Genomic DNA, 122,582 nt, shown 5'->3' with positions numbered 1-122,582 from the left:
GATTAGTCAAATATGAGTGCTTTCACCTTTCAGACAGTGAACTTCATTCTAGCTGCTCTGGACCTTAATTGCTTGGAGCCATTTGCATGTCCTGATACCATTTTGCCCTGAGAGCAGGATTGCACTAATAATCATACAGTAGCCTGTGGGGATCAAGACTCTGCTGGATGAGGTCATGTGACTTTAAAAGGGACATTTCCATCTGCTGCCAGCCAGCCAGCCAGCCATGCTCTCCACTCTCAGTGCATGTTACACACACATGCATTATCTCAGGCTTAGCTATTGTAGCCATCTGCAGCCATTGAATCACTGAGAGTGAGTGACGCAGTTATAAGCTTGGTTTGGCAAGAAGACAAGGTTTCTGGTTGGAGTTGCCATCCAAAGGCTGGTTGACTGAGATTAGCTCAAAATTAGGTTGTGGCACAGATCTGAAGATGAAAATGTGTGTATAGATACATAATCTTTTGGAAACAAGACAAAGTGCAGTAAGAAGCCCAGAGATATTAATGTTTATTTCCACCCCAACAGTCATTCAGTTCTCTTCACTTTTCAAATCTTCTTTAAGTATTTGAGGAGCCATTTCTGCGTTGCTTACCAGTATAATAAAATGTGACTGAAAACAGAAAAAGAGAGAGGTTGACATGCATCCAAGGTCATAATCCAGAGTCAAACGCGACAGTTTCTCTCATCATCAACTAAAGGGGACCAGGGGGATTTGCTCGCTATCTGCAAGTATATAGTGCCACACTGGGAAGTATTGTAATTGTCCTTGCCTCTCATTTCAGACCGCCTCAAGATATGTCTGCATACCTCTTGAATCTCATTAAAATGCTCTTAATTTCCCCCATGCATGTTAACCGTAAAATACTCTGAGGGATTTTCAAGGAATTTCAAGGATACGGCACCACAGAGACCAAGCAAAGCACTTGCAAAGTTGCAACATGAATCTTGTCAGGTCTTTGTGTGGAAATGCAAAAAGCCACCAGAAAAGATATCGTCTCTGCTTCACTGGTAACTCCAATTATCATGACTATTACTGCAGTGGATCCTTGAAGTCTTCTGCTCACTGAGATGCAAAACTTCCCACACAGCGGGTCTATTGTGAAGGAGAGACAGAGTCATCACTTGGCCTGTTTTCTTCACTGATTCAGTGTTATTTCATTCGATTCTTTTTAGAACAAACTTCATAACAGATGCAGCACAAGCAAGCCAACCATGAAATGACCTGGCTCCCAGCAGAGGTGATGATTAACTGACAGAGATTTAACACAGATCAGCAGGCTCATAGTCAGAATTTACAATAAAACACAGCAGCCTAAAACATTATCACAGCCGTATGTTCACATTTTCACATTTTTAAATGAGAAAAGTTTATGACTTTGTCAAAGACTGTAAGTTGCATTATTTATGATCTATTTTCAATCTGTCAGGATTTCTGTCTGTATCACTTGTTTTTCTGTCGCTTTTTTCCAAAGTGGCAATCATATTTTGGAATTAAACTCTTCATATCTTATCTCAATATCTGCCGCTTGCTCCAAAACTAATTAAGTGCTAATGAGCTGGGTGTATTTGGTGTAGCTAAATGTGATGGTGTAATTGAGGATCAGCCACCCCAAGGATAAACAGTTGTTACATAAAAAGCAAAGCTGGAAGAACACAGTACCTGTCAAAACCTGCTCGAGATCTGTTCCCGACATGGACTGGAGAGACGTATTTATATTCAGAGTCTGGAGGTTTGGCCAAAGGTGCAAAAGAAATCTAATTACTGATGTGATTACTGCTGGGGGACAAGTTCATGAGTCAGATCTGTTTACATCAGGGGAGGATACAGTTCCTCTCTCTGTCTGCTGTGTAATTACATTATGACTTTTCTATATTGAGTGGGAGCAGCCTTTACTGGCTGTCTAACCCTGTTAACACACAGGGGGCAAAAACATGACATGAATCCACTAAATACAGCACAGTGGCCAGACCTGGAGCACTTTGTTCCAGTAGGTAATATGTTGTATAACCATTATTCTTCGGAATCCCACAGAAAGTTTGTTTAAAATATAGGTCATGTTTTGTGCATTTGTCTAGTTTACACTTTTAACAAAAGCAATACCGCTTCTTAAGTTCTTCTTAATCAAATATTTGTGCCATCTCAAGAGTCACTCTTCAACTAATTTGAATCACTGTCAAACTGGATGAAATTAGATTAAGATTTTTCTGGTGTCAATTACAAGTTTGGCCACTGTTACCATAACTGTGTTTATATGACACCATTCACTCAGGGCAGCTCTCCATTTAACTCTGAAAATGTGTTTTTAATGGCCACATTTAACCATTCCTCACTTCTGTAATTTGTAACTGAAACTATTAGAATATAGAAACTATTGGACCAAATGATCTAGGAGAAAACATTTAAAGCCAATCTTATAGACACTGAAAATTAAAGTAATCAGCTTCAGCGGCTGAGTAAACAGAAATGTATAAGTTGCATAGTGTGCTTAGTGTTTAAGAACAGTCTATAGTATTAACTCAAAATTGGACTCCATGATCTTTGCACTCTCTCAAAGACTAAGATGCACTGGAAACTCGATGATTATTCGCAATGGGGTTCATATCTACGAGCAGGTCTTCTAATTTTAGCTGACACACTAGATACTTGCCTAGAGTGGAGGCTGCATAAGGTCATCAAAATGTTAGAAGGCGGTTTGGGTGCAATAAGCAGAGCAAAGGGATTTGTAAACGGTAAATTGCGTATCACTTTGTGCCATACCTTAAATCACTGTGGAACGGCCTGGCTTCCAGCTCTACGAGGTTTAGACTAGATTCAGAGAGCTAAAAAAAGATACACATCTCAGGTCAGTGAAGGATCACATAAAGATTTACAAACCTCCGCAAACAGCTAGTATCAACAGCACAGTGGGCTGAATTTAAGTATTTATATCGACATTGATCTTTTCATCATCCATGCATCACATTTCTGCCCTGATACCTGACAGAGCTGTTGTGAGCTTTGCCACCAGCCCCTAAAAGCCGCACAGGGTTAACAGAGAAAGAGGCTGGGCTCACATCTCCTGGGAATCCATTTAGCCAGGACTGCTGTGTTCAAAAGCAGTCCTTAGTATTATAGTCAACAGTATAGGCTACAGACTGTTTGATGCCAGGACTCCCTGTCAAGCATTTATACAGAATGAATCAGTAAAGTATACTGAATTGTGCTTATCCAAACCCAGTTGGGTACAGGTTCAGGCCAAAAAGTGGATAAAGAGAAGAAAATATGCATTGAGCTGCCATAGTGGTGACTTTATCCAAACATCTCTCTGTAGAAATATGTAATTTCTTATTTTAAACTTAGACAAAGAGGATTTTACTGAGGATGAAGAACAGAAGCATCTCTTGATAACTGTATGTTAGCCCACCATCTTGTGGGTGATGAATCTATACTGTACTGTATGTTTCCATGCTTTTGTAGGCTTACTCAGAACAAAATGTTCTCAAAGAACTTTACCTTGAAAAATAGTCTAAGATGAGATCAAGACTTTGGATCAGGCAGTGATAGTGTTATTCTCAGTTATCTGGTATTCCTGGCTATAAACTGAAATAGCTGAATCAGCCAGCTCAGATCTCACTGAGTGAACAATCAAACAAACATCTTCAGATAACAGGGTTCAGTGTATGATCATGAGGGTGCCACACAGTGGGAATTCAGTTTGAAATCTGTAAAGGCAGAGATAGCACTTTATCACATACTGTATTTAGATCTGCTCAATCATTTAATTTCTATTTGTTCTAAAAATATGAATCTCCTTCTTTTATTTTCTGTGTAAAAGCCAATTAAAACAACATATGAGATATGTGTACAATATATGTATCACTTCCCCCTTAGACTACTGTTGATGCATGTTTGTTGTGTCCTCTGCCTTCTGCAACCATCGCTGTGTTTTCATGCATGTAAGCAGTTGGTGGAAAGCTGTGTCAGTGCACAGTGTTTATGCTGGAGGGAAATGCGATCCATCAGTGGCCGGGGCTGTTACTCAGGTGCCTGAGCACAGCCTTGCACAGTCATCTCATCTCACCTTCCTCTCTTTTATGACAGGCAGCTCAGGGAAGGGCCTTCAAATTACCTTGCCCTGAAAAAAAAATACAGCACTACCTTTACACACTTACTTACAGAAAAAGCAACATACGTTTGAGTTGGAAGGAAAATATCCACTGGCAGTACTAGATGTGTCGGCATTTGTAATGTTAAGAATTAGAATGTGCAGCTAATCAAATGAAGGTGAGGGTGCATATCAGTCCAGATCTCTGTTGGAATAATGAAGCAGTTGCGAGTACAAGTTACCGACATAATATCCATCTGCACGTCCCCACTTTTCCGAGATGATCCACAGCAGCTTTCCTCAGATTACAATCACCTAATCTTCATATAATTAGGAGGCAAGAAGTAGTGACGTTCAGTGATGGGTTTTAATTACATACACTCTCAAACAGTCTTACACTGGACGAACAGGAGAACATTGGAATTATATTAATCTGAGTAATATCTGTGTCCATTTTACCTCAGGTCCTCTGGGAGTGACCCAACACATTGTCGAATCAGTTATACAGTACTTGACCAGGGTAGGCATGGAAATGAGCGTCTGCAGTGCAATTTTTCCTAGCAGTGCATGTCATTAAGATATTTTTCAGCCATGACAAATCAATATGCAGCAATCTGTTTTAAAGCAGTCCTTCAGCTAAAAGTTGCACAATTCTTTACAAGCATTACAGTGTGGGGACTAAAACACAGCACTTCAAGGTAGAAAGGGTGAAAGAAGCTTTTGAGAAGAGGCATCAAAGGGAAAGAGGGCACACTGAAGATGGAGCAGAAAATGTGCATATAGCCTGTGGGAAATCCATAAAACTAAACAATCAAGCCCACAATGATAAAAGCGCTTGAAACAAGTGAACTTAAAATACTCGGAGGCTAAAAGAATACATAAAAGTTACATCATTATGACATTTTGAATACTTACTGCTATTCATATTTAATCATTATTAATAATCATTATACTGTAGGTATTTTACAATGGAATATTGGGCTAAATCTTTGCATCTTACACTACTAGATATTGACTGGTCTTTGTGTGTAAAATTTTATATATAACATGCATTTACATACAACATAAGCAATACTGTAATGCTTGAGGTGTGTCAATGTCACTATAATCAGTACACAATTGTACAGTTGACCAGTAGCTGCATTATTAAATGTGCAAATTTGAGTTATTACAACTGAGAAATGTCACTTGCATTAGGTGCTCAAACTGACCTTGGTTAGACCATTGAATACAAAAATAAGAAGGATTTTTTTTTCTTTTTTTCATTTCTTTACATTACTGTTAGCTTAGCTTAACAAACACTGCAATAGCACATACTGTATATCCAATCTACATCTTTTTCTGTGAAAGTACAAACACAGGTTTATGAGGATATACTGGTTGTCATAACCACACATCTTTGAAAGGAAAGTAAATGGTTAAAAGGTGCTCACCTGGTAAAACAGTCCAAAAGTCTGACTACTGTAGAACAGTATACGGTTTTTAAAGGAATCATTCTACGTTTTAGGAAAAATGTTTGCTTTCCTGCTGGAAGGTAGATGAGAAGATCAATATCAATGTCATATCTGCATGGTAGGGTCAGCAGCTGATTAGTTTAGCTTAGCACAAAGTCTGGAAATAGGGAACCGGTATGGTAGATTTAGTTACATTTGGGCAAAGCCAGGCTGGCTGTTTCACCATTTACAGTCTTTATGCTAAGCTAACTGGCTGCTAGCGGTATGTGGTGCTGATTTTCTCATCTAACAAATAAACGTATTTCCAAAAATGTAAAACTATTCAAGACGCATTTGCTAGCAAAAGCTGTCGTTGGACACATCTTCTCAACGTAACCGAGTGCTAGGTCGAGTGCTGCCGTGATGCAAGTATGAGTGAGTAGGAAGGTAGTGTTTGGCATGTTGAATATACAGTATTACCTACTTGTGCGTTTATATAACGTTCTGCAGTGCTACAGGTCAAGAAGTCAGCAGCTTTTAAGCACCAAGCATGGTAACATGACATATTCTAGGCAATTTAGAATAAGGGAAGGTCTTCATGAGGTAAAGGTGGCTTGTGTTGGATCTAGAGCTTAGATGAGTAGAGGGAAGGACCGTTAAACATGTCAGCCCTGAGCTTGGCCCACTCTGTCATTCTCTGGACGGAGCTTTTCTCTCGGCTAAGGATGCAAGTGACCTTCTTCAGCTTCTCTTCGTTCCTCTCAAGATAACGGACGCCTTCAGCCTGCAGCAAGTTGAGCTTCTCTTGCCGGTTTTCATCCATGGAGATGTCTTCGCTCATGTAGGGGTTGAAACGGAAATAAGTGTCAGGAGGGAGGAAGGCGTCCAGCATGGCGTGAACCTCTGGAGGGAGGAAGAGAGGTGAAAGTGAGGCCGCACAAGAAACAAAAATGAGCAAATCATAAACACACAATTAACTTCCTAATAGTAACAGTATGTACAAACATTCAAATATTGTGTTTAGAGTGAAAAGGGCATGTAAAGTCAAAACTTGTCTGTCAGCACTGTGGCAGCATGTTACAAAGTAAGCACCCAGGGCTGAGAGTGCGAGGTGATACCAAGAGAAAATGTCTGGCTTGTCGGCCACGGTTGTTCTCAAATGCTACGTCTGAGCGAGTTAAAATCAACAGCGTACATATGCCTACAAACAGGCAACGGGTTGCAATAACAGGGTAAATATGCCTGAAGGATCCAAAAAGGTGACGGCAGTTGTTTCTGTCTGCGTTCCCACAGTGGTTCAGGAGACCAGACACGGATTCTATTACAACTAGCTGCCTTTGAGGCTGTGGAGGAAAACTCTGCAAGGAGTAATTTATCTAAAAGGTTATTTGGAGATACTTATTGACTTTTATTTCTCGCATTTTTACAACCAGTCAATGTACTGTATTCCATTATCGCATTTTGAAAAGTTACACACTGAAGAGAAAATGTAAGATAAGTCCAGCTACAAACCTCCCGAGGAGCCAACCTTGCTTGTTGAATACATAATGTTATTCATTTTAACACTAGAGATAAAATATGTTTTCTATCCTATTATAATTCACTCTTTTTTTTTTGTTGATGGCAGACAGTTTGTCCCAGCTCAGCATGACAGGGTCCAGCACAATGCTAGCAACTGTACAGAAACTACACATGTTTTTCCCTTTTTTTAGGAAAATATATATAATAAATATATAACATGTATGACTTATAACATGAGAGGTAAACTTGCATCAGCTCTTATTTCCCCGGCCTGTAGGAAAAATGCGTACATCTGCAGCTCCACCTTATGGAGAACCAAATTCGTGGCCTGCTTAACATGACTGAGTTGTTTTGTGAGCCAGTTCCATCAGGAGCTTTGTTTACATCTCAAACCCCAGGAAATCAGCCTTATCTGTCCACAACAACAAACTGAGGCACTACTGATACACCTAAGACAAAATAGGACGCTTGTGAACACTGGGACAGGAGGGAAGCTTTTGAAAAAGAGAAAATCTGTGATAAACACTCTTGCTAATCTCCTGTTTCTAAATAACAAAGCCTGCTGGAGAGCTGGGGAGAGCTTAATCCCAAATACAGGAGGAACAAGTGCAGAGAAGCATCTAGGTCACACACTGCACCACGGCAGCAGCAACAGGGAGGGGACCGAGCCAAATTTAGGCACAGCAGAGGTGCCCATGTCCAGAGGTGATAAGGAGATGGAAGAAGTTGCCACTACAGAGGGCCACAATGGGAAGTATCCAGAACACAGTCAACCTGCAGTGCAGTGTTTTCTACCCTGGTGACATCAAAACCTAATTCCTTCCCTCAGAAATGACACATAAGCGAAGGGTGTGATCAATTCAAGTCTTTGTGCATTCTATAAAACCATGAACACAACTAATCAACATTAGGTTGCATTTCCATCCATCCACATATACACACACAATGCTCTGTTGTTATCTGTTGGTGATGAGTTTCCTCTTTTGACCAGGGCTCCCTTTTTGTTGATCCAGCTTGTGTGTGTTTGGCATGTGATGTCATGATTTCTGGCACAGTTTTTCCCTGAAATATTAAGTAATGTTTGGAAAAAAATAACCAGATCTTTTTGACACTGTGCCAGTGGTATTGCTTTGAAAGCTCACATATAAAAACGTTGCGTGCCAGACCTCTTTTATAGTCAATCAAATCAAATAAATCACATGGAACAATTTTTTTTCAGTAGCGTTTATAATTGTGATTAAAGATTATTTATTATTGCACTTCTATCATAAAGTTGGGGCACTAACAGGAGACAAATTATAAAAAGAGTGGTCAAAATTAAAGCAGCAGAGGCTGAGTCATCCTGACTTTTAGACTCTAGCATGGGTCAAGCTCCAAAAATTGATGGATCCTACACTTCCCATAATGCAACAAATTGCATTTTTTATTAGAAAACCCACACACCTTTCAAACTCCACAACTCCAGTTTATAACGCAGTCTTTCTATTATGAATTTGTAGTCGTCAATCCCGATAGAACCAAGGATATCTTCAAGGTCATTTTCCCTGCAGAGCTACAGAAGCCATTATAAAACTTGGTGGGGTGTCCCTTTAAGTGGTTCAGTGTTTATATTATTTTGTAACCCACTGTGGAGCTATTTTAAAAATATTGTATATTATTATTATTATTATTATTTGTATTGTGCCAAATCATAAAAAAAGTTACCTCAGAAACCTTGAAAACTAAACTCTAGATTTGCATAATGCACCTTTAACATTGTCACTTACCCTCAGTGTCTGTGGCACTGCTGATCACATTGGTGAGTTTGGTTTTCAGGCTCGTGTAGGAGGTGCTGTTTTTGCCAGGCGTTTCAAATCGGCCCGTACCAAGTGAGACCACACACTCCAAGGGTGTGTTAGGCCACAAACACTTGCACTCATGGATAGCCAGTGCTGTTGGGTTGTTAATGAGCAGTCCTCCATCCTGTGCACAAAACAGAAGAAGTGACATGTTAGAGACTCCATTTACAGACAATGAATGTTTTTTTTATGTCAAGACCACAGTCGGCGAAACCAATTATTTGGCATTTTAACAGTCAATAGATGAAATTTTTGAAGAACATCTGAGGAACAAAAAGAACAGATCAATGTGCAGTTACAGATCTGCTTGTAAGTCTACAAAGCTGTTGTTTTTTTTTTGTTTTCTTTCTTCGTCCCTCACAGTTTCAGTCAGACTGGCTTTGATATCGAACAACCGCCCAGGAGTGCTTTTTGCTTTGGATCCATAGTGTACCAAGGGCAATGGGGGAGTAACTGGAGAGGCTGTGGGGATTCTTGAATAGGCATGAGGCTGAGGGGCCGCAGGGCTGTGGGCTGGCAGCAGGATCAAACACACAGGGGCCAGTCCTCATTAAAGAGGCCAGGCTGGGGGGTGGGAGCCTCTGGGCCCCAAGTGTCTAGGGACACACTAGAGGGAAGAGTGCTTGTTTATGTGACTGTGTGTATGTACATGTTTGATCGAAAGCTCATGCCTGCTTAGAGTCAATGAATATAATAATGTGGGTACGTGTTTCTGACAGCATATGTCACATGGATTCAAACACACTGAGCCTTGGGGAGCAGAGGGGAGGGAACAACCCATCTATTCAGCACACTGCAGCAGTGTGGCAGCCTAACGACAATTCTGTACAAATCTGCAGGAGCACACGGTGTGATGGGAAATATGAGGGCTGCCGACCAAGGCAAAGGTCTGCTAATCATCCAGGAAGCTGAAGTGAGAAATTCTATCATCAATCCAAAGACCAGGAAAATAGAACCGCAAAGGGAGTTGGTTGTTGTAGCTAGACTGTGGGCACTGCATCAAGTAATAGCTCCCATGTTCGCAGATGTGAATGAATTACTTTGACATTGATAAATTATAAGAAATTCAGCAAAGCAAGCCACTAAAGGGAATTAATTAGGAATTACACAATAGTCAAACAAGACTAATAATCAGTAGACACACTTGCGGCTCTGTTAAAATTGACTTGGGCTCAGCAGCCTTTGGCCTAAATGCTACAGTCAGCATGCTCAAAATGACAATGCTAACATGCTTATGTTTAGCAAGTATAATGTTTACCATGTTCACAACTGTTCACCACTGATGGAAATGACCTTAGCTTTGCAGGAATTGGGTCATAAATCAAAGTACTGGGCTATAGCTGCAATAACAACTAGTTGATTAGTCAATCGACAGCAAATTAATCAGTAATCATTTTGATAATCAAGTCATCATTTTTAGTCAATGTTTTTTAAGAAGGAATACCAAAAGTATCTGGTTTCCTTAGTCTTCTTAAACTGAATATTGGGGTTTGGATTGTTTGTTGGACAAAACAAATGACATCTGAAGATGTTGGGCCTTGGGCTTTGGGAATTTGTGATGGTCCTTTTTCACCATTTTCTGACATTTTATAGACAAACATCAAATAGGATTAATCTATGATGAATATAATCGCTAATTGCAGCCATATGTTGGACACTTCATTCAAATTCTGATTTATGATGGCACCAGATTAAAAGTTAGAGGAGCACAAAAGTCATTACAATCCATCCTGAGGGGAACATGAATAACTGGACCAAATGTTGTGCCAATCTCTTTAGTAGATAGATATGTCACTAAATAAAAGTAAACTTTAATCTGCTGACAGTGCTAGATGAAAAGTCAGGGGATCACCAAAGACGTAAAGAGTCATCCTTTGGGCACTATGAATGTGTACCGAATGGCATAAAAATCCATCTAATAATTATTGGGTTATTAATTTATTTTAAGTCAGGGCATCAACAAAGTGATTCAGAATCATCCTCTGGGGACCTTGAATATCAGTAAAAATATCGAAGTAGTTGATATTTTTGTCTGGGCCAAAGTGGTGGCCCGACAGACTGACAGCAGTACATCCATTGAGCCGAACTGCTAGCGTGAAAACAATTTCACCACACTGTCTAACAGAGGAATTTTCCAGGATTTGAAAGAAGTAATATGTTATGATAATGCAAAAATGTATGAATTATTGAAAACATTATAGTTAGTTATTACTCAGAGCCTCAGAGAACACCCATCTCACTGGCTGAGATGGAAGTCACACAAAGTGGGTTTCACTCTGCCACAAAGCGATGAAGAACTGCTGAGGCAGTCGTTTGTCCAAAGCACGTCATTATGCACCAGCAGGGTGTCTGGCAGACCAAGAAATGAATCACAGAATAGGGAGAAATGCCTGGATTGGAGTTGCTCCTAATGGAGACTTAGAGGGACATGCGCTGTCACGGGCACCAGACGAACCCAGCTGGAAACAAAACAACTAAGCAGTTTTCTTATCACTCACACCACTGTGAGAGGCTCCATTTTCTGAACTCAGCGGCAATTATGGCAACAGTCTGGGTCCAGTCATGGGTTCTTTGTGCTCATAGCTTGGGGCAAGTTTCACAAGCACAGTGGCCGGCTTTGCACACAGAGCCAAGGCATGTAACATTAGAGGCAAACTGCACAATACTCTTGTGAGCTTGGAGTTGAATGCTATAACTTGTCTCCATTTCAGTGCACCTGCTTGGCAATTCAGTGCTGGTGAACATAGCTGAGGCCTTTAAGGAAAGTCTGTTTTTTTTGGCAGTGAGGGAGCTTTGTGGTGCCACTGGAAGATGGGTGGGTTTTCTTTCTGTGTGGCACTCAAAACTTTTTGAAGGAATCAATAATTCAGAAGATATTTTGCATCAGTCATCTCCTTCCACAACTGTCATGAACAAACAAGGTTCCTCGAGGAAGATGGTACCAGGCTCAAACTACACTGAGTACAGTCTGACAGATACCGAGGCTGCAGTGAAGGGCTGGGGCTCTTTAAAGCCACTTTTCACTGAGATATCTATACTTGGCCCACTGCCACATTGTCACATAAGAGTTCTTGAGGCCAGGGCATATTTGAATGAAGAGTTAAGTAAGAAACAATGATCTACTTAGAACAAACTATAAATGAGCTTTGCATACAAAATGGCCAAACTCAAGCTGTCTGTCAAACACGCAGCATGACGCAAGGCAAAGGTCACTTGAATTTATGAGGATTTAGAGCTGTAATGCTGCTCAGACTTACAAAGACCCAATCTCACTGTGAAAAAAAAACGTGCCATGTGTCAACGGATAATGTCCTAAGAGAGTACAGCCCTGTCAGTTATGACCATCTGACAGAAGTTTAATGGAAACTCAATTTTAAAATGGCGAGGTTGAGCCTTCCTGAAAGGCTTAATGCTTTCCTTGATTCCGGTAGAGCCTGTTTGTTAAAACTCCAGATGATCACAGTTCCCTTGGCCTGGTCTTTGCCCTTCAGAGTCTAATAGCTGATTCACACATCAGCTCCTCATTTTCCTGCAGCTCAAATAAAGCATGTTTTCAACTAATTAGAGCTCCTACACCTATGGGAGCATGTTCCAATTCTTCGGATGGCCAATTAAACTGAAATATGCCTTTAAAAAGAAAACAGCAACACAATTCTTACAGTGCATTTGGAAATAACACTACTGAGATGATATGAGCCGTGATAAATAAACAAAATCAAGACATGCACAACTTATAAGTCCCTTGCATTGCTGTTTGAAATGTCTCTGCTGTCATTAACTTTTTGGAGCTTATCTTCATTGTGCCAGTTAAAGCTGTCTTAGAGGGGGAGGGCTGCTTTGAATAGGAAAGAGGTGCTATCGTCAGGATCAGTAAAAGTCATTTCATGCCTCAGTGTATGTCAGCTCCCATTAGCTGGGACAGTGAACTTCATCCTCTACATTCAGCCTGTGTGCCTCAGTATCTCTCTAACCCGTGGGTAAACTTTAGCACTGTCTTGTGCGGGGGTCATTATAAGCGGTCACAACACAGAAGAGAACGGAGCGCATGCTTAAACCTAAATGAGGTGAGCCTTCGACATACATGTGGTGTAGCATTCACATCACAGTCCCAATGAGCAGATGTAGTCATTAAGAGTTCTTCTTTGGCTTCTTTGACAGGGCTGGACTGAGGGGCACTGAGCTCTGTTGTGATTTATTATGGAGGCCCTGCCATTGAGGCTCCCTTCTCTCTCCAATGATTAATTAGGGAAGCATTACATAAGCCATGGACATCTGATTATGCCTGTCACAATAACCAGACTGTTTTCCAGAGATGGTCATTCAATCGATATAGCAGATAATTAGGCTGCTATAAAAAAAACGCTGTTGTGTAGTCTCAATACTTCTAAATATTCAGAATCAATCCACCCTGTCTGCACATAAAAGCAAGCTCTCTCAGTCGCTATCTTTGCAATCAGAAAAATAAATCTGCTCATTGAGTAAAACTAATTGCCCAAATGGCTTCCAAGAAAAGGCACCACTGTCAGGATGTGAGGATGAGAATGACAACAGTGTTCGTGTGGTGAGTGCCACTCTTAAATGGCGGCCAGGTCAGGTCAGAAGCCTTCATGCCATATTATGTGATTACGTCGACCAGTTCTCTTCTTTGCCTTTTTCGCTTTATAGGCCCCAAAGGTCACATTGAGGTTCAAGTCATCTTCCCAGGCTGTCAATAGAGGGGGGACCCATCTGTGTGAGTGCCAACTTTGCCCCAGGCAGGCAAATAAATTGAGATCTACTGTTCACGGTTACCTTTTCCCACACATTCAGTGACCACACATGTGCAGACAGTATTGAAACAATGAATCATCCCTGCAGGCTGTATCCATTCAGATTAAACTGTGACAATTCCCGCAGTGATATAAATGGATGCAGAACCCCCTCCCTCATATTTACTCAGTCTAGGTTCCTTGGGGCTTTATGTACATATTTGACAACTTTATATTAGAAAGCATAATTCCTCTGTCCATCATAATAAGTAATCTGCTGGGGAATTTAAAGCTAATTTCCCTGCTGCACAGGACAGGTGACTGAACACAAACACACACTGCATATCAATACGTTGTAATGCAACCTTCAAAGCTGTGATTTATTTCAAGAAATCTCATCCGGAGCCACTGCAGTGAGAAGCCTGCAGAGTGTGGTGCACTGTGAAAAGGCAAAGGGTTTAGAGACAGAGGAAGATGAGGAAAAGCTTTCACACAGAAGTCAGTCCAAATAATCAGTGAACTGGCCTAATCCCCAAACAAGTGTGCCTGTGCAATCAAGTGGGAATGCATATGTATACAACAGAATAAAAAGACTAGTCAGTTAATGGAGGAAACAGAGGTAAAGTGACAATGAGCGAATCCATTTGTGCCCATTTATACTCAAGGGACAAAGATCCTGAATCTGGGAGGAGGAAGCTGTCTGTAGCAGGGCTCACAAGTCTGAGCTCCATCCTCCAACAGCCTACAGGCTGAACTTCTGGGGCTTAACACAGGAGGAGAGGGCTGGGATGAAGAAGTGGCTACAAGCTCAGATTTACACTCTCTGTCGCCTCCCTGAATCCACCACCTATCCTTTCCTCTGCCTCATCTGAGAAGCATTGCGGTGCTGCTGAGCATGTAATTTATGACCAATAACTTCACCACCAGTGGCCTTTACAAGGAGAAGAAAGGGGGGGAGGTGATACAAAAGGTTATGATTTCTTGAACTGCACTTTTGGAATGGCAGTTAATATGTGAGACCCTATGCCTCTTCCTCCTCTTTTCTTACACAGAGCCTGATTTCTTTAGCCAAAGCTGCCACATTTAATGACTTCTGAGATTCCTTTATGACTCATTCCCTGTGTCATTCATTAGCGACAAAAAGTATGGGAGTGCTGACGTGACCTACTCCATTTCAGACTGTGTGAAGTCTTTCTGTTGAGCACTGTGCCATGTTGGGGCTCTAAAGAGCTTGCACTGGGGTTGGTGGCCCACTGATCCAATGCCTCCCATCAAATGCTGGCAGAGGTGGGCACAAAACATGCTCCCATTCCTCCCAATCGCCTCAGGAGACGCCATGGCAACTAGGCGGAAAAAATCAGGCCCTCCTCACCATTCCATGCATGCCCTGGCATCCATTGTCTGTCTGAAGTCTTCTACTTCTGTGTTCTTTAGCACAGAGATAACTGAGAAAGCTTTAATGTGGAACCTCCCTTCATTGCCTCTATTTTTCTTTCCCCCCCCCAACACACACTAAGGCATCCTCTCCATGGCTAGGGTGGCAAGTGTGAGGCTTTGATTAAACCATGGCTGCTCTGCTTCAAAGGTCTTGCTCCAAGTTACAATTTCCCCTGCGTTACCAGTCTGAATCTGGCTCCGTCAGATCATTCATTCCCGCCTGCACAATCCCAGAAACATCAACGAACAATCACAACTTTCTTGAAATGCTGCTTGAGAATTCCAGCATTTCGTTCAGCACATGGCATGGTGACTCTCCTGAGCTCATTCGTACAAAAGGATGATTGTCTTTGGGGCCTGAATTAAGTGGAAAGCTCTGTGGGCGTTTGTGGAAAAGAGCGAGATGACTCTCTCTCCAGGGAATCCTGACATCACACAGACAGAATGTTATGCTCACGACTCATTTCAGTGGCTCAAGTAGCCAGTAAATAAAGCCATCAGGCTGGGTGGCAATTTGAAGCTGGCCAGGTTCACAGGAAAACGTATTATAAATGCTGTGCTTGACTTTATCCTATTACACACCAATCATGTTTAAAAACATTTATTATGTGTTTTTATCTTGGATTAAATTAGTTTTAGCAAATTAGTATTTGCTTTATCACTGAAAACTGAAAGAAGTCAAAGTCATTATTTTAACATCATCTCTTTATAAATTCAATTTCTTTCTAAATAAAAAGGAACAAAGGATGCTTCTGTAAACATTGATGAAATTAAATTTCACAGTCTTGGTCAATACTTTAATTTCCATCTTTTTTATGTCTTTCATAAGTTTGTGATTTTTTTTTGACTGAAGAAGATCTTAAATAAAGAAATAAATATCTTTATTTCTGGCAGAGAGAAAAATAAGCTGTAAAAACTCTTAAGTAAAACACAGAGAAATATTGTTTCACATATAAGGTGCCTATTCTTCTTCTCTTCTTACCTCTTCTGGTAATTCGAACGTTTGCACTAATTTGGAACCTCTGGAAACTCTACTTTTTAAAATATGTAGAAGTTTATAGTTAATAGCCTAATACTAATGTTCTGATGTTCAAAAGTTGATGTTATTTGAAGCAGCAAAACACAGAAAAACAAGTTCAAGTGGAATATCTTCAGTCAAGGTGAACACAGGTAAAAACGGGTCCAAAAACAAAAAGGGATAGAAATTGGAACAAATGAGCAAAAGCTCAAATCACACAGGAATTGCCAGTCAAGCCAAAACACCTTAAAATATTCTCTAAAGATTTATTAGCCTGAGAAAAACATGAGATGGGCAAGAAAAGTACTTGTTACAGGACTGCAGCTGTCTTTTTCTCATTTCATTCAGTTATTCATTTGACAGAAATAAAATGAAAATAATAATATATCCTCAGATAATAATAATAAATGAAATTGATTTCATGTCAAAAGTGTTAAATATATTAAACTACTGATGGTGTCTCATCTCCTCACAGTATGAGGTTTCCTGCTGGCAGTGAACAGTTTGGAAAAGCAGTTCCATAATTAGATTGTCTGTCTTTTCATTCTAACAAGGCAGATGTAGCAGTCAGACAGTGGTGTGTGATGAAGGAAGCGCTGCACTGGGCTAATTTATGCATCTCAGAATAGGGTGAGACCTGCTAGACGGCAAGATGGGGAAATCTCCCACCACAGATGGGTTTTCATCAACCAGTCTCTTTCATTCTCTCCCCCTGAACTTCCCCATTCACCTACACAACTAACACAGCTTCCAATTAAGAGTGTAGGAGCGTGCCGACACGGGATATTACCTTTGATGCAAACACATGCTCATTTACGTGTGCTGTGTCTACGCTGAGTTTGTCTGTCTTTACACCACATCTGTGTTTTAAAGGTCAGTTCAAGGAGATATTGACGTGGACAAACACAGGCTACATACACTGAATTCTCAAACAGAAAAGGAGTGTAATGACATGCATCTATGTTTTCATTTGTGATATATATATATATATATATATATATATATATATATATATATTATTACTTCTGTTCTGAACAAAACAAAATTTACACATTCACTCTCTACTCGTGGATCCTTATTTCTTCTGTGCTTTTTACCGACTGAGCCTTTGCTGAAAAGGTAAAAGCAAACAGGGTAGCCATACGTATTGATCAGTAAAATGGTAGAGTGCACTGGCGGTTTGTTATGTTACGGATGGCTAATGCATATCTGTTTAGTGGAGATGGATTTAAGTGTGTCTCACTGCGACTCTACCCCTCACTCTCCTGTCAAAATGTAACTGACTGGAAATAAACACTGACAGGACGGAAATGCAGTTCCTCCCTCTCACTTGCTGTGCGAGGGATTTTTCTCATTACGCTTCTCGAAATCCTTCAAACTCACTGTCAACACTGACCGTACAGGACATTTAAATCCTGCAAGCCAACAATAAGCCTTGTATTACTGTAGCAGAGGATTGCAGTTAAATTGTCACAAGGTGTGTAAATATATGCGGTGAATGCAACGTTTGTTTGGACTTTTGCATTTCATCATGGCCAAACAGTTTGGAGTTTAACAGTTTTATAGAACAGAAATATTTACAGTGTGAGAACAGCTTTGTAAGATAAAAAATATGTGTCTTTACCAATACTTACAATATAACCCTACAGAGTTGAGGGTCAAAAAGTGAAACATTTTGCAGACCAATGAAGCAATGCAGACATAGGACTCCCATTTTCATTTTGTGTCTTCACAGTGTAGAGTATCAAACATTGTGTTGAGCTTGGTGTTGCATAAAATGGGTTAGAGGAAAAAAATTTAAAAAATACAATAAAAGTTGATTGTGGTGGTTCATCATGACCAGTGCCACCCTTTCCACTACCCTGTTACTGTTGTGAGTGGGACTGACCTGGTGGAGATCATTGCCCAATTTGAACTCCTGGAAATACCCTGGGGCTGCTGATGTGGCACGGATGGCCTGCCAGAGCTGGTGCTGGCAGCCCCCCAGGTAGTGAGAGTGCACCCCGGGCAGCGTGTTGTAGTTCCTGAACACATAGGCCTTCAGAGCGCCCCGGTTCACAATGGTGCTCACCGCTGCCACCTACAGGTAAAGGAAGTGACATACAACGTGACTTTTTCAGCATGAGGCAGCAGTTTACAACCAAACATATCTAAAATGCAGGCATAATACCTAGACCGATATTCTGACAGGTCCATTTAATATCATCTCTGTTCTGTGAGCCTCAGAGGAATCTGCTGACATAAGAAATGCACACCGTCTTCTTTGGCTTTACAGTGTATTTTCCTTCCACTTGTCATGTAGAGGTATGGAGGACAGAGATAGAAGAGAAGAGACAGAAAGAAGCTCCCTTTGTAATAGCCAAGTAAACAAGGGGAGGCGAAGGCTCACTGGTCAGTGCCAGAAAAGAACAAGAGGGAAGAATGAGTCAGACCATCTTCTAAAGCTCACCTTGGGGCATTCGGGGTTTCTTGAAGTCTCCACCAGGAGGTGAGATCCCATTTTCTCTCTGTGGAAGGGATGATAGGATGGTGTTATTTTCTGGATTAGTGAATTTTTGATAGAAGTATGACTTCTTTCTGCAAGCTTCACCAAATCCTCCTGCATATCTACTGTTATATTCTACTGTTTTAAAGGTTTTATGGCCTTTTAATCTATTTGTTCTTTATATGGCTGCTGATCATGAGCATTATCACACAATAACTGCACTGTCACACAAAGAGCAGGCATAATGTTCATTTTGACTTCAGTATGTTTACATTCATAATGTAGTTTAAATGATAAATATTCAAAAGGGAAAGAATTAAAGAAACTAAAGGACATATGAAATAAGAGGCCTTTGAACGGTTACCACCACAACATGGTTCCACATTACCTAAGCACAACCACTTCAATGAGAAGGGAACTGACCTGAGGATGTTCTCCCAGGCTTCACTATCATAGAAAGCATGACTCCAGCCCATCTTCACTGTGCCAACAATGACATTCTGCTTGAAGACATCTGAACCCAACTTCCGGTAAAGATCATCACACTCGTTCAGCGGGATTTGGAACACACCTAGCATGAACCCTAAGATAGCACCTGAGGGAAAAACACATACAAACATTCAAAGAGGGAAAGTGACTTAGAAGGACTCGTAAACAAACCATACAAATCATATTTTTTTGAAAACATATAAGAGCTTCAGTTATTACTTTTGGAATTAGAAATGCAACAAGTAATCCTGGATAACCCGCCCGTTTTTCTGTTACTTTCAAGGTTGATGTGAGGCTAATTGTCTGAGGGATTATCTGTTATAAGTGACATCACCCTATGACAGTCGTTCTCACGCCACAGGCACTGGGATAGTCCATCCACAGGAAGTGCATGGGATTAAATTTAATATTACACTATAGGCAAATACTTTTCTCCTACTTTGTCTCCATGATTAAGGATACTTGACAGGATTTTCAAGCCACCACAGCTATGAGAGAAGAGATGGGGTGTACTTGAATAATGTAGATAGATAGATAGATAGATAGATAGATAGATAGATAGATAGATAGATAGATAGATAGATAGAAGAAAAAAAAAAGATAGAAGAAAAAAGAAGAAGAAGAAGAAGATAGATAGATAGATAGATAGATAGATAGATACTTTATTTATCCCAAGGGAAATTCAAGTATCCAGTAGCATACAAAATACAAAACATACATTAAACATACATTAACCTAAAATTAAAAACCCTAACCTTAAGAATAGAATTAAAAATAAAATAGAAGATAAAATATAAAGTATTATATATATATATATATATATATATATATAAAAAATTAACAGTAGCTACAGTAAACAGTGCAAACAGTAAACAGTTCAAATGGAGTGGAGTGCAAATGGAAGTAAAACAGTGCAAATGGAGGTAAAAAAATTATCTATTGTCTATTATCTATTGTCCTCCCTGCCTTTACTGAGAGCTGTTGTACAGTCTGATGGCCAGGGGGTTGTGCAGAGGGTGGTGGGTGTTGTCCAGTACGGACAGCAGTTTGTCCAGGGTCCTTCTTTCTGCCACTGTCACCAGAGAGTCCAGCTCTGTGCCCACCACTGAGCCAGCTCTCCTCACCAGTCTGTCCAGTCGACCGGTGTCTCTCTTCTTGCTGCTTCCTCCCCAGCAAACCACAGCATAAAAGAGGACGCTGGCCACCACAGACTGGTAAAACATATGCAGCAGTTTTTTTACAGATGTTGAAGGACCCCACCCTTCTCAGGAAGTACAGACGGCTCTGCCCTTTCCTGTGTGAAGTGTCCATATTTGCTGTCCAGTCCAGCTTGTCGTCCAGCTTCAGCCCCAAATATTTATATGTCCTGACCACCTCCACATCGACCCCCTCGATGGACACGGGTTGGAGATGTGGTTTCTTCCTTCTGAAGTCCACCACCATCTCCTTGGTCTTGGAGGTGTTCAGCTGCAGATGGTTGGACCTGCACCACCTCACAAAGTCCTCGACCAGGCTCCTGTACTCCCCCTCCCGTCCATCCTAGATACAGCCAACTATCGCAGTGTTGTCCGAGTATTTCTGCACGTGGCAGAGCCCGGAGTTGTACTGGAAGTCGGATGTGTACACGGTGAAGAGGAGGGGAGAGAGCACGGTCCCCTGTGGTGCTCCGGTGCTGCTGACCACAGTGTCTGCCGTGCAGCCCTTCAGTCTGACGTACTGTGGTCTCTCCGTGAGGTAGTCCGTAATCCATGTCACCAGGAGTGGGTCCACCCTCATCTCTGCCAGCTTGTCTCTCAGCAGGAGCGGCTGGATGGTGCTGAAGTCGTGGAGAAATCAAAAAACGCGCTTCACCTCGTCTCTGTCACCATCCTTGAATGCCCACTTCTTCCTGTTCAGGATGTCCTTGACATTACTGGTGATCCAGTTGTTGGGGAAGCAGCTACAGTTCTGATGGGGACCACAACGTCCATACAGAAGTTCAGGTAGTCAGTAGTGCAGTGTGTGACCCCCTCGATGTCCTCACCATGTGCTTCCTGCAGGACGCTCCAGTCAGTACATTCAAAGCAGTCTCTCAGAGGCTCCACTGCCTCAGGAGACCATTTCCTGAAGGAGTGTTTGGTCGTGGACTGTCTCTGGATCTGTGGTTTGTACTGTGGCGTGAGCAGGACCAGGTTATGGTCACACTTTCCCAGTGGGGGCAGAGGAGTGGCAGTGTAAGCTTCCCTCACGTTGGCATACAGGAGGTCTAATGTCCTGTTCTTCCTGGTGGGCAGCTTACAAACTGGTGAAAGTCTGGCGGTGTGGAGTCCAGTGTCACGTGGTTGAAATGTGGGTGATCAAATTAGCTAGATGTGGTCCAGATGGGTTTTATGTGTGGATCGTTTGATCTACCACGTGGATTATATTACACTCTGACAGAATACACTAAGTGTGAAAATGAAGTACCACCAACTGGTGGAAATTAAGACTGAGAGAACTGATAGGAACTGGGGAAAAACAGAAACTTCTGGTAGTGATTAAAGCCCAATGTGCTCTCCAAATAAAATGCAGCTTTTCAGTCTGCTGTGAAATGACACCAAAAAGTGGCGATGGAGACAGTTTGAGGAGGATCCACAGCAACCCCTTGTGGTGATTTTGTGTACAGTGAAAAAGTATGAATCCACCAACTGACAATTCCTGAAACCAAACTAAGCGCTGTCATTTTATAAATACAATTTTATAAGATATTGGATAATTTGAACAATTTGAAACAAATTAACTGTGGCCTAACTTGAGTACAAAGCAGCAGGATTAACATTATAGTGGTGTGGGTTTTTGAAATTGAGGTCAAAACAAGCAGTGCAACAAATGGGTCAGTGTGTGATCAGTGTTGCCAGTCCAGCTAGCAGTGTTGCATTCTGCCCTCATAATCCTGACACACACATACAAAAGAAGGGCAGGAGGACAACGTACCTGTGCTGACGCCACAAATATAATCAAAGAGTTTGTAAATGGGTTTGCCAGTCAGTGCCTCCAGCTTGTGTAAGGTCTGAAGTGCAAGAAGCCCCCTGAAAATACAGAGTCAGACAAAGACATACACAAAAAAAAATTATTAAATAGATGACAACCACAGAACATAAATTGGCCACAAAGTGACAGCCTATTCATTTTTCAAATAGAATAAGAAAGACAAATTGGAAATAACTCCCCATCTATTTCACTGAACGTTTCTCAAGAATACATTTACTTGACAGACTGAAGCTGCTAATAGAAGCAGTGAATTGCTTTTCAAAACATGGTTTTGACGGCAGTAAATGCTATTTTCTTCTGCTTTGAAAACACTTGACATCAGTGACTCAAATTCTACAATAAAGAAAAGAAAACTAATTGAATGCGTACCGTAATCCCCCTCCATCTATGGACAGGATCCGTATGCCCCGGCCTTTAACAGGTGCATGGTAGCCCACCAGAGCAAGGGCTTCTCTAACTGCTGCCCTCAGGCCTGGGTCGTTGGCCTGTTTCAAACGCAATAGGCCCGGGATAACTTTCTCCTGTGGAACACATAAACATATTGCGGCACTCAGAAGTGAAAATGAAATACACTATCTGTCCACCATGATGTGGTCGGACGAGAATTGGCCAGGCAAATTTTACTTACTGGGGCCCAAAATTGCGAGCTGAACACAAGCTGCTATTTGAGAATAATAAATGTGATATCCTGCTGTATTTACCCTCTATTTGTTTTCACTACCAGGTGTCCTGTGTTGCTTCTATTCTGCTGCTTGTTTTCTTTCAGCATGCAGCTACTCAAACAAGGGCACAAACAATCAATGCTTCCTGATTTAGAGGTCGATCCCACTGTTTCTCTCAGATTGGCTGCTTTGCCATTTTGCAAGTCATAGTTTAATCAGAATAAACTCAGGAAAGCAAACAAGGTGGGATCATTTGCAATAAAAAATGATTGCATATCAGACCTTTACTGAAATGAAAGCAGAGCAAAAATTGGTGTGACTGTGTTTTAAGGCTGATCACACGTTTAAAATCTTGAGATAAGATATTACACGAAAAGGAAATTTGCTTTCGGCATTCTGGCAACACAGTGTAAAAGGTAAAGTAAATGATAACAGGTAGATAAAACATGATGCCTTACAGCTACTACCAACACAATCAGTTATGATAAATGTTTGTGTGAAGCCAGAGGAACTTTTTTCCTCACACTACGACTACGACTACATTAAGACCAAATGTGGATCAGATCACCACTGTGGCCTCACAACAGTAAATGTGTCCTTGGATTGAAATAGGTTAGCATTGAATTCATTACTGACACCATCACAGATAAGGCTGAGACGTAAATAAAAGCTGCAGTATGCAGTCTGCATGTAGTTGCTGGGCTCTTGACATTTTCCCTGGCATGGTGACATTCTCAAACACAAGCAGAGGGCCGTTATCTACATTATTAACATGCTACAGCTGTTTTAATAATCCATGCCAGATATAACAACATTATGTGTGCATTAAAAACATGCTGCTGTAAACACTGTCTCAGCATAAGGGTTATTGCTTTTGACATGCTAAGCAGAATCAGGGACTTTCCTGACAAAGCATCAATATGCTAACATTCTGCAAAAAAGGAGAAAAAATGCTAGCCTGTTCAGATTTCTCACCTTCACTGCAACACCACTAGTCTCTGGAAACTCCAGGAGATGGTAGCTGAGGTCCTCCACCCTGTTGATGTAGACTCTTACGTCTGATGCTCTGTGGAGACCCTTTACCAGAGCCCGAGTTCGATTGTCCACACTCACCCTGGCAATGATCTAGGAGACAAAGAAGATGTGCAACCAGTGAGGTCCAGCTAATAAACATTAGCTGGTTGTTAAAACCTAACATGGTGTCTGGCTCATTTAAAACATAACTCTCATTTTTTTTACAATTTGACATAAATAATTAATTTTGTCATTGTTTAATTTTTTTTGTCTTATGGCCTCCTTGACCAGAATGAGAAGTAATAAGTGAGAAACACATAATACAACACTAATGCAGTCCCCAGTAGGACTGACATTAAGTTGATGACTCTCCGGGCCATTGCCCGACCATAAAATCTAATCCAATCAAATATCTTGAATTTCTTTATGTCTGTATATAATATTTATAACAGCTATTGATTGAGTATCAGATTTGTATTGTAATCAACACATTTATTTATCCATTATCTAAAAGTAAATTGGTTATAATAACTTCCTAAGGTCCTGAAATTGAGCCAAAATGTAAACCACCTAAAATCCAATTAACTGTGTAGGGTGGTTAAATCATTAACAGATTAGTGATGAAGCTGCCGTCCTCCAAACTGTTGTCAACAGACATACACTTCAGTTCCATTAACAAGATGTTGTTGCTTTGATGGTACAGATTTCTTGATTGGCACTTGGATGAAATGCAACAACAGAACTAGACCATAACCCATCCATATATCACAACAATCTACTGTATATCATCAGCCAAAGGACATAAGTCATGCAGTATTTCTGCAATCTGATAATGTAACGTACACAAAACATATTATTAGTTCCTGTTTACTATGACTCAATCCAACCCTGGTAACTGAATGTCAGTTGTGTTTATATCAACACAACATAAAGCTTGGCTTGGCCTATAAACTATAAAGTACATACCTTCTGCAGCCCTCTAACTCCACAGGGGGGTTATTTTTGAAAATAGATTACCGAGAACTCAGGAAACACATCAGCACACTACACTGCCATTAGACATATAGAGTAGCAGGCACCCTGCCATAATATACCAGATACTAAGAACTATCTGATGAGGTAATCATGTTTCCTTCAAACACAGACCACATCCAATATAGTTATAATCTGTTTTTGAAATACAAGAACACAATTATGATCAGTAACAAGATACAGGCATGATCAGATCTGTTTAAAACCTAGAGTGGAGTAAGGCCTTTTGGAAGATAATGGTTTAGGTTGCCCATACATACAGTAAAACACACAAAAAATATGAGCTAATTGTGATTTTATTATCCCGACACTAGGTAAAATTTACAAATAAAAACATTGCTTTTTTTTTTAAAGACCTACCTTCTCCCTTTGAAGCAGAAGTTTCTTGGCTTTCTCCTCTGCAGCCTTCTGCTCCTTACTAATTGTGGCCTCAGTCTGTTTGACTGGTGCATCCTCAGACTTCTTCTCCTCCACTGCAGTAGTTTTGGACTCTGCTGTCCTAAACTTGGGGACCAAGGTAGCAATGTAGCTTCCCACAAAGGCTTGTACAGTGGGAGCTGAGTAGGACAGGTAGTGTCCTAAACCCTTCTTAGAGGAAGGTGGTGTAACTGGAACAGCAGAGTCGATTTTATCAGACACTGACACGAGGTCACTAGTTTGTTGACCCTGAGAGGGAGCAGGGGAATAGTCAACATTTCCCACTTTCTTGTCCTGAGTCTTTGTGCTGCTGCCAAAGTATGAGTTGATGTGATGGGCAAGGTAGTTGTAAGTCTCATCCAGGTTGACTGAGAAAGTGCTGGGATGGAAAAGTGCTGTGGTTTGTTTGGAAGTTGTGTTCTTACTCTCAGTATCGCTCGGTGGTGGTTTAAGTTTCTCTTGCTTCCTGGCACAACTGGCTTTGACTGCAGGAACAACGCGTCTCAGCTTTTTCTCCTTAAGTTCACGCACAGTCAGAACTGCGGCAGTGGCAGTCACTTGGGAAGAACTGTGAGGGTGAGTGGAGGTAGTGGCACTTGCATCAAATGTAGCAGCAGTAGTGGGAATAGAAGGACTGGCAGAAGATGAGTTACACACAGGTTTGGGTGTAGTAGATGTAGAAGGGGGAGCAGCATTAGTGGGAGCAGGGTGAAGTGTGACTGCATTCTCTTCAGCTTTTGGCGTTAACTCAACGCTAGCCTCAGCTTTTTTCCCAGCCTTTAAAGCATTAGGCTTGAGTCTGGCGATTTTGGAGAGAAGTTCTGTATGCGTCCCACTCACAGCTTTAGAAACTGTGTCCAGTGTGTTCCTGACCCGCGACATGTGTTGGCTCAGACCAGCAGACCAACGTGAGGCTGAAGTGTTCAAATAAAGGGTGCTGGTGTGGAGCCCAAGCCTATGTCTGACCTGATTAGCTTTAAAGAGCCATCCTTTACGCCCAGTGATCCTCAGGAGGTGGATGTGACGCCAGCTGAGATAGCCAACCTTGTAGCAATGAGGTTGTGGTACATGAACCCTGCAGGGAGAGGTACCAGACAAGGGAAGTGATGCGGCTGACTTGTGAGCTTTTGTATGCCACAAGTGATATGCTCTGCTTACTTTCACCCAGGAATTTGGAGCCCATTTATGACTCATTATTTCAAGTCACAATAGTTTGTGCCATCCAAAGTAATCCCAGGTCTATGCTCTCCCTTTTCATTAACCTGGTGATGAAAAACAAAAAGTATTGTACACATGACAGAAAGAAAACAATGGCACGAAAGTGATGAAAATGACATGTGAAATAAAAACACACTAACACTGCTCCTAAATCTAGCATTGTTCAGTTCTATTCACAAGTAAAACCTCTTTGGTAAATGATCCTAGCTGAGAGGACAACAAAACAGCGTTAACTTGTAGCTACCCAGAATAACAACAACACCAGCAACTAGCTGTTAGCTCCGCGGCTAGCTAACTCGCCAGCATTAATAAAGGCCACACAAAACGTAATAAAACATACCAGTGTTTTTATGTCGTCGACCATGAAAGCCACGAATCCTTTATTATCTGTGTAAAGTCGCCGTCCTTCGTTAACGTTAAAACAAAACTATAAAAGGTATGGCAACACATAGGGTCATTCGACCTGACACCGTTTCCAGAATGACGTGACGACGTCAGTCAAAAGAAAAACAATGGTCACGTGGCGCTCTATGTACTCTGTAATTGGCTGTTTATCGCTCGACCCCTTAAAAGGAGTCTGTTGATTGGTTGAGGAAATTCTCCCCGCCGTTAAGCGTAGCAGAGGATCGACTGTTTACATTCACCGGCGTACGCCGAACGACTCCTGGGTTTGCGGTGTCGGCACCAAACAATAAAACTAGGTCTCCACCCTTCTACGGATCACACGGGATTCAGGCATACACAAATAGAACGCTCTGCAGACGTTGGACGTGTGATGACTACTCTTTACCCAAACAGTTTAAAATCTGAATAAAACGCTATACGATAATAGTATGTGTAAGTTAGTATACTATTGTAATAAGTAGTAGTAGTAGTAAGACTTGATATTCATATAAAAAGCAACTTAAGTGACGTTAGTTAGCGTTACATGCTAACACAAACAACATCAGGGTCACTGTCGGACAGTGGAGGAGGGAACATGAACAGCGTTGGCCGACAGAGGGCAGAAATGTCTACCGGTACTTACCCGTATACAATAAATAGGATAGAAGAAGATACTAATGATGCTGCCTGTGACCACTGCCTCTCGATAGCACTCACAACCTACCGACCTTACGACGTATCGCTGTCATGCTTAGTGTTGGGTAAATAGTTAACAGGAAGGACGTGCAGTACGCCAGCTAAGGGTCCCCTCAAAAGGTAAGTGTGGGTCTGAAAGTAACGGAGAATATATTGGTCATAATAACGTTACATTGTGTTAGCCAACGCCGGCTAGCTAACGTCTGGAGTGACGGTTGACGTGACGACACTGCGATGGAACGGCAAAATATAACGTTTAACGTTTATGAGCCAGTTTACATGATGTAATCTAACGATATAGCGATGCCATCAAGCTAGATAAGATCATTTGTATGGTATCGTATCTAAACGCTAGCTATTAACTAAGCTTTTCAGATGTATTAACACCAATTAACGCTCCTTTTGCTTTATTGGATGTAACACACTTCTCATTACTAACTGATCATTTCCCCTCTTGAATGCAGGGGACATCGGAGCCATGGCAACGGCGCAGTCTGCCGTAACGTTTGCGGTGTGCATCCTCATGATAACAGAGCTGATACTTGCCAAGAAGGACTACTATGATATACTGGGAGTGCCTAAAGATGCTACTGAGCGACAGATAAAGAAGGCTTTCCACAAGCTTGCGATGAAATATCACCCAGATAAGAACAAGAGCCCAGACGCTGAAGTGAGATTCAGGGAAATTGCTGAAGGTATAATCGGTTTCTATCTAAAATAAAATCATTATTTCCAAAAGTGCTGCAATATTATTCAGATTTCTAATGCAGACGATATTGAATGTACATGTTTGAGCTTGCCATGACCTTACTGAGGCCTTTGTCACTTTGATTGAATCTTGTCTTTCTTTGTGCAGCTTATGAAACTTTATCAGATGAAACCAGAAGGAGAGAATATGACCAGTTTAGTGACACCTCTGCGTACTTCGCTGGGGAGACACGAGGAAGACGTAGACAGGGTGCCCACCAACCTTACTCCTTCAACTTTGATGACATTTTCAAGGACTTTGACATCTACAGTCAGAACAGGCACGCCCGTCACCGAAGACACTTTGAGGAACACTCCAGGTCCCACAAGGAGTCCCACAGCAGACATAAGAGACACTTTCAAGGAGGTTTTGGTGCTGGTATCTTCGATGACGTGTTTGATGACATAGAGAAAATGTTTACCTTTGACGGACACACCACACAGACTGAAAACAGGTTTCATGGTGCATCAAAACAACACTGTAGGACAGTGACACAGCGCAGAGGAAACATGGTAACCACATACACAGACTGTACTGCATCTTAAGGTGCAAGGTAAAATGACCTCTGACTCAAAATGGCCTTAAGGGGATACAATACTGTTGTATTGATTTGGTAATGGAAAGCCACTTGGTTCAAATGCTGTGAAATTTGAACAGTGACATCAATATCTGACATTCAGGCACAAAATGACAGTGACCACTCAGTTTACGTAGCTTCATTCAAATAAGTTATATTTTGTTCAAGCTATTCCTCGTGTGTGCTCATGGACTTGTACATGATTGTAGTAGTTTTTCACTTATTGTTAAAGTAAGCGGGCAGCGAGTATTTTGAAGCACCTTTTTCGATAGTGGGATTTGTTACGTTTTACTGTTTTGGAAAAATAAAACAATCATATGGAATTTGGCACAGGAATATCAACGTGTCAGTTCATCACTACTTTTACCTTTGTTCTTTTGTACAGTTTTTAGTTTCTTTTGTGTAGGTTTTGCCATTGTGGGTCTCAAAACACAAGTGAAGCTAGAAACAATAGCAGCCAGCGGAGTTTTGCTTATGGTTGTGAAATGGGGAGCAATGTCAACAAAGTCTGTGACCCTCCACATGTTGGCTTGTTTAACTGGTGTTTGTTCCACATCTTGTTGAAATATTCATGTCCTCGATGCTGTCAGTCACATTTTTTGAACATCTATATATTTAAGCATTTGTGGTTAAATCTCCATTTATTCAATTGTAAAGAAAATACAGGTAGAAAAGAGGTATAAGTAAATGGAGAAATGTTTGCGATATCTGCAGGGGTGGGATGAAGACTGATTTGTTTGCCTTTCAATTAATACAACTAAGTGTGAATCCTATAATGTTCAATTGTTTGTGGTATTTTGATATTTAGTTATTTATATTGAGGCCATCTTTATTATTAAAAAGCCTCAATCAATTTTGAATTCAGAATCACGCTTTCACTTATATTTTATTATAGTATGAAATCTGAATTTATAATTACAATGCTTGAAATTTAACCAAAAATCATCAAATATAGGTATTTAAAAGCATTTGACTGGCATGTCAGACAAACTACAAAGAATTTTCTATGTGTAAACCTGTAAACTGTTAATGAACTGTAAGCTGACTACAGTACATACTAGAGGTTTCATTACTAAGAATCTTACTAGTCACAAAGGTTTGTATTTTTTAACAATGGATATAAGTGTAATGTGCAGGAATATTTTAAATTGACGTAAAATGTAAGAATACTGCAGTGCTACAATGCTGAAGAACAAATGTATGTATAAATATATACAAGCATCAATGTTTAGCATATTGTATGAATATTGTGATGGCTATGACTAGTTGATGAAACCCCTGGTACATACTGTTCTCCTAATATATCATTTGTTACCTCAAACCTGAACTCTATACAGTGACATGCTCCTTTCACACTGTAGCGTGCAATATTAAATTACTAGTGTTGTAAATATTCAATGGCACTTTTCAATTTTATATCATTTTAAAGAATGTGTTTTTAGAAATAAAAATTAGAGACCAAACTGAGCTTCTTTCTGCGTAGGTATTTTCTATGTTGGGTAAGAGTTCACATTTTAGATTAAAAAAAACCAAAATCTGGCACGTTTCATTCATTTTATAAACATTTTGTAGCATTATAATATATTGTATAAATTATGAAAGGCCTTTACACACAGATTTTGTTGAAGTTACGTTAATGATTAACGTTACATAATGCTGTTTTATTTTACTAAACCTTACTGATTTTGATAGTTTCCTCTCAGATATCCTCGTCACTATTTATTCATTTATGAAGAAAAGGAAATTAAACTACAGGTGTTCTGTTGTAATATAAACGGCAGTCCCAAAATAAAGAATAATTTAAAAAAAAATAATAAAGTAAAAAACAGGTCGTGTCGGTTCCCTCATAAATGTAGCATCCCTTTATCGTATACGTAACATAAATATTTTGATATTCACCATAGTTACTGTTGCGTAGAGGAAAAATAATGGTCTTTCTTTTTTCTTTTCATCGGCACAATACGAGACACCTCTAGGAAATGTAGTTCATCAAAAGTCAAACCCCGGACACTTTGCCGTTGAGTGGGACTCTTCTGAACTCAAACTCCCATGATTCAACACTGCAGCAACCGTCTGCGCAGTTGTTGGCAGATCCGAAGAGACCAGACGCCAGTAGCTTTAGCTGTGGGACATTGAATGACTTTGTACCCGTGTGCGACAGGGTGAAGAAAGTTGCCTATTTTTGACAGGTTGGGATTCACATCGGAGCTCATGGAGGCCCTCATACCTGTCATAAACAAACTGCAGGATGTGTTCAACACGGTCGGCGCAGATATAATTCAGCTGCCGCAGATAGTCGTTGTGGGAACTCAGGTGAGAAACGTCACTTTGCTTAAAGGCTAGCAAGTTAGTTAGCCTGCACCAACTTATTGTTTTGGCTGCTGCTGATATTTGACTTCAGTTCCTCTTTCAGTTTCATGCAGGTGTGATAGACAAAGCCGCGTTGGCTGTGTGAATGTTACGTTAGCTTCGCCCCTTCTTTTTTTTGGTGGGGGGGGATATCAAAGTGAATTCGTTTAGAAACTTAGTTAGCATTAGCTACATGTGATCGCACTTACAACTTAGCTCAACCTAGCATTGTTTTGGTTGACAGAGATCAAACCACACAGCCTTCAGGGCACTATCCTGGATACACAATTCAATTCTGGTTTCCTTGGTTAGATTTAGCTTGGTAAACATAAACACATTGATCTTCTCATACCGTTCACATATTACCAAGGAGGTGTCTTAATGGAAAACATGATATTCTCCAGTCACACACACACACACACACACACACACACACACACACACACAATAGAGCATACACTCAGATGCTAAACCTATTGTCTAATATGACTGAATTCGACATAAGGCTTATCTTCATCACAGTTAAAATTGTTGTTTTACAGAGGTGTTGATATATTATTAGTAGCCTACCCTTGTTAACATAAATGGGGGGAACAAATTGTTACAGTCACCTGAACACAGTACAGTACAGCAGCATGTACTACGACTGACCATGACGTTGAACCAACACCTTTATTCTCGAATACAGTTTCGCGCTGTTCATCTAACTACCTTGTGTACACGTTAGAGGCTAATTGGTTTAAAGTGGCAGGTTTTGTCTGACACGTTTACTCTCACTGCTGTCAGCTAATAGGATGTGACTGTCTCAGACCTTTTGGCAGGCGACTGAGGGTGTTACAGTGAGACAGGTTAAGCCAGAGGATGCCTTAAATGCCTGATTTGTTATGCTTGTCCTTGCCGGAGCTCCATAAAGGCCCAGATCTCCAAAGACCTTCAGTTAAGGACAGCTGTAACAGAGACCTGATGCCAAGTATTAATAACTGGTTATCCCAGTCAGGTCTATAAATAGGCCAAACGTATATCAGCCGAAACAACGTTAGGTTTACTGCTACAGAGGAAGCAACTGATAACATTTTTAAGCCCTCATCCCCAGTATCAGTCCATTTAAGAGGAATCTGCTAGCCAAGTGAGCTAAGTGAGGTATTTCAGTTCATCAGATCTCATTCAGGGTTACTCCACCACACATGTCAAGAAAAACCAGATATGTCTTCCTAGCTGCACCCAGTGCTTGTGTGAATGGGTGCACAGGTTGGAGCAGCCACAAGGGTTGTGTGCGACCAGTGAGCGACTTCCAGGACGGCCAACTTTGCCCCGATAGTTCCTGGGCCGTCCGAAAAGCAGGAAGTTAGACCCTGGTTGTTCTGGTGGGAATGCAGTTAGGGTTCCTGAAATGGTTCCTCGTCCCCTGGAAAGGGACCTGCAGTGATAACAACAGGGCAGAGAAGTGATGTCAAACACAGTCGACTCTCAGTGCAGTCAGTGTGTTTTGTCTTTAGCTGCACAATGGGAGGTGTGATTTCTCTGGTCAGTGAGTCATTCATACTTTTGGCTTTGTTTACGATGTTGTTGTTGTTATTGTCTACAGAGCAGTGGGAAGAGTTCAGTTTTAGAGAGCCTGGTTGGCAGGGACCTCCTGCCACGTGGCACCGGCATCGTCACACGCCGACCGCTTATCCTTCAGCTAGTGCACATCGACCAAGAGGACCGGAGGAAAACCAGTGAAGAGAATGGTAACCTCACTGTCACTTCTATTCTACTTCTGTATGTGTGTAGTTATTCCACATTAATCTTCTCCTGCAAACTACATGATCTTTTATACACAATATACACAATGTACTGTACGTGTGTTATAGCCAGACTGGTCCTGGATTTTTGAGGTTCGGGACTGATTTTGATATTTAGGGGTTCTGATAATGATATATTGTTTGGCATTTCTGTACTGCAAATCATTGTTATTTCCAGCCACATATTCAGATATGATGTGTTTGCAATAAGCTAATATTGGCCGATATATTGGCCTGGCCAATTTAACAGCCTCGCTCTAATACGCATTTTGCATGATTTGGTATTTTATCAGGATATGTAGCAATAAACAAACTAGTCAGTGTACCTCACCAATAAACCTTTGTGTTTAAGTGAATGTATTGGGGTGTTTCAGTTACAGGCAGGTACAAAGAGCAAAGTCAGCAATCGGACTTATGTAGTATGTTTCACTTTTACTGATTTGATCACAAGATTTAAATCTAATGGAGATCTTTGACACTTTCTTTGGCCATAAGACTACGGTGCTATGGATTGTTTTTATGTTATGAAAGGAATAGCAGAGTCAGAATCAGCACTGATACCATCCACTTCTCAGTGAAAAGAACAGGGGACAAAAATGTATCAAGGTCTTGCGTTTATTCAGTGCTCTCCTCTGGCAATGGCCTCAGAGTGACTCGTATCAGAGTATCGTGCAGAGCTGCAGATAGCCAGGCTAACCCTTTTGTCTCCTGTCATCTCTCCCTAACCACAGAATCCAAGAAAAATGGACGCCTTTACAGAGGTCTCCTTTTCCTTGTTCTCTACCTAATTATGTTTATACATAACATAACCTCCTCCGTTCCTTTTGCCCATTCTGCCCCATCCTGCCTTGTATTTATGTAGCTTTTCCAAAGCTGCCAAACCATGTGGCTTCACTTTACTCAGCTCAAACCCTCCCCTCGATTTAGGCTGGTCTCTGTCAGTTGAAGTTAGACAAAGAAAATTTGCAGATTTCTGTCAAAAATAATCATTTTGGGATTAGTTTTACATTTTAAGTCATTAACTGACTGATTCCAACTTCCCCAAAGCTCACCTATAATTGCCTCAAATACTAGCTTCCTCTAAGATGACTAACAGATTCCACCCTTGTAACGTTGTTTCCTCGCCGTTGTTGCAATGCTAAGTATTGCATTTGAAATATATATTTTGTTTTTTAAAGAAGTCTTCCACCCAAAGCGCCCATTTTCTTTGCTTTGCTTTAGGATTTTATTTGCTTCCATGACTGAAACAACAGTTCTTCCACTGTTGTTTTTTTTTTTTCTTTTTTTATTCTTCAGCTGTGGATCTTTGCTCTGAGGAGTTTTTCCATAATGTATTTGCCAACAGAGAAATCCTCCCATGAGACATTTACCATAGCTGTAGTAATAATAGCAACACTGAACTTAAAGCCACATCTGTCACATCAGTGACTGAAACATCTGTCCTCGACTTTGTATCTCTGCAGGCATCGACGGAGAGGAGTGGGGTAAATTCCTACACACCAAAAACAAGGTAGAGTTGTTACCGTCTTGTCCCAGAAAATTATACTCTTGATCGAGTTTCCCACCACTGCTGCACTGTATATAGAAGCATTTGATGAACTGGATATGATCATGAAATGGCGTTGTTATGTGCTGATTCACTGACATTTATAGATTAGCTACTGGGGAATGTTTACAACAACAATATCTATAATGAGATCATGCACACACCTTCTCAGTAGCTAAGAATATTTATGTGGCTGTAGGCCAAATGTCCAAAGTTGAAATGTGTCTGCTGAGCTCCACATAGTTTGAACATGTTTGAACAAAGAAGCCTTTATGATGTGCGGAAAACCTCATTACAGTGACTTTTATGAATATTTCCCTATCATTGTTGTTGGTTGATGATCAAAAATGTTGTTCTTTCAGATCTACACAGACTTTGAGGAGATCAGGCAAGAAATTGAAGCTGAAACTGAAAGAATTTCTGGCAATAACAAGGTATGCTAATTAAGATCATTAAGAGGGATTGTCAACAGTTCCAAACTGGAAATTATGTCCATGGAGAAACTGGATGATCTTTAACAGTCAGCATCAATCTGGGATTTTGAGTCAACCTCTGAAGAAACCTCAATCCGTATGAGTAACTGAAGAATTATTCTTTTTCACAGGGTATTAGTGATGAACCCATTCACCTGAAAATCTTCTCACCACATGTTGTGAATCTCACGTTGGTTGACCTTCCGGGTATTACAAAGGTGAGCTACATTTCCTTTTGACTTCCACATATTCAAACCTGTGTGATCTACAAACTCAAAATGATCCCGCAGATACATTTCATTGACTTCAAAGTCAACATGTGTGTTTATTAAAACAGGTACCAGTGGGAGACCAGCCCAAAGACATCGAGATCCAGATCAAAGAATTGATCCTCAAGTACATCTCCAACCCCAACTCAATCATCCTGGCTGTGACTGCTGCCAATACAGACATGGCGACCTCAGAGGCCCTTAAAGTAGCTCGCGAGGTTGACACAGATGGTAAATTACCTTTATTGTTCCTCAGCTTCTGTTTCTTTTAATGTCATCAACCTATGCACTTGTCTTTTGAGTCACATACTCTTTGCATTTCTTGCCTCAGAGGTGTAACCAGGTGTGTATGTCTTTGTCCTCAGGCAGGAGGACACTAGCAGTGGTGACCAAGCTAGATCTGATGGATGCTGGTACAGATGCCATGGATGTATTAATGGGCAGAGTCATTCCTGTCAAACTGGGGATTATTGGAGTAGTTAACAGGTAACCGGCACTTTTGTGCTGCGCTTAGTTAGCAAGTTAGTTAGTAATGAATAAAACTAGACACTTTATTGTACATGTTGTGAAAATTGTGCTGACAGACAAAAAAACAAACTTCTTAAGTGGGAAAGATTATTATATTCATTATATATTATATTATATTATATTATATTATATCATTATAATGTTTATATTTGTCACTTGGTTGCATCTGGGACTATTTTACTAGCTATATTTGCTGTTGTACAATTTCATTGTTTTCATAACATTCAGATTTCCATACTAAATGACCATGTTGAAAAATTTAATACTTTACACCAGATTCTTATACACTTGATCTGAGAGTTTGTGTAATAAAAAGCCATGTCTAAGGCCAACTAAGACAAATATTTTTTGTTTTATGCATTTCTTAGGAGTCAGTTGGATATCAATCAGAAGAAGTTGGTGGCAGATTCAATCCGGGATGAATACGCCTTCCTACAAAAGAAGTACCCCTCCCTTGCAAACAGGAATGGAACTAAATATCTGGCCAGAACATTGAACAGGTATCGAGTTGGAATTTGTTCATTACTTTGATGAGAAACTGCTTCTTAATTTAAGTGACCGTGTACATTTGAGCTTTACTCCCTCTCTGACAAAGTGGAACATATGACAGTGACCTCTAAATAATTCATGTTAACATACTATTGTAGTCTACAATCGAAGCATAAGCTGCTTTCTTTAATGTTATCATAGGTTACTCATGCACCACATCAGAGACTGTCTTCCTGAGCTGAAGACGAGGATCAACGTGCTGGCAGCGCAGTATCAGTCTCTACTCAACAGTTACGGTGAACCTGTCGATGACAAGAGCTCCACGTTGCTGCAGCTCATCACCAAGTTTGCTGCAGAGTACTGCCACACCATAGAGGGCACAGCCAAGTACATTGAGACAGCTGAACTGTGAGTTACACAACACTGAACTGCATTTACCTTCATACACCACCAAAGGGTGCTAGTGTCATTACTCTCCTTAGTGCTCAGCTTAAACCAAATGCTGCCTGTATGTTTAATGGTGTTTGCTTTCCTCTTTCTTCAGATGTGGTGGTGCAAGAATCTGTTATATATTTCATGAAACGTTTGGTCGCACATTGGAGTCGGTTGATCCTCTTGGCGGTCTGACAACCATCGATGTGCTCACAGCAATCAGAAATGCAACGGTGGGTTGCTGCTACCTCTTCAGGATGTAATCTCTGTTTTAAATTAAACCTTTTTGAAGACGTAATTAAATGTAATTGTATTTGACAGGGCCCGAGGCCTGCTTTATTTGTGCCTGAGGTTTCCTTTGAGCTGCTTGTGAAGAGGCAGGTCAAGCGTCTGGAGGAGCCCAGCCTGCGCTGCGTGGAGCTGGTCCATGAGGAGATGCAGAGGATTATCCAACACTGCAGCAACTACAGCACACAGGTGAGAAATACACTCACACATGCACCATTTTAAAAACTAAATTACAGAGATCCAGTTTGCAGTAAATACAAAAAACTGCAGTGCATAATAGTAAAAGTGATTATTGTTTATGTCTGCAGGAGCTGCTGAGGTTTCCAAAGCTCCATGATGCCATTGTAGAAGTGGTCACCTCGTTACTCAGAAAAAGACTCCCTGTCACCAATGAAATGGTCAGAACCTGCTCACAGTAAATACCACTAAGAATTTGAATGGGAAGTTTGTGAGTTTTCTAGTCTGATGAATCAATTTTGGAATTTCACTTCAGGTTCACAACCTGGTTGCCATTGAGCTGGCCTACATCAACACCAAGCACCCAGACTTTGCTGATGCCTGCGGCCTCATGAACAATAACATAGAGGTAAGAGATGAGCATGAAAGTTGACTTTACATGAGACATGATTCAGTAAATGCAGTGTTTTTTGATCCTTAATCAGAATCTCAGACTGATAGTGTTGACTGTACAAATATGTGCTTTCTGAGCATTGATCATATTATTGAACAGCACTAGCAGAGCACAAAACAAAACAATGACACAGTATTATTTGAAACAATTTTTCAATTTGACGGAGTTGGTTGTTAAACTTTTTGCTTTATAGGAGCAGAGACGCAACAGAATGAGAGACCTCCCTGCTGGTGTCCCCAGAGACAAGGTACAGTCAGCATGCATAAGATTTACTACTCTTCTCATTTCTTGTAACAGGGTTTAACACATTTTCTACCACTCAAGCATATAAAGTTGGTCCTCTTTCACTAAAGAACTAACATCAAAACTTTTCTTTTTTTTTTGATTAAATCTAACAGTTCTTTCCCACATTGTGCAAAGCTCATGCACTTGTTGCATGTAGCGCCTGTCAGTTTTCTGTCCAATCTTTTCTTCCTGATGTTGTCTTTCTGTAGTCCTTTAAAGGCCCAGGTGGGCAATCTCTCTCCCCCACCGACCATCCTCCCCCCGAGAGTGAGGTTGCCAAGGTGTGTCTCGTTCAGTCGCTGCTTGTTCACATCTGACCTCTTTCCACCCCCAAGCCCGTACTGAATGACTCTAAAACCCGCGTTGCAGCGGGTGGTTGTTCTTCAGTGTTCAGTGGGTTGACGGGGCAGTTTTTACCCGTCATAAACTGACTGGCTGATCTGATCACTGACTTCCACTCTATGCATATTGAACATCTAACCCCTTTATTCTGCTTGGTGGTTGCCCTGACAGAAGAAATGCATTAACCCCAGACTCAATAGACCTTTTTATAGCAGCCAAATGAAAACTAACTAAGGTCCTTCATGTTTCATGTAGCAGAGCCTTTCCGGTGAGCCAACATGCACAAAAGCAGCACTCTGACTCTGTTTGACCTGAATGGAAGTGAGCCTTAATTAGTATCATTGGTAACACCTGTGTTTATCCTACTATTACATGTCAGAATGGCTGTGAAAAAGGTATATTGAAAAACTGTACTAGCTTTGGTGTGGGTGATGTGAACAAAATTTTCTATGATGATACATGTGCTATAACGGCTATATATATATATATATATATATATATATATATATATAAATGCATGTATATTTATATAAAATAATCAGATGGGAATGTCTGTTTTTGGCTAATCCTGTGAGTAAAATATCAATACCAATCACATTTAGGATTCTATCTAATCCTGTAAATCCAATGAGCATGGTGATTTCTTTGTAACATTGCCCACACTGGCCTAACGACCAGAAATGAAAGAGTGATGTCATGTCTGACATCCCTCAACCTTGGTGGTATAAGATGTTCATACTGCTTGTCAGTATTTTCCATCAGACTTCTTTTGATTGAACTTCTTTGGAGTGAAGTCAAATAAGTCCCGTGGCATGCAATTTGAATGCACTTTTGAATTCATATATATATTTTAATCTCTGTACAATATATTTTTTCATTTTTGTTTTGTGAACCTTGTTGATTTAACCTCTGTTCCCGACTTCTTATGCACATGTCACATTTCCAACCCTTTAAATTTCCTGAGCATTTATTCTACCGGACATATCCTCACCCCCCGTCTCTCTCCTCCCTGTAGGCAGCGGCTGGTAGCTCTCAGAGTGGCTCTGTCCCCGAGCAGACAGACAGTGGGACGGGGAACTGGAGGGGCATGTTGAAAAGAGGAGAGGAAAATACAGCTGGAGACAGGGCGGTGCCCCAACCCCTCTTCGCTTCCAGCCAACAGAAGGGCTACGCTGTCAACCTGCTAGATGTGGTGGGTACTCTGCATTCAAAGACTCGATGAATAGGTTTGGTCCCTGGCCCATAATGTTAGTCTGGTGATGTATTGGTGGTTAATTATATAGGATTTTATATGAGGAAGTCTTTCAGGGAGGGAGCTGAGGTACCACCTTACATCTTTTAGTAGGTGCCCCACTGAACAGTTTTATTCTTGCTTTTACCTTTGTTTACGTATGCATTTTCCAGGTTGAATCTTGGATCATTAAGATGTTCATTAATAATCACGTGTGATGCCCTTTCATTGCCAGCCTGTTCCAGTATCCAGGAAGTTGTCTGCTCGGGAGCAGAGGGACTGTGAGGTCATCGAGAGACTCATCAAGTCATACTTCCTTATCGTTCGGAAAAACATCCAGGACAGGTACACATACTCACTGCACAATTTCACCCATCATCTTCTCATTTTGAGATTTTGACATCTTTCTTAAAGGGTTTATTGTCCTCTTCTATCCTTTTTTTTAAAAATCTGACTTCCCCCTCTGTTGCTGTTGTTGTTGTTTGGCCTCAGTGTACCCAAGGCAGTGATGCACTTCCTGGTGAACCACGTGAAGGACTGCCTGCAGAGTGAGCTGGTGGGTCAGTTGTACAAGACGGCCCTGCTGAACGACCTGCTGACAGAGTCCGAGGACATGGCTCAGAGACGCAACGAGGCTGCTGATATGCTCAAGGTAACAGATCCATCAAGTGTCACTGTGGACCGCAAAGCCATTATCCAGTGTCAATCATACACTGCTAAATAAAACATTTACTTTACTTACTTTATTAGACACACAGCGTTTTGGTCATGGACCTTCAACAGGCATGTTTTTAAACTTTCTTCAGTATTCAGAAGTAAATCAAGACCATCTTCCCTTATTGAATTCCCTTATTAAAGGATTTAATAGCTTAAGACAATTTCAAGGAACTCAATAATAGGAAGATGTCTCAAATAATATTGTACATTCAGTGTATAAGTACTAGTTGATGTAGAAACAATGTACCCCAATATGTATAAAAAGGGCTATGCGTAGAGTATGAACATGACAGAGTTGTTGAATTTACACGGTTTCATCTGTTTGTCTCCTGCCCAGGCATTGCAGAAAGCTGGTCAGGTGATAGCAGAGATCAGAGAAACCCACATGTGGTGAGGGCGGCCTCTCTTCAGCAGGCTCTCTTCATCCCACATGGACCCTCGCCCTCTTGGACCATCGACCCCTTCTGTAACCCCTGCTGAGTCTCCCAGCACCTCAGACTGCCGAGACGGAACAAGTTGAAAATGCACTGGTGTGGATATGTGTATATCGAAACATAGTTTTAATGTACAGTAAGGACTTAATGACTTTATTGAAGGGCAGTACATATCGGTCCCTCGCCATCGGCATCACACATGCTCCTGCCCTAGATTATTCTATTTTTTCTTATGTAATTAAAACAATATATAGATAATGTTATGCATCACCACTATGTGGAGCCTTGCTGAGGAATGTCTGCTCTTAATGTAGATTTGAATTAAAGCTAGAAATAATAAACCCACGCTACATGTAGATGCTCTCTTTATCACGTCATGTCTTTTATGAGATGTTGACTAAATGTGTGTTTGCTGCTAATTGTTCCAAAGAACTGCACTTACGGTATTTTTATTAGGAAAGTACTCCACCATTTTTACACTGTTTCCTCTTAGTAAAAGCATTATATGGTGTGGATTACATTACATCAGACCCGTATTTGTGTTTTTGTTTACCTATCCTTATTCAACAAGATAACATTTATTGAGGTTTGAACACATTCAGTGAGCAGTTAGAGAAGCTGCTTAAGATTTTGTATAAACGTGTTATGTACTGTATGTGAGACAGAAAACAGACAACCTGCATAGTTTGCAGAGAGGCAGCAGAGTGGATGTAATGACCTATTTATTGTTTTGATGTCATGATAATTGACATGTAACCCAACACAACAGAAGAATGAATGCACACACAATAGACACATAGGCCAATCACTGGTGTGGCGGTCTGCCTCAGCGCCGTCTGGCTGCTCCTTTACCTCAGCCGGCCACCCATCTTGCCCTTGCCGCGACCTTTGGCGCTGAAAGGGTGCAGGTAAAACAAGACAGTGAGTTTAGCACAGATGGAGTGCATTCGATTGCAGCACTCAGCTGAACCAATAAAAGTGTGTGAACAGGGTGTAGTTTGGTTTGTACAATACTGATGGTAAGAAAAACAGAAACCCCACCCTGAACCACATGATGTGTTTTTAATCCTTCAAGACAAGCTCACACAGAAGTAATAAAATGTCCCCATGTGCGGGTATCTTTCCTGCAAATGGCATTATGACGGTACACAATGTTTCTGGAGATTGCAGCATATTAGCTCTCAGGCTTGCAGCCACTTTTCTGACATAAAATAAGTTTTGGTTGAATCAGAATTGTAAGAATACAGTAAAGGATTTGTGTCCCTAATGACATTGCAAATAAAAGCAGTTTCTTTCCTCTGATGTTTTGAAAGAGTCCTGTTCATGCTATTTATCAAAAGTATGCAGGCATAAATAATTGGACAACTTCTGCAGAGCTGTCTTTGCAATGGCTGTGTTGCAACTTGCTGCAGTCGTATTACACAGTACTCCTTTAAAATTACCATGCAGAGCTTGTCAGACACAACTTCGATGCAAACTTAACTGATTGAGATGGGGGGGGGGGTGGTGATGATGGGTTAGCTAAACTCTTTTCAGTTCTTGTGTTTTAACATTCAAAGAATATACTCAAGTGATAGTACTCTGTGGTCTCTGATGCATCCATGTTTATAATAGTAATAAAAAGTGTGAAGTGGTATTCGTATAAACTGGCATAATGGAAAAATTGATCTGTTTATCTGTTTAGTTCAGTGAAGATTTAGACCAGATGGTAAACAATCTAAGGAGAAAATTAAATCAGAGACAAGCCCAGCATCTAGTCTAACTGAAAACCAAGAGTAAATCCATCCAGGGGTTTGTGTACTTACCTCTGGTGGTCCTGGACTCGGGCAAGAAGCTGGTTAATCTGCAAGGACACACAAACCTTGCTAAGCATTTTACAGAACACAGATACCAGACATGTCCAGCAGAGGTTGCTAACAGAACCCTGGCACCTGGAAAACCCTCCTTATACCCAACATATCCATATTCCTGTAGTTTGTGATTATCAATTTGGTTGATTATTTTATGCTTATTTTAAGAAAGCTCTTTCTCAGATGGCCACACAGCTGCTGTTATTGCAGTCTCTGAACAGTTAAAGTGGCCCCATGTCTTCAGATGGCCCCATGTCTTCAGATGGCAAATCATATGTTGCCTATATATTCTATGTGAACAGTGATCATGATAGGAAGTTTGTCAACTTTATTCTCAGACCTCGCCAGTAAAATATAGGTGCACTGAAATTACAGTGACATCCTGGCTCAGGTAAGCTTGACATATAAATATTTACCTTTAACCTTTGAATATAAATTTAAATTGTACCTTTTACATTCTTTGTCTCAACATTTGAGACAAACTACATTACAGGGTCTACCACAAGTAATTTCTACAAGAATATATCCCTTAAATAACTAGAAAAAGATGGAACACTTATTTAAAAATATTTCAGGTTCTGTTTTTGTATGATTTCCATCTTGACTGAAGCTGATCTTCCACTTGTTTTGCCATCAAAGACGTCATCACTGAAGCACTTCCAGCTGTATGTTGGATGACTTACATCATACTTCTGTCTTTTCAGTTTCTCACTCAGATCAAACTTCTCAGCCTCCAGTCCCATCAGCCACTGCCACAGCTCGCTGGCCTTCTCCCTGAACACAAAACAATCGGAGGTCATAATGTAACCTTTGAGACAATGTTCGAATAGAAAACCCTGGGCAGCTTTGTCATACTTCAGTTTATCCTCATTCAGGTGATCAACACTGAGAGGCTTCCTGCGGTCAGCCAGGATCTTCTTCTTCTTTTCCCTCTCAGTTTGTTTCTTGCCTCCTTTTCTGCTCTCACCCTGTATTGGTCAGGTAAAGAAGATACATATGTTACAGTGACTGAAAAACATATGTAAATGTTTTGACTAATAACTGATTGAAATTGACTGTATTGTACTCAAATATTTTTTGGAAAAGCAAGATTGCCAAAGTAGCTTACAGTGATGCTGATATGGTACATGCAGGGAGGATATTTAAGTTTTAAGGCAGTCTGATAGATAGATCACCACGTCTAGGGGCATCCCTCTTTGGAGAGGGGTTGGTTTGCAGTGTGCATTCATGCATAAGTGGCTACAGTCAATAGTTACAGTCAGAATTGCCTGTTTGGTGATTCTGTGTAACAAAGTAAGTTGTCATTTTTGTACATCTACATATAGTCAAGCAACAGCCTGATTTCTGAGTTCTTTTTCCATGTTCATTTTGTTTCATATTGAAAACCTATAAGCCATGAGAAGTTGTCTGACCTTTTGTCCAGCACTGTACTGCTGGGTCATGTTTGAGAGGGCCTTCTTCTTCTTGGCATCATCATCATACTTCTTACGCTGCTCCTCCATCTCCTTCCGCTCCTTTTCCTCCTGTATGCAGCACAAGTCAGTCATTTAGAAGAGAAACAGATGGGTTTTTTTTCATGTTGGCTGTTATGATGTACTGTGGTGTGAGGATTTAATGTACGCTGAGACCATACCGCGAGTCTGGCCTGCCTCTCCTTCTCTCTCTCTGTCCGGACCCTTTGCTGCTCTGCTCTCTCAGCACGACGTTTCTCCTGTAAAAGAGACAGAGTCAAGGTGATTTTGACCAAACAGAAACGTGATTCCTCTTTGATCAACACACTCACAATTCTGTTAACAAGGGCGATGAGCTCCTCTTCCTCCTTCTTCCTCTGGATGAAGTGAGCCTCGATCAGAGACTGCAGCTCAGACAGATCCTTCTCCTGACGCTTCCTGTGGATGTCCTGCCATCAGGAAAACAAATCAGTGTTAGACGTTATGATGTTTTTATCTGATGTTTGTTTCTATAAAGAAGGAGGCATTTAATAGGGTTGACTCACATCGAAATCCACTTTGTCACCATCAGGGATCTTTGGGGCGGTAATATTTGTCATAAACCTGTGGAAGTGAACAGTTTATTACTGTCAAAACTGCCTTAAGTTGTGTTTTTAACTGCTTGACAAAAAGAAGAGCTAAGACACTTACTTAGGCTTGGGCTTTGACCCATCTTGCGCTGATGGTCGGGAACATAAATGATTAGTAAAATGTTTGGGAATTAAATGAAATTCAGTATATAAACACATGCTGCTTTCTTACCTTCTTCCTCCCTTTAGAAGAACAACAGCATTGACAATAGGAATAAGAATAATAAAAAGATAAATTAATAATTTGGAAAATCCCAAATATTGAGTCATAATTAGAAACAATATGAAAACACAAAAGTGTTAAAATGAGTACATACTGAACTTCCTCCTCCAGGACTTCTTCTGTGTCAGACATTTTGTTATGGATGAGCTCTGCAAAATGGATCCCTTTTAGTCTATTTTTAGACTGGCAAATATATCTGATCATTAAACAACACAGCAGAGCATGGGGTGGCAACAGTTCACACAGTTTACAATGACAGTACTGACCCAAATATCTGTGGTCACAGTGGCAGTAGTGGAAGAAGTATTGGGATCTTTTAGCAATACTGTCAACACCACGATACTAGTAAAAGTCCTGCGTTCAAACAATCGATTAAAATAACTTGTATTAGCGGTAAAATGTTCTTAGAATCAAAAACCAAAGTTCCCATTAGGAAATGTCTCATTTCAGAGTGTTAAATTAATGCTGCAAGCTGTAAAAAAAGAATTGCACTCATAATCTGAAAGGTAACTATTAGTTTCTGCAGCTGGAAGGTAATTTTAGAAGTAAATATCCTCAGTTACTTACACATGTAAGTTATTTACAGCTGTCAGATAAGTTTAGGGAAATAAGAAGGAAATGCTTCCCTGAAATGTGTTGAAGTACTATTAAGTGGCATCAAATTTATGTAAATATGTGCACTTAAAGACAGTGTTCAAGTGAATGAACTGAGTTTCTTTCTATTTATTATTACCCTTCAAATATTTATTTTATTTTGTGTCAGAGCAGGGTACACATACTTTAGGGGATTGTACAGTGGTACCACTAGTGAGAAGTGAGTAATCTCAATCATATAATAAGACTGAAACAACGTGTTGAATGTCCCTTACAGATCTTAGCAATCAGTGAACACAATTTAAACACACAGTTATCTCTAACTCAACAATCAGGAAACATTGTTTGCAAGATTTATGACTAAACAAGGCTTTCATTTCAAGTAGCAATACTGAGAGTCCTTACCTGTGAGCCAGACAGAGGGAGCTCAGAGACGGGCGACAGACTTCAGCTCCTTGAAGTTCACAACAGGTTGAGCATCAAGGATACATAGTCCAGCCCTTCTTACTCATGTGACCGCAGCACCCTATGGCTGGTCAGTCTATTGTTAGACAGCAGGAGCTCTGTCTCACACACACATGCACACACACACACACACACACACACACACACACATTGAGCAGGTACGTTCCTATCCTGGTAAAATGTCACATATCCATTCAAGCTTTCAACAGCAACTCAGGTTTCAACACTCCATCATTTCCCAAGCAGTTAGGAAGGACATGAAGCAATATTTCCTCCCAATCAAACTAAAATCAAAACAACGGAACACGCTTTTCTTTTTTTTTCTTTTTTATTGCTGAAGCAAGAACAAACAATAACTCTAAACATTCAAACAAAGCAATCAAACACAATAATACTGAAAGACTCACAATACATTTTTTTTGCAGGGTTGAATTCATGTGCACTGCTGACTGACAAGAACACCGGGGTACAATCTAAAGTTAATTACAGGCATTGTTCAAACAGAGTGCATATAAACCTTTATCGCTGCTGCATAAATAAACTGCAAACTGCAAAGTTAGTGGCATGTAAACTGATGATAGATAAGCAAGACCACTACCTGCTTGTTAAATAGTTTTGCATTTGGTCACTGAATAGTTGTTACAGTGGATACTCACTCAACTCGATACTCAAGTATTCATAGACTTTGTTGGTGTGTACATAATGATGTGAAAAGCTAACAAACCCAGGTGTTGTTGACAGACACACTGAAACGTTTGCACACTGTGGCTTTTTTTACATCTGTGGTGCCACTGATATCATCACCTAGCCTGAGGTGGTGGACTTCTGGGTACCGCGTTATAATAAGGCACCCATTATAAGGGGTTTATAAATTTTGTAACTACCCACTGTATAACTTTGAGCTGCTGGTGGCACTACATGAAAAGTCATCAAAGTCAGTAGGCTTCATTGTCTGGGCACCATGAATGTCTGTACCGGATTTCATGGCAATGCATCCCATCGTTGTTGAGATATTTCAGTCTAGACCAAAGAGGTGGGCCAACAGGCTGACCGGCATTGCCAACGCTTGAGCCGCAACACTAGTAAGCCAAAACATGCTCTCATTAGTGACTTATTCATCATTGATAAAGTCATTAGTTAGTATTTATAAACCCTTTATAAAGAGAATGTGGTGCTGACTTATGAAATGACTCAATTATGTACAGGCTAATCACCCAACATCCAGCTCAGTGGCAGTATACTCTAATAATTCAAATACAAGCTGTGAGATGGACATTAAACAGCCTATGTTATCACATGGAGTTAAAATAGTGACTATCATCCCTAAAAGCAGTGAGAGTGTATGAGAATAAATCACAAATGCTTATTATTGAGTATAAGCTGTATCACAAAAGAACTTACATGCCAGTGTGGCCTGAAATCAATATAACATTTAAGCATCCAGACAGCCATCTGAAATTTGTAAAGACTAATCTCGATTAAACCGATGGATACTACACAATCCATTAGCTATTAAGCATTTAACATGTGGTACTTTGTCCTGAAAACCCTCACCAGGTCTGACATATTCTCGGATTTGGGGACGGTGCAAAAGTTAATCATAAAGATACTGCTGGAATCCTCCGATGTCGCTTTTCCTGGTCCCTTGTCTGTTCCTCATTCTGGTGTAGACTTTATGTGAAATATGGGTACGTTGAAGGGAAATTGATGCACATACAGTAGCAGAGCCTTGTGATTGGTCAGGTAAGGCTTGATTTAAATGGGGATGTCAGTGGTTAGGGTCTCACGCCTGCTAATAGAAAGACAGACAGACATTTGGGTTCTATTAGTCAAAGCATCCATCATTTAAAACTGCATAACTTATCAAAGTTTATTAGGTGTCAAACAAGATTAGTCTCAGGGCTGTTAATCAAAGCTTTAATGTCCATACTATTGTCTATTGTCAGTGTTTTATCAGAGCCACTTCTACTATTGCTGACATATACCCTGCAGTCAAAGCCAGGGCACTTCTCTGTGTGATTGAAAGCTGGAACTTTGTCATTTGCCCTTTACTTCATTCCTCAGCGGGCTATTTCAGATGAAGAAATGGGGAGGTTATGAACAAGGACCGCTATTTAGGGTCGAAGCTGACACTCGACAAACACTTTTCCATTCCTATTGTTCGCACTTTGGCTCAAGCCCTGGGGGGCTTGATGTCAGAAGAAATGTGGTGTTTAAACACGAAGAAGAAAAACAGCTTTACAGTGCTATCATCAATTAATGTTTAATGTCTGTTTTCATGATTGATGGACATGTAAACTGTCCCAACAGACTTTAGGGATACATGTTAGGTCTTTATTATCAGCACTGAGTGAATAAGCCTGGTGATCGGGCCCGATTTGCTGCTTAAACGGTGAGTAATCCTCCCCAGTAGTCAGTTGTAATGTGAAAATCAAGCAGCTGCACTCTGGTATGCCTAACAGCGCGCCGACACCCTGCCTGGCATTGGACAGCCTTGATGGCACTGGGTGAACAGTGCACTGCAAAGACACGACAGCCATCTCAGGAGTTTGGAAGGTTCTTTATACTGGGAAACAAGGTCAGGGTGAGATTTTTTTAAATATAGACCACAGTGCCACAGAGCTGAGCCCGTGCCCAAAGATCTCTAGCAGCAGATTTGATTTATAGTGTGCAGCTAGTCTGGCACAAAGGAAGGTTGGTGAGTTGTAGTGGCTGTGAGTCCACAGGGAGCTATAAATCAGTCATGGCCTGCCCCCCCCCCCCCCATCGTCCAGAAAATGTTTTGAAGGACAGACACACCTCATCTAAACTCTGCTTCCCCCAGGACTGATCAAGATAAACCCTGGTTTAACATGTTGTATGCGCACATTTACACCCAGTGGTGGAGGAAGTATTCAGGTCCTTGTAAATGTGGAAATACCTCTACGTAAAGATACTTGATTTCAACAAAAGTCATTTTGGGAATACGCTTATTTATATTTTCTGCTGATGTGAAGTAAAAGTATTAGCAGAAGAGTAACTGTGCATTATTACATTTGAGCACTATTTACAGTTACTTAAGAAACTTACCACCAAACTTGCTCTTGCCTCCAACTGCCACCTGTAGACATGAAGGATTAAGAAGAAGGGAAAAAACAAAGCAAAGGGGGAAGACAAAAAACAATTATCCACATATTTAGTATTTTCAAATTTCATCCGCTGGTAGTGTTGAAACAAACTAAGCTTATTCTGGGATTCTTTTTGTGGACCACAGGATAAATAGCCTTTACCACACTGAAGCTAATGGAGATCCTAATGAAAGAAATGACATAAAAAACGTTGTTTCCTCTGTGGTTATATTTAATACCAAGAGAGCTGGAGTGACAGACTAACACATGTTATTGTATTTACTGTTAGAAACTGTCACATGAAACAAATGCAGTAAAATCCTACACCAGAGATCTTTTCAAAGCACCCTTGCCCTTAAAAATACATCATACACACCATTTAAACATAACCACATGCAGTCAACCATAATATCCTTACTGTAATGCAACTACTATCTTGGCACAAAAAAGCTGTGCACAGCGCAGCCAAAACATCTTGTAACAATATATAGATCGCATTCATGGATGAAAGTAACACAGGTTTCAAATTAACAACCACGTCATAGCCAAGGAAAACTATTTATGATTTCAAAGCCAGTGTGGGAACTAATGATAGCATGTACATAATATATTACAGTATGTGTGTGAGAGGGGGGACCAAGGGGAAATTCACACCAATGGTAGCCATGTCCTTCATCACATCAATTTCAGTTTAGGCAACTCAAGGAGAGGTTTTAAATTTAAAATACATATTTTTTTAACAAAAGATAATTATTGTGTTCAGACTAATGAGTTAGGGCCTCTATGAAAATCATCAGGGTGGGGGAAGGGGGTTGACTTTATGTTTCACTTTACATAAAAGGAAGGGCCTCCCCAGTGTTTTCTTTGGCTCCTCCCTTTGACTAAGAGACAAACTTCCTCCCCTTAGTATTTAGAAAAAACTGTTGGAGCAATTAGTTGACCATTACAAACTAAGCGCATAAAGACCAACAAGATACCAGTTGGTTTATTGTTTTTAAATATGATAAGATTGATGTCATCTGCATATGGCCGAACATGCCTATTCTGACCTGTTGTGCGCACAAAAGTTTTTGATATAAATTAATTGAATTGTTTTACAAGAAAACTCACATGTAAAGAATGAAATATAATAAAATCTGCTCTTCCAAAGAATTTCGACTAACCTCCCTTCAGCAACAAGAATACATGACCTCCCCTTTTTCTCACCCCTCTAATAATTTTTATACAGTCCCTTACTGAAAAATCTTATTGTTATCAAATGTACCTTTTGAGTTGACTGAACTGAGAAACAAACAACCCCAACAGTGTTGCCAGATTGGACTGACAAAAGAGACCAATCAAAACCTTAGCTGTAATGAACTGAAATGACTTGATGGTCATCAGTTATTAGTCAATGTTTGCCTAGCTGAGTTGACTGAGCTCACTGCCCTGTCAGTCTCAATCACACTACTTAGATTAGTGAAGGGACAGATTTATTGGAAAATAGCCATAGTTTTTGTTAGCAGAAAATCACACAAGTTGTACAAAAAGTGTCTCAAAGTATCACAACCCACCCAAACTATTTTTACCTGCTCAATTAAAGAAAAAAGTAGCCCAAATGGGTGGAACCTGGCCAATCTGGCAACATTGACCCCAGTCATATGCGTGCAGAGACAGCATTAAAAAAAAGGTGTAAACATCACAAATATCAATCACTCTGTGCTGGTGGAACGTGCATTGAGTGTTGTTGTCACAGATCCACAAATTACCTCTTTCACCTGTCTATTTGGTAGACTGAATGAAACAAACAAACAGGACCATGTCACTGTAAAGCCTTTAAAACATTAACATCTCCCCTCCTTTACAGTCGAGGTTTGAGTATGTTTTACCTTGGCAGGTGCAGAGCTCTTCTTGGTTTCCCACATGCCACGCTTGTTACCGATGTCACCTGGTTTCACATCCTGTCACAAATAAGACAAACCATGACCCCATTAGAAATACTAAATACAACAGTGTTAGCATAATTTATTTGTTGATTATAATTTGTATTAATAATAAAATGTTTCATAGTAATTAAAACACACAAATAAATAGGTAAAAAGTACAATATTTGCCTCTGAAATATAGATAGAAAGAAGCATAGCATGAAAATATTCAAGAAAAGTACTGGTACTTATTATTAGTATATTAGTTCATTACTTGAGTTAGTGTAGTAAAAGTAACATGTACTTTAACTAATACAATCAGTAATACTCTTTTCTGTGAGTAATATATGTGATGGATGTAATGGGGAAGGGAAGAAATAAAAACATATTCATATTCTTATATATATATATATTTGGATTAATCTCAAATCTAAATAACATAATCTGAGAAGTTTCAAGAGGAAACTCAACATCTGAAATGCAATAAACATCCCCAGCTAGATACTTTGTAGGAAGTCACAAGCCAAAAAGGTTGGGAACCTCTGGTTTATCTTTAGCAATGTATTGTGTTTTAAACGCTTAACCTCTTTTAATGTCAAATCTTTCTTTGACTAGTAACTAGTAGCAAGTGGAGTAAAAAGTACAACATTTCAGTCTAAAATGCAGTGCAGTAGAAGTATAAATTGGAATCAATGTAAATACTTGATTTAAATAACTCTAAATGATATTAGTACAGTACTGGTGTATAGGTACTTAATTACTTTCCACCACTGCGATGCAATTATTTAGCTTCTGATCATTGGTGATAGTTACGGTGAAAAGTGTGCAAAATGCTACCTTTACCAGTTTGAGGAGTGGACAAAGAGCAGTAGGAAAAGTTTGAGTGAGGAAAGCTGAGAAACAAAAGGGAGGGTGCATAGGGAAAGAAAGGCAGAAGAGAATTAAACGACACAGTAAAAATACAAAAGTAAATACAGAACAGATACAGACACTCATTGAACTGCTGTACAGCTTCTTTCCATAAGAGGGAGGTGTTGAAGCATAAGTAAGGGTAAGGTTATAACCACTGCTCTGGCCAAGACGTCTGACACTAAAGATATCTCGCTCATAAATTTGACGTTAGAACAATGTCGCACCTTATCCAGCAATGCCACTGCATGCGGACACAGTATAATGTCTCCAGGAGACCTGGTAAGATTAGCAGCTGGTGTCCTACTTTAAGAAAAGGGCACAGTGTCTACCAAGTACCCGGTTACAAGTGACCTCACCCTACTTACTGGTGCCATATGATGATAAATGAAGGAAATTAATCATTCAACATCTGCTCACTTGTTGTTTGTTGTTGTCAGTGTAGTGAAATATGATAATAACGTCTCTGTGTGTGACAAATGTGAAGGGACATGGCAATTTACCCTTGCCCGAAGGAGACTTTAAATATGGAGTCACAGTGAGACTGAAATGTAACTGTTTAAAACTACTGTATGGATAATGGGCTGTAACATAATCTAGAAATACCTACAGAGGCCACAGTGATTGATGTATAGAGCGGTGTAGAAACGGCTGTGCGAGGAGGTACATTGGCATTCAGCCACTTGACACTGCTGCTCTGTGCTTTGTGGTTCAACTGTTGTTAATATTCTTCTTCCATCCAATGACTTCCCACAGGTTTAGGCTTAAATACATGTATTAAAAAAAACGTTTCATATTGTGTAAAGAATAATACACAGAGGGTTCTTGGGGGCTTTGGTAGCTGGTGTTGTTAAGTAAACTGTCCATGTGGTGTCACTAGACTCCAGACAGCAACTTGGTCCAGTCTAGGATACAAAGGGAGAAGCCAACAAAAGACTGGCATGCTGATGCGCAAATGAGCACATTAGCGTGTACAGGATATCAAGGGATTACTCTACTGAAGTAACACTGGTGTCTAATTTACAATAGTGTGTGCGTGTGATCAAGTCAGGGGTTTATCAGACCTTACCGCTGGCTTTGCTGTTGCTGGTGATGCTGCTGCTGGTGCAGGTGCTGGTGCCTCTGTCTTCTCTGGGTCTGCAGGCTTTGCCATCCAACTGTTGACACGTCCAGCCACGCCTCCTTTGATACCAGCCACATCCTGGGGAAAGAGACACTCAATCACATGTCAGTAAATCTCTCTACCCCCCCCCCCTTCTCTGTTTCTCTCACCTTGTTGGCAGGAGCTGGACTCTCAGAGGAGCTGCCGACGTTGCCCTTTTCCCACATGCTCTTGATGCTGCGAGTTCCTCCTGTAGGAATATCTGCCATCGGAGACTTTGGGGATTTGACTTCTTTGTTTCCCTGAAATAGAGGATGGATTTAACTGCTTTTATATGGTTAAAAACAGCACTACATTGACTGAGGATCTGTAGTAGTTTAATGAGTATTTCCATTTTATTATGTTTTATTATATTTATGATCCCTTACCCTTTTGTTCTTCTACTTCTGCACCACTTCATTATAGGCAGATATTGACGTTTTATTTATTTATTTATAACATATATTTGACAGCTATAGTTGCTAATTACATTGCAGATTAAGATTTTACATTTAAATGCAAATGCACTGTGAAGACCAGTGGTTTACAACCTTTTTGGCTTGCAATCCCTTACAAAGATGCTCCTTCTTGAGAATGTATCAGTAGGTGTTCAAGACACAAAGAGGTTAGAATATTCAATATCTAACAAAAAAAAAAGAAAAAAATTCATTCCTATATCTAAAAAAATCTTCCACAGGTTTATCTCAAAACTAACTTAGCCTTTACCAGCTGCAACACACTGATGTATTAACAGTCTAATAATGTAATAAATATATTTTAGCTACAGGGACCTTTTTTTCTGCAAAATATGCACTTTTACTTTACTACTTGCTGATACTGTGCTTTTACTTAAATAGACGTTTGAATGCAGGACTTTGACATGTAATGGAGTATTTTAACATTGTTTTGCTGGTACTTTTACTTAAAGCTCCTACAAGGAACTGAAGAGATGGTAGGGTTTCTAGCGCCTTGTTTCATTGATTTCAAGGGGAATGTGACCAAATCTGAGAATGTCTTTATAGAAATAGCCAATGTTCTCAGTAATGGTCTTGTTTGTTTATAGGTCATATAGGTATAACCAGTTAAAAACTCCTCTTTATAATACAATTAAGTAAAGAATTTGAGTACTTCTTCCACCACTGCTAAGGATGGTGAATAACGCTGTCGAGTCTCACCTGGAGGGCAGAAGTGTACTGGTCTAGTCTGTTTCCAATCCTGGAGACAATTGGAGTGTGAGACACTCTGGCTGCAGTGCTGTGTGGATGAACAACACATTAGACATAAGTATAGCTCACCTATGTAAAAAAAGGTGTCTTGGTTTATTATTTTATTCAGATTTTACTGTAAAAATACCTTTTATGTCTCACCTTTTCTGGGCTGATTTGCTCAAGAATTCTGCCTTCTCCCCGATCTGTATAAAACAGCATAGTTATAAACCAGTCAGCCACTGACATGAAATAAAGGCACAAATAAATTTGGTTAGGTCAAGCTATCCTGGCTTCCTTCTCTCCAAGACCACCTCGCTGACAGACAGACTAGTCTGTCCCTGGGGAGCTCTGTCTGTACTTAGACACTGTGTTGGCTGCTTCCTGAGTGACTGAACTGTAGAGTCTGGCAGTATACACATACACACAGCTCTCTCACACACACACACACACACACACACACACACACACACACACACACACACACACACACACACACACACACACACACACACACACACACACACACACACACACACTGAGTACTGCTGTTCGAGATGAATTATACCTCCCATGTACGCACACAATTCTCAACATTCCTCCAAAAATACTCCAGCAAGAACATTGCCCAGTCATGGTCTTGGTCGACAACAGACTGCCAACAGCACAGTCGCCAGCTCATATCAAATGACAATATATGGGTAATATCAGAAGAATTAAAAACAGAAACTAGCAAAACAACCAACCACATTAGGCCACAAAACATGTTTGACCATAGAGGGAAAATGAGAATAACAATGTCTCAAAACTGGAAATAACAAATAAAAGCACATCTGTTGTTGCAATGGAATAAATTACCTTTAAATGCTATCAAACTGGTGGCATGTCAGTGCTTTATGGAATGGCTGGAGATTTGGGAAATACACTTTCTATGTGACAGTTAGATGAGAAGATCGATACCACTCTCATGTTTGTCTGTTAAATATGCTGATTCGCGTTGTTTAGCATAACATTACAAGATTGTAGACCACCTCCCAGCGCCTCTAAAGATCACTGATTAACACGTCATATCTCATTTTAGTCCATACCAAAGCCAAAGTATAGTAGCAAACATTGGCTGTTTTAAGGTGGTTACGTTCTGAAGTATATGGTGCAGCGACTTTCTTGAGTCTACGCTGGTTTCCTGGAAACCTGACAACAAGACTCATAGAGCATTAGAGGTTCTGGTAGGTGGATCTTTTAACCTTTGGAAACAAGAAAGAGCCATTGACCTTCTTGAATTAGTGTATTTCCCAAAAAGTTAAATTATTACACTTACAAATAGTTAATTGTGCTTTACAAACATCTGGAAAGCCCAACATGTGTCTCGTAGAAGTAGGTTGTGTGGCTCCCTGTGCTTTATCTAAATAGCAGTCCTGTCTACTACAGGAACTAGTTGTTCCAATCAACCTACTGACAGTTGGCTGTGGATTATCCAAAGTTACTGGGACACTTCTTTTAGGATATTGAATGAGCACCGTGATAAATCCATTTTGTATTTGGGTGCAAATATCAAACCTGGAAAAATAAAACCCAAATGGTCTATACGGCTACACACAAACCTCTAGACCAACTGAACCTTTGCTCCAAAACTCACCTTTGAGGAGCCTTTGGGACTGACAGCAAAGACAGGTTTTGTAGACTCTTCCTCCTTCTGTTTCTTCTTCTCTGCAGCCTCTGCCCTCCTCTTCTCTATCTCCTCCCTCATCCTCTTCCTCTCCTCCTGTTACAAACACGCAATTTGCTGTCACACAATTTGCTTCTCTCTTATCCACGATAAATGTCACATAACCAAATCAAAACAAAGTAAATTATGCTTTATACATTACATTTCTTATAATAATATAATATAATGGTATAGTAATTCCTGAATGTAAATCCATCCTCACCTGTTCTCTGGCTTTCTTTTCCTCCAGCTCCTGTTTCTTCTGCCTCTCCTCCTCCTCCATGATCTTCCTCCTCTCCTCTCTCTTCCTCTTCAGCTCCTCCAGCTCAGCCTCTGCGTCCTGCTGCTTCTGCTTCATCTTCTCAAACTCCTCGCTTTCTGCATCGTTTCGTCGGCGCTTCAGCTCCTGCAGTTTACGCTCAGCCTCCAGTCGCTCTTTGTCTTCTGTCTTGGTGGAGGGAGCATTGTCCCTGCTCACAAACACACAGTTATTTAATGAATACACATACAAACACACCTTCCTCAAATCAACTGCTGTTAAAAATGAGTTGACAATGATCATCATGAGAGCAGAGAGTGTTGGTTTCTAGAAGTGAGGATGCATTTTAGTAATTAAGACTTATTCTAGTCTTAAAGTGTATAAAAATACGAAGAGTTTACAACATGATAGCAGCTGTGTGAGACTGACTGTACTGGTACTTTGAGCTAAATGCTAACCTGCACAAAATGTTTGCCAGATATAAACTTTACCATGTTCATCTTCCTAGCTTAGCATATTAGCATGCTAACATTTGGTAATTAGCCATTAACTCAAAGTACAGCTGAGGCTGATGGGAGTGTAATTTGTCCTGTAGGTTTTTGGTCATAAATCGAAGTATTGGACAAACTAAAATCTTGACGCTGAAGGTGGTGCTAGAGGTAAAGTCAAGGGATCACCAAAGTTAATGGGATTAATCCTCCAGTGACTATGAATGCCCAAATGTACAACATTTCATGACATCCATCCAATAATGGTTGAGATATTCCAGTCTGGGCCAAAGTGGTGGACCAACAAGTATGAGTATGGACAAAGATGAAAAAGAGAGTAATGTTTGAAGATGCATGTTTAAAACTTTAAAGGTCCAGTGTGTAACATTTAGGAGGATCTGTTGGCAGAAATGGAATATAATATTCAAATGTATTTTTTCATTTGTCTATAATCACCTGAAGATAAGAATTAGGCCTGTTGTGTTTTAATCTTAGAATGAGCCATTATATCTACAGACACTGTGGGTCGCCTTCCATGGACAGTAGCCCGGAACGGACAAACCAAATACTGGCTCAAGAAAGGAATTTGTGTTTTGACCACGGTAGTTTCTCCTACCCTCTTTACAGCCCGTTCTCATTCCGAGGTTTTCAAATACAAACATGAGTGGTGTTCAGTTAGTTGCAATCTGAAACTTCACCACTAGATGTCACTAAATACTACACACTGGTCCTTTGTTCATATTGGAATAAGAGATCTGTCCAACTTTACCTTGATGTCTTCTCTGTTTTCTTAAGTCTGTTCTCAATGAGAGCTCCGTTCTGTTTGGCTGGTTCATTCTTTCAAAGAGGAACAAAAGTCATACATTAAAACACTGTTCTAACTATATCTTGCATATTAGAGAAGGATTCATTATTAAATGACAATCATGTTTTACCTTTTCCTTAAAACCAAATCTCTTCGGCTTCTCTTCCTTTACACAGAAGACAGAAATGGAGGAAAAATAATAAGAAACAGGAGGCTCAGTGGAAACATATAATGTCAAAAAAAGCCACAAAAAAGCCATCAAACACTGTTGCAATCCAAGGCCTGGTAGTGAATGCAACACAGATAAACTGAAGTCACTGTGACATCCACAACACCAGCACCCTCTTGTATCCATGTGGCAACAAAACACTGGGACTTCACAGTGATCTGTGACCACACCAACAGTAAATGACAGCAAAGTGAGAACAAAGCCTGGATAAATCAAAAGTGGCCGTCCACTGCCACTTAATCTAAGGATTAAGGACTCATGTTAGTACATTACATGTCTGTATTCTTACTTTACAGATGGGGATGTTAATACCAGGCTTCATTTGAGGTTTCTGAAGTGGCTGTTGGAGAAAACAGCAATAAATTACATCAATACCTCCTCTTTCTTCTTCTTCTCTTCCATCTCTCTCTTTTTGCGCTTATCCTCTTCCTCTTTTTTCTTTTTCTCTTCAGCCTCCTTTTTCCGCTTTTCCTCCTCTTCTTTCTTCTTTTCTTCCAACTCCTTTTTCCGTCTCTCTTCCTCTTCTTTCTTCTTCTTCTCCTCCAGCTCTTTCTTCTTCTGCTTCTCTTCCTCCTCCTTTTTCTTCTTCCCTTCCATCTCTTCCTTCTTCTTCTTTTCCTCCAACTCCTTTTTTAGTTTTTCTTCTTCTTTCTTCTGTCTCTCTTCCATCTCCTTTTTCTGTTTTTCCTCTTCCTCTTTTCTCAGACTCTCTTCTGCTTTCTTTTGTTGTTTTTCCTCCTCTTCCCTTTTCTTTCTTTCCTCCTCCTCCTCCTTTAGCTTCCTTTCTTCTTCCTCTTTCTTGCGCTTTTCCTCCATTTCCCTTTTTTGCTTTTCCTCCTCTTCTATCCTCAGCTTTTCTTCCATTTCTTTTTTCTGTCTTTCCTCTTCTTCTTTCCTCTTCCTTTCTTCTTCCTCCTTGTCAACATCAGGGGAAGCTTCCTCTTCAGCATCTTTCTTTCCTGAATCGGGCTGCTCGACCTCTACTTCTGTTGCTGCAGCCTTCTCCTCAGTCTCCTCCTATAAAATAAGTAACATTTGTTTTGTGTTAATTTATATACGTTTTTTAATGCAATTAAATCAAATCAAAAATCTATAATAAGACATTTGTTGTTTTTGATTCCTCAACAGATTCCTGTCAAGAGAAAAAACACAAAACAGATATGACATCTTTCACTTTACCTTCTCATCTTCCTTCTTGTCTTCTTCCTCTTTGCTCCAGGAGTTTGTATCAGTGCCTGCCACCTCGCCTGGAGCTGGTTTCTCCTCCTCTTCCTCTGTATTTTGCTGTCTGCTGCTGCTTATGGAGGACTCCTCAAGTGTGCCATCTGTGCCATTGGTGTCAGTGATGGTGGGGTCAAACTCCTTCTGCCTCTCCATGGCTTCCTTCATTCTCTTCTGCCTGCGCTCCTCCCTTTTGGCCAGGCGCTCCAGCAAAACCTGGTCATCATCTGCACCTTCGGCACTGGTTGTGATGGAGGTTTCCATCACACTGTAAGCACATAAAATACAAGTTGAAGCTCCAAATTTCCATTGCAATTAAATATTTTTTCCAAACTGCTTTATATTATATTATATTATAATTTATTTATTTATAATTATTTCTCCAACTGTCTTCACTGTTGTCTATGATGCCATTCATTTGTGCAGGCGTAAGGAGAAGAAAGTACAGATATTATTGTGAAAACTGAGGAGGTAAAAGTAAAAAGTAAATACATACTTGAGTACAGATGTCTGAAAAAAGAGTACAATAACAAAGTATTTGGACTTTGTTACTTCCCACTTCTGTAAGTGGCTAAATAACTGTGCTAATCTAACTGCAGCAGATATGTTGAAATTGCAGTTTCATGGTCAATAGAGCAAAATTAGCAAAGTATCGATGGCATGTATAACTGTATGATAGCACTGTTTACTTTTAATGGCTGCAGTCAACAGTCAATAGCTACACTAAACCTTTAAACTGTAGATCCTGCAGACAACAGGCTGTTGGTCCTGAACATAACTGGGGATAAACAAGTACTGAGAGCAGCATTCTGTAAATCCACCCAGCTTACTGGTAGGAAAATCCACTTCCATCCTCTCTACTGTCCAACAAATGACAACTCTTCTTTTTCTACTTTGGTCTACAGCTGTTTATGGTGCAGCTTTAACTCGCTTATAGAAAGAACAACTGTTTTATGAATACTACCTCCTTGTTTTCCTGGTTTGTCCCACTACACTCTAAAGACAATGAAAAGTTATCACTATCAACTTATTTCGTCAAGGGGCGTGTCTGTGCATCTCCCTCCTTTGTAGCTCGATAATAGCAGGACTCTGTTACAACTCAGGAATCAAACAAAACAAAACTTTATCAGGGATTTGGGTGAAACTGGATCATATTTTATGAAGAAACTATTGCTAACTGCAAAGACAGACAGAGGACAGTTTGACGACAGCGGTACCATAATTTCATCAGAAGTTGTCATAACTCAAAAGTTGAGTTATATATTTTTGTTGAGCCAAAACAATTGAAAGGTCAGCAAAGCCTGACAATAGAGGCTGCGGAAGACAACATAGCACTGAAAAACATGCCAGTGGAGGACACTATAGGCTACTGGTTGGAACGGAGGAGTCATGCTGGACCCCCGTTGTTCCTTTTCTGGATGAGAGAGATTAAGAAACATATTTACAAAAGTTTTATTTATATAAGTTGTTATACCGGTATTTACAAGTACGGATATTGGCACATATCATAAAAAGTTCATTATCAGAGCATTACTGTAACAAAACATGTTTTTTTCTACTTCATATCTATATATGTTAAATGTTTTTCTGTTGTTTTTTCTTTTATCTGAATCTTTATGCTGCTGCCTTGGACAGGATTCCCTGGTAAAATAATCTCATTGGGAATATTCCCTGGTAAAGTGAAGCTAAAGTTATTCAGTTAACCCTCTGTGTGTCAGTGACATGAAAGGACATTTTAAAACGAAAGAGCTGCCATATTGGAGGAGAGAGAATAACTGAACTCAACTTCAAAATTGGTTATATACCCATAGATCTACATTGTACCTGTTAGTGTCAATCACATCAGTGGTTCCAGGCTCATCTGTGTCCCTCATCTTCTTTCTCTCCTCCCTTGCACGTCTCCTTCGCTCCCGAGCTTCCTCCTCATCATCATCGTTGGTGCAACCCACACTGAAATAAAATAAAATATAGATGCATAGTACATGTGTTTGTACTCCAAAATGAGACATGCATTTGAATATAAGAAGAAGAAGTAAAAGTTATAGTAATTAGTGGTAGTTAATACTCACTAATGAATTTAAAGTTGCATAAATTCAACAAATGGATACCAAATAGATTAAATAGTAAATGTAACAATTTTTTTCTATACATAATTACACAGTTTCCATGTTTGTAGCTGTTAAAGTATACTGTAAATAAGATCTGCTTGTGACCTCTTATTTTAGGTTATGATCTTAAAGTATTCAGTGATATACACCACACTGTCTCAAGCAATAAGACATGATGGAGACGGGAGATGCCCCACAGATGAAAAAAGACTAAGACATAATAAGAAACACATTCTACATTTGTCTGAGATCTAAATGTCACAAGAAGAAATTGAAGTGGAAGGAATGACCCCATGGCAACACATTTAATCAGAGACAGAGGCAGTGCTGGGTGGAAAAGAGGAAGATAAAGAGATAAAGATGAGGACAAAATCACCAACTCTGGACAAAAGAATCTTTACACTCTCCTGTCCTCCTCATCTCACTCACATCCTGCCATTGACCTTCATCCACAGTGGGACTTTTGAGCTTGCCAGGTTGTATGTTTCCAAGTACTACCAGGCTTTATGAGGCACGGAGAAAGCTTGAAATGGCTCATTGATAGAGCACGGGTATTATTTCTCTCTGCTCTTCACGCAATGATTTACAGATGTTATGAGAGGAGGTGATGGGAACCACAAGAATCCTTTATGTCTTTAAAACAGAAACAAAGACTCAAACAAGGCTGAAATCCAACAAATCCTCAGGCAAACTTTCCTCCAAATGGCATGGGTCGCCTCAAGGAATCACTGAGGAAGTAATTCAATTCGATAAAACTCCACCCAAAGCTGGAAGCCTGCTGTGAGAATGCTGTCAAAATGTTACATTTCTAGACGACCAACCTGAGGGACATGAAACATAATAAATGAACGGAAATATGATGAGAGCTTCTTGGCTCAGAGAAAAAAAACGTGGTGTGATGAAGGAAAAGAGATTAACTCGAATTGTCAGAAGCATTCAGAGAAGCCTATCTTGTGCTGAAATAAAAATGGCAGTCAAAACATTCCAGCGTCTGCAGAATTTCCTCGGGCTGCAGAAAGGAGCCGAGAGGCTGGGTTGGCACTGCTGGCAGGGCTGGCTGCAGGACTGTGAGAAAATTGTTAGGAATGCCTTTTTTCACTGAGGCTCTGATAGGACGTCTGATATGACAACAACTGACTTCCGAACTAGAAGAAAATAATGTGTTGAGATGTTATTGATTGTACGGACACACTGACTATCTGATCATGGCCTAATGTTACCACTAACCCTTAAAAGATAAAAGTTACAATATTCTTAACAAATTCAACGAAGACACCAAAACCAACTTTATACTGTATGTGTTAGTTTGTCTCTGAGTATTTTCTGACACCCCCAACCTGTCTGTAGCACTCATGCTCAAAGCCCATTCATTAAGAGTAAAAAGATGTATTAGGAACTATTTTCAGCAGTGGTTTAATACACATTTGGCACTATAGTGTTATAGTATTTACTGCAGCAAGACTGTGTATGTGGGATTGATTAAAAACAAACTACATTGGCAATATTCATTGTAATAAAGACAATGTCACTCAGCCTTTGAAGGATCAATTTATTGCAGTTTTTTAAAGGGATCTTTTGAAAATAAATAATTCCTGTTTTTATTTTGTGGTTAGTTTGAGTGTCTGTGGGCTCTGAGTAGTAGCTCAGTGATTGATTAAGCTGCAGCTGACAGCTACAGGTGTCAGCAATTGTGCTTATACTTGAAGTTGAATCAGATTGTTAATTTGGTTTATATTGTTATTGTACTGTGAATAACACAGTTAATACTAAGCAGGCAACCTTTACTTCTGCACTCCCCTACAGTTTATATCCCTGTAGATCACTTTCCTTTTTCCCTTTTCCTTCTTATTATGTCATAAGATACAGTCTAAAGCATCAAATCTGCAAGTTTACACTTGTGAGTAACCATCTTACTGTAGAACGGATATTAGCAATAACTCTTTGATATTTATCTGAGCACAAGGAGAGATGGAGGGAGACGGCAGAGAGTGAGAAAACAAATCCAAACAGCAGCTCAGTCCCTAATGAACGAAAAAGGCAGAGGAGATCATTAAACCGTCATCGCCTGGTCTCCATCCAAGTCTTGTCTGCTGTACTCTTCGCAGGTACTCACAACTCTCTCATGCAAAAATGCATAAACCCAAAGACAGACAAATACACACAGTAAGCCTTGACCATTGAGCATCTGTCTCCAAGACACTGCATAGCTAAAGGATCATTAGAAGACCAAGAAAAAATATTAGAGAAGAAACATGTTAAATACCTCTACATTGGTTCATTGCACAATGGTAAAGGTAAGGTACATAGGTTTACATGGCTTTTGCACACTGCACAGTACAGGTCAGACTTCCCTGTGAGCAGCTGGTGTCTAATAACGCTAGCAGCGACTGTACATGTGGTTTATAAAAGCAGGGGAATGTTAGACCCTGCTTATCAAATAAGGTGCACTGAAGCTGAAAGCGTATCAGGTTTGTTTTGTGCCAAACACTGACAAAAACAAATGAGGCTTTAATTTAAGATGTCGTGGTGTAGGATGTCCTTTTATAGCATTTGTACAATTTTTACCATGCATTCACTTTTTGTTCTGCAAAATCCAGCTGGTGTTTGAGTGTGCATGTCCATTACATGTGTGCTTGTCCTGTCCGGACATATGTTTATATGTTTATATGTTCTTAGAGGGTTTACTCACTTATCAGCCTCGTGGCGCATCTGCTCTCTCCTCTGCCTCCTCAGCTCCATGCGGCGGTCAAACTCATCGTCCATGATGCCCAAAAGATTCTCCTCACTTTCTCACTGAAAGACACAATCGTGACATCAAATCATGTGTTTTAAATCCTGTACAATCAGTCACTCATCAATTGGTTTATTTTGGATCATACTTCAACAGGAGAAACATTTGCTTAGGAAAATCTTCTAATTTCTGCTTTGCATTTGCTTTCCTGTACATTGGGATCCAACTAAATCTAATTTCATCATCAAAGTAACTTCTCAACATTGTGAGGTTTAATACTAACAGACCCTCACTGTGACAAAGAAAACATGCTAAATTAAATTTTTTAAAAGTTATTCATAAATATACACACATCAAAATAAAGGGGGCCACCCAAGACAGTTTCATGGCATGGATAGAAATGAATAAAGAACTACAGTGCCTGTTGGTTTACAATACCTTAGCAGTAGCTGAAGTTTAGTCCATGAACAGCAGTGTCTCCCCTCTCTTCATACATCAACTTCTACAGTCTGGTTTATATCTCAGCCCTTCTGCAGCACAAAGAATTCCTGCTTGTTCTTTCAGCGACTTTAACTACCAGAAAAGGCAAAGCCTGCCTCTCTGCTCCCCTCTCTTTCTCTCTCAGCCTCCCTCCTCCTCCTCAACCTGACTCCTGCTCTCTCCCCCTGCCTCACTTTACCCTCCCTGATCTCTGACTTCAGACTCTCTCAAACTATTGCCCCTGGTCTGCCTTGTTTTATCCTGCTTTCTTTCTGTCTGTCTGATGTAGCTGTTGTAAAATGTATCAGTTTAACCCTGTTTCCTTAAAGGCCCTTTTGTTAGCCACCAAATAAGAAATCCATCTTAAATCATCTTGAATCAACTAATAATTGTCTTTGCTCAGATCCACTGTCCAGATTACCACACACAGACATCAGGCATCATAGCAGTCTTTGTATTAGATTCTAGAGAGGAGTTACATAAATTTCCAAGTTGTTAAGGACTTTCAGGATCAAAAGCATTTAGATTCAGAGTTGATCCATGACATGCAGCCTAAAAGAAAACCAAAATAGTCTTTAAGAGTCTGGTTTAAGACAACAGAGTAATCTATGCACGGCATCTGTGCGAGTCCAAGAAAAACCAAAACAGAATATCATTTGTTCTCTCTTGCAAACACTTGTGACAATGTCTCTGGCTTTTGAGACAGGCATTAAAGGACCAGTGTGTAGGATTTAGTGGCACCTAGCGGTGTAGTTGAAGATTGCAACTCTCTCGCTTCCCCTCCAAGTGTGAAGAAGAAACTACAGGGGTTGCGAAAAAAACATATTTAGAGTCTTTGGTTTGTCCATTCCAGGCTACAGTAGAAACACTGCAGTTCATGGGAGGTGACCAAACCAACAAACATAAACATAACAATTCATATTTTCAGGTGATTATACACAACATGAAAACATACCTATGAATATTATATTCCATGCTGCCAATAGATCCTCCCAAATCTTAAACACAGGACCTTTAGGCCCCTGGAAAAATTCCTCCTGAATGAAGGTGGAGGCCTATAATATCCTATTCACTGAAAAGCCTGTTATACAGGATAATTTTATTCGAATTGTAGAGGCTGGACAGGCGTGATATCTCTGAGAAAAGTACCCCTCATTCATCATAATAATCATTAACTGCCGCTGCTGTTGTAGTGCAGATCTACTGAAACTCCACTGGCGTCAGATAGTATATAATCTACAATTGAGTGTGTATCTAATAAGGAAATAATAAAATCTGAAGTTTTGCCCACACTGGTAGGGGGTAATTTCCCAAAGCTTCCCAAAGACCACAACTTCCTGAGCCAAGTCACAATCTGCAAACCCTTCTGGCTATAGAGCAAGAAATCAGACGCATAACCTTGAGTGTTCATAGATAAAATCTTGTGAATAAATTGAGCATATCCTTAGATGCAATATCAACTTCTTGGGCTGAAGAATTAACTACATCATTCATCTATGGCCTTTAAGACAGTTTGGGTAGCTCTGTGTTAACACCTTTAGCCGTGAGAGCCAATTCCAAAGCACTGCCAATAAAAACGCTTCATCAAATGTATTTTTTCTTACATGGAACATTTACCAGCTGCACAATAAGCAGCTGCCATCAACCATCTTTTGCAACCTTGTATAAGTCTGTAAGAAAGCCTGCCAGTAACTCCAGCCAACAGATACAATGAACTGCAGTGTGAAAGTAGGAACAGTGAAGGTATGATTTCAGAGCAATTCTGTCCCAACCAGAGGAGGAAGGAAAATTAAACCAGCAAACTAACACATATAATTCAGCATGAAGTGTTTAGTTTGATTACTGGATGTCTGTTGTCTCTAAGGAATCCACTTTTAAACGTATACTACTTTTTTTTCTTTTACATATTTACTGTATAAAGAAATAAACTGTCCAACAAACTTCTTCTTAACATATGCCACAATCATTATGGCTGGGAACATTTCAGACGAAGTTGCAGTATCTATGTAGCGTTACCCAGTTATTACAACTAGCAAACTTTGTACACCTTCAGAATTAATTGTTGGGACTTAAATTTAAGTTAAGGAACAAACTTATGCCACAAACTGTAATTGTGTATGTTAATATGGTTCACAAACCTATTTCAGTGCCAGACTGATGAGTGTGAATTCTGAGGACGTACAAAGACATCCAACAGTTCATCCCTAAACAGGATCAATAATACAAATTCTAAAAACTAAACTATTGTTTATAAGAAACCTCTTGCAGCAATTAAAGTGCCTCATATATGTTGGGACATCCTGAGCCAGGAAAAACATTAGCTTAGTTTTTAGTCAGGCTTTGATATCTTTTGTTGGTGGTTCCCTTAATATACTGAAAATGGGTCTAATGACAGTGGTGAATGAAACCTCCATCCAACTACTGCGAGTCCAGGATCAAAAAGTCTGCGCACACACACACACACACAACTCATTTGTTTGACATTTGAGGACACGCTGAAAGAAAATGATATGGGGAAAGTTTCTGGCCTGAAACCACGCATCAATCTTCTTCTATAACAACATACCAACGAATACTGGGAATCAAGATGATGTGAGCTCACAGAGTCAAGCTGATTTTACTTTTTTATATAATGTGTGTTTTCTCTCCTCACTGTATGTCCCAACCAGTCACTAGCAGTGTAGCACAGCTTGTGTTATCAGAGTTGATTATATGAGGTAATGTAACACTACGCATTGTCACAAAGAGGGCTACTTGAGCACCGTCCCTTTATTTAGGTATCTGTATCTTCAGATCTGACAAGGAGCCCACCAACAGTGAGCAGCCGGTCATAATGGAGCAGATGGATATAACAGTTTAGTTTTTACAATGGGCGATACCATATACAGTCACAATGGCCTATAAACAAGACTGGGTCAAAAGAGATCTTTTTTTAAAACATCCACTACATGGCTAGTAACAGTTGAGAGCTTTCCTGGAAAAGGCCAGCACTTTCACACATCACTTCCCTGGAAAACAAGAAAGTGATTAACTGAAACCCATATTTAGCATAAAACATTTGGAGAGGTGGTTGCTGTTAATCTATAAAACAAAATTATCTGTAGTCCGGAAATAAAACACAAAAACAAAGATCAAGAGAGTGTACTGAGTGAATTTTTGGGGCAAACCTTTGTGCAGACGTGTATGGTTCCAGACAATAAATCCTAATATATTTGATGATCCTTTGACTTTTTCCTCTAGCACAACCATAAGTTATTGGATGGATTGCTGTGAAATTTGGTCCCCTTAGGATGAAGTGTAACTTTTCCTCGAGTGCCATCAGGTCAAAATGTTAATTCAGAATGGAATAAAGTTTATTGTAATGTATAAAATCAGACACAGTACAATGTATAGTGAAATTTGTCCACTACATTTAACCCATCTCGATACAAGGAGCAATGTGCGGCCACAGGGACCAAATCCAGATCTAAGCCAGAGACTTGGTCATGGGTACTGACTGGAGAATTAACATAATACTATGTTTTGATGGTGGGGGAAACAGGAGCATCTGGAGGAAAACCACACAAACACAGAGGGAGAATATGCAAACCACACAGGGCCTGCTCCAGGACCTTCTTGCTGTGAGACGACAGTGTTAACCACTGAGCCACCGTGCTGTCCAATACTCGTCCAATATTTGTCCAATACTTTGGTTTATGGCCAAATACCTGCAAACCAGGGATGTAAGACCCACCGGTTTGCATCGGTGCACTGACATTAAAGCTCAAGATGCAATACAGCACTCACCCCTCCTTCCCAACATCCTTCATCATTACACAAGTGTCCCTCACAGCGATGATAGGAGGTATTCTAGCTATGTGGTCTCCTGTACAGCAACGCCAAACTAAAATCAGTCAACTATCATGTCAAGGGCATCTATTGTCCTAAAGATATGCAATGATAATGAACACAACAGTTAATTTTGTTCTTTGGCATCATCACATTCACCTTTGAACAACCTCATTTGTGTGGACATCACCTACATTTCTTATAAAAGCATTTTTCTATGGGGGTGAAGCCCTAACATCATTGCAACATAATTCCTCTCACATTCAAACATGAGACAAACTGTTATCCATCACTCTCTCACATCTGTTCTTATATGGGATCAATTAGGGCTGGTCTGTTTTGTAAGTCAGGAGCTGGAGCGTTGTGGCCTCTATGGAGCAGCAAAGACAGACTGACCTGCAGGCTAACAGCTCACAGACATGTCAGAGTCATGATCCAGGCCTGTTTGGATTGGCCTGGGTCCAGCAGGGCCGGCAAGTTCTGCATTTCTAAAGTTTAAAAACTCGACACTCTGGCAGCTAGAGGTGAATGCTTTTCTACCCCCCACTTTGGTCCCCATAACAGCTGCCCCATCAGTCACCACACAGGTAATTTGTATGGATTAGATGGGTGCTGTTGGTGGTGAATTATTCCCTCTCTAACACTGAAATAATCCAAATCTAAGTCCCCCTTAGATGAAAGCACTGATCATACTGACATTTTAGTTCAGATAGAAGTGTCTGTGCCTACCCGAGACACTGAAACAGTCCCTTAAAGCTCCAAACCTTTAAACTGCAAGATGTAATCAACTCAGCTTGTTATAGGCTGTTATAATCTGCCAGGAGGTGGAATCAAGTTCCTAGAAGATGGGTGCCAAAGATAAATTCGAACTCATGCATCTGTAACTGATTTGTCTCATCTGGGTAAGCTCTCCCTTTTGTGGCCCGCTGATAGGATCAAAAGCTGGTGGGGCACCTCTTTCTCTCTGCCTCCGCACAGCCACTCTCCTCTCATGCAAATGGAAATTCATCATTTGCTTAAAGTTTGCCGAGTGCTTTACCAGACGCTGCCCATGAATATTCATTGACGTTTGCAACAGGTCAACTGTCACAAGAGCAGAAGGGCAGTGACAGTAATGGCTTCCTGATGGCCACATTTAATTGCCTGACACCAACGTGATAAATGTAGACCGGAAAAAAAATTATGTGTTTGTTCTGTAAAATGCCTAAGTACAACATTTACATTTAAAGGTCTAGTGTGTAGGATTTAGTGGCATTTAGCAGTGTACTTGCGGATCATAACTATGGTGGCTGAAAAAACACAAGAGATACATGAACACGTCTATTAGAGCCATTGTTTGTCCCTTCTGGGCTATTGTAGAAACATGACGGTTCAACATGGCAGACTCCATGGACAGCGAAGACCTTTAAGCATTTCATAGCTAGGAATCTACAGCAAGCTTTAACTGGAAGTTCAGATACACAAGACATTGTGTGACAAAATACTTTTAAAGGGATAGATTAACCTTTGGGAAGAGTCAGATTAGAGGATAAAACTGTCCAGTCGGTGAAACTATGGAGCTGAAGCCATGAGGGCGATAAGCTTGCCTTAGCTTAACTTAGCTTAGTTTGGCTTAGTGTAAAGACTGGAAGCAGGGGTAACAACTAGCCTGGGTCAGTCTAAATATAAAAAAATCTTTCCAGTATATCTAAAACTATTTGTTTTCCTTGTTCCTTCAGTGGACACAATTGTTGGCATTAAAACAACTGTTATGTTACAGGATTGTCACTCTTACCTCTGCCAGGTCATGCTGCTTAATCTTAATAGCTTAATAATTAAAATGAACACAGAAGCGAGATACCACATATAACTATTAAATCTGATACCTGCAGTAGAAACTACAACATGTCAAAACCAGACAGACCAATCTACTTGCTCTGTGTGTATTGTATCTTCAAACCCTTCTAATTTAATTCTACAGTCATTTCACATGGAGCTCAGAGGAGTATGTTCAGGAGCAATAATGCAGTGCTGGCCCCAGCCTCCCATAGTTTGAGCAGGTTTAAGGAAGTTTACTAAAAGCATGCAGCTTTCAGGCATATTTAGGGAAAAACATCTGAATACTATATGACGTGTTAGTGATAATAAAGACAGGTCATACTTCGGTAGTGACTAATACTGGAGGCATCGATTTTGAGAATCACACTTCTAATAAACTGATTGAAGTTAACTAGGTGACCTATTAAATGTGATTAATGAATAAGGCTCTGAACATTTTTTTAAGTATCCAATGCCAGTGTTTCCCATCAAAATGAGTTAAATCACTATAAGCCCACATTCGAGTCCTTTGTTTTTAAAGCCAACTACGATTTAGCCTGAGAATTCCTCAAGTGGTCCGCTGAAGGTTATAGTAAGTCTTATAAGACATTAGTGCCTGGTATGCACTAAAAGAGTTAAAAGCCTTCCACTAAAAGCCCTATAATTGCATCAATTGCACGGTCCTTCTTTCTGTCTCTATTCATCCCAGAATTGTGTACACCATGTGCTGTTTGTATATTGTCTGGACTTTGTAATTACTGGCTTGATGATGGCGTCTTTAAAAAGTGTTTGCCAATGTATTAATCAGACATCAAAAGGAGGCAGACTAAAGCATTATGTTCTATTAAAGACTGTTTCTAATGCATGATTTACATTTGGTTTGGCATGTTACGGTAGACCTCACATCTTCAATCAGGAAATATTCAGGAAAGACATGCAGGCAGCTGGATATTAGTAGGCTAACTGTTGGCTACATCTTTCTCTCTTACTCTGTCTCTGTCTTTTTCTCTCATAATCATTCAGAAACATTTTGCGAGTGTAACAAAACTGAAACCAGAAATGATAAATAAATAAATTATTTAACTGATGCTTTTACATCCACTGGTATATCATCAGGCATATTTTGTCTCCTCCCCAAATAGCCTACCCTTGTTGGATATTATCTCGTATGTTGAATGACCAAATTGTAAAAACAACAAATTGCCGTTTTTACACTTTGGTAAAAAAGAGACAATATAACTAATTTGAGACAGTTCTGTATATCCAGTTTCTTCGTTACGGTACTAATTCACATATTCAATACACTGTACATACACACTGTTCTTAATATTGTTGTAGAACTACCATTTTCTGATTCGAAATCACTATCATTAAATTTGTTATCCAATACTGTTTTCACAGTCTTGCAATTGCTTCCAGTAAAGACCTCAAAGGCCAACAGTTTTTATTGGAAGTGTTTAGCTCTCTTAGCTACATAAAAGTGCACCAACACATATATAGTGAGGGTAACATGAATATTTGTTTTTATCTAATAATGTACATCCTGACTTTTAAATTATTATACAGATTAGTTGCAAGGTTCATAACTGAAGAATTATGGGAACTCCATTTGCTGCTAATTTGCACTGTATAACAGCATCAGCTGCATATACAAAGTATAGTGCTCAGATAACTCTAAGGCCTAAAATCATACAAGGTTCTTGTTAAAAGATAAAGAAAGTGCTTCGACGTGCTTATAGAATAAACAGTTGCCAGAGAGGCGTTTGCAATCAATCAAGAAGCCACAGCTGCACATGCCCAAACATGGTCGCATATGAAAAAGTCCCTGACCAGGATACAAATTCCACACAGTTTACAAGACACAACATACTGTAGTGGTGACCTTTTATGCTGCTCGTTTAAATGTTTGTGCACAGTTTGGTTGAAAAGGAGTGTGTGTTGTTTTGTGGCCGATAACCATCGACTGGTAAAGTGGAGATTTGTAAGCATCTTATCATCTCTATGCAGAGTTAACAGGCTCCACTGGACACTTACTCACACTCCTCAGCTCTCCACTCAGTGCTCTGCAGCTCTGCTTTGTTTTAACAAGCAACAGGACACAAGGAGTCCGTCATCAACTGACAGGTAAAAAGTGGAAATTGACAACAACTTCAGCGGGTCGTGAGTCGTGATCACTGAAACCTGAATAAAATGTCATGGTGACACAAGGGGCTAAAGTCATCCAAATTCAAAGTTATAGTTTCCTCCTCGACTGTACTCAATGGAAATAGATGCAGCTATGTGCACTCCCTGTTCTGCATCCCATCAGCTGAGATGGTGTACTCGGCCTCCTTTTAAGGAAGTACACAGGCAGTGTTAGTTGTAGTGTCCCGACTTGGCAAGGCCATGGACAGTCAGCATGGTTTATTCTAGGAAATACCTGCTGCTATACAAAGTGGCAATCCAAGAATAACTTATTTCCATTGTGATTGGAATAATAATGCTGCTGGGAGTCATCGTTGAAGTCAATAAAAGGAAATTGACTATGCCTCTTAGAAGCTGAATAGGAACGGCCGGACATTTAATCAAGAGTCTAAGTCGCTCTAATACTGATGTAAGGAATGTTATTTTTTCTTACATCTTAGACGGCTTGATGGCAGACTGATTGCTAATGAATGACTCTGTTAATGTCAGAGCTACTAACGCTCACCTCTACCGGCTCCTCTAACTCGCTCATGTGGAAAACCATTTCCTGTCCTATTTAGAGCGTCCCACCTGTACAACTAGAGAGCAGAAAGCCTCCCTCTCAAATCACAACACTTTCAAGCAACAAAGGCTCATTTGTGCTCAGACTAAAACATTAACGACTGGATCTCCCCTGTGTTCGTTTCTCATTGCAGACATTGGTATTTAGATCGAGCTAATCACAAATATGAGAACTCTTCTTGTTTGCATTGTTGATGTGAAGCTGTGTGTTCGTTTATGGGAGGCTTAAAGTCTTATGAATAACTTTTACACCTCGTGCAATGTGTGCACAAACATTTTACTGTACATACGCAGCTGTTTTCACTCTCATGACGCACAATAATCCTGGTTTCAGTAATCAAGAGGGGGAGAGGATGCTCTCAAAACCCAAACACATTTCCAGTCTCCAAAGAGATGAGTCCCGTGGTCATAAACTCACACACTCCAACCTCATGTGGTTGTAGCCTTTATCTCCAATACCATCTAAGGAATAGGAGTCTGACTTGGCATGTCAGCGACGGCAAACAGCTTTTCCACAGCCAGACGTCTGCTCAATGTATGAGTGACATAAACTAAAGTCAAATTATAGTATTCACTGCTGTGTTGGACAATGCCAAGTGCTAACCCTTAAGAAAAGACAAATTTGGGGAGTTTTAAGCCACCGATTTGCGGAAGCATACACCAACAAAATGCACATGCTTACAATTACTTCAAGGGGAATCAGGAATTTGCCACTTCTCTGTCCTCCCCTGTTAGAGCAATGCAGGTCCTTCCTAATACTGTTTCAGGCAATGCCTTTCAATTCCAATCCCCTACAGAAATATGGTGAAAATATACAAACTTACATTTTCATCTTTACAAGAATCCCTTGAGGAGTAAACTGTATGACCCTACGCTGAAATGAATAGTCGTTTAATGACTTTCATTGCGGTGAATCTCATTCAGTGACATTTTATGTATTGCAGAATGTTTGGACAAAAACATTATATCCAAAGTGCAATAAAACGTTTCTCATGGGAGAGTATTTCAGGAACACATGCATTTATGCAAACTCTACAGTAAATAAATGTTTGCTTTGATAGCTTTTGTTCAGAGAATAAACAATTTCATGCAATCTTGTCCAGCTGTTGCTCTGCCTAAGGATGTAAAACCCTCCAGGACCCTCTCTAATGATTTTCTTAAAGTAAGATTCATGAGAGGTAAATGAATACTTCACTTCAATTTTTCAAATGCAGAGGTCTACTCTGAGACAGATGAATCCAGACATTTTTCACCTAGGCAGAGAAGAGGACTGAGGTATCTATATAATGTATAACATTATTTGTGTTAACAAGTAAGTTATAGTCTTTTAGAGCATCTCTTCCTAATCTAAACCAGCTGGTTATGTTTAAGTCTTATTATTGAGCCATACACCTACCTTATCAGGACATTAAATGATATATGGAGACCATTAGTGCCAGTTATTATCTCCTCAACAATTATCTAATTCTTCCACATAAGTCACTTTAAATACATAAAAAAAAGCATCCCTCTCTAGCTACACTAACTTGGTTATAAAATAGCATCACACATTGTCATCATCAAACTTACCAGGCCGACAGACCAAAGTCACTGTTCTCTCTGAAAGTCAGCAGAGCCAGAGCAACCAGAGGTTTATAAGCACAGCAACCAGCCCCGCCTGCTCAAGCAGCGACTCAGTGATGATCACACAGAGCCGATGTGTATTTAAACTGTAATGGCACTGATTGCTCTAGTTTATACACAGTTCATTATTATGTAGGTTATATTATAGATACGGTCTTTAAAATTCTGTCTCAGAAAATACTAAACTTTGTGTGTCAGGGTGGTTTCTTTTCTACGTGATTTTACTTAACTAAATCAATATTTATTATATATATATATATATATATATATATATATATATATATAAATATATATTAAATACTTTAATATATATTTTTATCCTTTTCAAAGCAATTCATTAACAAGCTTAAGTCCTCTTAAGCTCATCCTCTTGCTGAATACAGAGTTGTATTGGTATTGAATGACAGGTGTACTTCAGATGGACCTCTGCAATACAAAATGTGTACATGCAGACACTTCCACGCAGTATAGTGTCTACCAAGATACACATGATCATTGCTGCCACATAGATGGGATTATAATCATGTTGATCATCATGTCCATTTAAGAGTGTTTCCATCCAATTAGAGGGTTTTCCCCCTGGCTCAGCTCTACTGGTTTGGCCAAATTACAGAAATGGTTGAGAAATGAAGAGCCACTCCTCTGGATCCATCTGTGGTAGCCAAACTGACTCAGTTGTTTATTGTTTCCAGTGGGCTAAAGACAACCAGAATCCAAATTGCAGGCATGTCTGCACTTCCCAAATTGCATTGTTGTTTGTTTTCTAATTTGCTCCATCACAATATTTATAACTAACTTTGTGTTAGTGTGACATCTGACACGCCTTTGTGTTGCGAAATGATGAACTATCTGATAAAATGACGCCTAAAACGCAGAAATAAAAAACAATCGTTTAGGAAAATTTGAAATCCCTTTTATTTTATCATGCAGACTCTTATACGGTAAGGTGTGAACACCAGGGAAGACATGAAATCATATTACATGAAATGACAAATATACCAGTGTTCTCTACTCAAGTATCGTCAAATGCATGTTCTTATCTCTTTTCCCCTGTTAACCTAACAGACCAGTGTACAGAACAACAGTGGCAAACACAACAAGAGACACAATACAACATACAGTACAATGAAGTAGCCTGTGCCACACACAGTAGTAACATAAGATGAAATAAGATAGTGCTGCTATGAGACAAAATGTGCAGACTCAAGAGTGGCTTGTAACCACTCATGTTATTAACATTACATAAGCAACATCAAATTACATATGTATGATCATTTCTAATGTAAAATGGAAACCAAAATAGTGCTTGGATTATTATTATTTTCATATTCATCCACAATAATGGCATTTATCATTCACAGTTGCTTTTAATCAAAAAGGAGATCAATTTAAAACATCGTCATAATATCCCCATAAAAGTGCAAAGCATAAAAAGTTATCAGACCCAAATAGCAATGTTTGTTAGCCACAGTGTTTTAAAGTCAACCTCTTTTGTGTCAGAGTTAATGTACTGTATAAACCTCATAGAATAACAACTTCAGCTGTCTTACTCTTACTGAGTAGGCCATTTTAAAAGTATGAGTAACACATCAGTGTGGGAAAGGATTTCAGTGGTTTTGCATATTTACAGCATTTCTGTGGTTCACAATTACCCCATTCTAGCTATCAATTTCTATGAGATAAGATTTGTTAACAGAGTGCTGAAAGCTTTTATTCTTAAATTAAATTAAATAAAATGAAATGATCTGATGCTCTTCCTGAAATAAGCCTGAGCACTATGTTAACACTGAAGGCACATGTTTAAATGCAAGGGAATATTCCTAAAGCTTATCAATGTAACAGAAAAACTCCTTTCTGGAAATGAACATATTTCAAGATTTCTCAGCTTCACCACATTACTATTAATCTACTAAGGTAGAGTCAGTGTGTAAATAAATAAATAACCACAGTAGGGTCACCATACAGGCAGGAGTAGCGACAAGTAGCTTAAAAATAACATAAAAAACAAACGCTTCCTCAATGCTTACACATATTACAACTCAAAACAGTGCTGAAACATTTACAGTACATCTCTGAACTTTCTCCGGGCCCTGTCAGCCAGTTTGACCCGTGACACACACACACACACACACACACACACACACACACACACACACACACACACACACACACACACACACACACACACACACTGGTCATTCAGGTCAGGCCACTATTACACATACAGCAACTTCACTGTAAGACTTACCCCTACCTATCCTTTAAATCTTATTAACAACAATTTATTGTTGTTATTGTCTGATGTTACATGATGAGTTATTTGAGAAATAAAAGTCTTACGGGCAGTTTAGTGCATTCAAGTTGACGGTTTGGCTTTCCCCTGATCCTCCACCTTTTTAATTGCCGCCTGAATCTTCGCCTGGTCTCCCAAGAGCTGTCGAGGTTTCACAGGCTTGAGGTTTTCATCCAGCTCAAGCAGCACCGGTATCCCTGTAGGTAAAGTCACACTGGCAATATCCTCGTCCGATATACCTGTTGAAATAGGGACAGTAATATTAAGATTAGACAAACTAGCCACAACCAGGCTTGATGGCTGCCTTTCATTTTGCTTTAGTACAATATGCTTGAATGCTGTAATGAAAGTTTAACACTAAATGTATGACAAATAACACAATTCCTGCCTCTGTGCTTCATACTATTATATAACAGCCAACATGTGTTAAGTTACTGAGTGCCCTGTGCCACATGGAGCCTCCAAAGCTTATGAGTGTAATGAAAGGTCAGAGTGGACTTCATAGCCGCAGCATAATGTAACATAAACTCACTGGCCTTTTTGCATAAGTTCAACTTTCCATTTCTGGAACTGAGATATGTCCTTCCCAATTCAATGACTCTGATGACTAGAAACAGCAGCCAGTCCAGAAACTGGTTGTTTTAATTCATCTGAATGCATTCCCCCGCACACAGACACAAAAGCTGAGAGAGCACTGTTTATAATAGCTTGGGTCTGTGGGTCAGTGGCATACCTTCCAGGTGTTTCAGCAGGGCTCTGCAGCTGTTTCCATGAGCAGAAATGAGCACAGTCCTGCCTTTCCTTATCTCTGGCACCACAGTGCTTTCCCAGTATGGCAGCAGCCTGTCCAACACCTCCTTCAGGCTCTCTGCTCGGGGCAGGCTATCTTTTGGCACGTCGCAGGTGGTGTACCTGCGGTCATTGTAGATTTCAAGGAAGTAAGGGTGGGATTCGTCAATCGGAGGTGGAGTGATGTCATAGCTCCTTCTCCACAACTTCACCTTTTCCTCTCCGTGTTGAAGGGCCATCTCTGCTCGGTTCAAGCCAATCAGGGAACCATAGTGGCGCTCGTTCAGTCTCCAAGCCTTGACCACGGGGACCCACTCCTGACCCATAGCCTCCAGCACCAGCCATGCTGTCTGGATGGAGCGGCTGAGTATGGAGGTGAATACTAAGTCGAACTTGTAGCCCTGCTCCTTCAAGAGCCTACCACAGTCCTGGGCCTCTTTCACCCCATCCTCGCTCAGCTTCTGGTCAACCCAGCTGCAGAAACGGTTCTCTTTGTTCCAGGCCCCCTCCCCATGCCTCAGCAGAAAGAGTTTGTACTTGGACATCCGAGGCACCGGCAGCTGAACCCTGCACACATTCAGCAGAACAAAAAGTTATGCAGTCGGTGATTACACAAGTGTAAATACTGCACAAAGCCAAACAGAATACCACTAATATCCAGCTTACAGTGTAGCCTCACTTAGTCATCTGATCTGAGTTCAGTAGCAGGTACCTCTCGGAGGCAGTGCCAGCGAAAGGTCAGAGGTTGCCCTAAAAAGTCAGACTGAAGGCAGATAGCTACCACAGTTACCCTTATTAACTGCCCCTTATTATTCAGAGGCTGGACACCAAACAGTGATAGACGACGTTAGCTAACTACTAAGCTATATGCAAGTATGTCGGCGGATGGTGTAAAGCTTTCTTAGCAAGCCTAAAAAGGATGGATGGACGTTTTGCTGTGTAAATGACCGTCAGTACAGCGTTATGTATGGCCGCTCAGACCACGGTAAAGACAAGATAAACACACAAAAACAGAACTGCAGGCGTGTGGCGACCTCAACCCAAAATTATCCGAATATTGTGAAAAATGTCCTCTTACCCTGCGTGGGTTTTAAATCCGGCTTAAATGCAGCTAGTAACGTTACAGCCGTAAATGTTGACAGGCCATGTACAGCAGCGTCCCCCTGAACGTTGATGATTGACACTGCGTTCCTCCAATCGGAATGGCGGATATCACATGTGGGCGGGGCCGTTGTCGAACGTTATGCCCATATTAGGAGGAGTTGTAACGGTCAGGCACGTTCGCCGTGGAGGGAGGAAGGAGGGAGACGAAGGGGGAGTAACCAGGGTTACATCGGCGAGGTACACCCTGCTAGTAGCTAACTGTTGATGTTTTGTTGGTGGGCTTTGTGGTTTACAGCTTGGTGAGTATTTATGGTGTTTGTAAGAGAGGGACAGCAGTTTAACACAACTTTGTTCATAGGAAGTGAGAAGGGACAGTGTGTTTTAAGTGTGTGTGTGTGTGTGTGTGTGTGTGTGTGTGGGAGAACAGTGAGGACAAAGTACATAATATGACTAAATTACACTTATGTTTAAAATAATAGTAGTTTGGGTAAATTCTGCCACTTGTTGTCCACTCTAGCGTAATTATAACCTTACATTAAGCTGCTTCAACACTTTTTGAATGTTTTTTTGTAGTCAGGTTTATTTTTTTAAACCAGGTTTCAACACTGAATGTGAAGCTGGGTTTAAAAAAATGCTTCATCATTTCACATACACACACAAAAAAAAGATTAATTTACATTCACTCCCATGAGATTAAACCCTAACTCAAGTCTCTATCATTTTTTTTTTACCCCAAATGTCCCATAATGTCACGCTAAACAATTTTAACTTGACATAACATAGAGGCGGGCGACCACACCACAGTACACACAGTTTATATGTGTGTATAGTGATACATATTCAGGAAAAAACATGTATACATTTATCTAATAGGGGATTTTTTTGACGATAAATACCCTCAGACAACATAACATAATCCATATAAGTATAGAAATACTGTATGGAAAGCGACTGCGTTCTAGTTTAAGACACAGAGGACCATTCTTCTCCGAGCAATGTCATTTCCTTTTTTATTAATTGGTACACAAATCATAACATTGCTTCTTCTCATCATAATGTCTAAGTTTAATGCCGAATCCATTTTCCAGGATGCTGTCAACACTAGCTGCCCCAGGAATGTGTATTCATTTTGTTTATCTATCCAACAGGCACAAGACACAAGAATACACAAAAATGTTGTTCTACATGTTTTATCTTGTAGCAGTGGGAAATGTATAAATTGGACAAATTATGATTTGTAATTGTAGACAAATAATCTATATTTTCTCTCATTGTTGTCTGTTTATTGTTGTATATTGCAGAGGTCAAAAAAAGCAAGTTAGTAACAATATTACAGGCGTCCGGAGACAGCCAATAGTGGTCTGTATTAATGAATTCATATGGATGCTAAAAACTACAAAAGCAATACAGTGCTCTAATATATTAAATACATACGTTTTTCATAATAAATCACCATACATTATGTAAAAAACTATATGTATGAAATGAATTATCATTAAAGAGGTCATATTAAGCTTGTTTTCAGGTTGATACTTGTATTTGTTTGGTCTACTATAATAGGGTCATATGCTTTTTGCGTTTAAAAAACACATAATTTGTCTCATACTGGCTATTCCCGCAGCACCTCTATTCACCCTCTGTTAGAAACAGATTTTGTTTCACACAAAAAACTATAAAACACACTAAAGCACATGTTTAACCTCCAAAAGCATAATATGTCCTCTTTAAGTTAAACATATTAACTATTGCCATTTACACAAACACTTTAAACATGAACTGTGTGAACTTGTTACTCTGGTCTTCATTTTCACTGTGATTATAGGGTGAATAACAGTCACATGTTTCACTGGTTCCACCTGTTTTAGAGCAGCAAACTCCAGCACAAAGAAATTCACCACACAATCTACTGCCCGGCATCAAACAGCTTCTTCCTGCCCTCCATACCAGACATGGCGTCCACATTCTTACGCCAGTCAGTCACCTCTTCCTTCTGTGGAGTCAAAAGATGATTTTGAATCAGCTACTTTTGACTAAACCGGAGTACTTGTAGCCATTTCAATACAAATAGGCACACTGTCGGGGGATATGCGGATACATGCTTTTTATTGTTAAGAGAAGAATGAAATTCCTGCACTAAACATTACTGCCTCAGCTGCATTCTTACTTCCTCTACAATTTTTGTAACAAAGAAAACCCCTTACATGTCATGTCTACTTTCTAGTTCCTTTTTAAACATTTTACCAGTTCAGATTTCAGTCAGGGTTTCATTTTAGACGTCATGTTTAGCTGTTTTCTGCATATATATGCCAGAAATGTCTATCTTTGGCTTTAGCATTGGTGTTTAATTGTTTTATTATTTGTGTGCTACATTTAAAATACAAACAGAGGACTCCAAGGAAAGCAGCACTGATACGGAGTGGACTATCCTCACTGAAGACAGTCAATTGAAGTGAAACCACATCATATTTTGAAGTAAAGTTAAAGCAAGTAAGCCTTACCTTCTCTTCCTCTTTCTTCACAGTCTTGAGGTTGGCCTTGAAGTCCACAGACTCTTTGACCCTAGCGCCCAGCAGAGCTCCCAGCATGGCGTCAGCAGACACTCTCACCCTCCTCAGGTTTGGTCTCTTCATCTTGCCCTTCAACTCATAGATCTTCTGGGACAGTTCTTGTATCTTTTTCCAGCAGAAATGACAAACCCAATCTCAACATTGCCCTTAAAATGTGCAATTACCAATGAATATTGGTTACATACATACATTCCTTTAAATTTGTAAGCTGCTTAATCTTATGTGAAAAAAGATTGTACTCAGACGGATATTCACAAATATTACTCACCTCCTTATCATTTTTTGTGACTTTAGAGTTAATGTCATACCGTTCTTCATCAACCACATCGATCTTCTGGTGCAGTTCTTTACAAAGATTCTGTGGACAGAAACCTTTACCGTGTAAGACTCGTTACTGGTCTTAATGGAAACAATGACATGGCAGGTAACAATACATAGAGACAGTGCAACATCTGTATGGGCAATGATTTGTTTCTAAAATGCACCATAATATTGTGTAAATTCAAAGTTTAGAGAAGCAGGCAGATTAATCCAAGGACTCCACTGATCCCTATTAAAATTGTTGACATTGAGGTCTATGGATTATCCTGATTAACTCAAGACATCGTTCTTGGCAGGAGGCATCAGTGTTGAGGTTTTCAGATGTCATTTTCAATGCTTTGACCGCCACAAGCTAAATTACATTCACCTTGATTGTGTTTGGGTGGAAGCAGTCTGGTGGTACCTCAAAACCTCTGCAATTAAAGTTCTGTCGTCTACTATTCGAGACCGAGTCAAGGCTGAGTCCAAAGAGGTTTCATTGCCAGTCCAAATGAGACAATTTGCCACTTAGTTGAGTTTTGGCAGCCAGGCAAATGATTTCAAGTGACATTAACTATCCATCTGCTAACCATGGTTAACACCAGTTCTAGAGGGATTTTGAACTAAACCAATACCCTTTTTCTGAACAAGCATGTTTCATCAATGGTTTTGTTTTGAAGGAGGAAGTTACTTCAGAAAAAAACAAACATATATTGCTGGACTTGGACGAGACCAATTAGAATATTTGTTGAGACCAACGGCCAAGTCCGAGACAAGTCTGAGCGCAAATACCAACGAGTCCGAGACAATAGAAAAACGTCTACAGCATACAGGGAAAAAGTGAAGTGTTTTTATGTGATTTAATGTTGACTTTCTTTAAAGCCAGAACAAAAAAAAGAAATGAAATAAAATGCTTCAATGATAAATGTACCTGTAGATCCTGCAAAGAGAGGCCGGATGTTTCGAGCGCTGGGACTCTCTCAGCGAGGATTCTCTCTCGTTCATCTTTTCTGAATTGCTTTTCATTGTCCAGCATAGTCATGGCCTTCTTTAGTAGTTTGGTCTGGTGCACATATAAAATTACACCTCAGTCAGACAATGTATGGTTTACAGCACTTAAAAATGTAAACAGTTTTTTTTACAGCATTACTATCCAAGACTAACACACAGTTATACATAAAATACCTTCAAGAACAGTCTGCGAGATGCAGAGATCTTTGGCTTTGGTTTCTGGAAAAGAAGACGGTATACATGTCGGATTCCTGATAAAATATTTCACACATAATAATAATTTCCCAGTGTCCATTTTCTTTACAGGCATGTTTTGCTGTATTATTTCAGCAAACACAAAAAATGACAACATAAACAGTACTGACTACAGCCTGAGTAGAATTTGATTAATACCTTTATATTTTAACTTGTATTTATTTTTCCTTTGTTTTTGATGATATTCAAGTGTTAAGTCAATCAATTTCATGTCTAGTCAGGGCACTTTTACATATTTATGGATGTAGAAATTCCACACATTCTGTCTTAGACAGCAGAATCAACTTACCGAGGGCCTGTCCAGTGAGGAAGGTGTTGTCCATAATTTAAGAAGAGAAAGAGAAAAAGTGCAGTTTGTTACATTTCTGGAATCTCACATGTTAAAATATGAGTTATGGTGTGAAGAAAGTAAATGAGACGTGTTCTTACGCTTCAGACATGGTTGCGGTTCTGTGTGTCTCCCCTTGTCAAATCTATCAAAGTAAAAGAAAGTAAGATGAAATGTATTTGTGATTTTACAGAAGAATACACGTGTATATATATATACGTCAGCTCATTTACTGTGTACAGGAAAAAGCTGAATTAAGCTAAAACATCATCACTTCTGACTAAGAAAATCTTACATATCATAGGTTGCAGTTCCACAGCAGGGGAGATCCACAATGTATGACATTGTCTAAAGGTCAAACCTACTGTATGAAAAAATACTCTCTAATACAAAGCAAAAAGTACCTCTACTGTTACTACAAATTACCAGACAAACAATCAATAAAGACCAGAAAGGCCAGAATTCACATTGCTTTTTACAGACATTTTTAACAACTTTTAATTTAATAACAAAAAGTCTTCAATTTCAGATCATTACATTAAAATGACACTACAACATTACAATCAGTGGGAATAGGTTGCAAAGAAGAACACATAAATCCTCTTTGTGAGGTGGTATTTATAACTTCTACTTCTGTTCAAGGTAGTTGATCTCAAACTCACTCACATGTTAGGAGATTTTTGAATGAGACAGCTTTCATTTGAGTAAAAAATGTTACATTAAGTTGTAAGAGTTATAACTTGCATTAACATAAATGCTGTTTTAAAAATCCAGCCATGCCTTTTTTAAAATACTATTGAATTTGGAGTAGCATCCGCTCCCTCAACTTTTAACAAGAGTATTGTAATACAAAGCCTTCATTTGGTGTTATCCCTTAATGTTCTGTATTTCAAAATAAAGCTCCTTACCTTATACAATAGGTGACAAATACTCACAGGCGTCTTTTTCTGAGACGAGAAGGACAGAAAGAGGGTAGATATATAGATTCCAGCGCTCATGTGAGTGGCTCACTAAAATAGCCCCACCGTCCTCGCCATTCTTGTGCTGCGTCTCTGACATCCCATAAGTATGAAGTGTGAAATTTCTTACTTGGACCGTCCACCTGCGATGCTTTCTTAGTGCCTCTGTCTCCTCGCTAAGGAGGAGAAGGCAAAGCTTGAAGGAGCTTTAGTCCGACATTATGTGTGAGAAATTAAAGTTGATCCCACGTATAGTCCAAGGTGATTATTATATTACACATTGGAAGAAAACAGTGGCAGGATTGTCATCTTTCAATTGAGAGAACATTGTTGGTTTCATGTTTGTATCAAGTACATAAATATGAAGATAACATACTCTCACCGCAATCACTTGAACAAAGACCGCAATCATACCATTTCTTTTTTAGCATTATGTCTTTAATAGCCGATACATTTTGAATGTTTGAGAAACTAGATGGCAAGACAGCAGAAACACATTAGGAGTTGTGTCAGAGTATGCTGCGATGGTTTGAAAGAGTTTTGCTGCCATCACAAGTCTGCAAACAGTCACTGCACCACTAATACAAGGCAAAGAAAACACAACTGTTCCTAGAAATACTGATGTTTTGTCTGAAAGTCTAACTTCTGAAAATAGTACCAAAGTCAGTATTTTAAAAATAGTTTCAAACTTTATATAAACATCAGTTAATTTTCCTTTATTTCTATGAAATCACTGCTAGCAAGGTCATCGTGGTTACTATCGGCAGTTCATAAATGGATATAATAAAGGTAAGACACTAAGTAATGTTAAGAATTTATTATAAGAAGAAGAAGCTTTCTTAAACAATAATGTTTCTTTAATTGCCGGATGCGTCAAACAGCTTCTTCCTGCCCTCCATACCAGACATGGCCTCCACGTTCTTACGCCAGTCAGTCACCTCCTCCTTCTGTTGGTAACATAACATGTCATGGACATACAGTCGAGATAAAACTGATAATTTGACCAAAAAATAGTTGGTTTCAAAGACCTATAAAGCTAAAACCAGGCTTACCTTTTCCTCTTCCTTCTTGACTGTTTTGAGGTTGGCCTTGAAGTCTATGGACTCCTTGTGTTTGGAGCCTAGCAGGACGCTCAGCATGGCTTCAGCGGAGATCTTCACTCTCTTCAGGGTCGGTTTCTTAAACTTACTCTGGATCTCAATGATCTTCAGATTCATGTCCCCAATCTGGAAATCAGGTGATAGAAAGGACTGTGCTGTTGCTATTCTACCATTGTGGGTAGACTATACAGTACACACATACATGAACAGAGTGTAGACGGAAGCTCAAAGATTCATAAAATCTTCCCCACCGGCTCACTTGTTCACGTCCATATATTCATTTATTAACACATTTTATCAATATATCTACTTGTAATTAATGTACAATTGAGAGTTGAAAGTTCGCAGTAATTTAAAACTAATTTAATTTTAAAAAAATGTAACAGGGTTTCTTTTAATGCTGCACAAAGAAACTCATATGTGGACTTGAATTAAGATATTTTTTGTCAAACAAATTGTTTAGATTTTGTAGTGGATAACTGTATACATAACACTTGTTCAAGTAATCAAATTCCTATAAAGTTATCAGCTTTTTAAGGCTGGGTCAGTACAACGTCGGAGAAACTGCAATATACTACTACAAAACAAATTATATTTTTTAATTTAATTTTTTAAGTAATCTATTGTGATATCTGTTTTACTGGCAGTGAACCTCATGCTTGCTCAATACCCCATATTTGATATATAGCCAATCATTGTCCAATTTATTATTGTTCTAACCCTGATATAAAATATAAAGTGTTACTGTCTGGGGTTTAATTGTATCAGTGTAATAATTTATTGGCTCCAAACAAGTTAGCCGTCCATAATTTACTGCAGTGTCATGTCTTGGTTTGAGTCAGTTGAATAACTCTTGACTGATTACAGCGGAGCAGGTTGTGTGCTCGCAGCCAAATGGCAAATTTCCACTTTCGCCACAGCTTTCTTTCTGAAACACAACTGTGTGCTGAGTTCCAAAATATTTTATATTATTATTATTTGACAAAGTCATAGAGTGCATCCCTGAAGAACAACAGGCTGTTTAAGAGGTCTTGTTATTCTCAGTGCTGCCACTTGGAGGCAGTGTTCGTTCTTGTTTAGCTCTGTTTTATTGTGACCCTGTCGTCATAGTAAAAACACTGACTGCAGTAACTTAAAAACATTTCACATGCATCATTTTATCTTCCTATTCATTCTCGAGCTATTCACCTCCTTTTGGTTTTTGGACACCTTGAGGCCGATATCATACCGCTCCTCATCTACTACATCAATCTTGTGGTGCAAGTCTTTGCAAAGATCCTGTATAAAAACAAAAAAATAAAAGACACCCTCTAGTGGTCATACAATAAACACAAACTTAAAAAGGAAGAACTGTGAATTGTGAGAGAAGAATGTTTAAAAAACATTATGATGAAATAAAATACCAGCATCTCTTGCAACGACAAACCAGACAGATTTAGAGGAGGAACTCTCTCTGCCAGAGCAGTTTCTCTTTCCTTTATCTTCTGCTCTGTATCCTCCTGCAGCATCTGAGCAGCGACTGCCAACAGTCTGATCTGAAGCAGAAATCAAAATAAATCGATGAAAAAGGCTTTTCCCCATATAATCAGGATCTCTAGATTAGACCAAAAGTTCACATACATACCAGAATTTTTAACTAATTCATAAAATATGATATTTTTTACATTTGCAAATTGTATGTATAATGCAGTTTGCAATGCAGATCACAACCACTTCTCATATTACAAATACTGTACACACCACTTCTGTATGCTAGCAACCTTGTTGCATATCTTTCTTTTCAAATATTTACAGTATTTTTTTCCTGAGGTTTTGAGAAGTGCACAATGATATGCTTTTCTAACATTTTATATGAAAATCCAATTCATTTTAATAAATGCAGATAATAAATAATATTTAATAAAGAAGAACTCACCTTCAACCCCAGCTTTCGAGAGGAGGAGATCTTTGATTTTTTCTAGAATTTAGACATAAAATATTTTCATTATAGTCAATGCTCTATATGTATTTAATGACAATAGACAAATAGAGGATTGAAAAGAGTACATATGAAAGATATTGTGTGATAGATACTCACAGGTCTGTTGGAGCAATAACAAGGGAGAAAATACATGTCAGAATATTTACGAAATGAATATCAATACATTGTTTTACAGTATACTTTAAAGGTGACAGTGAGTGCTATTAAATAAACCAAAAGAGATTTTACTCACCCATCAGCCATGGTTGTCTTAAATTCCCCCACTAAAACTGGAAAGTAAAAGAAAATGATAATGATGATAACACCTAAATTGAGCTGTAGGCTGAAGATTAATGACCTCTTAAACCTCCCAGGTCAAGGTATTTCACCCACTTTAAACATTCATTGGTCCATTAAAGCTGGGCGCACAAAGATATTTACTGTTTACTCAGTTGTTCCCCTGGTGCCGTTTAAGGTGGATTGGCATATTTTATGTACCAAACAATTAAAAATTTGCTTTTATACATTAAATTTTTCTTACTTTATTGTGAAAATGTACTGCATGTGTATTCAAAGAATGATATAGACAGATTTGTTTTCTTCCCTTTCATGTGCAAATGAAAATTCACAAGAATCAAATGTTATTACAAATTTAAATACATATTGCAACTAAATTAAATAATAGGTTATGTGCAGAGTTTGGTTTACTGTTTCATTTACATGCTAAATAATTAAAAATGACTTTAATAGCTTTAAAAGCACTTATGTAATATGCAAAGCCTTAAAGTGCTGAGTCAGTACATGTGTTAACATAACTGACAAGAGTCTCTGCATAGGTGACAAAAAAGGTGAATGGCCAGATAATCCACAGGCATGTAAAATGACAATGTTCAACTTGCTGTTAATCTTTACCAACAATATCCAGATGAAATAACAAAGTAAAAACAAAACTTTTCTCTGAATTATCGAGATTTTATTCTACACAAGTCGGTCATTGTTTTAAACTCATAGCATGCTCCTTAGTTAAAGGTACTCCTCAGTCAAAGAATTAAGCTCAACACTTCAACATACCACAACAAATTTACACAAGTATCAGGATAGTAACAACTCTGTACCTTATTGAAACTGAACAGCTCCTTGCGTCGTACCTCAAACCTGAAGAAAAGTGTGTGTGAGGGAGGCAGCAAGGGACTTTCTGAGAGACAATGGAGAATAATCAATCAGATTTATAGTGTCTCTGCCAAATGTGAATGGCTCACTAAAATAGACTCCTGTCTGTACTACTTCTTCCCTCGGTCCACCAATGGTGACATTTACTGTTGCACATAGCATCACCACAATATTCAGACAGGAAAGGGGGTAATAAAACTTCATTTGTGTATCTTGTGTGGTTTTGACACCACCTGTTGGTGCAAGTGACACTGAACATTTTAAGAGCTGAACACTTTAATGCTGGGTCAGTGTCAGACATTTGCATTTGAGCAGGGCCAGCTTGCCGGGAGTGTGGATCAAGTTGTCAAGGAGTCAAACGGAAAGAAGAAATCAGTGCTAGTATTCACTTGTTCTGTGCCTTTATTTATAGAGCAAACAGCACGGTCCAAGTGTGAATCTTGGCCATCACAAGATGTCCATCTATGGGCACTTAATAGTGTCACCAACTGAGACCGAAGAAGTCAACTTCAATATAAAAAGTATTCTCATTGCTTAGTTCATGGTAATCATCCTAATTCTATTTTTAAGAAACTAAATAAAGATTAAAAACCTGAGAATTAATGAAGCAACGTAAACCTGTTTTCCTTTTAATCAAATAAAGCCGCGGTGTAGCGTAGTAGCATAGTGTCGCGCCCATTTGGAGGTCTGGTCTGATTTATTGCTGCAACTTTAAAAATGATTCACTTTATCTCCTTACATCCATTTGAATGTATTGTCTTACTTTCACCACATCGTCCCTAAAACTTAGAGTAGTGTAACGTTGAGTGCGCAACCTCTAGCCACCTTACTGTATATACATCACTATTCCTTTGCATGTGTGTGATGACACATACCTTTATAGCCTGATAGCATATAACTGCGCCACCTTGGAGGTAGTGCAACAAAGCCAAACATATTCTGGTTTTATTTAGGGGAGGAATGGAACAAGGACAGGTGCTGGTTAGGACTTGATGCTGTGTAAACTGAGACAACCAGAGTTCAATCTGCGTCATTGTTGTAACAGGGAGTCAAATGTCAGGCCCTTAAAGGATAGATCAGCAGTTAATGAATAAACAATACTAGCAAAGTACAAACCTGGGGTCAGTAGTATTTAAATCACTTCTAGTACTGGATATAAGGGAGTACTCAAGATAATTACTATTGCACTTCCATCATAAGAGACAGATTAGAAATAAGAATGGTCAAAACTGATTCCTCACTGTTAGTCCCTTACATGGGTAAGAACACTGGATCCTACATTTCCCATAATGCATTTAACAGCATCTGTTTGTTATGCTGCATTCACACAATATCAGCAGAATGTAGAGAACAACCTCCCATTGAACCTCCTGTTATTCTGACATGTTCATTAATGTTCATGCATGGTTATCTTCACTGTTTGTTCATTGAAATTGGTTTTATGTATTTGGAACAGTTTGTTAACCAGTGAAAGCTATTTTTATATTTGCTGAATCAGTTGTATCTTCATTAAGGGTTATTTTCTCACACTTGACAAAGGACCTACAGAGCCACAGAAGGTATTATGTAACTGTTTACATAGGCCAAGTTGTACTCACTTTACCTATTGAACTGACTTTTATGTGCCACCGCCCCCCTTTATACTTCTTTGTGTATCTTTGCAGTTGTGCATATACCACTTTAGAAGTGGTATCACTAGAGTACAAAGTGAAAGTAGAGTTATTCCAATACCAATGGACCAATACCACGTAATTTATTAGCCCCAAAACGGGACCCTGCTACACATATTAGACAAAGAAAAGCAGCAAATCTGGAACTATATGTGAATATGTTTAAACAATTAATAAATAATAAAATTGTTGCCAATGAGTTTTCTTGCTCAGTTAATCGACTGAATTGTTTCAGTTCCAATTCTTATTTTTAGCAATCATAGTAGTGTTGATTGGCACTGTGTGCTCTGGTTGCTTTACTGAGGGTTTATTGCAGCCCTGAACCTGCGACCTCTCTTATTTTTGGATGTTCAAATTTCTTAATGTGAATGTTACGTCTGCTTTGATTTACAAAGATGATTTAACAACTTTGTTCTCAGCTGTTACTGTTGACAACTGCCTTGTCCTGGCACTGTCGCTACTTTATGGCTGATGTTGTGTCCCAGATAGTGTCAAGAAGCAACTCGGATAATAAAGTAGAGATTTAAAAAGAAAAGTGCAGCATCAGTATTCTGTGTTGATCAGAAGTATTTATTATCATGACATACACCAGTGTTTTCCCAACACAACGAGCACATCTCACTATATACTTAAATGTTATGAAAGTCTAGACAATTCAAATGTTTTCCAAGTCCCGGCACCAAAAAAATGCAAAAATCTATACACACACACACATATTGACTTACTATTGTGAGCAGGGGCATTTAATTTTAATTAAATTAACTTAATTTTCCTCTCTATTCTTGTCCACTGTAAATCAGCATTTGTATTTAAAATGTCCACAAATATAGTCTGTCTACTGTCCGGCATCAAACAGCTTCTTCCTGCCCTCCATACCAGACATGGCCTCCACGTTCTTACGCCAGTCAGTCACCTCCTCTTTCTGTTCATAAGAAGAAAATAATTCTTAGTGATAATGTACTTTCACATAAATAACCCCAAAATAACACAAGCAATACCACAGCATCGAGCCATAATTAAAGGTCCAGCGTGAAGAATTTAGTGGCATCTAGCGGTATAGTTGCTGACTGCAACTCCCTCGCTTCACCCTCCCCTTCCAAGCTTGAAGCAGAAACTACAGTCGCTGCGAAATGCGCTAAAACTGCAAACGACCATATCTAGAGCCAGTGTTTGGTTTGTCCCTCCTGGGATATAAATGTCTCATTCTAAGTTAACAAAAACATAACAATTCCTATTTTCAGATGATTATACAAAAAGAGAACATAGTAGAACATAGTGAAACGTAATAAAAACCTACTTATGAATATTATATTCAATTTCTGCCAATAGATCCTCGTTAATGTTACACACTGGATATTTAAAACCTAATCTAATCTTAAAACCAAGGAGTCAACCCACCCTGACATAATCTTGAAAATTAAAAAAAACAGCATAATTCCAATTCAGTTTAATTAAAAACAAATCAATCTGATGTTTTAGCAACACGTTCACTTACCTTCTCGTCCTCTTTCTTCACTGTCTTGAGGTTGGCCTTGAAGTCCACAGACTCTTTGACCCTAGCGCCCAGCAGAGCTCCCAGCATGGCGTCAGCTGAAATCTTCACCCTCTTGAGAGCAGGTCGCTTCATCTTACCCTTCAGCTCAAAGATCTTCTGGGACAGATTTTCAATCTGCAGGAAACAATTAAACATGTAAGTAAGTATGCATTTGTGCCAGTTTAAGCAAATCTCAATAGATCACAGTGAAAATGAATTCAAAAATGTATGAAAGCTTCAGCAAGTAAGCTTTTAAAACTTAACTAACAATAAATATAAATGAATAAGACCAATAAACACATCCATAAAGTAAATAATGAATTAAATCCAAATGTAAATCAAATTAATTTGAATAAACATGTACCTCCTTGTTATTTTTGACCACTTTGACATCAATGTCGTAGCGGTCTTCATCTACCACGTCGATCTTATGGTGCAGTTCTTTACACAGAGCCTGCAGACCGAGAGAGAATCATATCATGTTTATTGAACAAAATAATGAGAGCCCACCAGTCTTCTGGCTTGTTGCAAACTCAGAGGTTATAGTCTGTTGATGCAACACATGACACCAGGAAGCCTGGTGTCCTTCATTACTACTGTGTTAATTGTTACACTCATTATTAGTGGTTACTTGTTATATTTTTTATAGGTTAAAGTTTTGCACTACATAATAGTGTCAGCTAAATGCTCAAAATATAAAATGTTGACGACAAGGCACCTTGTCCTCTAATACACCTACTGCATATGAACACGTTGTATGCATGGCATCTACATACGTCAGAGGGATGCTTGTGTGTGGAGCATTTGAACCATGTATGATGGGTAGCTCATTCAGTGACCTGCACATACCTGAAGGTCCTGCATGGACAAACCAGACAGCTGAAGCGGAGGAAGTCTCTCATTCAAAGTAGCTTCTCTCTCCTGCTTCTTTTCCTCCTTCTCCTTCTCCAACATCACAGCTGCCATTTTCAGCAGCTTAGTCTAAATTTAATGAAAAGTGAGAATTATTAACAGATCATATCTTAAATATCAGTGGGGATCATAATTTTTTTATCAGTTGGAGTAAAGACGATAAATACCTTGAGAGCCAGTCTGCGAGATGCAGAGATCTTAGATTTTTTCTACAAAAAAAGCAGTAGACAAATGAATCAGCAGTTATACAACAAAACGTAAGTTTCTAAATGAGAATTGTTTTTATACCTAACTATCATTAATTATATAAATGACTTACCGGTCTATGGTGGACATTATGACATGGAAAAGGCAAAAGAAATAAGATGAGTGTTAGTATCAATATTATAAGGATACAAATAATTACTCTGATTTTACAAATACTGATTTACATAATAAAGAAAATCATAACTTACGCCTCAGACATGGCTGGCTTTTGTCTGTAAAAATGAAATCATTCATACCAAAGTCAGAAAATGCATTATTCAGACACAGTATTAGTAGCAGTACATACATGCAGTAATATAAACACAGCTTCATTTAAGTAGTTATTTAATTAGAGTCTTTTTCATTCTGTTTATTCACATCTTGTTGACTGAGCCAAGAGTCATCCAGACCTCAGTATGGTAACATACCAGCATTAAGCCTTTAAATTAGCAACACTTCACACTTGAGTGCTGCAGATTGTTTGAATGATATACATTTTTTAACCAATTTGGAGTAAATTCATTTTCATGGCAGCCAGATCAGAATCAAAATCCAATGTATCTTTTGCCAAAGAAGAGAAATAAATGTTACAAATGAGGATGTGGATCATCATTGTAATAAAAAACATTTCCTGTTACCTTTTGTTAAAATTGTTGAAGATGATTAGGTTCGCTGCTACTGTAATAAAGTCATATTATAATTGTAATACCTTGAGTGAATTTAAACATTAAATTGATCAACTAAATGTTTTTGGTCTTGTCATATATAATATTTGGTAACCTGTGTCAAATCTAACATTTACAGTAAATTTGCACATTTATCTTTGTCCATCTGCCTGATGAGGCTCCTGTTGGTTGTTAATTGATTCCAGATAATTGCAACAGATACAATTTTCTTAAATATCAACACTATCATCATCAGAAAAATCAACATACCTTTTTTAATCTGTGCAGAAAACCTGTTGTGGTGAGCAGTGTCTGTCTTTAAATGACAAGAAGACAACTTCAAGTCAAATTTAATGCCTCCTATTGCCTTCTGTGAGTGGCCAACTAAAATAGCCTCCTCTGTCCTGACAATATACTGTATATCACTACACTTCTACATGGCATCCCCCGACACCAGGTTTACAACTATACCCCCATTGCTCGGCATTAGGAATACAGGATGTTGGGACAGCCCTGGCCCCCATTAACTTATCTATCTTAGTCTGTCTTCTTTAGTTGAATAAAATAAAACAAATTAAATTATATGAATAAAAATGTAATCTGGAAATCTGAACAAACCAAAGAAATTCAGAAATGTTTTTATGGTTGTTTAATCAGCATCACATATATTACAGATAATGCCATCAACGCCATCATCTGTATAATACAAATACTGCACTTTAAAAGACACACTCATGAAGCTAATCAGCCTGTTCTTTAGCACGCTTTCAATATGCAAAGGCTACAATTTATATTATTACAATCATGGCATACACTGGTATTTTTTACATAAAAGTTGACATTAAAGCAAGATCAGACAACTATTTATAGTTATACTAATACAGTATAATCTAAAAAAGTGCATGTATTTAATCTTTTACAAATGGCATCATTCTTTACAAAAACCTTTTTATTCAACCCTGCAACGCAAACCTTCTTGATTTTTGACAATGATTCTGAAATGAAGATGAAAAAAGAAAACTGAACATTGCCAACATAAGGTGTACTTCAGGAAAGATGATGTGTTCCCAAAATATTTGTTACACAAAAGCACCTTCTTAATTAGAATTAAACAGCTTCTTCCTGCCCTCCATACCGGACATGGCCTCCACGTTCTTACGCCAGTCAGTCACCTCTTCCCTCTGCAATGACAGAGATTAGATTGTATTGAAATGTTTTTTTAACACAGTTTCTTATTTTGTGGATGATTTCGTCTCAACCACCGACTTTACCTTTTCATCCGCCTTCTTCACTGTCTTAAGGTTGACTTTGAAATCACCCTTCATGAGTTTTGAGGTGTCAGTGTGTGCACCCAGCATGTCGTCTGCAGTTTTCTTCACCCTCTTCAAGCTGGGCCTCTTTACACCCTTCAGCTCGATGATCTTCTGATTCAGTGTCTGGATCTGTACAAACATAACAACAAAAAAGAACAATAACCACACAACTACAACATCCTGATCAGTAAATGTATGAACGTTTATTTGTGACCTACTGATTCAGGTTCACTGTACCTCTATCTCATTTTTGGCTACTTTAATCTCCATATCATAACGTGCTTCATCTACAACATCAATTTTACGATGTAGGTCTTTGCAAAGGTCCTGTTAAGAAAAAGAAAACTGTCAAGATGATGTGAAATAGTAATAACTGGATTGGTATGGTTTACTTTGTCAGTACCTGGAGCTCCTGGACTGACAGACCTGACAGCTTCAGTGGAGGGTAGCACTCACTCACAACTCTTTCCTTCTCGTGTTTCTTTGCTTCACTTTCAGCCACCAGCATAGACGCTGCCTTTTTCAGCAGTTTGGACTGTAAGATAGTATTGCGTTAATAGGCCTGGATAAAAACTAAAGCAGCATGTGGCATACTGTAAAATACTGTTCACATGTGGCCTAAAGGTCTACAAGACCCACCTTCAAAAGCAGCCGGCGTGTTGCTGAATATTTTGACTTTCTCTGTGAAAGATAAGAACTTTTTATACATCAAATACCGTCATTAATATAGGTTTTCAATAGGGATGCACGATAATTATCGGGACTGATAAATTATCCGCCGATAATGTGAAATTTATCTTATTATAAATTATTGGAATAATTAAATAACAGCCATTAAATTATCGGTTGTTATGAATGATCATTTATTTTGAATTCTTATGCAAAACCATTGATAGGATTTATGTTCGACGTTTTTTTTAAGGAACTTTTTTTCTTTGTTTGCGTTGTGTTAACAAAATTATATATAATAAGATTTGGTTAGAACAGAGCTCACTACGTCTCAACCCTTCTTACTCTCAGCTGTGTAAAAACGACAGGTTATAAACTTCTTTTTAAAATACAAAAATACAAAATGATCAGTTATCTTATTGGTATCGGCCGTGAGAAGCAGGTAATTACCGGTTATCGGATCGACTTTAAAAACATCCATATCGTGCATCCCTAGTTTTCAAATGTCTTTTTAAGTATAAGATGCATAATTCTGAATCAGTATCAGTATTATTATTTCATGATTGTGAAAGAAATCATTTTCACTCACCGGTCTTCATCAACATGATAATAAAAGTAGACAAAAGCAAAGAAATAACCAAATATGTATTATTATTAATTAATATATACAAATAGTGTGCAGAATTGTGGCTATATTTTGAGGCTACTCACCCCTCAGACATGTCTGGAGCTTATAGTGCCTTTGGACCAGAAACAAAGAATAATCTTTTTTACTGCATTGCATGAATTTTTAGATTTACAGACAAGACCTAGTATAAATAATTATTATAAATATTTATCAATGTCTCAATAGTATTTTCTACTGTTAATGTTAATCCAACTAGTGAACAGTTTTATTTATTATAATACTGTCCAGGGCTTTCAGATACTCTTCCAGTATTCTTCCAGGGCCACATAATCCTTCCTATTGTTATTAAGGGCTGATGAGGGGCCTGTTGTACAGCTATATTTGGCCACATTGCCGCCGTGCTTTGCTGTGTCCCAGCAGCTGCTGTGGCCTTGATGATGCCAGAGAAAGCCAAGCAGCAGAAAGGTTTGGCAGCCGAGAGAGGCACAACACCAAACAAAAAAAAAAACCTGTTCTCAATCTTGATTCTTTAGGATCCACAACACTGCTCATTTTCTATTTTACTAGGTTGTTCATTGCATTTATCCTTTAAATGAGCTGTTAATCAACATAATCTCTTTTATCATATTTACTCCCTCGTCTGTTTCTCTCACTTTATCTGACCTTCTCTGTGTAGTCGTGACTTTACAATGACATTACTTCCTATTTTTAATTCATTTAGACATGGCATTATGTATTAATAAATAAATGTAGGTGTTAGAGAAGACTGAAAGCATTTCAATGCTTCTAACATAACACAGTAATATATCCAATTTAAATTAAGCCAGCCTGACAAGGTGCGAAAGTCAAGGTAAACAAGCAAAGTAGCAGGCAATTTTAGGAACCCTTCAGCCTTGCACTCCACCCAGGAGGTTGCCAATTCATACGAGCAAACCATCATCACTTATCACACCAGCTTTTCGGTCACAACAATGGGTCAAGCGCGCTGTTACCAGCCGCCAATACTTTGGCAGGCAGTTCAAGCCTCAGGTTACATTTCCTCACTTAGAGGATCAAAAGATCATCAAGAAGCTTGAGGCGTCGTAGAAGTCATCCCCAGAGAGCCACGTTTGAGAAGTTGCTTTAAGACCTTGACAAAAGTAGTGACATAGCATGGATTCCCTCACATAAATACCAACTGTGTCAGGGGCATGCTGATATGCAGTCTTTACTACTTCATAAATACTATATTAAAGCCGGACCTGACTTTACCCGGACCAACACATGTAGGCTGGTACTTAGATATACTGTCACAACAGCAGAGGTCTCTTAATCATGTAATGTTAGGTTAAAGAGCCCGCTTGAATGTCTATAATAAATCTGATTGACTTATATTTTCTTGATAAACAGCATAGGTTGATTATTTGATATGAATCTTACCTTGGAGGTGAGAAGAAATCAGTGAGGGCAGCAACAATGGTGAGTCAGGAAAAGAAAAAGCACTTTATGGTTATTATAGTGAAAGATTTATGCATTCAAAGTCTCTTCTGAATGGCTGACTAAAATAGACCCCCTGTCCACCTGACAATTCGTGTATCACAATGCAGCCGTTTTTGATTTGCCCTCAACCCGTGACCCATTTATTTCATGTGATTGCATTGCATAAGAGCACACTTCATACGTCCCTCACCTAACTGACAGCTGAGTTATCCTCTCTGCAGATATCAGGTTCCCTAAGCGTGTTTGCTTTTTAAATTTGTGGCATGGGATCTACTGACAAAGGATGACATCAGATACCTGTTGTTTTAAAGTTGCCTTTTAATGTCACTTTTAAAAAGTTGATAGTTTGAAGTTTATTAACTTGAGCGTCAAGTTTAAAGTATTTTGATAAAACAGTTTTATTCTCCACAACTAGGAGTCTACAGCCACGTTTATCATGTGAGGCTATACTTGGCCACATTGGTGCTTTGAGATAAATGCTAAAATTAGCATACTAACATGCTGTTTAGAAGGTGTAATGTTTACCATATTCACTATCTAAGTTTGCTGTGCTATCATGGTACCATGCTGTTAAGAAGGTGTTCAACATTTAGTACTAAACACAAAGTTCAGATGAGGATGATGGGAATGTTCTTAGTTTTGCAGGTATTTGTTCAAAAACCAATGTACTCGATACATTTAAGTTATAACAACATGATGATGCTAGATGAAAAGTCAGTGTGATTCATCCAGTGGGGACCGTGAATGTCAAACACACAATTGCTTGTTGTTATATAGTTGTTGAGATATTTCAGTCTGGACCAGGTGGGTGGGTAAACAGACAGACATTGTCATCCCTAGAGACATAATTGGCTCGACTAAAAAACAAAACATAAATAAAGTTGTAAGAAAATACAGAGTTTATGTATTTGTCAGCAGTTATAACTGTAACTGGTGTATGCATGGTTCAAAAATGCTTGATACTACTGTACAGCATATATTATTACATACATAAACAAGTTTTTACAGTGTGTTGAAGCATTTAATAATTGTTTATAACATTTGCAAATCATTCACAGACGGTTTAAACCTCCGTATAAGACAATTATATTTATATTATATACATGGTGTGTCAAAAAGTAGTATTATATATATTATATATATAGTAGCTCAACCCATGTAGGCTTACCGCAGCTGCCTTTCCTCTCTCTAAAACATATATATATATATATATATATATATATATAAAGTGTCAAAATGCCAGACAAGAGCATTTATCAGTCTATACATGAGGTAAAATATTTCTTTTACTGTGGCTGTTTACAAGTCTTATGGCCTCTGGAGCAAAACTAAACTTGTGTTTTAAAGGAGGAGTTATAATTGCAGACAAATCAACAGATAAACACAAAAAATTAATTATGTCTGATTACAGCTACATTATAGTGTATTATAATGTAAAAACATTTTAGTTGTGTGTCCTCTGCTTATAAATGCTCAATCCTGTTGGTCAACTCCTCAAAACGACACGTCACATTATGACCGTTGGTAGCTGTGCTGAATAAAGGTGTATTTTTATACTGGGATCAAAGTCACCATGGCTTCTGATTCACAATATGCCATGACAGCACTCTCACACAGAGGAGAGATCAAATACAACCTCTACAGTCTATTCTGGTCAGATTTCAGTGGCACATGACTGTCTGTCTCTCTGTCTGTCTGTCCGTCTGTCTTAGTGTTATGTGATACAGTTGAGCACAATGTCCAGTAGGAGACACCGTAACACTGAGACAAAGCGACAGGAATTAACACATAGCCACGGCCACATTTTTGTCCTATAGAATATAATCCCTGGGAGCCAAGCAGTGAATAGTTAAAGGTTTAGTGGTATAATGGCATAACCCTGGTCTTCATGTGTTGATCCTCTGGCCTGACAGTTCTGTAGTGTTATCTGTATATTTAGGTGATGTCGCCTGGGGGTTATGTGAGGTCAGGCTGGATGTCAGAAGTTCTTTAAGGGGTACCCTGGTGGCCTTTAAAGGTTTAAAACACTGATTTTCTTGTCATTTTGTTGTATGTCTCTCTCTCTCTCTCTCTCTCTCTCTCTCTCTCTCTCTCTCTCTCTCTCTCTCTCTCTTCTCTCTTCTGATTTCCTGTCAACATTTTACTATTTGCTAATAAATAATATATATAATAATAAAAAATAATAACGCCAAAAATTGTCACTATAAAAGTAATTTAAGCATGTGAATAAATTAGATTTTGTTCAACAACTTACATTGTAAGAAATGTCTAGGACGATATTTAACCTGTTTCCAGCCACCAGCTTGCAGTTTTCTACAGGAAGTTTACTACTTGTAAAGTTGGTCACTGCTGCCCCCCAGTGACTGATGATACTCGGACACATACACACAGCAATAAGGACAGACAAACTTCTATTTCTTGTGTAATTCTGTAGAAAAACATTTTTAGGCCATGCAATGTTCTGCATGTGAATGGAAACTACCAACCACATTTGATAAAAGCATCCTTCCTACGTATTCAGATGCCAGCACCTGATAAGATCATAAAGCAAATTCCATTGGTTGAGATCAGACCACTGTAACCAGTCTCTGTGTTTGTTCAAGCAAACTGTTGAACCATTTTTCCAAATGCACTTGATTGTTGTTCTTATTTGCTCGATAGTTTTTAAAGCTGTATTGTGGAGCCAGACCAGAATGAGCTACGTTATTTTTTTCTGTTCTTGTTTGACTGCTGGACTCGCAGTGTCATCTTCTCTTAGGATTCTGGACAAGCGTCCAGACTGCAATCAACAGGTGAGGATTCAATATATTGTACAAAATAAGTATACAAGAAATATTATAAAAGTAAACTGAGGGGAATTTATAGTCCTATATTCATGAAGTCACTCTTATCTTGTGTTCTTTTTCCAGGGTCTTGACAACTGCAAAATTAGTAAGTATAACAATTTGTATACTTAATTTGTATAATCAGTAGATTAAAGTTCAACCAATATGTTAAGGGGTGACTATATTTTGTCAATATCTTTGCATTTGACTGTTTTAATTCCAAACGTGACAGAGATCACGGTGGAGTGATTTGTAAAGGATAACACACATAAGTACACATAAGTTAAAGGACCAGTGTGTAGGATTTAGGGGCATCTAGCCAGTAGATCTTTCTAAATGTTAAACACTGGACCTTTAAATATTTACAACATGATAATACTAAATACTCCATTCCCTAAATGTCAGATAACTGCTCAGACAAACGCACAGTCGCACAACTTGCTCCTAGCGGCCCAGAATGGGATCCTGAGCATGTGGGAGTCTGGATGGACGAACATGGGCTTGATTCTGTTGTGAATGTGACCTGGAAACTAAAGGCTGATGGTAAGTAATGATTTAAAAACTACGGTGTTGTTCAATGCATACAAGCTGTAAACCAACCGTCTCATCAAAGGTGAAAATCATTAGAGAAAGCATTCGTATGAATTATACTCTTCTATTCACAGCAGGTATATTCAAACTTCATGGATCAGAGATAAATATTCTGGATGAAAATACAAATCAAAGCATGTGTGTGCAGTTTTCATACAATTTCAGCCAACAGCGGAATCCAAACGATAGACAGGTATGATTGCAACATATTTATATATTTAACTATTGATTTAACAGTGGCAAGCAACATAGATGTTACAGATTAGTCACCTAGGATTTGTTTTTCTTTATTAGTGGACATTTTCCTTGGATGGAGTTGTGGTAGAGCCAGGGCAAACATATGTGATGACCATTTTTAATTTGCCAGAACCTGCAAATGGAGACTACAGGATTAGAAAGCAAATTACCATCCCAGGTGAGTTCCCTCCAGATCCAGATCCCTGAAATCTGAATTAAAAAACCTTTACTATGCTAGACATTTATTATAAGTAATACAAATAAGTTTGCTATACAAGGTTACAGGTTATATTGATTCTGACATTGTTCTTGTCACAGTAAATGTCTCAGCTATCATTACCACAGTTAACTCCTAGCCTTCTCACAAAGTAATATCAAGTGTGTATAGGCAACAGAAGACGAAGAAGGATCAGTTTAATATATATTTTATGAATCTTTTCTGTCACATTTGTCACACTTAATCACTTTTTGGATTTGTAAAAAACTGTAAAATTTGCATCTTCTTTATAATTCTCTGAGTGATTTAATACACAAAACAAACTTTAAAATGTTTTCTATCACTTTCATGATCAGGATGTGACGACAGGAGAATCCAGAAGACCCAAATGTGTCTGCAAAATGGTAAATTTTAATTTGAAGTTTTTGATTGACTGCTACAAGAGATTCAGGACCATCTAGGTCTGCATTCTGCATATGTTATGTGTTATCTGTTATTTCAGGTAGTCTATGGGATCCTCACATAACTGCTAATGTGTCTGTGGATAAGGAACATAGAAAGTTATCCATTGTTGTGGGTTTTGAGGCAGCACAATATTCTGAGAAATACCAGGTCTCCATCCAGAGTCAGAGTTTCTATTACTCAAAGAACATCTCAAAGGTAATTATACTGAATTTGTCACTTAAACTCCAGGGCTGTCGCACACATGGTATCAAGATGCACTCTCACTTTGTTATTTTCTTGAACAAACAGGAAAACGAAACATCGCTAAATGTGAAATTTGAGGTTGGTTTGTGGCAGCTCCATGAATGTGAAATATTGTTAGTGGTAAGTTCAGGTTTAATTTAATGTCCTGTTCTCACAGTTGATAAGGAAATCTTAGTTGTAGATATATAACATCACCTGACTCTGCTTGTTCTAAAGGTTCAGCCATTTTTTATTCAGTGCAAGAATGACTGTTGGTGCCCCAAGAAAATAATCAATAACTGTCTGTGTAAGTACGATTTTTGAAATATACAGTATATAATAGATTTCCATTTTCCATAAATCAGTGGTTCCCCACCTTTTTGGCTTTGACCCCCTTAAAATAGACAGCATTCATTTACTTGTTGCAGGTGTCAGACATCTTTGAGTTTTGACCTTTTAAACTTCTCAGATTGTCTTACTTTAATAAATATTTGAGACCCAAAGAGGTAAAACAATCCCATATTTCACAAAAAAAGCAAAGAAAATACTATATAATAATAATAATAATGCAAATTTATGCAGCAGGACATTCTTTTTTTCCTTAAGACCCTCAGATTTATCTTGAGATCCACTAGGGGTCCTGACCCCCAGGTTGGGAATCACTGGCATAATATTGTATATATTTTATCATTATTTATTCTAATCATATGTATTTTGTATTTGTGCTTATTTGGGTTGCTGTTTCTTTTCCTTTTTTTTAGATTATCCACCACGGACCTTAATTATAAAGGCAACTGTGGGGCTGTTTCTCATTGGTTGTTATCTTATCTTTTTACTGTGGAGAGCTTCTCATAAAGGTTTGCCTTCTTGTTAATGTACTGTATTGAATAGAAAACACAGCTTGAATTGATAATTAATCATTGGACTTCACCCTTCTCTCAGATCCTGTGATCCCATCCTCATCTGCTGCCAAAGAACAACCAGAAGGCTTTCAAGTGCAAGAGAGAAAAAGAGTCCTCATCATCTATTCCCTCGATCACCCATTATACAAAAACACTGTTCTCAAGCTTTGTGCCTTCCTGGCGACCAAATGTGGCACTGAAGTGGTCCTGGATCTGCTGGACTCTACAAGACTGGGAGTGTTGGGAAGCATCCAGTGGTTGGACTGGCACAGAGAACAAATAGAAAGGTCTTCAGGTAAGATATTAGTATTGTGCTCTCGGGGAGTACAAGCCAAATGGAGAGCCATGTGTGGTGACAAACAGGTTTTTCTGAGAGAGGACGCCCGCTCACCCATAGGTGACATGCTCAGTCCAGCCCTCAGCCTCATCGTCCCCCATTTTATCAGATCTGCGTCGTTTGAAAAGTACATAGTGGCTTACTTTGATGATGTTTGTTCTGAAGAGGATATCCCTTCACCTTTCAACATTACGGTCCGATACAAGCTGATGAAACAGTTTGAGGAAATCTTTTTCAGGATCCTGGGCACTGAAAAGCACGGACCCGGCAGAGTGAATCACATTGAAGGGCTTTCAGAGGAGGAGTACTATCACTGTGCCTCAGGTAGAGCCCTGCGGGATGCCATAGAGGCTTTTTATGCGTACCAGCTGGAGCATCCACAGTGGTTTGAAGATGAATTACTGGAAAGCTCAGAGTTGCAGGTTGAGGAGACCTCAGCTGAGATCTATGACAATGCAGAAACAACCACAACCCTCATTACACATTGTGTGCCTGATTCAGCTCACATCCTCAGTCATGTAAAGGCACAAGAAAGTGATTTTGCTATGGACACAACAGGACTTAACATGGCTGAAGAGTTTTAAATGTGCACCTCAGTTGAGTTCAACCGTCTTATTGTTGAAAACGTGCTGCCAGTTTAATGTACAGTAATCACTGTATGTGATTCAAGTTTTGAGACAACTATAAAGATCTTTTCCACTTTTCGAAGAAACTTTCAAGTCTTGTTCTGTCTCTGTTTTTACATTTTGGCACATATTTGTTATTGCCTTATATTTATATATAGTTTCTTTTGTTGTCATTTATAAGTATTAGGTGCACTTTTTATTGATGTGCTGTGCACTTCGCTTTGTATGGCCCTTGGTGGTCAGCTCTGGTTGTTTCAAATGCACTATATAAATAAACTTGATTGGATTGGATTTTATCTGAAAAGCAATCAGTTATTCTGTCTGCATCCAAAATTAGGTATGTGGACCCTTTCTACACATTCATTACTTCTTTAATGGTTTATATTTTGTAATTTACCATGTATTTGTGTGTCTTTGTGTGTGTTCTGCAGTGTTTTTATTGCAGTAATGTTAAATATCACTTGCTTTCACTCAGGAGACAAATCCAGAGTAGTTTTAGACCACAGAGATCTGTGGTTGATGCATGTGGGCTGTGTCAACAGTGTTTGGGTCAAAGTTCAGCCTTCTGGGCAAAGTTTCAAGCATTTTTGTTACACTGGAGAAGGTAAGCACTAAACCCTGTTTGAGGGACACTGTTTTTCTTTATTATGAGATGATTGAATGTAACATGTTATGTTCTTTTTAATATATGATGTCTTATTTATTCTCCTGTACAGCACTTTGCTCAACTTTGGTTGTTTTAAAGTGCTTAACAAATAAAGTTGGATTGGATTGGATATGAAACATTTTGATTAAATAGTCAATATTTGTACCACAGGTAAATGGAGTATGCATCTGACTGCATAGGGCATGTTTTTTTCTACAAAGTTAATGTAGAAAACTCCTTGTAGCTTTTCAGGTTTAGTTGTAATTTGTGCTGATGTGTCTCTGATCCACACAGAGTCATTGGTGAGATATCCCATTAAAGCCAGTGTTAAACAAACAAAATCAGCTGTAAAGCATTGACTGAAATGCTTGGCTTTTTGTCTCTAAGTTACAGACAGTTTAAAACATTTCAGCTAACAATCTGTGGTGTCTAAATGCAATGAAGTAGGGGAATAAAAGATAAGAGTACCGACCCCGGCTCTGGAATGTGGGTGTCAGTTTCTGAGAGTGGCCCCAAAATGGGGGGAGGGCGGTGGGATTTTGTCCCAACTAACTGGAGCAAAGAAAATCCTCACAATGGCTGAATTGGACTTCTGCCTTGCAGTGACAGAAAACACACTGCAGGGTGTGATGCAACTGGGGAGCCTGATAGATTTTTCCTTCAAGAAGCTGAGGTAATGCTCATTGATTTGATTTGGACAATCATTTTGTGTGAGATATACAACACTATGTTAAAGATTGGTCTACAGAGAATTTAAGTTACAGTCGCTGTATATATGTGAATGGTGGAGGGGAGACCATAGTCTTTGATAGATCACTCTGCAAGCATCAGGCTCAAACAATGAAAGAAACATTGAATAGCAAAAGATGATTGAAACCATCAGCGGACACATTTTTTCACAGTTAAATTAAAAAACTTCATATTTTCAGGGTCTCCCTAAAAATCTGAGCAGAATGAGGATGCTGCAGACAGCCTCTGCACTCATCCTGAGAAGAGGAATTACAACTTATCAGAGCAGATTGTGCAAAAATGGTAAATGCATCCTCTTCTTATATCTCAAACATTTAAAAGTATACATTCATAAAAAATGTATAATGATAATGATGATTTGTGATCCACGACCTCTTCTCTCAGACAGCCTCTTCCGAGTTCATCCATCTGTATCACAGGCACTGGCAGAAAACAAACCAGTGGTCGCACTCGAGAGCACAATCATCACACATGGCATGCCCTATCCGCACAACCTGAGGTACCACATTAACTCTCAAGTGTCAATAAACTGTGATACCAGCAGCTCATAGTTGTTTTTAATCACTGAGTGCCATTAATATTTTAATGCAGCACGGCAAAGGAGGTGGAGGCCATCGTGAGAGCCGAAGGAGCCACTCCAGCTACGGTTGGAGTGATTGAGGGAGAAGTCCGTGTTGGTCTGTCGTCAGAGGAGCTCGACTTCCTCGCCCGCTGTGAGAACTCCCTGAAGGTGTCCCGTCGTGATCTGCCCTATGTCATCAGCAAAGTGAGACCACACACACACACACACACACACACACATATAATCTCAGGGTTTCATCCACTCCTGAGTCCTTTATGGTGGTGTTCTGAACGCTGTCCTGAATGTTATCTTTTCAGGGGCTCTCCGGGGGGACGACAGTGTCAGCCACTATGATAGCAGCACATCGAGCTGGCGTCCCTGTCTTTGTCACTGGAGGCATTGGGGGAGTTCACAGAGATGGAGAGAACAGTAAGCAGATGTTGATGGGAAACACACCTGACTTTTACACATACTGATACTACAGACTGAGTGGATGGTCTTGGCCTCCTTTTCACGTGGAGAGTGAACAATCCTGTAATCAGGTTTATCAGCTATTAAATGACTGATCTGGACACAGAGAATAGTGTGCTTATGGAGTCACAAATATGATCCAGGGGTGACCCCACCTGGTGGAAGGCCTCCATGTGTGAGGACACCAAAACTCTTATTGGTGTGATATGTAGAAGAATACGTTAGTATCATGTAAACTATTTGGCATTTGTAATAGTTATGTGAAGGCTTACCATTAGTCACCATTGAATCAATTACTATTCCTCCAGGTCTGGACATCAGTGCTGATCTGACAGAGCTCGGCAGGACTCCCATTGCAGTGGTTTCTGCTGGTGTCAAGTCTATTCTGGACATCGGCCGCACTCTCGAGTTTCTTGTAAGAATATTGAGATCATTTTTCAGGGTCATGTTGTCACTGTACAATGGCACATCTGATACTGTGTTTCCCATTTGAGTACTTAAGTTACCCAAACAAATATGTCATATTTTATGTATGATATAGGCTTGTAGTTTATTTACCACAGATTGTTTTCCTTCCTATTGTTTTTTTAACTGGCGAATCCTAAAAATAAAATTAAAGGACCAGTGTTTAAGATTTAGTGGAGGATTTATGCAGCAAAGTTGCAGATTACAAACACCGCACCTCACCCTGCCTTTCCAAACAAAACTTTAAAAAAAAAACGCAAAAGGCCCTATCTAGAGCCAGTGTTCGGTTTGTCCCTTCTAGGCTACTGTAGAAACATTGGCATTTCAACATGGTGGTGTAGAAGAGGACCCACTCCCTCTGTAGATAAAAACAGCAGATGAAAACACAACGATGGTGATTTTCAAGGGATAACACACAAATGAAAACATACCTATAAATATTATATTCCATTTCTGACAATAGATCCTCCTAAATGTTACACACTGGGCCTTTAACATAAAGGTAGTGTTAGAACATACGTACAGCAAGCTTTATATCACAAAGACAGATGTTGGACAGAGCGGTGTTGAAAGGGGCCTGTTAGATATATCTCTTGTGTATCTTAGGAGACGCAGGGTGTCTGTGTAGCCACTTATGGGACACTGAAGAACTTCCCAGCCTTCTTCTCTCCCCAAAGCGGATTCACTTCCCCGTACCAAGTCTGCAACCCTGAGGAGGCTGCGAAACTCATTGGTATATGAGCATTTTATATCCTCAACGTTAATAGTTTCATTGATTCCTTGAACACAGAAAGGTTATGAATGTGGATCTGTCTTTTGCAGCAAGCACTCTGTCACTGGGTCTCCAAAGTGGTGTCCTGTTAGCTGTGCCCATCCCAGAGGAGTATGCAGCAGCTGGCCAGCATATAGAGGAAGCCATACAGGCTGCAGTAACAGAAGCAAGGTACAGGAAGTCTCTGTGGTTTGTAATCTTTTGTAAAGCACTTCAGTTGAAAAACAACAACTTTCTGTTTCCTTTTTTTTGTACTCAGTGGTAAAAGTATAACAGGAAGAGATGTGACGCCATTCATTCTTCAAAAAGTCAATGAAATGACTGAAGGAAAGTCCCTTCAGGCCAGTATCCTGCTGAAAGTCTGAATCATTGAGAACTCAAGAGGACGATATCAATTGTTTTTAAAACAAAAAAAGTCCTCTATGGTATATTACAGCTTAAATATCCTTAACCTGCTATGTTCTCAGACATTGCTCTCATTCATAACAATGCTAAAGTTGGCAGTCAGATAGCCTGCGCTTTGTCAAGAGAAATAAACGAGAGAAATTTCAATGGCAAGAGTCGTAATCATGGAAAACACTCATCAGACTCACAGTCAGATATTGTGAGTATGAACACACATGATAGACCAAATGTTCCAATTGTTGGCACAATACAGTACTCTCTGTGTTTTTCTTTTACAGGTTGTCGTGGGAGGAATAAACGTTGATTTTCTTGCTAAAGGAAAAACGAAATCACTTCTTGTAAGTTTAGTTTATAACACGTATTTATCCCCACTAACTCCAGTTCATAAGATCATACCATGTAGGTTTATCGGCTTCTTGTCTCTTTCAGTTTGGACAGACCAACCCAGGAAGTGTCTGTCAATCATTTGGTGGTGTAGGTCGGAACATTGCTGGTCGGTTTTTAATCTGACAATGCTCATGCACGTTTTCGTCAGTAGCTTGAACCTGATGTCTCACACTTAGTACATTTGATCTTTTCTTCTAGATTCTCTCAGTCGATTAGGCTGTAGTCCCCTGTTCATCTCTGCTACTGGAGCTGATTCACACAGTGATGCAGTGTTAAACTATTGTAAACATATGGTACGGCGACTGTTTATTACCAAACATGATTAGAATCTCTTTTACTTAAAGGTCCAGTGTGTAACATTTAGGAGGATCTATTGGCAGAAATGGAAAATACTATTAATTGGTATGTTTTCATTAGTGTATAATCACCTGAATCCAGTAATCATTGTGTTTTTGTTGCCTCAGAATGAACTGTTTTTATTACATGGAGTCATATTGAAGTGCCATGTTTCTACAGTAGCCCAAAACAGACAAACCAAACACTGGCTGTAGATAGGATAGATAGTTCCGCAGCCACTGTAGTTTCTCCTACGCACTTTCCACAGATCGTTCCACAGACGCGAGTGGTGTTCAGTTAGTTCAACCTGCAATTTCACTAGATGCTAATAAATCCTACACACTGGTCCTTTAAAAGTGCAAATGTTAAGTTGTTGACTTTGTTTCTTCTTTCTGTAAGAACACAAGTGCTGTGGCCAGGCTAGAAGAGCAAAGCACAGCTACTTACTGTGCTGTTATCACTGAGAGTGGAGAACTGAGTCTTGGGTTGGGAGACATGGACATTCATCAGCAAATCACAGAGCAATATGTAAGTTATACTGACAAATCGATTCAATTTTAGCAAGTCTACCCCAGGATTTGCGTTCCTGTGCCATATTAATAACCATAATAAAACCCAAAAACAAAAATATTTAATAAATGTAGTTACCTCTTTGTATAGTCACATGCACCATCCTGCACTGTAATGGACAGGAAACAACACATGCACATACTAGACAAAAGGGCTGGAGCCTGTGGGCAGATGATTTGCGTGCAGACTCATATGTTACTTAATGACATAATCCATGGTTTGATTAATCAAGAATTTAACCAACAGATGAACTGATAATGAGAATAATTGTTATTTGCAGCCCTAGTTTGTTTCATATTTTGTTTTATTTTTCTATATTTGACCTTTCCCTGAAATTTTTGTTGTGTTTCATGGTATTGTATTTTATGACGCACCTCTTGTTTTGGAAGGGGCAATAGAAATAAAGTTTACTAACTTAATTTCTTTATTCTTTGAATATGTTTCCTTAGGTGTCACAGTTTGAGAAGCAGCTTTCATCAGCCACTCTCGTGTGTCTCGATGGAAACATTCCCGTCTCCACAATCAACTATGTATGTTCCATTGCCTCTAAACGCAACATCAATGGTAAACACAGGGAGATGGCCACTAAATGATAATCACGAACAGAAGCTTTTGTTGATTTTAACGCAATGTGTTTCACAGTTTGGTATGAGCCCACAGATTCAGAAAAGGCTTGTAAGCCTTTCCTTTCAGACGCCTGGAAGTCTCTGTCTTATTCATCCCCGAATCTGGCAGAATTGTGCACCATGAACAAAACTCTTGGTATCCCAACACCTGAAGGTAACCTGTATTCCTTAAAGATCATTTAATAATTCAACTATGGACTTATTGGTTTCTTTACTCCTGTGTGCTCTCAAACACATATCCCACTCACAGTTGTTACAGTTAGGGTGCAAATTGAAAAAGTGTGATTGTAGCTGAGGATGTGGTTTTGCCTTGTGGGCTGGCAGTGCTGCCGAGCTCTCATGACGAAGTGCTGAGTGTTGCTGTGGCTCTCTCACGCCCCCTTCTGGAGCATCTTCTCTGTCTGGTGGTGACTCTCGGGGCTAATGGACTGTTGGTGTGTGGAGAGCATGATGGAGGCTCTGTCAACCTGCAGCCAAGAAAACAGAAGAGGGTATGTGCAGAATATATTTAAACTAGTGGTGATGAGGATGATGATTACTATGATGGTGAAAGTAAAAATGTTTACTGTACCTGTGTTTATAGAGGAGGCAGCTCTGTGCTCTTCACTACCCAGCACTGACTGTTACAGCAGAGGAGACAATGAATGTGTCAGGAGCAGGAGATAGGTGCTAAACGTTTATTTGACCTACTTTTTCTTCTCTATTCTCATTTTATTTTCCAAACTTCCTCTGCTTTAGTTTCATTCACTTTTCATTTCCTATGACCTCTTTCTCTGCCCGTCTCTGTCGTACTTTCTCTCGCTCACAAAATCATGCCTAACCCATTCAAACCAAGCGCTCTCATCCACGTTCTGTCTGCAGCCTTGCAGGGGCCTTAATGTCTGGGATTGTCAAGGGTCGAGACACCGACAGCTGTGTTCGGATGGGGCTGCTGGCTGCACGGCTGTCCCTGGGGTCACCGCACCCAATCGCCCCCACGCTCACCTTAGACTCTGTGGATCCCAACAAAGTCCAGACTCATTACTGGCCCAAACCCAGCTTCATGTGGATAGACTGAAAATATTTATATTTTCAATTTTGAAACATTACTAAAGAAAAAAGGTTTAAAGTTATGAGTGGATTCTTGAAACATGAACCTTTGACTGAGTAAATAAATGTAAGATGACATGTTTTACAAAAACCATTCATCTAAAACTGTATTTGATATTTTATATTGTTATATAACAATTGATAATATGGAAAATAAATAAATGGACTACTTTTTCCTAAACTTTGCTTGAGTTCTTTATTACAAATCCTTGTAAATAAAATATGAAACAAGGTACTCACTTCTCATAATAAATTAAGGTATATATTTAAAATCAGTGGTAGAAGAAGTAGTTTCATAAGTAAAATACTCCATTACAAGAAAAAGTCTTGCATTCAAAATTGTACTTAAGTAAAAGAACTTGTTATCAAAAGCAAAAATACTCACTATGCTGGATTTTAGATCTACTTCATACACAGTACTATTGTATAGATGAACTTGTAACAATACGACAGAGCTGATTCTATGTTTTGTATGTAAAGCTTTTAATAAATGTATTGGAGTAAAAAAAGGTACAATATTTCCCTGTGAAATGTAGAGTTGAAGTATAAAGTAATATAAAATGTGAATACTGAGATCCCCTCCAGACATGTGTTAAGACACACAAATAGTCTGGTTAGAACAATAATGTGTCCACAATAAAATCCTTAAAAAGGCATCTCCTCCTTCTATCTCGCTATAAATTCTATAAATATACAAATTTAGTTAATTTCTAAAGTTTTCCTGCTGGATACAAAATGTCTCCTACTTTACTGTAAAGTCAATTTTATTTGTGTTTGTGCACAGGTTACTCTTCCAGCTGCAACATCCAAACTACTTGTGATGCCACAAATCATGCTTGTGGACCCCGCCCCTTAAAATCTGATTTTCAATGAGAACAGAGAAACTTTCCACTCTGCACATACATCATTCTGTACAGTGGAGATGTAAAAACATGAAGAAAAAACATGTTTTTGAGTGGAGGGGAAAAGTTAAAAAAAATGGACAAGTACCTGAAAAATGCAGGTCATTACGGTACATTTTGGTATTTAATTCTAAATGCCACCTTTTACCTGTTTGTAGGAAATGGGTCACTGATTCATGCTTAAAATCACTCAAAACTCAATTTCCCAGAAAGCCTGTGTGCATTCGCGCAGACTCAGTCGCACTGAACACTTGCCCCATTCCCTCCTCCCTACTTTAATGCTAGCTAAGATGGTGGTTAGAGCGTAAATTGTCTCTACAATACCAAGAAAAGAAAGGGGCAAAACATCTTTGTAGCCTTTTAATTACAACAGAACAACACACCTACGGCTATCTTATGTGACTGTTTATAGAAATTTGGACATTTCAGATATATTGGCTCGCAGTCCCCGCCCAATTTGGTGTGACTCCCTTGGAGAGGAATCCTAAGCTAAATACGGACAGGGTAAGTAACGCTAACGTTAGCCAAATGGCTAGCCAGCTTCTCAACTCTCCCTCAATAAATAAATAAAGGGGGAGTTGTATCCGTCACTATTTTACAGACTTGACACAAAAGTATCCTCAAGCTTACTACATCTCTGTCTGTGTAATTGTAATGTCGTGAGAGCAGTGTCAGTTGTTTATACTGCCTACAACTCTCTCCCAGTCCAGCGTTAGCTTGTGTAGGCCGCGGCGGAAGCTCGGCTCCAAAAACCTCGTACGTTTTAATGGTAATGTAGCATGCTAGCTATGCTCATGCTAGCGGTTAGCTCGCCCCCCCCTCCCCTCCAAAAAAAAAAAAAAAAAATGAAGCTGTCAGTTAATATGTCGACGAAAGCGTTAACGTGATGGCATACGCGTCTTTATGAAGGGTTGACGTGGATATCGAGTTGATTTTAACCTGTGTATGTTTGTGGGTTTGTACGAGTTGCTCCTGGTTACTTGAGCTTTTTACTTTCACCGGCTTCTTTCACCAATCCGCGGCTCATGTTAGCTTAGCCTAACGTTAGTCAAATAACATCTGTCATAATGTTACGATCCATTAGACAGAGCAGCTGAAGTTACCGGCAGAGCTGACCGGGTATTCTGGCTTTATGCACGATTTTATGAATCAGCTGATATCTGCAAGTGAAGCAGCAAAAAAACCGCGATACTCCTGTACGATGGTGATTTATTAGCAACTGCTGCCAAGCGATGGAAATGTTGGCATTTTTCTCTGTTGTCGTCTAATTGAACTCTCCACTGTCGCCTTTTAGCAATCGTGGTTTGCCATTGAGTTTGCCTGCTGGCAGCAGTGTTGTCACGTAGAGACGAGGCTGGTGTTTAAGTGCTAACAATAGACGTGTCATTTGTAAATAAACGCAGTTTGTTGCGTTTCCCTGTAACGTCCATCGTGACGCTGAGTTTATTACTGTCAATCCCATGAAAGACACCACAACATCCGCATTATCACTGAAACATGATGACTGAACATGATTTCTGGCTTGCTTTTCTAAGAAATACAGTCAAGATGCTGTTGTTTTTTTAATCAGGCACACTGAGCTAAAACTAATGCAATGCATAAATATATGTGTGTGTGTGTGTATATATATGTATATAAGTCTTGCAATAATCCAAACTTTCCTGGAGGTTATAATGTTCAGTTTATGTTGAAACTGTTTGTATGATAATTTGAAGGCTTTGCGACCCATCACAATAAGAGCCCAAGGTGACTGCTTCAGATTGCTTGTTTTGTGCGACCAACACTCGATATATTCAATTTACTATCACAGAGGACTAAAGTCACAAAATAATTCACATTTAAGTAGCTGGAAACTGGATACTTTTTGACGCTGTAGCTTTTTTGATGTTGTGATGAATCAAAAAATACCTGCCGATTAAATTCTGTCAATCAACAAATGGTTGCATCTCTGACGTGTACCGAGAGGAGTTTGTTATTTATTGTACACCCAATGTTATAGACGAAACATCCGCAACATCTCTGCATACAGCACAATGCAGCTCAACACTACCAGAAACTGCAGCTTCCAAAAGGACTGTACAGTTGAATTAACGCCTCAAAAAAGTTTGAACATTATATCCTCCATTAAAGTAAGATGTATTGCATTAAACTACAGTAGTTGAAGTAGGTGGACCTAATAAACTGAGTGCAGTGTTTCCTTTGTTGCTGAATAGGTCAAACTCTGCATGAAAGATATTATATATAAATACATTTTGGTGTGTGCTTAGTCTGATATTGTGACCTTGGTGCTCATAAAGTTGGCTTCAGAGGCTATACCATCCCACCACCAAAGTCGGGGATTGGAGAAACAAGTTCGGTTCAATTGACATTGTCCAGTCATGTCATGAAGGAGCTCTTATCCTTTGCCTTTGTATGTTTTGGGGTTTTTTTTAGCCCAGTGCTCTGTGACCAGCTTCAACACTCACCCGCCCCGTGCCATAGGATGTCCCACAGCCCTGAAATGAAGGACGACCCCATGGAGTGCCCTCTATGCATGGAGCCTCTGGAGATTGATGACGTCAACTTCTTCCCCTGCACCTGCGGCTATCAGATCTGCCGCTTCTGTTGGCATCGCATCCGCACAGACGAGAATGGCCTCTGCCCCGCCTGCAGAAAGGTAAGCGGCATATAAGAGAGACAAATTCATCACAACTTTCAACAGAGAGGATGTGTTTGGGAAAACAGAGATGAGGATGTTGACAGTCCAAATGCAAAAATAGGGTGGAGATAAACTTTTGATCCCCCTTCTAAAGTAGCTTGTTAGTTAAAATATCAACATCATTTACAGTTTACAGCCTGAGCCGTTTGGTTAGTGTTGCCTGTTGAACTCTCATATTTACAACTAAAGGCCTCAGTTACCGACTGTCATTTGCAAAGTCACATAGTATTTTTTTTCAATGGTGGATATATCAGTTTATAACTAAATTGTTTGTGTGCTTTTGTAGCCGTACCCAGAGGACCCCGCTGTATACAAGCCTCTGTCACAGGAAGAGATCCAAAGGATAAAGAACGAAAAGAAGCAGAAACAGAACGAGAAGAAGCAGAAGGTGACAGAAAACCGCAAGCATCTGGCCAGCGTCAGAGTGGTCCAGAGAAACTTGGTGTTTGTGGTGGGGCTCTCGCAGCGACTCGCCGACCCGGAGGTGAGTACAGCGTCACCACCAAAAAGCTCGGTGACTTATTGCTACCTGAGTGTATGTTAGCTTAATGTGAATAAGGCTTTAACAAACGGAAGCCATTAGCTGCTAGATTTATCTTGGGCTTTTCTGACATGAGCAAAAATAATGAAAGTCATAAATACTTTGATAGGGAACGATTTTAATGCATATTTAAAGGTCGCTCAGTGAAATGTCTCACCGAAGCCTCAAGTGTCAAGCTTATGTTTTATGTTGTCTATGAGAGAGCTGACAGTGGAACCAAAACTTTATATTTATATTTTTTTCATTGTGCCCACAGGTCCTAAAACGACCAGAGTATTTTGGGAGGTTTGGGAAAATCCATAAAGTGGTCATCAACAATAGCACATCTTACGCCGGTTCACAGGTAAGAGGTTGGATCAAATGTGTTTGTAAACAATAAAGGTCCAGTGTGTAACATTTAGGAGGATCTGCTGGCAGACATGGAATATAATATTCATAGGTATGTTTTCATTAGTGTATAATCACCTGAAAATAAGTATTGTTATGTTTTTGTAACCTTAGAATGAGCCATTTCTATCTACAGACGCCACAGATCGCCTTCTATGGAGTCTGCCATATTGAACCGCCCTGTTTCTACAGGACAAACAAAACATTGGCTCCAGATTATTGTTTTTGCGCATTTCGCGGTCACCATTTTTCTTCTTTGCACTTGGAAGGGGAGGATGAACGGTGGGAGTTGCAATCTGCAACTACACCACTAGATGCAACTAAATCCTACACACTGGATCTTTTAATAGAACTTCATCAATACTATTTTTATAACAGAAGAACTATTTGCCTTTAACAAAGCAAAAAATGTGTAACCTTGGTTTGTTTACAAATACACAAATACCAAGATTTTACGGTTCAAACATCAATGATAGAAATAATTATTCACTGCATCGCTTTAAAGACACTGTAAATAGAATTAAACAGCTACAGTAGATCGGTTTGACCTGTATGTTGACTTAAAGTTTCTGTTTTTTCAGGGGCCTAGTGCCAGCGCTTATGTCACTTACATCCGCTCTGAAGATGCTCTAAGAGCAATACAGTGTGTGAACAATGTGGTTGTTGATGGCAGAACACTCAAGGTAAGAAGTTGACCACAATAAATTCATAATTTTTACTTTGTGCTGATCTTGTGTGTTTCAGTTTTATTTGCTTAAACCATGTTTTTCTCAATTCTCTTTGTTTATAAAACATAAACATCCTTATATTAATCAACCTGTAATGTAAAATACTAAGATTATACTACAAGTCCTAGAAATAAAATCCCTAAAGCTTTGAATTGTATTTAGAAATGTTCTCATCATTTTGTTAAAGCTTCTCTTTCTGTCTCTCTATTACAGGCTTCTTTAGGCACAACAAAGTACTGCAGTTACTTCCTTAAAAGTATGCAGTGTCCCAAACCTGATTGTATGTATCTACATGAGCTGGGGGATGAAGCAGCTAGCTTTACTAAAGAGGAGATGCAGGTAAAATAGTTGTTTTTCTTTCTAAAATTTGCACACATTTTTATGCTATGAGTAATAACAAAAAAATGTTGACTCATGCTGTGTCATTTGTTTTTAGGCGGGAAAACATCAAGAGTATGAGCAGAAACTCCTCCAAGACCTCTATAAAATTAACCCTAGCTTTCTACAACCTCCAGCATGTGGAACAGAGAAGTCAAAGAGTAAATCAAACTCCACACAGAGGTTTGTTTTTTTATTTATTTCCTTTCCTCTTATTACCTCCAACCTGATTATTGTGCTAAGCTTGATTTTTTTTTTCCACTTTGTAACAGAACCAACAGTAGCAATGGTAAAGATGGGTGGCCGACACTGTCAGGACATAACAAACTGGCCAATGGGCTTTCAGAGGACCGCAAGTCTCCTCCGTTGCTAGACTATCTAGACCAAGAAGTTATTACTTCAGATGGGCTAGAAACAGAGCTGGGTCCTGGCCAGCGTTCTGCCCTTTCCCCCTTCTCCTCTAACTGTGACAGTAACAGGTAATATAAACTGCTCTGACAAAAGCACCAACCTTTCCTTAAAGAAAATTATTTTGTTTATCTTTTAATAAGCATTTTTTGTTTATATGTATCTAAATTTGTCACTTGTCTATCTGCAGTCCCTGTGACAAACCTCCAGAGTCCATCGGAATGGTGAATGGCGAGCTTTTACAACAGGTAGAGAGATCTCAACTCTGTTTGGTTTCGGTTAAATAAAGATGAATCAGGTCTGAGAATGGCAATCTCACAAGCGTTTCTCTCCTATCTCTTTGTCCAGATGCCCACCAGTGACTCCCCCTCTCCTCCCCCGGGTTTAACCAAGCCGAGCCTGGTGGTGCCCATCAGCGTGTCAGACCTCACAGCCCGTTCACCTTTCGAGGGGGCGGCAGCTGAGTCTCAGTCGCTCTTTTCAGACAACAGTAACTTCAGACATCCTAACCCACTCCCCGCAGGCCTGCCCCCCTTCCCCAGCTCCCCTCGCGGCAGTTCTGACTGGCCCATGACCCCTGAACCACAGAGCCTCTTCGCATCAGGTACACTAGAGATTTAATGAAACGGTTGATGTTTTCAGTACCTGATTGGTTGTGTAGTTAGTTTTCAAGCAACTGGTTGACCTGCAGCTGCTTTATTCTGACTATTTGTTTTCTTAATAGTCTGGCCAATATCATTGTACACCATTTATATTGACTGTAATAGTGGTGTCTCATTAATTTAGGCATTTTCTGCTGTTGCAGGCATTGCAGAGCCCTGGATAATAAAACTAGTTTGTTATGTTCAGATTTAGTCAATAAACATTTTCTTATGGGAAAACGGCTATAAGTCATTAGTGATACTGATTGATGCGTCCCCTTCAGTGTTGACATATATGTGTGGGTTTTAAAAGATCTTTCTGCCTGATGCCATTCATCTTAGAAAGCACAATAATATCAATGAGACAGTTTGAGTGTTAATTTAATATGATACACTTTTTTTTAGTGCTGTCAAACGATTAAAATATTTAATCGTGATTAATCGCATTAATGTCATAGTTAACTCGCAATTAATTGCACATTTCTATCTATTCTAAATGTCCCTTGATTTCTTTTTGTCCCATTATTTTTTCTCATTTTAATGCTCTTATCAATATGGAAAAGTGGATTGGCTTGCTTTGTGCAAATGTTGTTTTTATAGAAAAATCATCCATTGTCACCTGGCTTTGACGAGGGGGCGGAGAATTCACATCAGCTGTGTGCTTGGCCATCAAGTGGTATTTCAGACTGGACATGCTGCGATGATAGCTCAGTTCACAACGACAAAACACACAGATCACTTTGGTCTTGTCAATGGAACCATATGGCAATTTTTTAAAAGTAAACTTTCCATTCAGAATATTATTGGCATCCATTTCGGCGTCTCGCGCTCGCCATCCACTCAAAACGTAACATCTACTACTCTTAAACAAGTGTGTGCGGCGTGCCTGTTGTTTTGTTTCCAGTCTAGCTAGATCCGGTGTGGTGTTGTAGTTTTTCCAACGTTACTAGTTGTTGCAACAGCATGTGAAAAAATCTACAAAGTGTGCTAGGCCAAAATGAACGTTAATCTCACGATAAAAACATTGACGCCGTTAAAATGGGTTACAGTTAACGCCGTTAATAACGCGTTTAACTGACAGCACTCACTTTTTTATTTAAGTAAAGAAAAGCAAATACAAATAAAAACCAACAATGAAAGAATCAAATAAAGAAGAATTTTAGAAGTTAAAAGGAGGCAAACATTTAAAATGGACAGAATGGAAAGGTAAAACCATAAGAAACATTAAAGTTCCACTCCTGACACTTTTTGAAGTATATAAAATACCATGATTCATATTTTGGTTAACATAGTTTTCCTTCATAAAAGTGGAGAGAAAGAAAACTGAAAAGGGGCTTGAAGTTCATCTACTCTTCCTCCCGCATTGACTGTGTTTATATGCACACTAACTCTCCACTTTAATTCCAAATATATTCGCAGTTGATAAGGGTCATGTAAACAGCTTATTCCATTTGGAATATTCCTAAATAGGCCATGAAGCATTTTCCAATTAATACACGAGGGATAGGGCGATGATATTTGGATTTTAGGTGCATTCTTTTGACATGTAACAATGTCTCATTTGGGGTTTTACTGCAGTTGGCCTGTTTCTGGTCAACTCTGTGCGTTGTAAACAAACCAACAGTTTGCAAACATTATAAAAGATAAAGATACCAACAGGTTTTTGGATATGTGCAAACATCACAACGCCGACCTTTTCAAGAAGGTGGTTGAACGAATGAAAGAGGGAGGCGGTGTTGACACAGCATTAGTGGTTGTGAAACATACATGGATATCTGCTACGATGTTACAATGTGTTCACAACATTCACTATGCTAGTGCAAGCTCTCGCTCTCGGTACTGCTCTGCTCTGGAGGTTTCAGGTTTCTCTTTTGTTTATTATTTGTATATTAGACAGCAAACAGCTTTTGAATTTGTTATGTACCAAATCTAGCTTGAATGGCAGATTTTATGGAAGGGTACAGACATCTTCAGTAGAGGAATGTGAAGACACCTCTTTTGCATGGATACAAGTCAGTAAGATCAAAGTCGGACAAACACATTTATGAGTGGAGAGGGATATATTCTTCATATAGAAGAATGGTTTTCATGTCATCTACTGACTTGGTCAAATAAAATCCTATGACTAGTTGAGAATTTCTCCCATCAACTGCAGCACCAGTAATTTGTTTCTCGTCTTCCCTCACAGACACAATACCAGTGTCTTCTTCGACAGACTGGCAAGCGGCCTTTGGCTTCGGCTCATCAAGCAAACAGCAGGACGATGATCTGGGCTTCGATCCTTTCGACGTCACCCGCAAGGCCTTGGCCGACCTGATAGAGAAGGAGTTGTCGGTGCAGGACCAGAGCCCCTTGTCCCCTGGGCCCTTCGGCCAGGGGAGCAATCATGGTCCCAGTCTGCTGCCCCCAAACCCTAACCCCAGCGCCTCTCACCACTTCCCCAGCAGCCTGCCACGACTCCCCCAGCTCCACCACAGAGCCATCTACAGCTCCTTCAGTTTCCCCGGCAGTCAGAACAGCCAGGGCAGTCAACAGCAGCAAGCCGCCAGACACCCCTGGATGGGCGTCCCCACACGAAATAACCTCACACACTTGAACCACTCAGCCAGTGCTGCCTCACACAGTAATTTCCTGGACCTGAATCTGCCCCCTCAGCACAACACAGGGCTGGGAGGGATCCCCATCTCAGGTACCAGACACCTGGGTCACTGTGGCACCTGTCTATGTCCTGTGGAAGCTGTGCATGTTAAAACAGAGATCAGATGTGTTGATGATGTTGGTTAATAGAACAGTATATGTACACTGCCACGCGGCGTTGTGATACTTGTTTTGATTAGCATTTATTGACCTTGAGAGGAAACAGAAACACTGGTGGATGCAGTTCTGCAGCTTAACCACTAGTCTGTGTGAGGACCTGACATATCTGTTTCCTTCTCCTCTCCTGCAGAAAACAGTGGCTCTATAGACGGCTTAAATGTGAAAGAGTGGCAGGACGGCCTGAGAGCTCTCCTGCCCAACATCAATATCAACTTCGGGGGCCTCCCAAACTCTTCTTCCTCTTCATCCTCCTCATCCTCCAACAGTGTTAACCACATCGGTGGGCCGGCAGGGCCAGCAGGCATCTCACACAGCCTGAGCTGGGACGGCACAGCCAGTTGGATGGATCCTGCTATAATCACAGGTAGAAAGTAACTGAAATGATTACGCAGTTATACCAATCAACAATAGTTTTGATATTAGAATAATTCTTTAGGATATTAATGAAGCAAGAATTACAAACATTTTCTGATTCCAGATTCTGTTTTACACCATCATAAATTGAATAAGGGCTGCAAATTATTTTCTTTTTGTGATTAATCTGCTTATTTTTCATAAGCAGATTAATTAATATGTTAAAAATGCTCATAACACTTTACTAGAACCTTCAATTGTGATGAGCATTTTTAGAAATGTAAAAAAAAGACTAAAGTCGACACAGAGTAACTTCTAGTACCGGAAGGCCAACAAAACACCAAAAGGTATCAAGTAAATAAAATTATCTTCACCATTTTTGTATTTACTGCAGTGTTGAAAACTTTCTTTTTCATTTTTGTCATCACTTATTTATTTTGTGACCCCTCTCTTCCTCCCTCTTCCCCCTTCAGGGATCCCGGCCTCAGCAGGAAACAGTTTAGACTGTCTCCAGGACGACAACCCACCACACTGGCTCAAGTCCCTGCAGGCGCTCACAGAAATGGACGGCCCGGCCGGCTCAGCAGTGCCCACCCCTCAGCCCCTTCACACCGGCCTCCTCGACGGCCACCTCCCCCTCCACCACAGAGCCGCCGCCGCCGCCGGCTGGGCTCCCTACCTGCCCCCTCCCACAGCCAACCCCGCCAGCCAGTTCCACTCCCCTCCCCCAGGCTTCCAGACCGCCTTCAGACCCCCGGCACAGCCCGCCACAGAGCTGCTACAGAGTGCCGCTGTGGACCGTCACTGAACACAGACTACAGCAGACACCCATCCATTCCCCTACTACCACTTTATACCCACTCATCCTGTACCCCGCTCCCCCTCCCCCCAATGCAATACACACCAATCTGCAGAGTATGAAAAATTATTAACAAAGTAACAAACATGCTTTCTTCTTTTTGTCTTCCTCCTTCCTTTTTTTCTATTCCGAAGGCCTATTTGTTTTTGTTTGTGGTACACAAGTTCATCACCCTTTGTCTGCTACCATCACCACTCCTTACATCTAGTTCTGGGCATATCATGGGATTCATTGTGTAGCTCGCTGTTAACGGAGAGCACAAGAAAACAGTATAGCATCGGGTGCCCAGTGGTGACACAAGAGTTAACTCCACAAACTGGCGAAGAAACAAATTAGCTGAAGTGAGGTCTTTTTTAAAAGTAACTAATGATTAAGCATGAACATTTGTGTTTTTGAAAGTTGAAATCATGATAAGTTTTCGAGGAATGAAGCAAGCTGTGAATCTGCTCTTGAAGCTTTGCCCCAAAGACCCTCATCCTCCCCACTTTAACAGGAGACTGTGAAACAGTTAACCCTTACAGCGAAGTTACAAATAAGGCGAGGTGAGAGAGAAAAGGGGTTGGCTCTTAGCTTTTTTTTTTTTGAGAGTGGTTTTAAAAAAAGAAAATGTTAAAAAGAGAAGCTGAGATTTGGTTAGTAGAGAGGGAATTCAGATGACACAGGGGAGTTGAGGGCACAGGCTATGCATGGGCTCCCTGTTAGGTAGGGACACAGATGGCCTGCTTGAGAGGCCACTTGGCCCATATTCCCCTTTAGTGGAGGGCTCCCACTGGCCCCGTCCTGCTGGAGGGAAAATTTTGCTGAACCTCTGTATCAGAGGATAGAGCACTGCCTAACTGCGGGGAGCCGAGGCTTTGGGAGATCGTGGCACACATCCTGAGCACTAGGGTTAGACTCTTACTCACAGTGCCACTGTGTGGTACCTACAGTAGCTAGCCCTAACATGGACAGCCACCAAGTAGATAGGACAATGACTAGGACGGACGAGGAAATGTCAAAAATACTAATGAGGGTAGCAATAGGGTTAACAGGTCCCTTTGTTCGAACCACGAGGGCTTAAACGAGGCCTTAAAACGGACAGATGAGAGAAAGGGGTTCGAGTGATTGGAAAGGGAGTCTAGCGTCAGTGATTGCTGAAAAATATGCAATATTGTATGTGACTTCAGCAACTATGTGAGTGTGTTTCACAAAGGGAGGTGCTGCAAGACAAAACCAAGTACTGTAGTAGTGATTTAAGGAGCTCTCAGCCTTTAGGATTTGAGATCGACCTCTCCGACCACCGCCTTTTTTTCTTTTTGAAGTCTTAA

General features: G+C 39.6%; 12 protein-coding genes and 2 long non-coding RNA genes across 25 annotated transcripts; 5 read left to right on the top strand and 9 right to left on the bottom strand.

Moving 5' to 3' along the window:
* Positions 1–4,436: 4,436 nt before the first annotated feature.
* On the bottom strand, positions 4,437–26,914 carry LOC127352991 (calcium-independent phospholipase A2-gamma). 3 transcript variants are annotated; one of them, XM_051381914.1, is made up of 10 exons: positions 26,750–26,914; positions 25,135–26,453; positions 23,704–23,853; positions 22,436–22,587; positions 22,010–22,104; positions 18,992–19,163; positions 18,533–18,590; positions 17,972–18,163; positions 8,809–9,004; positions 4,437–6,424 (listed from the first exon to the last, which is right to left on the bottom strand). In XM_051381914.1, exons 2-10 carry the CDS (start codon positions 26,383–26,385, stop codon positions 6,147–6,149), a joined length of 2,544 nt encoding a protein of 847 aa, XP_051237874.1. In that variant the 5' UTR covers positions 26,386–26,453; positions 26,750–26,914; the 3' UTR covers positions 4,437–6,146. The 3 variants fall into 3 exon arrangements, with proteins under 3 accessions (XP_051237874.1, XP_051237875.1, XP_051237876.1); XM_051381915.1 differs by having other exon boundaries at positions 25,135–26,266; positions 26,750–26,907; XM_051381916.1 differs by lacking the exon at positions 26,750–26,914 and having other exon boundaries at positions 25,135–26,266; positions 26,350–26,447.
* A 226-nt stretch (positions 26,915–27,140) lies between these two features.
* On the top strand, positions 27,141–30,281 carry dnajb9a (DnaJ heat shock protein family (Hsp40) member B9a). Its single transcript, XM_051381917.1, has 3 exons — positions 27,141–27,609; positions 27,954–28,184; positions 28,346–30,281. Exons 2-3 carry the CDS (start codon positions 27,968–27,970, stop codon positions 28,780–28,782), a joined length of 654 nt encoding a protein of 217 aa, XP_051237877.1. The 5' UTR covers positions 27,141–27,609; positions 27,954–27,967; the 3' UTR covers positions 28,783–30,281.
* Positions 30,282–30,896: 615 nt separating this feature from the next.
* dnm1l (dynamin 1-like) lies at positions 30,897–41,914 on the top strand. Of its 4 annotated transcripts, XM_051381642.1 has the most exons (20): positions 30,897–31,127; positions 32,749–32,893; positions 33,679–33,708; positions 34,411–34,457; positions 34,856–34,927; positions 35,098–35,184; positions 35,304–35,466; positions 35,601–35,721; positions 36,132–36,263; positions 36,454–36,660; positions 36,797–36,917; positions 37,006–37,161; positions 37,281–37,370; positions 37,466–37,558; positions 37,797–37,850; positions 38,098–38,169; positions 39,246–39,422; positions 39,697–39,806; positions 39,954–40,113; positions 40,516–41,914. In XM_051381642.1, exons 1-20 carry the CDS (start codon positions 31,026–31,028, stop codon positions 40,570–40,572), a joined length of 2,196 nt encoding a protein of 731 aa, XP_051237602.1. In that variant the 5' UTR covers positions 30,897–31,025; the 3' UTR covers positions 40,573–41,914. The 4 variants fall into 4 exon arrangements, with proteins under 4 accessions (XP_051237602.1, XP_051237603.1, XP_051237604.1 ...); XM_051381643.1 differs by lacking the exon at positions 33,679–33,708 and having other exon boundaries at positions 30,898–31,127; XM_051381644.1 differs by lacking the exon at positions 38,098–38,169 and having other exon boundaries at positions 30,898–31,127.
* tnnt2d (troponin T2d, cardiac) lies at positions 41,318–45,856 on the bottom strand. 2 transcript variants are annotated; one of them, XM_051381652.1, is made up of 12 exons: positions 45,765–45,856; positions 44,860–44,914; positions 44,715–44,725; positions 44,604–44,625; positions 44,459–44,516; positions 44,246–44,362; positions 44,096–44,173; positions 43,875–43,985; positions 43,318–43,430; positions 43,146–43,236; positions 42,418–42,455; positions 41,318–41,506 (listed from the first exon to the last, which is right to left on the bottom strand). In XM_051381652.1, exons 2-12 carry the CDS (start codon positions 44,895–44,897, stop codon positions 41,461–41,463), a joined length of 723 nt encoding a protein of 240 aa, XP_051237612.1. In that variant the 5' UTR covers positions 44,898–44,914; positions 45,765–45,856; the 3' UTR covers positions 41,318–41,460. The 2 variants fall into 2 exon arrangements, with proteins under 2 accessions (XP_051237612.1, XP_051237611.1); XM_051381651.1 differs by having other exon boundaries at positions 44,604–44,725.
* Positions 45,857–46,133: 277 nt separating this feature from the next.
* On the bottom strand, positions 46,134–74,163 carry cald1b (caldesmon 1b). 4 transcript variants are annotated; one of them, XM_051381648.1, is made up of 17 exons: positions 74,056–74,163; positions 63,595–63,698; positions 60,622–60,747; positions 58,756–59,065; positions 57,952–58,593; positions 57,478–57,513; positions 57,312–57,379; positions 56,019–56,265; positions 55,727–55,852; positions 54,253–54,296; positions 54,061–54,139; positions 53,017–53,148; positions 52,814–52,945; positions 50,800–50,871; positions 50,680–50,704; positions 48,894–48,924; positions 46,134–47,616 (listed from the first exon to the last, which is right to left on the bottom strand). In XM_051381648.1, the coding sequence occupies exons 2-15, from the start codon at positions 63,666–63,668 to the stop codon at positions 50,693–50,695; spliced, it is 2,100 nt and encodes a 699-aa protein (XP_051237608.1). In that variant the 5' UTR covers positions 63,669–63,698; positions 74,056–74,163; the 3' UTR covers positions 46,134–47,616; positions 48,894–48,924; positions 50,680–50,692. The 4 variants fall into 4 exon arrangements, with proteins under 4 accessions (XP_051237608.1, XP_051237609.1, XP_051237606.1 ...); XM_051381649.1 differs by having other exon boundaries at positions 46,134–47,613; XM_051381646.1 differs by lacking the exon at positions 50,680–50,704.
* Positions 74,164–75,000: 837 nt separating this feature from the next.
* On the bottom strand, positions 75,001–78,549 carry bpgm (2,3-bisphosphoglycerate mutase). Of its 2 annotated transcripts, none has more exons than XM_051381884.1 (3): positions 78,270–78,549; positions 77,136–77,758; positions 75,001–76,641 (listed from the first exon to the last, which is right to left on the bottom strand). In XM_051381884.1, the coding sequence occupies exons 2-3, from the start codon at positions 77,734–77,736 to the stop codon at positions 76,466–76,468; spliced, it is 777 nt and encodes a 258-aa protein (XP_051237844.1). In that variant the 5' UTR covers positions 77,737–77,758; positions 78,270–78,549; the 3' UTR covers positions 75,001–76,465. The 2 variants fall into 2 exon arrangements, with proteins under 2 accessions (XP_051237844.1, XP_051237845.1); XM_051381885.1 differs by lacking the exon at positions 78,270–78,549 and adding an exon at positions 77,858–78,247.
* A 920-nt stretch (positions 78,550–79,469) lies between these two features.
* LOC127353926 (troponin I, slow skeletal muscle) lies at positions 79,470–82,751 on the bottom strand. Its single transcript, XM_051383533.1, has 6 exons — positions 82,718–82,751; positions 82,348–82,433; positions 82,094–82,225; positions 81,131–81,220; positions 80,794–80,967; positions 79,470–80,285 (listed from the first exon to the last, which is right to left on the bottom strand). Exons 1-6 carry the CDS (start codon positions 82,749–82,751, stop codon positions 80,199–80,201), a joined length of 603 nt encoding a protein of 200 aa, XP_051239493.1. The 3' UTR covers positions 79,470–80,198.
* Positions 82,752–84,517: 1,766 nt separating this feature from the next.
* On the bottom strand, positions 84,518–86,815 carry tnni4b.2 (troponin I4b, tandem duplicate 2). The gene is made up of 5 exons (XM_051381886.1): positions 86,731–86,815; positions 86,219–86,350; positions 86,004–86,093; positions 84,768–84,941; positions 84,518–84,662 (listed from the first exon to the last, which is right to left on the bottom strand). The coding sequence occupies exons 2-5, from the start codon at positions 86,321–86,323 to the stop codon at positions 84,573–84,575; spliced, it is 459 nt and encodes a 152-aa protein (XP_051237846.1). The 5' UTR covers positions 86,324–86,350; positions 86,731–86,815; the 3' UTR covers positions 84,518–84,572.
* Positions 86,816–86,892: 77 nt separating this feature from the next.
* On the bottom strand, positions 86,893–88,060 carry LOC127352972 (uncharacterized). Its single transcript, XR_007881215.1, has 2 exons — positions 87,891–88,060; positions 86,893–87,065 (listed from the first exon to the last, which is right to left on the bottom strand). It is a non-coding gene; the product is annotated as an uncharacterized LOC127352972 (long non-coding RNA).
* A 2,008-nt stretch (positions 88,061–90,068) lies between these two features.
* On the top strand, positions 90,069–110,743 carry zgc:136858 (uncharacterized protein LOC678543 homolog). 2 transcript variants are annotated; one of them, XM_051381881.1, is made up of 20 exons: positions 90,069–91,305; positions 104,733–104,802; positions 105,059–105,161; positions 105,264–105,378; positions 105,471–105,645; positions 105,759–105,870; positions 106,221–106,327; positions 106,984–107,110; positions 107,200–107,320; positions 107,409–107,494; positions 107,617–107,753; positions 107,833–107,892; positions 107,984–108,047; positions 108,140–108,234; positions 108,677–108,805; positions 109,297–109,411; positions 109,490–109,627; positions 109,798–109,964; positions 110,057–110,139; positions 110,335–110,743. In XM_051381881.1, exons 1-20 carry the CDS (start codon positions 91,196–91,198, stop codon positions 110,528–110,530), a joined length of 2,310 nt encoding a protein of 769 aa, XP_051237841.1. In that variant the 5' UTR covers positions 90,069–91,195; the 3' UTR covers positions 110,531–110,743. The 2 variants fall into 2 exon arrangements, with proteins under 2 accessions (XP_051237841.1, XP_051237842.1); XM_051381882.1 differs by lacking the exons at positions 90,069–91,305; positions 110,057–110,139; positions 110,335–110,743 and adding an exon at positions 103,486–104,087 and having other exon boundaries at positions 109,297–109,377; positions 109,798–109,947.
* LOC127352973 (uncharacterized) lies at positions 92,517–93,281 on the bottom strand. The gene is made up of 3 exons (XR_007881216.1): positions 93,243–93,281; positions 92,946–92,985; positions 92,517–92,540 (listed from the first exon to the last, which is right to left on the bottom strand). It is a non-coding gene; the product is annotated as an uncharacterized LOC127352973 (long non-coding RNA).
* Positions 93,607–95,220, bottom strand: LOC127352971 (troponin I, cardiac muscle-like). Its single transcript, XM_051381887.1, has 5 exons — positions 94,925–95,220; positions 94,689–94,820; positions 94,523–94,612; positions 94,244–94,414; positions 93,607–94,153 (listed from the first exon to the last, which is right to left on the bottom strand). Exons 2-5 carry the CDS (start codon positions 94,791–94,793, stop codon positions 94,070–94,072), a joined length of 450 nt encoding a protein of 149 aa, XP_051237847.1. The 5' UTR covers positions 94,794–94,820; positions 94,925–95,220; the 3' UTR covers positions 93,607–94,069.
* Positions 99,651–103,774, top strand: LOC127352967 (interleukin-17 receptor A). The gene is made up of 11 exons (XM_051381883.1): positions 99,651–99,853; positions 99,971–99,992; positions 100,292–100,429; positions 100,552–100,670; positions 100,772–100,892; positions 101,288–101,335; positions 101,434–101,591; positions 101,685–101,759; positions 101,856–101,925; positions 102,380–102,475; positions 102,561–103,774. The coding sequence occupies exons 1-11, from the start codon at positions 99,689–99,691 to the stop codon at positions 103,439–103,441; spliced, it is 1,893 nt and encodes a 630-aa protein (XP_051237843.1). The 5' UTR covers positions 99,651–99,688; the 3' UTR covers positions 103,442–103,774.
* A 986-nt stretch (positions 110,744–111,729) lies between the features above and the next one.
* Positions 111,730–122,159, top strand: cnot4a (CCR4-NOT transcription complex, subunit 4a). The gene is made up of 13 exons (XM_051382046.1): positions 111,730–111,968; positions 113,898–114,120; positions 114,449–114,646; positions 114,960–115,046; positions 115,672–115,773; positions 116,032–116,157; positions 116,255–116,379; positions 116,469–116,675; positions 116,795–116,852; positions 116,953–117,208; positions 119,434–119,934; positions 120,193–120,426; positions 120,890–122,159. Exons 2-13 carry the CDS (start codon positions 113,947–113,949, stop codon positions 121,222–121,224), a joined length of 2,403 nt encoding a protein of 800 aa, XP_051238006.1. The 5' UTR covers positions 111,730–111,968; positions 113,898–113,946; the 3' UTR covers positions 121,225–122,159.
* Positions 122,160–122,582: the final 423 nt, after the last annotated feature.

The sequence above is a fragment of the Dicentrarchus labrax genome, unplaced genomic scaffold, assembly GCF_905237075.1.
Source record: "Dicentrarchus labrax unplaced genomic scaffold, dlabrax2021, whole genome shotgun sequence".
Lineage (NCBI taxonomy): Eukaryota > Metazoa > Chordata > Actinopteri > Moronidae > Dicentrarchus > Dicentrarchus labrax.
Note: the sequence above shows the minus strand (reverse complement) of the source record. Positions and strands in the feature narration are given on the sequence as shown.

What these genes read in the sequence shown, in the direction of transcription:
- dnm1l (XM_051381642.1), top strand. Translation starts at nt 31,026, where the DNA reads ATGGAGGCCCTCATACCTGTCATAAACAAACTGCAGGATGTGTTCAAC. An exon ending in TCCTACACACCAAAAACAAG is followed by an intron (nt 34,458 to 34,855) that starts GTAGAGTTGTTA and finishes TTGTTCTTTCAG; the next exon opens with ATCTACACAGACTTTGAGGA. An exon ending in CTGGCCAGAACATTGAACAG is followed by an intron (nt 36,264 to 36,453) that starts GTATCGAGTTGG and finishes ATGTTATCATAG; the next exon opens with GTTACTCATGCACCACATCA.
- cnot4a (XM_051382046.1), top strand. Translation starts at nt 113,947, where the DNA reads ATGTCCCACAGCCCTGAAATGAAGGACGACCCCATGGAGTGCCCTCTA. An exon ending in TTACTAAAGAGGAGATGCAG is followed by an intron (nt 116,158 to 116,254) that starts GTAAAATAGTTG and finishes ATTTGTTTTTAG; the next exon opens with GCGGGAAAACATCAAGAGTA. An exon ending in GGATCCTGCTATAATCACAG is followed by an intron (nt 120,427 to 120,889) that starts GTAGAAAGTAAC and finishes TTCCCCCTTCAG; the next exon opens with GGATCCCGGCCTCAGCAGGA.
- tnni4b.2 (XM_051381886.1), bottom strand. Translation starts at nt 86,323, where the DNA reads ATGCTGCAGGAGGATACAGAGCAGAAGATAAAGGAAAGAGAAACTGCT. An exon ending in TGTCCAAAAACCAAAAGGAG is followed by an intron (nt 84,942 to 86,003) that starts GTGAATAGCTCG and finishes CCTGATTTCCAG; the next exon opens with ATTGGGGACATGAATCTGAA. An exon ending in TCAAGAAGGAAGAGGAAAAG is followed by an intron (nt 84,663 to 84,767) that starts GTAAGCCTGGTT and finishes TGTTACCAACAG; the next exon opens with AAGGAGGAGGTGACTGACTG.
- LOC127352991 (XM_051381914.1), bottom strand. Translation starts at nt 26,385, where the DNA reads ATGAGTCATAAATGGGCTCCAAATTCCTGGGTGAAAGTAAGCAGAGCA. An exon ending in GCCTGGGAGAACATCCTCAG is followed by an intron (nt 18,591 to 18,991) that starts GTCAGTTCCCTT and finishes TCCCTTCCACAG; the next exon opens with AGAGAAAATGGGATCTCACC. An exon ending in GAAACCCCGAATGCCCCAAG is followed by an intron (nt 18,164 to 18,532) that starts GTGAGCTTTAGA and finishes CTTTACCTGTAG; the next exon opens with GTGGCAGCGGTGAGCACCAT.
- LOC127353926 (XM_051383533.1), bottom strand. Translation starts at nt 82,751, where the DNA reads ATGGACAACACCTTCCTCACTGGACAGGCCCTCG. An exon ending in TCTCTTTGCAGGATCTACAG is followed by an intron (nt 81,221 to 82,093) that starts GTACATTTATCA and finishes TTCTGTCCACAG; the next exon opens with AATCTTTGTAAAGAACTGCA. An exon ending in TCACAAAAAATGATAAGGAG is followed by an intron (nt 80,968 to 81,130) that starts GTGAGTAATATT and finishes TGCTGGAAAAAG; the next exon opens with ATACAAGAACTGTCCCAGAA.
- LOC127352967 (XM_051381883.1), top strand. Translation starts at nt 99,689, where the DNA reads ATGCACTTGATTGTTGTTCTTATTTGCTCGATAGTTTTTAAAGCTGTA. An exon ending in GGAATCCAAACGATAGACAG is followed by an intron (nt 100,671 to 100,771) that starts GTATGATTGCAA and finishes TTTCTTTATTAG; the next exon opens with TGGACATTTTCCTTGGATGG. An exon ending in AAAGCAAATTACCATCCCAG is followed by an intron (nt 100,893 to 101,287) that starts GTGAGTTCCCTC and finishes TTTCATGATCAG; the next exon opens with GATGTGACGACAGGAGAATC.
- LOC127352971 (XM_051381887.1), bottom strand. Translation starts at nt 94,793, where the DNA reads ATGCTGGTGGCTGAAAGTGAAGCAAAGAAACACGAGAAGGAAAGAGTT. An exon ending in TGTCAGTCCAGGAGCTCCAG is followed by an intron (nt 94,613 to 94,688) that starts GTACTGACAAAG and finishes TTTTCTTAACAG; the next exon opens with GACCTTTGCAAAGACCTACA. An exon ending in TGAAGAAGGCGGATGAAAAG is followed by an intron (nt 94,154 to 94,243) that starts GTAAAGTCGGTG and finishes CTGTCATTGCAG; the next exon opens with AGGGAAGAGGTGACTGACTG.
- bpgm (XM_051381884.1), bottom strand. Translation starts at nt 77,736, where the DNA reads ATGTCCAAGTACAAACTCTTTCTGCTGAGGCATGGGGAGGGGGCCTGG. An exon ending in CCTGCTGAAACACCTGGAAG is followed by an intron (nt 76,642 to 77,135) that starts GTATGCCACTGA and finishes CTATTTCAACAG; the next exon opens with GTATATCGGACGAGGATATT.
- tnnt2d (XM_051381651.1), bottom strand. Translation starts at nt 44,701, where the DNA reads ATGTGTTTATATACTGAATTTCATTTAATTCCCAAACATTTTACTAAT. An exon ending in GGGTCAAAGCCCAAGCCTAA is followed by an intron (nt 44,517 to 44,603) that starts GTAAGTGTCTTA and finishes TCACTTCCACAG; the next exon opens with GTTTATGACAAATATTACCG. An exon ending in TGAAAAGACAGAAGTATGAT is followed by an intron (nt 42,456 to 43,145) that starts GTAAGTCATCCA and finishes GTGTCCTTGCAG; the next exon opens with ATTAACCAGCTTCTTGCCCG.
- zgc:136858 (XM_051381881.1), top strand. Translation starts at nt 91,196, where the DNA reads ATGGCGTCAGCTGAAATCTTCACCCTCTTGAGAGCAGGTCGCTTCATC. An exon ending in TCACAGAGATGGAGAGAACA is followed by an intron (nt 105,871 to 106,220) that starts GTAAGCAGATGT and finishes CTATTCCTCCAG; the next exon opens with GTCTGGACATCAGTGCTGAT. An exon ending in AGGAAAGTCCCTTCAGGCCA is followed by an intron (nt 107,495 to 107,616) that starts GTATCCTGCTGA and finishes CTATGTTCTCAG; the next exon opens with ACATTGCTCTCATTCATAAC.
- cald1b (XM_051381646.1), bottom strand. Translation starts at nt 63,668, where the DNA reads ATGGACGATGAGTTTGACCGCCGCATGGAGCTGAGGAGGCAGAGGAGA. An exon ending in ACAAGAAGGAAGATGAGAAG is followed by an intron (nt 58,594 to 58,755) that starts GTAAAGTGAAAG and finishes CTTATTTTATAG; the next exon opens with GAGGAGACTGAGGAGAAGGC. An exon ending in AGAGCTCTGCACCTGCCAAG is followed by an intron (nt 48,925 to 50,799) that starts GTAAAACATACT and finishes TCATGTCTACAG; the next exon opens with GTGGCAGTTGGAGGCAAGAG.
- dnajb9a (XM_051381917.1), top strand. Translation starts at nt 27,968, where the DNA reads ATGGCAACGGCGCAGTCTGCCGTAACGTTTGCGGTGTGCATCCTCATG. An exon ending in ATTCAGGGAAATTGCTGAAG is followed by an intron (nt 28,185 to 28,345) that starts GTATAATCGGTT and finishes TTCTTTGTGCAG; the next exon opens with CTTATGAAACTTTATCAGAT.